General features: G+C 40.2%; 11 protein-coding genes, 1 long non-coding RNA gene, 2 other non-coding genes and 3 pseudogenes across 21 annotated transcripts; 10 read left to right on the forward strand and 7 right to left on the reverse strand.

Annotated features, from left to right (window-relative positions):
* The first annotated feature begins 568 nt into the window (after positions 1 to 568).
* LOC106375191 lies at positions 569 to 1,329 on the forward strand (annotated as a pseudogene).
* A 192-nt stretch (positions 1,330 to 1,521) lies between these two features.
* Positions 1,522 to 5,055, reverse strand: LOC106376846 (kinesin-like protein KIN-13B). Of its 2 annotated transcripts, none has more exons than XM_048746216.1 (10): positions 4,693 to 5,055; positions 4,324 to 4,515; positions 3,882 to 4,055; positions 3,707 to 3,808; positions 3,464 to 3,623; positions 3,212 to 3,371; positions 2,608 to 3,129; positions 2,197 to 2,533; positions 2,061 to 2,126; positions 1,522 to 1,978 (listed from the first exon to the last, which is right to left on the reverse strand). In XM_048746216.1, exons 1-10 carry the CDS (start codon positions 4,828 to 4,830, stop codon positions 1,796 to 1,798), a joined length of 2,034 nt encoding a protein of 677 aa, XP_048602173.1. In that variant the 5' UTR covers positions 4,831 to 5,055; the 3' UTR covers positions 1,522 to 1,795. The 2 variants fall into 2 exon arrangements, with proteins under 2 accessions (XP_048602173.1, XP_048602172.1); XM_048746215.1 differs by having other exon boundaries at positions 3,882 to 4,058.
* Positions 5,056 to 6,163: 1,108 nt separating this feature from the next.
* LOC106376844 (pyridoxal 5'-phosphate synthase-like subunit PDX1.2) lies at positions 6,164 to 7,437 on the forward strand. The gene has a single exon (XM_013816970.3). The coding sequence runs from the start codon at positions 6,326 to 6,328 to the stop codon at positions 7,250 to 7,252; it is 927 nt and encodes a 308-aa protein (XP_013672424.1). The 5' UTR covers positions 6,164 to 6,325; the 3' UTR covers positions 7,253 to 7,437.
* Positions 7,438 to 8,882: 1,445 nt separating this feature from the next.
* LOC106376843 (F-box/kelch-repeat protein At3g16740-like) lies at positions 8,883 to 10,430 on the reverse strand. 2 transcript variants are annotated; one of them, XM_013816969.3, is made up of 2 exons: positions 9,710 to 10,430; positions 8,883 to 9,631 (listed from the first exon to the last, which is right to left on the reverse strand). In XM_013816969.3, the coding sequence occupies exons 1-2, from the start codon at positions 10,208 to 10,210 to the stop codon at positions 9,089 to 9,091; spliced, it is 1,044 nt and encodes a 347-aa protein (XP_013672423.1). In that variant the 5' UTR covers positions 10,211 to 10,430; the 3' UTR covers positions 8,883 to 9,088. The 2 variants fall into 2 exon arrangements, with proteins under 2 accessions (XP_013672423.1, XP_022550935.1); XM_022695214.2 differs by having other exon boundaries at positions 8,883 to 10,428.
* A 1,793-nt stretch (positions 10,431 to 12,223) lies between these two features.
* On the forward strand, positions 12,224 to 13,523 carry BNAC01G44270D (MD-2-related lipid-recognition protein ROSY1). The gene is made up of 4 exons (XM_013816971.3): positions 12,224 to 12,702; positions 12,811 to 12,909; positions 13,013 to 13,209; positions 13,305 to 13,523. Exons 1-4 carry the CDS (start codon positions 12,591 to 12,593, stop codon positions 13,380 to 13,382), a joined length of 486 nt encoding a protein of 161 aa, XP_013672425.1. The 5' UTR covers positions 12,224 to 12,590; the 3' UTR covers positions 13,383 to 13,523.
* LOC106376842 (G-type lectin S-receptor-like serine/threonine-protein kinase CES101) lies at positions 13,491 to 17,253 on the reverse strand. Its single transcript, XM_013816967.3, has 8 exons — positions 15,827 to 17,253; positions 15,428 to 15,562; positions 15,284 to 15,340; positions 14,976 to 15,205; positions 14,697 to 14,907; positions 14,255 to 14,492; positions 14,014 to 14,167; positions 13,491 to 13,934 (listed from the first exon to the last, which is right to left on the reverse strand). Exons 1-8 carry the CDS (start codon positions 17,175 to 17,177, stop codon positions 13,620 to 13,622), a joined length of 2,691 nt encoding a protein of 896 aa, XP_013672421.1. The 5' UTR covers positions 17,178 to 17,253; the 3' UTR covers positions 13,491 to 13,619.
* A 9,943-nt stretch (positions 17,254 to 27,196) lies between these two features.
* LOC106430087 lies at positions 27,197 to 29,649 on the forward strand. Of its 6 annotated transcripts, none has more exons than XR_007318646.1 (8): positions 27,197 to 27,515; positions 27,732 to 27,806; positions 27,935 to 28,259; positions 28,355 to 28,471; positions 28,550 to 28,706; positions 28,782 to 28,894; positions 28,965 to 29,149; positions 29,224 to 29,649. It is a non-coding gene; the product is annotated as an uncharacterized LOC106430087 (long non-coding RNA). The 6 variants fall into 6 exon arrangements; XR_007318647.1 differs by having other exon boundaries at positions 27,205 to 27,515; positions 27,931 to 28,259; positions 29,017 to 29,149; XR_007318648.1 differs by having other exon boundaries at positions 27,205 to 27,515; positions 28,965 to 29,114.
* Positions 29,650 to 40,599: 10,950 nt separating this feature from the next.
* Positions 40,600 to 42,755, reverse strand: LOC111201795. Its single transcript, XM_048744016.1, has 4 exons — positions 42,339 to 42,755; positions 41,631 to 42,275; positions 41,319 to 41,466; positions 40,600 to 41,237 (listed from the first exon to the last, which is right to left on the reverse strand). Exons 1-4 carry the CDS (start codon positions 42,753 to 42,755, stop codon positions 40,600 to 40,602), a joined length of 1,848 nt encoding a protein of 615 aa, XP_048599973.1.
* Positions 42,658 to 42,765, forward strand: LOC125581007. Its single transcript, XR_007318718.1, has one exon. It is a non-coding gene; the product is annotated as a small nucleolar RNA R71 (small nucleolar RNA).
* Positions 42,766 to 55,845: 13,080 nt separating this feature from the next.
* Positions 55,846 to 58,095, reverse strand: LOC125580928. Its single transcript, XM_048746218.1, has 2 exons — positions 57,959 to 58,095; positions 55,846 to 57,466 (listed from the first exon to the last, which is right to left on the reverse strand). Exon 2 carries the CDS (start codon positions 57,461 to 57,463, stop codon positions 55,976 to 55,978), a length of 1,488 nt encoding a protein of 495 aa, XP_048602175.1. The 5' UTR covers positions 57,464 to 57,466; positions 57,959 to 58,095; the 3' UTR covers positions 55,846 to 55,975.
* A 5,316-nt stretch (positions 58,096 to 63,411) lies between these two features.
* On the forward strand, positions 63,412 to 63,518 carry LOC125581099. The gene has a single exon (XR_007318810.1). It is a non-coding gene; the product is annotated as a small nucleolar RNA R71 (small nucleolar RNA).
* Positions 63,519 to 72,594: 9,076 nt separating this feature from the next.
* Positions 72,595 to 76,695, forward strand: LOC106375070 (annotated as a pseudogene).
* Positions 76,696 to 84,845: 8,150 nt separating this feature from the next.
* Positions 84,846 to 87,899, forward strand: LOC125580056. The gene is made up of 3 exons (XM_048744017.1): positions 84,846 to 87,120; positions 87,217 to 87,251; positions 87,813 to 87,899. The coding sequence occupies exons 1-3, from the start codon at positions 84,846 to 84,848 to the stop codon at positions 87,897 to 87,899; spliced, it is 2,397 nt and encodes a 798-aa protein (XP_048599974.1).
* Positions 87,900 to 88,598: 699 nt separating this feature from the next.
* On the reverse strand, positions 88,599 to 90,943 carry LOC125580929. The gene is made up of 4 exons (XM_048746219.1): positions 90,219 to 90,943; positions 89,685 to 89,794; positions 89,509 to 89,590; positions 88,599 to 89,431 (listed from the first exon to the last, which is right to left on the reverse strand). The coding sequence occupies exons 1-4, from the start codon at positions 90,840 to 90,842 to the stop codon at positions 88,745 to 88,747; spliced, it is 1,503 nt and encodes a 500-aa protein (XP_048602176.1). The 5' UTR covers positions 90,843 to 90,943; the 3' UTR covers positions 88,599 to 88,744.
* A 2,654-nt stretch (positions 90,944 to 93,597) lies between these two features.
* On the forward strand, positions 93,598 to 94,586 carry LOC106374075. Its single transcript, XM_013814178.2, has 2 exons — positions 93,598 to 94,179; positions 94,236 to 94,586. The coding sequence occupies exons 1-2, from the start codon at positions 93,598 to 93,600 to the stop codon at positions 94,584 to 94,586; spliced, it is 933 nt and encodes a 310-aa protein (XP_013669632.1).
* A 17,083-nt stretch (positions 94,587 to 111,669) lies between these two features.
* Positions 111,670 to 115,760, reverse strand: LOC106377386 (probable sulfate transporter 3.4). Its single transcript, XM_013817609.3, has 13 exons — positions 115,306 to 115,760; positions 114,703 to 114,751; positions 114,406 to 114,613; positions 113,834 to 114,005; positions 113,683 to 113,748; positions 113,473 to 113,586; positions 113,273 to 113,389; positions 113,066 to 113,192; positions 112,696 to 112,982; positions 112,422 to 112,612; positions 112,250 to 112,335; positions 112,085 to 112,161; positions 111,670 to 112,002 (listed from the first exon to the last, which is right to left on the reverse strand). The coding sequence occupies exons 1-13, from the start codon at positions 115,642 to 115,644 to the stop codon at positions 111,853 to 111,855; spliced, it is 1,983 nt and encodes a 660-aa protein (XP_013673063.1). The 5' UTR covers positions 115,645 to 115,760; the 3' UTR covers positions 111,670 to 111,852.
* A 1,647-nt stretch (positions 115,761 to 117,407) lies between these two features.
* On the forward strand, positions 117,408 to 121,336 carry LOC125580057 (annotated as a pseudogene).
* The last annotated feature ends 4,743 nt before the right edge of the window (positions 121,337 to 126,079 follow it).

A 126,079-nucleotide genomic window follows, 5' to 3' on the forward strand; every position in this document is an offset into this window, starting at 1 on the left:
TGAAATGTACCATTCTTTACCTTGTTTAGGTTGAAAGTGTTAAATACTAAAATTAAAATGAACCTTCATGTTCAGTGGTTCGTCAGTCTCCAAATTGAACAATGGAATAAAGGAACTTGCTGTTTTGTTTGTGTATTTGCAATTATGATTAAAGTGTTCATAAAGTTAACTGGTCTTTATAGTTTGTAATTAGAAGAATCGAACAATGGACCTTACTTTATAGTTTGTTTGTCTGTTCGCGTAGTTCTAAGATAAGATGACTTATGAACACTTTAGAAGACTATGCATTGACTGCCTATTGAAATATGTGTTCCGAGTTTGTTCTCAAGCTTTCTTCTTCACCTTAACTTAACATGTGTTTGATGATATATAATTGTGTCAGATCCTGAGATGAATAATGGTTATTTGTCTCAGTCAAAAGCTGCAGAGATTAATAATGATTTATGAACACTTTAAAAGACTGTGTAATGAAATTATAAAAAAAAAACATATTACCGAGTTACATATAAATTTGGAGATTTTAGAACCCGTAATGCTAAGTCCATGAACATGTTATATTGACCCTTTTTGTGTTGCAGGGGTTTTCATGGAAGAAACAATAAAGGTTTGAGGAGCGCAAGAGAAGCAGTTGTTATATGTCTACACGTAACTTTAATGTTATAATCGTAGTCATTTAACTAATAGAAATATATTATATGCTTACCAATGATACATGTTGTAACTTTTAAATACACTTCTTATACACTAAAGATACATTCACAAATACTATGAAAATAAAGTAAGATAATAAGAAATATTTAATACTACATATAGGTTGATTTCAGTGACCACAAAGTATATATGGGAGAGAACACTGATCTGCCAACAAGAACATATCAGTTGCAGTGAAAGAGAGATGTTTCAAAAAACAAACAGTTTCTTCCACAGAACACTTCACAGTCTAAAGTCCATCATTCTCTGAGCAGGTAAGAAACTCCACTGACCAAAATCCAACTTCTCATGCATATTTTGTAGATCAAACTCTCTCGATGGAGACAATATCTTCGCGAGTTTCCTCAACATATGGGAGTCTGATCTCAAAAACAGCAACGGAGGCTCACTAAAGCTGAGCAGAAGCACGAACAAGAGAAGAAAACAGAAGCTTGCTCTTCGCGTTCGCCAAGAGACTGCAATAGAATGGAGAAGAAGATTAAAAAGATGTATGTGACTGAGACGGGAGATATAGAGAAAGCCCTTGACGTTGAAGAGGCACTTTATTACTATTCTCGTCTTAGAAGTCAGGTGTATCTCAATATCGTTGGCAAATTCTTCAATGATCTGTACGCCTGATTAAAACACTCCCGGAGACATTAGTCTTTTTTTTTTTTTCTTTCAGATTCTTGATTTGTTCTTGGTTTATTACAAGTCATTTTTCTCTTGTAAGTTTGAATCATGCTTGTGCGTACCAACACTATTTGACAGTGAATCATTTGCCAGTTCCAAGAACTTGTGGAGCACTCTTCTCACAGTTACTAGAACATATAATACAAGGCAAGCTCATTAATATCACAAAAGTAAATATTATTATTACATAGGTATTTAATCCATTACAATAATCTGATCCAATTCAAAATGCAGCAGCATCAGAATGCATATATAAGAAACTCTGTAATCATACTCTTCCATGTAGGGTTCTCAGTAAGCTGTAAATAAATAAACTTCTGATCTCCATTCGAAGCCAGCAGAGGGGGCACCAATGCAAAACCTTAGATGAGGTCGATAAAAGGAGGACCAGTCTATACTCGAGGAGGAGGGGTCAGTACCCAGTGGTAGTAGAGACCAATACCTTGTGCTCCCTAAGGCGCTTCTGGAAATGAGCAAGACGGTTCTGCAGTTGGAGTATACCTGCAGCCTTCTGAGAGAGAATTGTGTTCAGTCTCGAAATGTAACCATCTAGATGGTTTCCAGGCTGGTCTGCTTCCACCAGCAGATTCATCTCCTGCACATGTGATCCCAAAAAGGGATTAAAAGAGAGAATCGAAACCAGAGGCTTGGCAAAAAAAATCTGAGAAGAATCATACCTCTTTCACTATGTTCATGGTATCCTCAACTTGTTTACGGTGTGCATTCACAAGGTCTTCTTCTTCCTGTTAAAATGGTTCTTGAGTCGAGGCTCATAAAAACATACGATTCTTTTTTTGAAGGAGAATGAGTTACCTGCAGAAGTGCATTTAGATTGTCATCGGAGCTTGACTTCTTCATATCAGGCCTTGGCATGTCTCTTGACTTCATTGGAATATTAGGTTTCTGGATTCTCTCCTGTGCATAGGAAACCTCTGGCTTCACGTTTTTCTTCCACATTTGCTTCTCTTGCTCGTAATCCGATGCATCAAACTCATCGTTCTCTTCATTCCACATCTCATTCACGTCATCCTCATAGTTGGAAGGAGCAGGAAGTGCGGTAGATAAAGGAACCTTTGTAGACTCCCTTAGGTTTAACGTTGAAGAAGACACATCTTTCTTAGAGCCGTTTCCCTTCGAGAGACTCTTAACCCTACAGTTCCTCACATTTAACGGGATACACATATGACAACAAAAAAAGAAAGAAAGAAAAGTAAAAAACCAAACCTGTCAGCGTATCTTAAGGTGTTAAGAGTGTGCTCACACGATCCAGAGCTCGGAGATATGCAAGATATCATCACAGTACGAGAGTTCCCCATGAAAGAGTCCCTGAGAACTTCAGTCAACTTACTCCCTCTAAAAGGGATGTGACCTTGATCATTATCCAAAGCTCTAATACACTCTTTTAACGCCAGCAAGCTCTTATTGATCTCTGCTCCTTCCAATCTCGTCTGCTTGTCATTGTCCGTTGTGTCTGCACCTCGTTCACTTCCAGCAAGATCGATGAAAGAAAGCTTGCCAACGAGGCGAGGGGGCTTTGACTGATTCCCCTCAGCTGATTTTTTAATAGCGAGCTGAAGGATAGCGTGAGAGCGAGAGGATTCTTCGTTTGCGCCAGTGGTTCCAGTACTTCTCGTCGCGCTTCCTCTCTCGATAAGCTCCACGATAGCATCTGTGTCGGAGACTCTGTACTCTTGCAAACCGACGATGCACACTTGCTGCTTACCGTCCTCTCTCATGCACAGCTTCCTATTAAAAGGTAAAGAAAAGTTTTTGTTTTCTTTCAGTTACATTTAATAGGCGTAACGGTGAAGATGAGATAACAACTTACTTCCTCTCGCTGAGGAGATCATAAAGCTTTCCTCCGTAGATTTCGAAGAAGCTGACGAACAGCTGAAACCCTTGGTTTCTGTACGTGTGGTGCATCAACCTTAGGATATCCCTTGAAGCCTTAAGAGGCAAAGGCTTCATTGTATAGGTTTTGCCACTACCTGAGAGGGCAAACGTAAAAGGTAGATGGTTCACATTCAGAATTATACAAATTCTAGAAAATGGGTTTAGTTTCACAGAGACTACTTATTACCTGTCTGCCCATATGCAAAGCAAGTGGCTTTGATGCGCTGGAAAATTAATGGCACAACAGGCTCCACTGTCTCACGATAGACCTCATCATTTGATACTTCCTCATCTAACACAGCATCAAACACAAACTCATGCTTTTCAACATAAGCTGTCAAGTCAACCTACAATGATAAAAGTTAGAGATCAGTCTTAGTGTCTTGCTACAGAGAGGACTTTGTGCGTACTCAAACCATCAGTAACTAACCTTGACTTTGGTTTCGTGAACTGTTAAGCAATTGGAATGTGTGTCAATAATGTCTTCCTCGTTTTTTACCGACTCCTTTTTGTTAAGTGGTCTCTTGCGCACCTGTTGAGGAAATTATTAGTACTTGCTAAAGACAGGGTAGGATTGAACAGAAGTGAATAGGAAGGCGACGTACAACAACTTTGATCTTTGCAACAGCATTCATCTTTTCTTTCTCAGCTGCCAAGTTATCAGCCAACGCACGGCTACGGTTAGGCTGCTGCTTGTTGTAAGCCTCAAAGTCATCAAAGCTTTGGCTTTGACTAGGATTGAACATTGACGGTCCATCTAACTGGCTAGAAACTGGAATCTGCTGATAAAAATAATAAGTTAGAAGATTACAGCAAGACCAAAAGCAATGAAGTTCACACCATTCATCTTATCTTAAACAGAGAATCAAACAATCAGATGGTGTCATATGAATCATTGACTTATGGATACCAAATTGGTAAAGAATAAATCAGAATTTGTTTTACTAAAAATAGTTTGATGAAGTAAAGAGAGCTGTGCAATGAGTCCACTCTATCAACAAGCAATAAATTTTATGGATGCACAGCATTTAATCATAAAACACCTACCTCAGGAAGAAGCTCAGTATCAAAAGAATGAAGATCCAAGAGGCCGGGACTAAACTCAGATTCATCATTGTTCCTTCGTTGGCTCGATGGACGAGAACCGTATTGAGGAGTAGTTGGTTCTCCAAAGAAGTCGTTTCTCTGAGCATTCTGGTATCCTCTTGCTCCTTGTCCACCACCATAGTATCCATAATCCTGTGTGTACAAGTCACTCAACACCATTAAATTCAAAACTTGAATAACATCAAACACACAAAACAACTTCGACTAGCAATCAAAACCACCAGATCGAGAATCTGCATTTAAAAGATCAAGAAACCTCGCGGGCTAATAGATCTTCTTAGAAAACGATAGAAAGTTCGAAGCTTTTACATTGGGGGATGGCTGAAAGTGCGGGAGACCAGTGGATTGGAGCCATCTGCCATTGGAGGAAGACATGTCGAGAGGGTTATCGGAGAGCTGCCTCTGGTGGTGAACCGCCGCCGCGCCAGATCTCTGTCTCCCGTTCATCGCCGCCGGGGAATCGAATATCAGTTCTTGTCTCTTAGCTCGAATCGGAGATCCTTTTGATCGGATCTCTCTGTGACCAAAGTTTTGCTCTTTTATCTCTCTCTCTCTCTCTGTCTCGACAAGACGAGGATGAAGTTCAAATTAAAGCTTAGAGTAGGAGAGGAGGCATTGGTCGCTGTTTCTTTCTCTCTCTCTTTCAAACGCTCCCTTAAACTCGGTTTCTAAAATGTCATTTCAATTCTTATATTATAATTATTAAATGAGATTTGTGGACCAGTTCATATGGTTTACATATAATAGATATTTTGGATTTTACATTATATGAATCTTGTTACTAATTTCCTATTTAGAGTTGGTTAATAATATTAATTATGTTTGCTTTTTTATTAGGATTTTGTCAACTTTATTACTAGTGCGCTGCTGGTATTTAATCCAAAATGGTCTGAATCATGGTTATCAAATTTGAAAAATCAAATACAAATGCAATTTAAATAACTTTTGCTGTTCCCTAGCTTCATCTCATTTCACCAAGCTGATCTACAACATATGCCGCATAATAAATGTGTATCCATGCAAAATAAACCAAGTGGTTTGGAATTAAATATTTTAACATTGAATCTGGTTATTTTCATAAAGGAAATTCAGCTAAGATGATTGATAATCGGTTTATCTAAGTTTGAATAAATGATATTAACCTATGTAGGTATTTATTTTATTATTTTATTCTTCCTTCTTATGTTTTAGAGTTACATTATCGACGATTAAAATATAAAATAACTTTTTGTTTCACTTTATATCTTCTCATCTTGAATTTTCTTTCATCTAAATATTAGAATGTTCACTTAATTAAATGTACAAAACTTTAGAAAATAAAAATTAAAACACTTTATATGGTAGTTGAGTAGCAGAGAGAGAGTGAGATTGAAGGAATTTAGGTAAATTCACGTTCTTGATCATTATTGATTTGATTGAAAACAGTACAAAATTAAATAAAAAGGAAACAACAACTTTCAAACACGTGAGGAGTAGTACTAAACGACGCCGTGTAGATCGTGACAATTTAGAAACACGTGATGGCCCACTAAGTAAGACAGTTGTTGTTGGACTGAACTCGCGCTCCCTTCATTTTGTAATGTTCGTGCTTTGTTCTCTGACTCGGGTCCCACGTCATAAAATATCTTTGGACGAAAGCGTAAATACACACAAGATAACGCCACGTGTTTTCTTCATATCGAACGGCTCTAAATAAAAGGACTACGACAAGAAAAGTCGTCTACTTGGGTCATCCTTTCATGGAGGCCCACTAAGCTTCTCTCTTCCTCAATACGACTTCGTTTTGAAACTAACACTCGGACTCTTCTCCCTCCCGATCTAAAACTTCGACAGTCTCGGAAGCTTCCAGACAAAACCACACTCTTCGTCTCCGTCCTCTATATCTCTCCTCACTGTCAACTCATCTTCCTCATTCTTCATCTTACAATCTTTCAATCAGAAAATGGCGGATCATGACCAAGGCGCCGTGACTCTCTACAGCGGCACAGCCATCACCGACGCCGCCAAGAAAAACCATCCCTTCTCCGTCAAAGTCGGCTTAGCTCAAGTCCTCCGCGGCGGCGCCGTCGTTGAAGTCTCCTCCGTAAACCAAGCCAAGATCGCCGAGTCCGCCGGCGCATGCGCCGTCCTCATCTCGGATCCGCCCCGATCCCCAGCCACCGCCGGCGTCCAGCGCATGCCGGATCCAGCCCTCGTCAAAGAAGTGAAACGCGCGGTGTCCGTCCCCGTGATGGCACGCGCGCGCGTCGGTCATTTCGTGGAAGCTCAGATCCTGGAGCATCTCGCCGTTGACTACATCGACGAGAGCGAGATCATCTCGGTTGCAGACGAAGGTAACTTCATCAACAAGCATAACTTCCGATCTCCGTTCATATGCGGGTGCCGCGACACCGGTGAGGCCTTGAGGAGGATCAGAGAAGGAGCCGCGATGATTCGGATCCAAGGAGATGTTACAAGAACAGGGAACGTTGCGGAGACTGTGAGGAACGTTAGGAGAGTGATGGGTGACGTTAGGGTTCTGAACAACATGGATGACGATGAGGTTTTCGCGTTTGCGAAGAAGTTGTCTGCGCCGTACGATCTCGTGGCGCAGACGAAGCAGATGGGGAGGGTTCCGGTTGTGCAGTTTGCGTCTGGTGGGATCACGACTCCTGCTGATGCGGCTTTGATGATGCAGTTGGGGTGTGATGGGGTTTTTGTGGGTTGTGAGGTTTTTGAGGGGACGGATCCGTTTAAGAGAGTGAGGAGTATTGTTCAGGCTGTTCAGCATTATAATGATCCTCATGTGTTGGCTGAGATGAGCTCTGGGCTGGAGAGTGCGATGGAGAGCTTGAGTGTGAGTGGTGACAGGATTCAAGGAAGTGTTTGATGAAAAGGTTGAAGGTTGGGAACATGTGGGAGTTTGAAAAAGTTGTAATCTTTTCTGTTTTGTCTCGATATATCGTTTGTGTTTGTGTTAATGCTGGTGCAAAATGATGTCTTCTTTTGTTTAATCCAAGCTTTGAAACATGGTGTTAATTGTTATTACCCAAAATATAAACAGACTCTTTATTAGATCGCTTTTGTGATGCCTTGTTCTTGTTTGCATCAACACAGAAGAACAAGATGATACGCAGTAATCGCTTCATTGTTCAATGGATCAAAGCTAGGGCTAGTAAGAAGAACGAATCTTTACCTTGTCTTCGTCCTTTTTCTTATGCAGTAACTTCATATCGTGCTACACTCGGAACAAATTGTGAGAAGTGATGACGACCAATTTGAGTTCAACTCTTTCTTGCTAAATTTACACACAAAAAAAGCCAGAAAATTAAATAACTGTGAGTAAGCTTCACCTTGCTAAATAAGACAGTTGCTCTTCTACTACACTCCTAATTTGATCCTAGCTGCTATCATTTTAACCGCAGTGATTGGCCTCATTGATTATCAAGCAGCTTACAAGCTATGGAAAGTTGACAAATTCGAATTCTTCACTTGCATGTGTTCTTTCTTTGGTGTTCTCTTAGTGTCTGTACCTCTTGGCCTAGCAATAGCAGTGAGTACACAACTATATATTCTTCATGGTTCTACTAATTCTCAAGTTGTGTGTCATCTAAGTTTTGGTACCTTTTTGTGAAGGTGGGAGTTTCAGTTCTCAAGATCTTGTTGCATGTAACCCGGCCAAACACTGTAGAATTTGGAAACATCCAATGGACTCAGATATATCAGTCTTAGAAGATACAGAGAAGCTGATAAGTATGAGAGGATGAGGTGGCAATTGCACGTGAGCACTAACAGATCACATGGGGATGGGGCTGAGCTGGCTACTCTCCTACTTGCTGCTTACTCTTTCTATTTAAGCTGTATTTTGGTAGAGAGAGAGAGAGAGAGGTTATCCAGAGTTTGAGTGAATAATCAGAGAGGAGAGTGATGTAGAGAGATTAGAGAGATGGATTTGTGATTAGGTTTCTCTTGTAAAATCAGTATTTCTATCAATACAATCAGTACTTCTCTTTAGATCATTGTTTTTACATCTACTCGTAACAGAAGCTTCAAGAATCCCTGGTTTCTTGATTCTTGCTGTTGAATCTCCAATATACTTTGCCAAATAACTTCCTGATATGGTTGTGTGTTTGTTGTTCTTACGGAAGTGAGTTTATGGTTCTGTAGGATCGTGAGATGGACCAGGGAAGAGGAAGGTCGGATAAAAGAATACAATGGCAGTACTTAAAAATGCATCATTCTTGACATGACAGGTAACTTATGTTCTCATCTGAGCTATGTTCATGAGTTTTTTGGACTCATCTTATTTACTTTATGTCTTTTTATATTTTGAATTGTTTCAGCTGTGTCTTCCATAGACACAAGTGGGATTGAAGCGGTGTTTGAACTTAGGAGAAGGCTGGAGAAGTAATCACTTCAGGTTAGACCTCTAACTCTACCAAACATTCATCCACAGGTAAGCCGCGCTTCCGGAGTGAAAGCAGAATAGTGTATCAATGTACTTTCATCTTAACAATGTATTATCAGAAGAATTGAGTTGTTTTAAAAGAAGAGTACCAAACAAGAACAAAAGCGACGCAGTTACCAGGAATCCAACTTTAAACTACAAACCATCAAAAAATATTACAAATTTAAATAACCCAAAGTGTCAAACAAAAGAGGACGACAACAAGTTGATAAGATTTAAGATGGTGTGTTCCTTCAGGTTGCCTGGTGGCGCAGCTTGCTAGAATTTCACCAAGGTTGGAAGATAAGAGCACACAAGTGGCCAGCACTTCATGGGTGCAAAATCACCGAGATCGACTGATTTGAAGTATCCATTTTCACCAAGAACGTAAGCCATATTACGAATAGTGAAAGGATGACCTCTAGTCGTATCAATAACCACAACGGCCTTGTTCTTCTCATCAACAAAGAAACTTCCAGCGAAACAATGAAACTGAAAACCGATTAGTGGTTTCATAACAACCGATAAGAACACCTTGTTCCACGACACTGCATTGGGACCAACCTTGCTACTAATCCAAACCTTCAAGGTGTATGCAGGTGCACATTCTTGAAACAGGACAGCAAGCTGCTCTTCTCTAACGCTAGATAGAGTCAATGTATCTCCATAGCGACCGCGGAAAGGCAGACGCAGACGCGGTCCAAAACTCTCTGTTGTAAAGTTGAAACAGAGTAAAAAAACTCTTCCTATTTCGCCTGGTGCAAGTTTGTTTTCGGCAAACCAGTAAGTATTGCCCTTGAGAGACAAGCCGCGGTAAAAATGCTGTATCATCCAGTCTGGATTGAAATCAACAACCTTCCAAGAACTAGAGTTTAAATTGAAGATTTCAAACTCACATACTTGGCGCTTTAAGTTGCGGTCGTAGTCATCCACAAATCTCAAGACTTTGAGCGGGTAGTTGTTCTTCTTCTCGTATCCGAGAGCATACCTGTCACATCTGTGGTAAGAATCTCTGGGGTTGATCCACCTTGCTTGTCCAGTAAAAGGGTTCCAAACAACAAGCCTAGTTCCGTCTTTGGTAACGCATAACAACAAACCTTGGCAGTGAAAGACATTAATTATGTCGACTCCAGCGTCGTGGAGTTTACCTATAGGCTCTATAGATGGAGATGGATTGTGGAGGTTGACGCTCATCAAGTAAACCTTGTATTCGAGTATCATCACCACCTGAAACTCCTTCCTCTTTGCTGCTTCACCATTGTACTTTCTTGTAAAGCTCCAATATTTTGATAAAGTGTTGTTCCATCTTTTGCAGGTGAATCGAGCTCTTCTCAGAGATGTCATCGGAAGCTTACAGAGCACCTCCTCCACCATATCCCTTGGGAGATCCGATATCATCATCGCCGCTATTGTTTCAACTTTCCAGATCCCTACCTCTAATCCTCTATCCTTCCTTCTCTCCCGACTCCATCTATCTATTTATTCCGACCAAAAGGCCTAAACATGAATAAGATATGGCCTAGTTGACACCTCTAGCCCAAGGGCTGCTCAGATTCTGAGTTTTCAGTTCAGTTCAGACACGACTGTTGTTACGTGTTCCGGATTTTCGGGTCAACCGAACCCCAGACTCTCGGTTTTCTACTGAAATCAACCAAAATATATACTTAAAAAAAAAGAGACCAAAATAGATTTAAATATTTTATCAAAATAATCTAGTCATTAGGGTTTAAAATTAAATAGTGGCGATTAGAATTTAAGTTTTAGGATTTAGGGTATAGAGTTTAGGGTTTAGAATTGAAGAGCGGTGTTTTGGGGATAGGATTTCATATTTTGAAAAATATTTTTTTAAAAAGAATTTCAAAATAAAAAATACTATTTTGGTCATTTTAGTTTTTGAAGTTTATTTTTGCGACAAAAACTTAAAAATCTCTATTTGAGAAAATTGTCTTTTAATATTTATCTGGTTAAATTGTATTTGGGGTTACTTTCATAATTTCGGCTAAACTTAAATAAACCTATTTATTACAATTAGAAAATCATGTTTAACACTAAATCCCGGTCGTCATCATCAAAACTACAAAACCTAACATCTTTCTTTTGTTTTATATGTTTCCAGTATGGGTGTTCAATCCGGATATCCGTTCGGTTTCGGTTCGATTTTTTCGGTATTTCGGTTAATAAAATATAACTACTATTCTAAATCCATATTTAATTCGGTTCGGTTCGGTTTATATACCGTCGGTTTTCGGTTTATTCGGTTTTATACCAAAACATAATTATTTAGTTTGAGATCACATTATATAAATTTTAGAGTCATATTGTCATTACAGTCATTTATTAAAAATATATTATATTTTCAAATAAAAGAACAAAAAAAAATAAAAACGCTTATACCTTCGGATGAAATAATCAAATCTAGAACTAAAATCAAAGCTCGAAATTTTGAAAATAAAAATAAAAAACAAAAGAGAAGTATGAGAGAAAAGTTTTTCCACTCTTCCATATTTAGTGTTCATCAAAGTCATGGTTCTTCGAATGAAACTTTGTTCGTTTATAAATAAAAAAAAAGTTGCGAAGAATTTTTTCTAGTTATTATCCATCAAATTCATAACCTTCACTTCAATTTAATCAATGCTAAAAGAAAGCAAAATGATTAAAAGAATAAGGCTAAGAAAATAAGAAACCTCAGTTGCGATGAATTGTTATTTAATTATATTTTAAGTGTTTTTCAAATTAAGATTCTTTATTACAATAAAAAAAATATGGTAATAATTATTAACAAAAGAATAACTTATATAAAAAATAAATTTTCATGTGACGTTAAAAAATATGTATATATTTACATGTTTCTACTTTTGATCGGTTTTGTTCGGTTTATTCGGTTTAATTAGTTATAAACCTAACCATATCCAAATCCTACGGTTTTTATAAAATTATATCCATTCGGTTTATATGGTATATACCAAAACCACACCATATTGTCTATTTTGGTTCGGTTCGGTTCGGTACGGTTTTACCATATTGTACATGCCCAGTTTCCAGGTTGCTTCTGTCATGATGCTACTGTTAAATGCTTTTTTTTTTAAATATATACTTTTATTAATCTTTCCGGGCATCCAATTTCGATTACAAGCTCGTTTTCACCAAAATGGTTTAAGTCAAAATGCATCAACACAGAAGAACAAGATGATACGCAGCAATCACTTCGTTGTTCAATGGATCAAAGCTAGGGTTAGAAAGAAGAACGAATCTTTACCTTGTTTTCATCCTTCTTCTTATGCAGTAACTCCATATCGTGCTACACTCGGAATAAAATGTGAGAAGTGATGACGAGCAATTTGAGTTAAACTCTTTCTTGCTAAATTTACACACAAAAAAAGCCAGAAAATTAAATAACTGTGAGTAAGCTTCACCTTGCTAAATAAGACAGTTACTTTGGTTTGGTTGAAGTTAAAAGGAAAAACTCCGAAAAAGTAATCATGGTAACTTGGGCGTTCATATAATTTGGTTTTGTTGTTCTATTATATTGGGTCGATAATTTAATGTTGCTTGTCAATTAGCTTTGTCAACCCAATATTTTAAAAATTCTCCCGTATAACGTTTCTGGATGTAGTAATTAGTTTATCACAAGGTTGACAAAAAATAATAATTAGTTTGTCACAATCTTATAATCCACACTAAGTATTAAATAGTAGCTAGGCATAAAAGCATAAGAACTCATACTGTAAATATATTTATCTCTCTAGATCGAGAAAGCCATCGAGGAGTTCATATCATATCCATGGCGATATCTCACGCCCTGCAGCCTTTGCTTCATTTTCACCTCCTTGTGTCACTCTTTGTCTTACCAGTTGCTTTGGCCGCCTCTGTCAGCGACTTCCGAATCTGCCAGAGTAAATATCCATTAATTTGTTGCATGTACTGATAAAGAAGGCAGTAACGTTGATTGGTTGAAGTTAAACGAAAATAATCATTGTAACTTTTTGTTGTTGTTGTTACAGATTCTCAGCAGTCTCCCATTAAAGTCAACGCTGTGGAGGTCTCTCCATACCCATTTACGAGTGGCACTAACGCAAACTTTACCATAACCGGTTTTACAAGTAATCGATTCCCTTGTTTTGTTTAAATTAAAAAAAGTATATTTAACTTGATAAATAGTTTCAATTTTGCTTTTCTTGATAAACAATCTTGGTGTGAACACAGGCCAAGAATTACCTAATGATGCAGAAGTAAGTGTAGGACTCACTTCTGATGGGAGACTCGGCACGGGGTCACTTGTAACCACTTTAAAACGTTACTCCCTCTGCGATATAACAACGTCATGCCCTGTTGCACCTGGCTCCATTGTGCTCACTTTCTCAAACATATTCATTCCACAAGACTTACTACAACTCATAGGAGTAAGCATTCTCTTTTACACTATTAATTAACAAACTAGATTTACTATATCCGATGATCTAACGAGACCCTTTTTGTTGTTTGTTGCAACCTTTAGAAAGGATACTATGTTCTTGTCCGGAGACTCGAGATGAATAATTCATATGAGCCCATGATGTGCATCATGCTCAATTGAACTACTAAGGCGTACGTCTCTGTGTTTCAAGTTTTATTTCTCTCTCGTTACTATTTGTATTGGAACCTTACGTACTTACTGTCTGCATTGTCTTTTGCCAATATATAAAGTTTATAAACAAGGGTTAAGAAACCACACCCTTAACTCTGTTTTAATTTGGGGTTGATTAAATACTGTATGATCAGTCTTAACAAGAGACTCAAATGCGATCATTTTTATTTTTATTCCACCACCAGCTCACCTTGCTTCCATCACCGTGATGGTAACCCTATTATCCGATCCATTTCTTGGCTCCGGTAGCTCAAGCTCCATCTCCGGCGAGCTTCTCCGAGGACCATCATAGAAAGCTGGCTCTTTGGGTAAAGAAAGAGCATTATTGCCGTATATCATGGACACAACATCTAACATGCTTGGTCTATCCTCTGCGTTTTCTTGCACACACAAGAGCGCAACTTGAACGCATCTCAACATTTGAGGGTTGTCAAGGGCAGAATCTCCCAAAGACTGATCTATCACCTCGCCAATTCTGTTTTCTTTAAACAGATTCCACGCCTGAAACAAAAAAAAACTGAGTTTCGACAAGGTCCAAAGATGCTAACAATGGAACAAGAAGAGCGAGTTTAGCTATTACATGAACTATGAGATTCAGAGGCCCTTCTGAGTCATGGTGAAAGCTATTGTTCTTCCTTCCACAAATGATTTCAAGCATCAGAACCCCAAAGCTGAACACATCTGACTTAGCTGAGAATAGTCCTTCTCTGAAGTACTCTGGAGACATATAGCCACTATACATGTATATATTAACAACTAGAAATTCAAGTTAAATATGAACAGAGAATCTTCTCCTTGTATCTAGTCACTCTTTTACTTACAATGTGCCAGCAACTCGTCTGGTGTTGGCTCTTGATTCTTGAGCTCCAAATATCCTAGCCATACCAAAATCAGATATTTTGGGATTCATATCCTCGTCCAGCAAAATGTTGCTGGCTTTGATGTCTCTGTGTATCACTTTCAGTCTAGAGTACTTGTGAAGGTACAACAGCCCTTGAATGATCCCTTCCATGATCCTGAACCGCAGCGCCCAATCTAGAACATTTTTCCTCAAAGGGTCTACATAAAGTCGAAAACAGGTAGTGTTGTGAACAAACGCGAATCAAGCACGAAGAAAGCAAGAATATTGAAGGAAAACACTTGTTTTAAGGTTTAAAAATAAAATTTAACTACTAAAGTGCACAGAAATTTAAACCATTTCAAGAACCAACATGTAGTCAGAAATGTTTTTACGGACTCTTAGATTTTATAAAGAAAACTCACCAAAGAGGAAGTAGTCAAGGCTCTTGTTGGGCATGTACTCATAAATCAACATCTTCTCATCCTTCTCGACGCAGCATCCTAACAACTTCACAAGATTTGTATGTTGAAGTTTTGCAATAAGCATAGCTTCATTTTTGAACTCCACCAAACCTTGCCCTGATGCTATAGATAGTCTCTTGATAGCCACTTCTTCCCAATGTATTAACCTCCCCTTCAAGAAAGTAGCCAAAGCATCAAAATCTGAGTTGATATCAGAATCTGAAGAACATTTTATAGTACCTTATATACAGGACCAAAACCTCCTTCACCGAGCTTGTTTGCATCAGAGAAGTAATCTGTTGCCAAGGCTACACTTTCAAAGCTAAAAATCTGAAGCTCATTATCATTCTTCCTTGCACTTCTCCTGTGCCGGCCTCTCCTATCAATTCCCAATTCACGTAGGAGCATTTCTTGGTCTATTGTTGAACCAACCCTCATTGTTTGAAGCCTACTCCATATGTAAACAGTGACTAAACAAAACAACAAGACTCTTAGTTTTCACAAGAACAAACATGCTTATACTAAAGTTAATCAGCTAAAAGCATTACTTTGTGGAATGACTTTTCTCCATAAAAAGTTGAACATTCGGCGAAATAAGACAGTTACTGGATCAAACAAAAAAAGAAACAAAACTGATGTTAGTAAAGAACAAGATTGATAACAAAGTGTTGGAGTGATTCTAATATTCTCACATTTTATTTTATATTTCCTGAAAACAAGATAGATGATAAAACAGACCACAGATATCATTAGGAACACTGATACCACAACAACAAGCCAAGTTGCCGCTTTTTCGATCTCTTGGACTCTCTCAACCGGTGGCAGAGCTAGGAAAAATTGTCAAAGGGGTCAATTCATAATTAACATATATCATAAAGGTCAATTAACTAAATTTTACATTATTTTCCCAGTTTTTCAAAGAAATATACATGTAAAAAAAAAATTATTCATAAATTCACATGGGTCAACTGACCCACATGGTAACAAGGTGGCTCTGCCACTGCTCTCAACTCCTGTATTCAAGAAAACTTATAGTGTCCAACAGGTTTGCTGCATCTACTTTTGAAACATATAAAATGTAGATTGTTTACCTTTTACACGAATATGTATAGTTATTGGACTATGAGAAGACGTCATGTTGCCGGTAAGATCAATGGTAGGGTCAGTATTCCAGATTTGGCAGCCCGTACCATCCATACGCGTTGAAGCATAAGCAACACAAGAGCAGTTTTGGAGACATTTTACACAGCAATCGTATGAACTTAACTTCCCACCAGTCTCATTAAGTACAAATCCATTGCCTGATACAGAAGACACTGCATCTCTGAATGTATAACCAAAGCTGGAACAAAAAGTCTTTCCTGATGTCATCTCTTTAAAATTGTAATTAGACGACGACCGCATACAGTCCCAGAACTCGGATACAGGCTCCGGGAATACGTAACTTGCACGCAAACAAACGCTGGAATGTTTACGGTAACAACCAACTTCAAGATCTTCACCAAATACAAAGGGAGAACAACGGACATGATCTTTTCTTCCATTAATCCAGTTAAATTGCAAAGTTCCCTTTTCATTTATCACTAACCGAGGAAATGTTGTTCCATCATGCCTCTCATTAGCTGAATACATAAAATAAGGAAATGCTGTTCCATCGTGCCTCTCAATATTAGCTGAATACATAAAATATTCTTCATTCTCTGTGGAAACAAAGGAGAAGAAGAAACCGTTCTGGTTCAGTTTCTCCAAGGAGAACTGACCCTTAAACCATAGCCCACTTCCCCAGTACATTTTTCCACGCCACAAGATGGTCAAACGGTTTGTAATATTAGCATCCATACCAAAGACAAAAGATCCAGAAGCAGGTGAATCAGCACCTAGCCATGATCTCAGCATCCATCTCTTCCCGGTCTTGGCACTGAAACCTATTTTCATCCCAGGAAGAAGTGTATCCGTTGGATAATCAAAACTTTGCCACAAAATTTGCTTCACTGATCCATCTGAAGCCATCTCCTGGAGCTGGAGGTTACCGGAGTCCAACAGCTTCAGGGTTGTGTTTCTTGTGGTTTCTGTAGAGCTTAGATCAATCAGGCTTGATGCTCCTGTTAAGATCTTCAATCTTCCGAGTGAGTCAACTGTGAGGCTTCCAGAGCGTCCTGGGATTGGATTGTCACGGTTGGCAATCCAGACAGGTTTGTCCTGGGAAGCATCATAGTTGCTGTTGTCATTAAGATACAGACTGTCGTACCAGATTCCAAGATAATAGTTTCTTGAATTCTTGATGTTGAAGAACTTGAGCCTGAAGATATTGAAAGCTGAAACGAGCTCTTGCCCATCTTTCAAGTACTGCCCCTGGAGCAGAGTATCTGTTTCACAGCATGATTGTTCTATCAATAGAGATAGAGTAAAGAAAGTGAGAAAGATGCTATTTGACCACCACATAGTTTCGAGAATTTAGAGCTTGTGAGATGGATAATTTGGCAATAGATATCTCAAAACTGGTCTCTCATATGCAATGTAAGTTATTGATTGAGGTTAAAGTCTAACTCACAAGTCCAAGTCCACGCTGGTGAAAGCCAAATTTGAAGTCCTTGTCTGTTGAAATATTCAAAGCTAAAGATGTTATTACATGACTAATAAGCTGTATAGTGGCTGTGATAATTGATAACGTGCGATTTGAGTTTTGACTCTTTCTTTTCTAAGTTTTACCTTTCAACATGTTACTATTGATTTTGTTGTGATAATCTTAAAGGAATGGTTAATAAGTGGTTAGTGATGATGACGTTTGATAGTAGTATTTTTACGGGCAATTTTGTTATTCAAATTGTGATATAAAGTAGTTTTGTGTATATTAATCATACTAAACTGATCAAATTTTACAAAAATATTCATTAACAAACACGACTAATGCGACATATATGTATTTTCCAAACTTTGAGGAACAAACAAAGATAATTTAGAAATAATTTAACATAAATACTACATCAGCCCTCAAAGAAACTTAATCACTTCATCAACATGCAAGGATTATGTATTTTAATTGTTACACTTATGTTATGTTTTTTCCAAACAATCTTAAATTAACTTTTGAATGAAATATATAATTCAGAATATATTTACATGTGATGGGTATAATTTTATAGTATAATAGTATGTAACCTATGCGAAAAAATAAATCATCTAACTAAAAATCTTCAGTAACTTAAAAATGTAATTATATTGTTTAGAAAATGAATTACATTTTTTTACCATTTTTGGAAAATAGTATTATTTTTTTACAGTCAAAATGAATTTATGATATGAATTTTCTGTAATAAAAAAGATTGCACTACTAATCAAGAAAAACAATTGCACTACTAACTCAGAAATATGAATGCTATTTGTACCGAAAACAATAAATTATTAGTAGCAGCAAACTCTACTAATAATATCATATAGAAGAATTATTGAAGTAATAAAATATATTTTCCTTATATATATATTAATGTTTTTTTCTTACAGAAGAATTCAAATGATGAAATTTAATAAATTGCGATTCAAATTTTAGAGACTGTTAATTTAAAAACATTACATATTTATTTAAATGTCAAAACATTATATTTTTTAAAGATTGGAGAGGAAGATTATTGTTTAGTTAAAAATCAATTAAAATAAATGTTGTACATGTTAGAATGGCATAAGATACATGAGAACAACATCTACAAACTTCTTCAAACACAGACATGTAGAAGAAGAGATAAACCTCTCCTCAACTTACATCTCGCATTATCCTTCTTTGTTTCCTCTACTTCCATTGGAACTTTGGCCTCTAGAGTCAGACGAAGAACACTAAAAAGATACATATTTTGTTTTTCTTCTAATGAGTAGTCCGCTTGAGTATTGCATTTTCATCATTCTTTTCTCCACCATCTGCATCTTAGGACTTCTCTACTCTTTGTTTTCCACTTATTCTCTTTGGTCTATTGATAATATTCAGATTTCTTGACCTAGCTAGAAGAAGTTAGAGTTAGAAAGTTACACTATTGGTGTTACAACTATTGATAATATTCAGATTTCTGCAGCCTTTATTAGTGTTAATTAGAAAGTTACAACTATGTGAGAACCACCGTAGAAAACTGTAGAGCAAGCTTCTTTCCTTGGTAATATTGTAAGTGACATTTGGTGGAATATAAAGAGTGGCGGCCACATAGTTGAAGGGGGCTTGGAGCTAGGTCTCAACAGACTTGGAAGGATACCTTTACTGGTGGTGTTAGTAAGAAAGTATGTCCTCTATCTTGGCTACCCATTGTCTTCTCTCGTCAATATAAGTGAGATTCCTCCAAATCTACTGCAAGTAAAGTACAATAGGTTTACACCAAGCTTACTATATATAGAGCTCAATGACATAGAGAACTCAATGGTCCCAATTTCTTATTTGTAAATTGTAAGGTCGAAAAGATTGTCTCATTATTCCTTCTGGGGTCATACTACATATTTTCAGTGCCACACCATATGTTGTGGTTACACTGCTGCTCTACCAGATAAACAAATAATTAACTGAGGAAACTTGTATGGCCACAACGTTGATGTTTGTCCTAAATGTAACATGGACTTTATCAGGAAACAGAAATCGTCACTAATGTTCTTGGGGGACTTTCTCAGGAAACAGCATGGACTTGTATGGCCACAACGTTAATGTTAGTTAGTGAGGGAAACGGTTAATATATAGATGCGCCAAAAAACTCTTTAGATACTAATGTTCTTGAAAAATATCACTCCATGCAAACGGTTCATGGTTTCTAATAACACATATATAGACAGAGTTACCTTACGTCTGGCTTTGAAACTCTTCCACCTCTTCCCAATTCGTAGAACCTGGACTGAACACACATTAAAAGCTTTAATTACCAAAAAAATTTGTACCCAGGAGAAAAAGAGTAGGATGTGAAGAACCTCTTACCGATTTCAGAAGCATTCATTAATTTAGCATCTTGTTTGACACCTTCGGATTCAGCATTTTTATTATAACCTACAATGTGGAGAAGTTTCTTCTCTAAGCCTCAGGAAGCCATTCCTGAATCTCAGCCAGTGTATCCAATATTTATTATCTGCATGCACGGAAGCAGGAAAAACCTAACTGGAGATACACGTAACAATTGTTTTGTTGCACAGGTAGTCACGCTATTGCCGAAACCTAAATACCAACCTGCTCTCTTCCTTGCTCCATGATTGCTTTCTGAAAAGTATGCTCACTATCTCCCGTTTCAATCACGCTATCCACTGTCTACACACAAGAAAGGATCATCATGGACCCAATACTAATACCAAATCTATAGATTTAAACTGAGAAAAGCAGAGGTTGAAGTCCTTGTCTTTCATCTGCTTGTTGACCAGTAGCTACCATTGTCAAGAAGTAGAACAACACCCAAAAATATCAAATAGTATATATCCGAAATCATTACTTGGAATAGTTGAGTCGTTAGACAGATTCCCTATTCAAAACCTTGAAAACACACACCTCTCTAAAACTTCTCTGTATTCTGCTGAATGTTACGCCTCGGAGTCTGCAGTGAACAATTTTGAAAGATTATGATAACTTTCTTAGATGGTTTTTTTTGATTTCGAGAATTTGTAGAACTACTTAAAACTTACTTGGAATCAAGAGATTATAAAAACATCACTTGGTTGCCTAAATTCCCTCGGATGGCTTTCTTATCCAAGTAGAGCAGTTGTTGCCAAAGAGTCTTGACGAAATGATCAACTTTTTGTGGCCAAAGAGACTTATAAAAACAAAATCAGTTTGTAGGTACCAGCTCTGGAGCTCCCTTTTCTTACTCGGTTCCAGTCTCCATTACCATTGTTATATGTCGATTCTCTGTTCTTGAAGCTCTAGCAGCTAAAAACATTGCTTCTTCTTTCTTAACGTTTTTTAAAATACATAAAATTACAACATGAAAAACAGAGCTTAAAACCATACCAATATAACAGAGAATTACTTAATGTGTATCTCAGCAACATATTTGCAACAATACAAATATATTTGCAACATATTCTATAATATTACTTCACACTCTATCTTATGAAAATTATTATTGAGAGATGATTACAAATGATTCAAAGTCACGGCTCGGTTCCATTGCTACGCCCGGATTTTTTCCTATAATATTATTTCATTGAATTAAACTTGCGTATTTTAACTAATTTGTATGAGAGAATGATGAAATAAATATTTCCTATAATATTATCTCAGATAGCTCGGATAATTTCAGAATTTTGGATAAAACATATTCATGTAGTTCAGTCTTATCAAGAAATTATGATAGTAGAATATTTTGGATAAAGAGTAGATAAACCGTATTTTGGATATATAGTTAGGTTTATAAATAGTATATTTAGAATATTTTGTTTTAAAAAAATAACATTTTAGGAATATAAAATATAGTTTGGATTGTTCGATTCTCAGTTTGGTTCTGATTTGGTTTCACCTTTTGTGTTCTAAAAATATAAAAATCGTTCAAATATTTTTTGACTTGGCTTTGGTTTCATTTTTTTGTTTGGTTTCATTTCTTTTGCTCGGTATAAATTCAGTTTTGATTATTGATTTATATGCTAAGGCTTAAATGTTTTTGTACAGTATGTTTTGTAGTAGATAATTAACTAATTTAAAATTATTTTAATTATAATTTTATAAATAAAATAGTAAATCCATTCTCATATTAAAATCGTTACAAATATTTACTTATATATTCCTATTGTATTTGATAAATAACTATTTAAAATTATTTTGTTATAGATTGTATAAATAAAATATTTAAACTGTTATGGTTAATTAGAATGGCATGTCTTATATTTAATTAATAACTAATGTAAACATATTTTAATGATAAGTTTCCCCTAAGTTTTGTATATAAAATATTAAAAATGTTATCATATTAAAATTGTTGCAAATATCCATTTATATACTCCCATTGTATTTGATAAATAACTGATTTACACTAAATTTTAATCATAGATTTTATAAACACAATATTAAAACTGTTATGGTTAACTAATATGATAAAAGGCAAAATCTTACTAAGTTTTCATTATTGTGTTAATATTTCTAAAATTGATTGTTTTGAATAAACAATTAAATATTGGTTAGTACAATAGAATCTCTTGGCGTTAATATATGGTCTAATATATGGTCTGGTCGAATATGACATGTGAAAATTAATGTTAGTGCAAAAATTAATAGTTATATTTATGTGTGGAGTAGTATTAGTTTTTTTTTTAATCTCAAAACCAACAGATATTACAGCAGACTCAAATTGAATAATTTCATTACTGAAAAAGCTAGTTAACTTCAATGAAAAATAACTACTTGACTACAATGAAAAAATAAGATTAGATCGGATTGAGCTATAGCATCAGATAGCTACCATAGTACTCTGCAACCACCATTTACCAAAAAATTTAAAAGTACAGACCAGAGAGCAACCGACTCATTTCCCATCAATAAACTCCTTTCCTGTGATGATTTTGGCTTAATCACCATCTTAGAGTGTTTTTAACTTGATAGAATGAATGAAACTGAAAGCTTTATAAACCCATCCAGAACCATAAATGAGCCCTCAAAAAGACCAACTGCATAGTTTGATAAAACATGCCAAATGACCATAACCTAGAGTAGACCTTAACGCGACAACTCCGATAACTTACATACTGAGAGATACATAAACCACTTCAGAACTATATTATTCTGAGCAACTATAATACATGTATGTTTCATTCTAAAACAACAACCCATAACCATGGCCGACCTCGTATGATTCCTTGGAGAACCCAGACTCGTACTGAAACATTCAAACACCATTTGGGTTCAACCAGAGTACAATCCTGATACATTGAAACATCTACATCATTCTTTCCCAAAAATAGCCAGATCCAAACGCTAAAGCTCATGGATTTTGATCTTGTGTCAAAGAAACCCAACCTTCATGACTTCTAGCAATTAAACGTGTACCTTTCTTGTTCCTGTAGTGAACTCTGAATGTTTCTGTAACATACTTTCAGTAGCCCTGCTACTATCATCGCCAAAACATAATACAATATATAAAACTTTGAAAGCAATCTGAACCTAGAAAATGAAGAACACAAACTTTCACCCCCCCAACTTGAAAAATACCTTATAACATCTTATATTCAAATAAACTATGAATAGCAACGTAAAAGGTACCTTAAAGGCTTAAACCATGAACTGGAAAAACAAAGTTCATCATATCTGATGATAGAGGAAGAAGCACAAAGTTCATCCATGCAATAACTATTTTAGAATTGATGATACAATATGTTAGGCCAAGTCTGAATGAAATATGTTTGATTAGAGGAAAAAGCACAAACTTTTGCAGATAGTTGCGACCTCCGGCTTGGCCGTTTCTGGCAAAGACAGAGTGTGAAGACCTCTGTTTAAAAATTGTGCAAGTGGTGGCGGAGGAGAGATTCCGAAAACCGTATACAGACCTTCGAGAATAACCAAATCCTGCGAAGATCAAATCCCCAATTTCTTAATAATGAGACAATAAAAAAGAGTCAAAATGTAAAACCAAGGTTTGAAAATCCAATCAAAACCTTTCTGGATCCAAATATCAAACTATGAAAACTTCCTTGATGGTTATATGGCAGAACTTTAATAATACATGAATCCATAGTAAGATGACCTGAAAATCGAAATCAAGTAGCCTCTTGATCGCTTTCATCATCTTTCTTAGATATTGTAGTTCCACAAAGAGAAGACCTTTATATCCATTGAATGGTGTTTTTTTACCTGTATCACTCATTCCTTTAGAAACAGCCGTTTTTGATTCTTGATGTTATTTTCTTTGATCGATTTATAGAAAGAAGACAAATCTGGAGCCCGACGTTACAGATGAGAATTGGAGAAGTTAGAAACACATAGAAGGGAAGAAGAAGAGACATGCTAGGGCGACAAAGCTGGAGTGATGTGGCATCATACTGATCTTTAATTGGCTGGTTTTTATTGCCGACGTGGAGGGTCTCTCTGATCAGCTTATCCCCTTTTAGTTATTGTATGATGATCACAAAGGCCAAAAGTCCATGCTGGTGGGATCCAAATTTGTAAATCGTCCATTAAAATATTCAAGCTATAGAATCACTAAGGTAAACAACAATATTCTGTATGTCAACCTACACATCTACCTATTAATAATACAATGGTTAGCCATTAGATGCAAACATCTAATGGTTATTACTTTATAAGAGAAATATTTTTATACATGCTTCACACTGCAGGATTAGCAAGTTGTAGTAAAAACAATTTCGTTTAATTATCTAATGAGAAGTATTAAACAAATCATTCATCACTCCCTTAAGACCAGATTAGATCCGTGAAATCAAACATAACCACCATAACACAACACCCAAAAAAAAACATCTGTCTTTCCACATCTCCACTCCGTTCTTCAAGTTTTATTTTCACACGCTCTATTGGATCTATGCGGTTCAGGGATCAACAAACAACATCAAATGTGTTCGAAGACTTTTGTTATGAACTGATCAAAGATCTTTCAGAAAATCTTTTCAGGGTGAAGAAGATCTCAAGATGGAGACTGATGTGGAGAAAGATAATGGGGATGAAGCACAAGAAGAAAGATTATGTTCTTGATCATGGTGTTCGATATGATCCTTTCACTTATTCGCGAAACTTCGAGAATGATGGAACCATTGCATATCATGACGATCCTGAAGTTTCTTCTCAGTATTTTTCAGCTTGATTTGTTTCTTGTTCTAAAGTTTTCAACCTAAGGTGTGTTTGAGTTTCTTCATTGTAATCAATTTTAGTTTCAAGTGTTATTATTTTTCTTCATCGTTTGTTCAGTTTCCGAAAAAAAATTTGGAAGTATTTTCATGTTTTTGTGTATTAATTGAATTTTGTTTCCTAGGTTTACAAATGGCTTACAATCTTCAGGTTGATCCTGAAGATTATTCTAACTTTGACACGTCTTTAGTGTCTTTCCTCTTGAACTGCTTTACTTAATCTAGCGTTTCAGTTCCACTACTAACTAGTTTTGCATGGTTTTCTTAAACAGAACTGGAAGAGGTCTTAAAAAGATCCATATATGATTGGCTTAGATATGGAGATGTGGATGAGATCCTCGAATACTTTGTAAACCTAACCTACTCTATCAAGCATGTTGACCCATATGCAGTGCCGGCCCTGTGCTAAAGCACATGAAGCAGTGGTTTGAGGCACCAAGATCTATTAAATATTTGGGGCGCCAAGACAGAACAAGTGTTTTTGGTATGGGCCGTATGGCTGTCGTTAGCTTGCATATTTGTTCCACATGTGTTGTGTTCGAACCACACCTTTTAGATTCATTTTTTTCCTTCAAAAAAAGTATAAGATTTTGTATCTAAGATCTGATAGATTTCCCACGATCAATTTTGATTTACTTTTCTAACAGCTAATTTCCTTTTATCAAACATAATAGGTATCAAAACATAAAAATTACAAAATAAAATTTTAAATAAAAATCTAATTCTCTTTTGTTATTAGGACACTGACAACTTGACAATTCATTTTTTTCAGAATGCATTTTTTCCAGTTTTCTTAGCACACCTTTTAGATTCATTTTTTTCCGTCAAAAAAGTATAAGATTTTGTAACTAAGATCTGATAGATTCCCCACGATCAATTTTGATTTACTTTTCTAACAACTAATTTCCTTTTATCAAACATAATAGGTATCAAAACATAAAAATTACAAAATAAAATTTTAAATAAAAATCTAATTCTCTTTTGTTATTAGGACACTGACAACTTGACAATTCATTTTTTTCAGAATGCATTTTTTCCAGTTTTCTTAGCCAAATTTTGCTACGCCATTAGATTATCCTATGTGATTACTCTCTACAATTTTGACTCTCTTACGCATGTTTTCTATTTTGTCTTCTCTATTTTTATGTAAGTTTTATAAATTATTTAGAAACTTTGAAGTAGCATAAAATTTACTTAAATTATGGTTTCGGGTTTGTGTAAAAAAACTGTGGTTTTAGGTCTTTTAAGAATTTACTTTATTATAATTATTATGGGGCAGTATTTTGCATTTCGCTTTAGGCGCCATACAGACTCGGACCGGCACTGCCCATATGAACCATGTCTGTATCTCTATGGTACCCATAGTGAATTTGATTCACTGAACTCGGAGACAAAACAAGTTATGAAAACAAGGTACGAGAAACGAATCTACCAGCCTTTAAAGAGTAAGTAGTAATACATTAAATATCTTTTTCCATTTTTTTTTGGTTTTCCTCAATTGTTTTTCTTTATTTCTTAATACATTTGAAGATACTGTTTTGGTACACTATCGAGTGATTAGCTTCACATAAATTTCACCACAAGAAGATTCTCCGGGAGAAGATACTGAAAAGTCTGAAGCCTCTGTGGAAGATAACGCTACCGAGTCTACCGGTTCTAATAGTGAAAATATGAGGAAGATAATGCTATCGAGTGATTAACTTAACAATTGTTTTTATATGGACGTAGTTTGTTTTAAATACTCTATCAAACAATTATTTTCATATTGTCTCATTTTGATTATTATAATATATTACCATTGTGTTTTTTTTGTTTAACAGAAATACATTTTCATTGTCTTATGTGGTTGACCAATTTCTTCACATAGAATTTGAAATATGAGTAATGTATATTTGGTTTAAATGTTTTCATTTGACTTATTTTGTAGTATTTTTTTCTCTTCATGTGGTTTATAATTTATTTAATATTTGATTGGATACAATAACTTTAGATTTTCACTTTATATCATTCATTTCTTTACGATTTTTAAGAGTTTTCTTGATATTCACTTATTTTTAATGCTTGTATTTGAGCTATTTTAAATCTTAATTTTAATGAATTATTACTTCTTCAAATTATTACTTCTTCATTGTGGTTTCTTAAAATTTCTTTTATATTTCTCTTTGCTTGAGTTGATATCAGAAAAGAGAAATAATCAATGAGATACACTACTTTTAGCCAAATTTATAAGTCGTCCTTTCTAATATTCATTCTACATAATCACTAAGGAAAACAGCAATATTCTATATGCCATCTAACACATCTGCCTATTAATAATACCATGGTTAGCCATTAGATGCAAACATCTAATGATTTTTTTTAACACAGCAAACATCTAATGGTTATCACTTAATATTAGTACTTTGTAAGAGAAATAATTTATACTATATTAGTAATTTGTAAAATAAATCTATTGCTATAAAGTAAGGTTTCCTCACTCCTCTTTCCTCCACGTCGACTGCCACCTAGATAAGTCGTTTTTTCTACACGCGACACATGTCTGAAGCGCTGCGTTTCATTAAAGCTTACCGTGATGGGCTTTTCCTGTTTGATGCGTGTTGGGTTCTGAGAGTACAGCCCGCTTATCATCTCCCCCTAGATAAAACGACGTGTTTTCGTTTAGGGTTAAACCCAACGTTTTTCTTTGTCTTTCCAGAGCTCATACGACAATGGAGATTCTTCCTGAATCGTAATTCTAGGGTTCCTCCCCTTTTCGAAGAACCGACTCTGTTACCAACAATGGCGGTTTTGAAAAGAAGTGTGACTCGACGCTTTGTTAGTAATCTTCGCTTGGAGTATGTTCATGTCGTTTCAGTCTCGATCCTTCACCTCTGAAACTGTTACAAATCACATTGATTCAACTTCGTTGACCAATTAACTCTTCCTGCCCACTCCGACCAAAATCTCGCATTCAATGAATCTTATTCATCTTTCACCTATAAAAAAGTAAGCTCTCATCCATTGAGACTCATCTTCACAATTCCAATAGCTTTCAATATTTCATTCTCAGTATAATGGTTAAGCAGTTTGTTCTACTTGCTAACTTCAAGCCCGGCCGATGTTCTTGCTCAGATTTTGGGAAGGAAGCCACAAATATAGAAGCGTGGAAATATTTGCTTGATATATAGTTTCAAGTCGATTTGATTTTGATTTTTTTTGTAGGATGTTGGAAAAGCTAAGTAGGAGAGCTATTCAAGAGGACTGATCATACTCTCTATGTAGAAAAAACCATGAGAGGTATTGAATAAGTTATAGGTTTTTGACTATACTTCTACGTTTCTTCTTTTCCTTATGTTCTCATTAGATTTTTTAAAATGACAAACTTTGAAAAATGTATTCAGTTTCTTTTGCTCTTCATAAGCCAGGGTTCATCCAGAAGGAATGAAACAACGATCCAAGCTTCTTTGCTCCTTTGATTCTCACTTTCCAGAGATTTCTCACGATCATAAAAACAACTTTGCAACAGTAGATTCATTGGGCTCGAAGATTGCTCATGTTACTGCTGTCTGCCTTTACTCATTCACTTATTCTAATCTATTATTACTCTCTTGGTTAAATGTGACTACGTAATAGCTTCTTGAACACCCATTAATTTTTTTCTTTCAGGCCGCCGGTTCTTAAATGCCACGTCGGGGACACATATATCTTTTGAAAAAGAGACTAATGCAGGGGCGATTAATTTGTTTCTGAGTAAGTATTTTATGACTCTTAAGTTATTTCAACCACATTCAGTTTCTCATGCTCTTTATCCATAACACCCTCACACAATTATTCATCACTTAAAGATGGTCTGGAGAAACACTGGGAACAACCCAGATCCTTCATTGCTGAGAGGATATGCCAAGGTTGAAGCACTGAGCATATCTAAGCTGAATGAGTTCATCATCGCAGCCGAGCCTCAGGTTGTACAGAAATTTTTGTTTGTTCTACATTTTGATTGTCTAGATCATGAATGTGATTCTAACCATATTGCAATGTAGGAGATTGAATTTGTCCGCACAGGAAGGGTGACTGGAATCAAGATGGACAAAGCCTGGTGTTACGTTTCCTTCTCCAGGTGCGCAAGAAGCTCCAAAGAACTGACTCATCTTTTACTTGCGTGTCCTGCAACAACACAAGCGTTGTTGGAGTGCTCTGGTATATTGGATCATCTGTTCTTAGCGTTTTGAAAATTCTCACATAAAATATGGTTTTCATACAATTTGTTACAAGGTACCGGATGGAGATGAGCATTGCTGACAACACGGATGAGGGTCTATTTGTGGCTTTTGATGGAGAGATGAAGAAACTACATAACATGCGCCTATGAAGCTGGTCATTTAATGGTACGTAGCATCATCCAACCAGTTTCATATCTTATCACATATCTTTGCAACTAAAACGTTTAACTCATAGGCTGGAGAGGGAGTTAACCTAGAGGAGACTCAGCCACATCCTTTTATTGCAGGTATAGTTGGTACGACATACAGCTTCCAGGTCAGGGTAGACATGAACAACTTCACTGCCAACCATCAGACCTTCACTATCTCTCGCATGAACAAGCGTGTGACTGTCTGCCACTGACGGACTTTGTTGTCGACGTAAAATGCCACATTTAATTCATTCGGGTCCTTCCGTAGAATGCAGATAATGATATGTGTTTCTCTTTAATCAGGATGGTGACGATGATGACGGAGACGACTTGCCTGGGAACACCTCAGCCCTTCCTAATGTTGGCATCGAAGGTAACGAACATGTGGAAACCTCATCTGCAGGAACATCTTCCAGTGGTCCTGCCACCAAGAAGCCTCTCCTTTCAACAAGTGGTCAAGAAGGCACGGAAAGCTTAAGTGAACATGATGGAGTTTCTAGAGTCGGTTTTCCTCTTTCAATAATGCTTAGGCATCAATGTTGGTTTTTTAAATTTTGAATTCTCGAGTCAGATTTCCTTTTTGAATAATGCGTAGGCATCAACGTTTTTTTTTTTAATTTTCTCCTCATGTGGAGTTTCCTATGCTTTTTCTTAGCTATCGTGAAAATGGTCTTGAGTTGAAAGCATAACTCTGAGTTTAAAACCGAAGAATACAAATATATAAAACTCTGCGTTCGGTTGTAGATACATTTCACAATAAGCCAACTACGAGCAATAAAGCATAACTAAATAACCAATGCCTCAAGATTGAAACTACGCTTATTCGTTCTACAATTTATAAAGCCCTTCAAATACATATGTTGAGTTTAAGAACCCACCACAATACCCAAGTAATTACTACACAATCAGAAGACACATATCCACTCAACTTAGACGACGTGCTTATTAAAACTTCCACTTCTTAGATCCATGTAAAATATCTACCAAAAAAAAACGAGATGTAATGTTCCAGAGCTAAACGAAAAGACTGCTCCATTAAAAATAAATAAGCATTAAGCACCACTAACAATCTATAACTTAGCGCCAGGCAATAATGTCCATAAATGCTCACTCACCTAAACACATAACTAGCTAGGATCTAACCATTTTCATTACAATTTCCTCTAAGCACTCACTGTAAACATGTCTTCACAGCTAAAAGAACATGCTCATCAACAAGACATTGAAATAATTTTAAAGGGAAAATTGCCAAATATAACTCACAACTTGATTTCAAATGCAAAAGCTAACCCAAACTTGAATCAAATGCAAAAGTAACCTAAAAGACTATTGAAATTACAACCAGCCCTTTGTGAACAAACAAAAAACCAAATTTTTTTTACGTTTCTAACCCCCGTAAGTCGCCTGGTCTAGTTCTACTTAGAAATAATTTAAAAAATTTGTAAAAAATATTTTGATAAGTGAAAAATTGAAATCATGTAATTAACATATGTTTTAAGAGATATAAATTAAGATATAACAAAATTTAATTGTTTTCAACATAGATGAGTGAAAGTAGTGAGTCATGATATTCTTTGGTTTAGGTTTTGCCAACATATGTTGCAGTATTGTATGTGTTCTTAGGGTTAGATTTTGGAATGCATAAATGGTTTTTTGAAAACTTTAAAATTTACCTAAGTGTGTTTATTTCTGTGTATAGTAAACACTATTTAAGTATAACTACAGCTTTAAAACGTGGTTAGTTAGTTAATTTAGTCAATTTAGTTTAGGGGTTAAATTTAGGGTCTCGGACTAGTAAGTCGTCTGATGTACAATATTCAACAGACGACTTACTAGTAAGTCGTCCAAACCGGACCAAACCTTTAATTTTACAATGTACTTTTAAACCTAACCGGATTATTTACCGGCCATATAAGGTGTTTTTTTTTCACTGTTTCGCGAAAATGAGAAAACCCTAACGCCGTTTCTCTCAAAGGCGATTTCGAAGGTGATTTCCGTCGATTCTCTCTAATCCATCGTTCTCACCGCCGGTTATCTATCCACCGTTATCACTGTCGTTCTCACCACCGCTCTCACAGCCGCTTCCTATATTTAAGATCTGAGAGGAAACCCTAGCGCGCATTCTCTCAGAGGCGTCTCGTTGAACTCCGCCGCCGGAAAGTTATATCTCTTACTGTCGAGTGATCGATTGAGGAAAAGATGAACATAAAACTGAAAGTCTTGGAAGACTTATAATTAAGTCGTCTGGAAAGTCTTCCAGCTGGAAGACTTTCCAGACGACTTAATTATAAGTCTTTCAGCTGGAAAACTTGCTAGACGACTTAATTATAAGTCTTTGATTGTTTGAGATGGTTGTCTTTGATTGTTTTGCAGACAAAAAAAATGGAGATGCCAGAACTCCCCCCTAGGATACATACATTAGGGGAAGAGCCCCCCGCAGTGCATAGCATTTCGTATTATACTTGTTGGATGTTGCATGTTGCTTTAAAGAAAGCTCTTCATGATGACGAATATGAAGAGCTGAAGGAGTCGAAGTTGGAAGTTTTCATCAAGTTCCAAGACCTGATATTTGATTGGGCTTCAAGGCTGGTTCACTATATGCTCGGTTTCCAGCTGGACATAAAGAAGAAGTATGAGCTGTGGAGTCTCGTTGGTCCACAAGCTGTGAGGTTTTCACTGTTAGAGTTTGAAAACCTCACTGGTCTAAACTGCGAGTACATTGAGGACCTTGAGAGACCTCACTGTGTTGTTACAAAGGAGTTGACTTCTTTCTGGGAGATGTTGGGAGTTCATGTCGAACCTGGGCCATCTACTCAGGAGAAAATAGCAGCATTTAAGAGATACGAAGGGTGGTCTCGAGATGATCGCAAGCGGCTCGCGTACCTTGCCATCTTCACTGGATACATTGAAGGGAGAAAGTATTCAACCCCTACACGGGTTAGTCTGGCAAGGCTAGTGATGGAGCTAGAACGGTTTGAGAATTATCCATGGGGGAGAATCGGGTTTAAGGTACTGATGGACTCTGTGAAGGGCAGAGATATTTCGGGTTGTTACACTATTAATGGGTTTGCGCAAAAGCTCTCCAGGTCTGGGTGTACACAGCTCTTCCGGATTTGGGTGCTACATATGGTAATCCTCTCTCAATCAATCTGTCTCCACCGATACTAGCTTACAAAGGTCGCAAAGGATGCATACAATTTAAAGAGGCCATCCTCAGTCAGGTATTTACTTCTATCTGGATGACTTCGCAGAAAACTTATAATTAAGTCGTCTGATAAGTCTTCCAACTGGACGACTTAGTAGAAGACTTATAATTAAGTCGTCTGGAAAGTCTTCCAGCTGGATGACTTAGTAGAAGACTTATAATTAAGTCGTATGGGAAGACTATCCAGACTACTTAATTATAAGTCTTCTACTAAGTCTTCCAGCTGGAAGACTTTCCAGACGACTTAGTTATAAGTCGTCTACTAAGTCGTCAAGCTGGAAGACTTTCCAGACGATTTAATTATAAGTCGTCTGCGAAGTCTTTTCTTTCCATCTTTCTTAATCCGTCAAATATCTAAGTTCATATCTTCTATTTACTGCAGACTAGAGTGATCAACTTTATTCAGAAGGACATTGGTGAAATGTTTCCAAAATGGGAGTTTGATGTTGAGGACACGCCCGCGGAGAACATAATTAAACTCATGTTTGTGAAGAAACCGTGGAAGTGGACCATGGATTGCTGGGAAGTCACCGGTACTTGGGTCAATACAAAGCCGGCGATTGTGAGTCCAGCGAAGAAAAAGGTAGTGAAGGAAGACAGTCTAAGACCTTGGAAGAAAGCTCGTAAAAAGGCATCTGCAGAGGCTAGTGAAGAGGCAGCTGCAGAGGCTAGTGAAGAGGCAGCTGCAGAGGCTAGTGAAGAGGCCGCTGCAGAGGCTAGTGAAGAGGTGACTACGACTGTTAGTGGGTTGACCAAAGAGGATATTAAAACCATGTTCAAGGACATAGTTGATGCCATGAGGGAAGGGTTTGGGACGTGCCTTAAGGAGATCAAGTATCTGTCGGAAATGGTGGAAGCTGTGGAAATGAACTTTGGTATCACCACAAAACGGAAAGGGACATGATCTTAAAATACTACCTCTCCACCTAAACCGACGCTCGAACCCGGGGTTAGTAACGAATCCTCTCCCAACAAGAGATTGACTAGACAAAATCTTAAGCATAAGAACTGAAAAGTTGCATTTACTTTGTTTCTTGTATGTCAGAACATGTGTGCTTTGTTTATAGTGTATGGATTTTATATATGTATTTTGTTTCATGTTTGAAGAAACTCATTGGTTATTATTGTTTGAAATGGATCTTTGGTTATTATTGTATAAAACCATCTTGTATATTGCAGAGTGAAAGTGTTAATAGGACGAACGCGGGAAGGAAGAGCTTGGCGGAGGATAAAGGTCCAGATGTGCCCGCAGATGTGCCCGCAGATGCTAGTTCCTCGAAAGATAAAGCTCCAGAACTGAGCCTCGTTCTACTGGACAAAAATCAACCCACTGTTTTGGATTTACAGAAGGAGGATGCTAGATATCAGGAAAAGAGGGATGCTGCTTTGGCACTTTGCCGTGCAAAGAGTGATCGAACAAGGAAACTTGCTGCCTCACAGCAATCTCCTTATACGGAAAACATCACGACCAGAGTGATCATTCCAAACAAAAAGCTTTATCTAGGCTATAATCCTTTTGCACCAATTGACAAGAAGAAGTTGAAGGAGCTCGCTGATTGGTTGAAAACTTGTCGTAAGTGTTTGCTTTCCCATAATAGCTTGCTTTAGTCTACAAAAACTGATTACTTTTCAACATTTTGTGTTTGCAGTCATTATAGAACACCTCTTGAAAAAAAACCACGTACAAGTAGAACTTGGTGGTATTCCTCCGAACCTCCTTAGAGTGGCTGGAGGACTGTGTAAGTCTTCTGCCATGACTTAGATGACTTACTGATAAGTCTTCTTTGTAGACGGCTTTCTGGTAAGTCGTCTGGTAAGTCTTCTACGTAGACGACTTACCAAATGACTAAATTCGTCTACGAGTTACTTGTAAGTCGTCTGGCAAGTCTTCTACGTAGACGACTTACCAGTAAGTCGTCTGATATCTTCTAACTTGTAGTCTATTTTATATGCAGCATATTGATGCTTGGATTAATGTGCTGAGGAAGAGGTACGACGCTAACCCACAACATGTCAGGAGCGAGAGAATGTGCTTCCTTGATCATCTCTTTGCTCAGCAATGGAGATTCAACTTCAAGGATTTTAAGGACTCGGAGCCCGATCAGAACGGCTTAGGAAGAAGACTCCCTGGTGGGGCGTGAAATTATTATACAGGCACTATACCATCATTTTGCCAATCGAACAAGGTTTGGGGGACGGATATTGATGATATCTATGCGCCAGTGAACTACATCGATAATCATTGGATTGCTATGTGGATATTGATCCCTAAGAGACACATAGTCGTCTTTGACAGCATTTGTTCCAGTATCTCCCCAGAAGAACTCGATGTGGTAATGGAGTCTTTTCTCTACATGGTCCCTTATCTGCTTGTTGAGTGCGCTTCGTCAGACGAACAACGTGCCCAATACAGCCTGGAGCCGAGAGACCGACCAATATACCTCCGGCCCGAGCTGGTGATTGTGGCGTGTACACTCTAAAGTACATTTAATGTCATGCTCTTGGGATAGAGTTTAGTAAAAAAGACTTTGCTAAGGCTAACGGGAAGACTATGAGGGATAAGATGGCGGTGGATATATTTCAAGAGCTTCCTGACGCGCATGAGTTCGAAAACAAGGACAATGATGCTAACCTGGGTGCGTATGAGGGGTGATAAATAGGCTACGTTAGATTATTTTGTATGATAGAATAGGCTGATGTGTGTATTTGAACTTGATCCCTATTTTTTATTTGAACTTGATCCCTATTTTGTAACTATATTCTGCGCAGAAGACTTACAGTTAAGTCGGCTGGTATGTTGGACGACTTAACTATAAGTAGTCTGGAAAGTCTTCTGAGCAATGACCTTTTGTAACTATATTTCGGATAATATAAAGGGCAAGACCTTCTCAAATTTGTTTGATAGTGCAATTTGACAAAGAAGTTGACACAAATAAGTTCATAACACAAATGTTTAATACATAGACTAAACACTGGACGACTAACTGGACGACCTTCTGGACGACTTAATTGAAGGTCTCCTGGAAGACTAAACACTGGACGACTAACTTGAAGGTCTTCTGGAAGAAAAAACCCTGGACGACTAACTGGACGACCTTCTGGACGACTAACTGGACGACCTTCTGGACGACTTAATTGAAGGTCTTATGGAAGACTAAACACTGGACGACTAACTTGAAGGTCTTCTGGAAGAAAAAACCCTGGACGACTAACTTGTAGGTCTTCTGGAAGAAAAAACCCTGGACGACTAACTTTAAGGTCTTCTGGACGACTTATTTGAAGGTCTTCTGGAAGATTAAACACTGGACGACTAACTTGAAGTTCTTCTGGAAGAAAAAACCCTGGACGACTAACTGGACGACCTTCTGGACGACTTAATTGAAGGTCTTCTGGAAGACTAAACACTGGACGACTAACTTGAAGGTCTTCTAGAAGAAAAAACCATGGACAACTAACTTGAAGGTCTTCTAGAAGAAAAAAACCTTGGACGACTAACTTTAAGGTGTTCTGGACGACTTATTTGAAGGTCTTCTGGAAGACTAAACACTGGACGACTAACTTGAAGGTCTTCTGGAAGAAAAAACTCTAGACGAATAACTGGACGACCTTCTGGACGACTTACTTGAAGGTCGTCCACGTCATTTCTTACATTGTGGTTTCATATGGCCAGTTTCGTTGCATTTTAAGCATCTATAAACCCTGTGTTGTTTCCGGGTTTTGCGTCCTCTCATCCTGGATAGCTCCAACCAAGATTGCCATCTTGATTTCTTATGTCTTCCTGGACCACGCTTTACATCCGGAGGAAAGCATGTGCGTTCCTCAACTTGTTGTCCAACACAAGGATATATATTCTCTGAGTATCCTGCAAACAGAAAATCCTTTGAGTACACTGGACATACAAGTGTGGAGATATGCAAACCAGCAGATGTTCCAGCAGCTATAACATGAGAGCAAGGTATTTTCTCCACTGTATAGACACCACAATCACACTTTCCATGTTCCAAATCAACCACACAGTCCATTTTGCCACCTTTCACAAAGAATTGCCATCCATCAATTGGTTGTACCGTCATCGTATCCCCTATCTCCGATCGAACAGCCAGCAAGTACTCAACACCTCGACTATGTTGAGTTGGGAGACTCAAAGCATCTTCTCTCCTTTTCCAAAACCACTTTCCTAGCTTCTCCCTTATGAACTCCAACAGGAACTGAACCGGAAATCCTCTAGCTCGCTTCAGAGCGGAATTAATAGATTCAGCGATGTTGCTTGTCTTTATGTTGTACTTGTCCCCCTGACAATAAACCCTTGACCATAGGCTGACGTTGGCATTCTCCAAATACGTTGCAAGATCCGGGTTTCCACTCCGTATGTCAGCCATGTACCTGTCAAAATATGAAACCGTATGAGCATAAGCAGCACCTTTCACCAAGTACAAGAGATGTTTCCTTTTATACTTTTTGACAATGTTATCTTGAAGGTGATAATAACATATTCATCGGGTTGCCCAAGGAAACACCTTATCACACGCACATTTAATGGCCGTGTGCCGGTCGGAGACTATCACCAGAGGCTGCTCATCAGATACACAACTAGCCAATTTTGTGAAAAACCATTCCCAAGAAGGTTAATCTTCAGCATCTACGATCCTAAAAACCAATGGAAATATCTGAAAATTCCCATCTTGTGCGGCTACAACTAACATAACACCTCCATACTTCCCACTTAGGCGAGTCCCATCCACCACAATGACCCTTCTCTGATACTTAAAACCTTTGATAGAAGCTCCAAAAGAGAGAAATATATACTTAAATCTATTGATAGAATCAAGTTCTATAGCCGTGATAAAATCGGGATTTGCTAAGGAGATTTGCTCGAGATATGATGGCAGACGCGAATACCCATCTTATGCTGATCCTCTCACCAATGTTTGTGCATATAAAAGTGCTCTGTATGAAGTGGTGTAATCAAACTTCATGCCAAACATGTTCTTCATTGCATCAGTGATATGCTGCGGATTCAACCCATCAATGATTCCAACACGATCAATGAAAAGCCTACCAACATACTTCGGAGTACAGTGTCTCCGCTGAGCGATTCGGTCTCCCACTGAGCATGTATGTTTTTTCACATACTTTGTTACCCAAAACGTGTTTGTCCCATGTTTCACACTCGCTCTGACCTTCCATTCACAACCACTTACCGGACATGTTGTGACAAGGAGAGTTTTCGTTGACTTGTATATTCTGAAGGAGAACCTAAGCCTCACTGCTGTCAATCGCAGCTCTGAAAGCAGTGCATCCTTGCTAACAAAACTTTGTTTGACATAGATAATGTTACCATTCGATCTTCCTCCTTCAATATTTCTGAAATCTTCAAAACACAAATCATCATCTTCCTCATCCTCATCTTCAACCTTTCCATAAACACTGTAATCCTCACCATTCTCGTCTGCTTCAGCAACAATAGAGATATCAGCATCCTCCTCCCCATCATCCTCCTCTCCATCGTCCTCCTCCCCATCATCCTCCTCCCCATCATGATTTTCATCTTCAACCAAATCATCATCATCATCTTCAAAACATTCATCAGCTTCATCAGCTTCATCATCTTCTTCCCTGAACTCTGAAACTGTTTCCACCTTGCTACGGCTTGATACACAAAGCCGTACTCCATGCGTTTTAGTTATCTCGAGCAAGTTTCGAACTTGTATATCACTTGTAACATGAATAGGAGGGGTGTCTGGAGCCAGCATCATTTCTGCTGGTAATGAGTAGGTTATCTCCATAGATTTTGTGCTCATGTCCAGGTTATAATCTTCTTGAGCCATTGCAAGAAGATAATCAAGCAAAGATAAGAAATTATGATCAAGATTAGATCTTTTTTCCAAAATGGTCTTTGATTTAATAGATAATAAGATAAGATCCCAACTTTGGGATTACAAGAGTATTTATATGTCCTTGGAAAACCTAATGGTTTCCTTTAGAAAGTCTAAAATACCCTAAAAAGATGTCTAAAATCGCCAAAGTAAAACCCGCGACTCGGGTAGAAGTCATCAGTCGCAACCCGCATCGTCTAACCCACGTCAGCTCCTCATCTAGCTTCTGGTGAGGCCGCCCGGGTAAGCTAACCCGCGTCCATCTACCCGCGTCGGCCCTCTCGTCCATCTTCCTCTTCTCGCGCCCGGGTAAGGGAACCCGAGTTGGTCCAACCCGCGTCAGGGTTGATATGCCTCCAGTAAATCGATCATAACTCCTCCAATACAGATCCAAATGGCTTGAAACCACTTCCATTGGAAAGCTAACTCAATTTACTATGTCTTCCCAAAAATTAGCAACAGAAGAGATCTTTAAGACCTCCATCCATGATCATATTTCACCCTTTTTCACCACAAATGTCTCTAAACACCTCCAAGAACTCCATAGCACACTCTAGCCTCTAATAAAGACTCATGTATGCAAAATGGACCCTAAAGATGCCTAATTACTAATCTACATGATCATTATGTACAAGAAATGATGGTTAAAACCATGTAAATATGCAAGATATCAACTCTTCCACACTTGTCCTTTACTTGTCCTCAAGTAAACTTTTCAAAAACTCAAGAAGGAGATATATAAAGATGGGAGCTTAGCCAAAAGAAACACTTTCTAGCCTTCAATATGACATCCCAAAGAAAACATAGCAAATAGCATGAGCAACTCCCTTATTATACTCTAGCTTCTCTAGGCCTATCCATACTCTTACTACTCAAGTTGCAATACTCATCAACTAACAAGTTCCTTCAACCAGCTATCACATTGATTCACACACACACACAAGGTGAATTCTCACAAATGGGCACATGATCTCAATCATTTGGCTAGGTAAGCAATGGTTTAATATGAATGAAAAGAAGGATTCAAATGTTATTATTCCAAGGTGGTTATCACTCAAGAACAAGGAACTTGATCATTATGCAAAATTTATCTTAGATTAGAAGCAACTCATGCATACATAGATTCATTCTCATCATTCTACCATTTTCCTAAGTGATTACAAGTTCTACCCTTTTATCATCATCTCAAAACCAAAATAAAACCCACTCACATCACTCGCCCAATGAACAACTCTCTTTTTCTTTTGACTCAACCAACTAGGGACTTTAATTCATTTTCTTTACAACACTTAACTCTAACTCTTTCTCATTTCCTTCTCCACTTTCTCTTTGATTCTTTTTCTCTTTTTTTTTTTTTTTAAAGGGGGAAGGTTCTTTTGTACATAACCTAGAGCTTCATATTTTCCTTTTCTCCCTAGAGTTTTCTTTTCTAATGACACTCTTTTATTCATCTTTCTCATCTTTCTCACTCTCCAAACCCAAGATATTAACATTTAGAACACATAAAACCCCTCTCACCATCCCCAAATGCTAGCTCATTTTGCTAGCAAGAGATGAGAACAAATCTATGTCGCCTCCAATACTCTCAAGATTTTGCACATAACAAGCTATCAAAAGAGGTCTCACTCATGCAATTCAATGTTTGGTCTCAAAGAATGGTTAGGGTTGTAGGGTATGGAGTGCCATTTGGGTTAACAAAGATTGGTATAATGGAATAAGATAACTCAAATGTGTATGAGATCCATAATCAAGTATGCAAGTGCCCATATGCAAGTGAGATTAAGTTCATTCAAGCCAAGTTCAGTTTGGAGCTGATTTTAAGAACAATGTCAATATCAAGCAAGCAAACAAGTTTCAAGAAGAGTTTTCAAGGCTCGAAGCTTACAAGTTTTTTCAAAAGATGCTTAAGCTACTTGATATGTTTAGCTAGGATGTCAAATTGAGTTCTAGACATGTGTTCTTTACAAGGTTTCTCCCAATGCATGAATGCAATCTAAATGCTTATAGACTAAATCCTAAAGATGCAAATGATGCAACTAAATGCTTATTTTTGTGATTTTTGAAATTTTTCAGTTTTTGTGGATTTTCTATGCAAATAATTTTTCACAATGCAATGCATGAGACTTAATGACAAGTAGACAAAACAAAACACAATGTGAGATAGTAGACTCTCCCCCAAACTTACTTCACACAGTCTCTTGTGTGAGAATAAGCTCAAAGGAGAGATCTAAGGGAAATACATAAACATTGTAACTAAGTATTTACAAAGGTAGAATGCACTTACTTGAAGTTGGCTGTCATAAAAGAAGGGAAATGAGGAGGGAGGACTTGTTGTCACCTTGGAATTTTCGACATGACCTTTGGGAATTTTTTTAGAATTCTCCCAAACTTGTCCCTAAGCTTATTCAAACACACTAAAGCAAGAAAAATATACATATAGATATATACAAAGGATACCATGGGACTTCTTCCCAAGTGAGCTTGTTTTAAGTCTCTAGCTTGACTTTCCTTCCAATTGGCTAATGAAGAGGATAATCTTTCCCACCTTCAAGAGTGATGGTGAGGACTTGAGAGAGAAGCTCTTGAAGCTTGATTGGATCATCTTGGAGCTGTGAAGTAATGATGGCCTTTGCACTTGAAAAATGGTGTAGACTTTCCTTTGCATTTGATCTTGTACTCAATAGCTCCATCCTTGAACTTCATTGGGTGAAGAGTAAGAGTGTGTGGCATTATATCAAGAGGTGGAGGGTAATGTTCTTTCATCATCTTCTTTTTGCCATGAGCAGCCTTTGTGGCTCTACTCACCTCCTCCTTTGTAGCACTTTCCAAGTGCTCATCACACAGCTCTTTAGAGGACTCTCCAGCAAGACCTTCTTTCTTAATACCAACCCCTTCAGCCTTGATCTTCTCAATGGAGGATGCTCCACAAGTGATTGTTCCACAATACTCAGCAATCATCTTTGGTGATTGTAGTGGATAGGAGACATCTTTGTTCACATTTACGAGTGTGACCTTCTTGTTGGCAAAGTCTATGCAAGCTCCTACTGTTGTAAGGAATGGAGTGCCAAGGATCAATGGGACTCTCTTCTCAGTTGCCATCTTCAGAACAGTGAGGTCTATAGGAATGGTGCATGCTCCAATCTTCAAAGGGAAGTCCTTGATGAGACCAATAGGAGTTGTAGAAGAGGAATCTCCAAACTGTAGGGAAGATGTGTTTGGCTCCATGCTCTCAATCCCTAGACTCTTCATCATCTCCATTGAGATCACATTAACACTTGCACCAGAATCAACAAGAGCATCATCAAAAGTGAGCTTACCAAGGTAGCAAGGCAAGGTGAACATCCCTTGAGACTCAAGCTTAGGCAGGGACTTTGGAGGGATTGGTGGATCAATCTTCGTAATGGAGATGTCCAAAATCTCGGCCACTTCAGCTTGGTGGTCTAGAATATCGTTGATGAGCATCATCTGGACATGAGCTTCACGCATACCCGAGATTTCTGGAAGCCTGACCCCAATATCCCTAAGATCTTTCCTGAACTTGGAGAGCACCTTCTTCTGAGCTTTGGTGAGAACTCTTTGGGGGGGGGGGGGGGGGGGAAATGGAGCTTATCATAGGGTGATAGCTCAACCTCAGTGGCTTCCTCTAGCTTAACCTTTTTCAGCTTGTTGTCAGCTCTCTTCTCAACTTGTTTCTCAGCCTTGTGCTCAGCTCTTTGCAGATTTGTTGCTTCAACCTTCCTGGCAGCATCCTTCACAATCTGTGCTTCAGCTGTGGCCACAACAACTCTCTCAACTTCCCCAAACTCAGTTCCAAATACCAGTCTTTCAATCTCATCCTCCTCTTTCTCATGATCACTTAGCTCAATCCCTGGAGAAGTAGTGGAGAAGACAACATTGCAAGACTCCTTGGGGTTCTTTTCTGGTTTCCCTGGTAGTGACCCCATTGGCTGCTTGGAGGATGAAGGCATAGAAGCAACTTGACTCTCCAAAGCCTTGAGATGAGAGGCAAGTTGCATGTACTTATTGTTGAGGTCAGAATAGTTCCCATCAATCTTTGCATGGATGTTCTTGAACTCACAAATCATGGTCTTCTCATTTCTTGCCTGAAATTCCAAGAGTTGCTTGAACATAGAATCCACACTTGAATCTGGAGCTTGAGCTTGAGAAGAGCTTCCTTGAGTCTGAGGAGACTGGTTGGCTTGGTAACCTCCTTGCTGATTGTTGTAGAGTGGCCTTTGCTGGTAGTTGTTTTGGTACTGAAAGTTGGGCTCTTTCTTATACCATGTGCCATTAGCATTGATGAAGTACAGCTCCTCTTAGCCTTCTAAACCATCAACCTCATTGATCACTGGAGGTGCCTCTTGTTTCTGGTCACCAACAAAGTTCATATTCTCCTGCTTAGCCTTTTTTCCAAGAAGTAGATCCAACTTGGCTTGGAGAGACTTCAGCTCTTTCCTGGTGTGCTGATCATCACCTCTGTTGCTTCTATCATACTCCTCACTGTAGACTGAGTCACTCTTAGCCATGTTCTCCACCAGCTCCTCTGCATCCTCTTCAGTTTTACCCAAGAAGAAACCATTGCTGGCTGTGTCTAATCTGCTCCTGAACTCTGGAAGAGCACCTCTGTAAAAGGTAATGAGCAAACTCTCTTTGGTGAAGCCATGATGTGGGCATTGAGACCAATAGCCCTTGAACCTCTCCCAAGCTTCACTAAAGCCCTCTACGTTCTTCTGCTGAAAGCTAGAGATCTTCATTCCTGATCTTGGCCGTCCTTGAGATAGAGAAGAACTTCTCTAGGAAAGCCCTCTTGCACTCATTCCAAGTTGTGATAGAGTCACTTGGAAGAGTCTTCTCCCATTGGTGTGCTTTGTCTCCCAAAGAAAAGGGGAACAACTTGAGCTTGAAGGCACTTCAGAAACACCATTGGTCTTGGACAAGCCACAATATTTATCAAACTTGTACAAGTGATCAAAAGGGTCTTCAGCAGCAAGGCCATGATACTTGTTGTTCTCTACGGTGTTAAGCAGCCCTGACTTGATCTCAAAGTTGTTGTTCTCCACAGCTGGTGCTCTGATTCCCAACCTATGACCATGAATGTGAGGTTGATCATAGGCTCCAATAGCTCTAGCTTGGCGCTGTGGATGCTGTGGTCTAAGATGATCAACTCTTGGATCAATGCCCCCTAGGGCATCACCATCTTGAGGCGGATTCTCCATATCAAACCCCAACCTTTGCAAGCGAGCCTGTTGCTCTACTTCTCTTCTCTGTCTTGCAATCTCCCTCTCAAGTGCTCTAATGTCTTCAACTCTTGGAACTAGGTTTGTTGGACCTTTGCTCCTTGTGTTCATACACCTGAAATGCAAAGGGAGAAGAACAAAGAGAAGCAATAACACAATTAAATAAAAATTGACTTAGTCTCAAGCAAATGATTAAATCCCAATGTCATAATCAACTTAGAATTTGGCAACGGCGCCAATTTGATGCATGACTTTTCAAGGGTCCAAGATCAAATCAATGTAGTATAAAAGATTGTCGAACCAATCCTAGGTGATTCTAAAGCAAAGAGAATGCAAGTTCATGCTTAAGCTAAATGCGATCCGGTTTTAAAGATGGTATGAACTAAGAACTAATAAACTAATGCAATAAAGTAATGATCTTTCTTTCTCAATTTGAAGCAAGAGGACTCATGGGGCTAGACATTTGATCTCGGGTGATGTAGATCCAATCTAAGGGTAGCAAGGTATCAATCAAACACTTTCCTTATGCCTAGACACTAAGCTAAACAAGCTCTATCTCTAGATGAATGTTCTTTTGGAAAAGCAACTCAATCATCTAATCTCTTAGATTGAATATTACTAGAGCAATCATGGAGAACAAGTCCAATAGCAACCCTAGCACCTTTAACATCAAATCTCTTAGGTTAAGTAAGCTAAAAGCATTGAAGAGTTGGTTCAGGCATTTCATCATACACCTTTTGGGCAGGAAATGCCTAGAGATCTATTTTAGTATGATCAAGACTAAAATAGCATTGAGAACCATCAACAAGCAAGGAAACAAGTAAATCTAACACTAAACACCCTAGATCTTCTCTAATCACCCTAGCCCATGAATCCAAGATTAGTCTACTCGCTAATAGACATGAATAACCCCAAAATCATGAATGATTCAATGTTAAACATGATTAGAAAGCAAAATAATCAAGCAAAGATAAGAAATTATGATCAAGATTAGATCTTTTTTCCAAAATAGTCTTTGATTTGATAGATAATAAGATAAGATCCAAACTTTGGGATTATAAGAGTATTTATATGTCCTTGGAAAACCTAATGGTTTCCTTTAGAAAGTCTAAAATACCCTAAAAAGATGTTTAAAATCGCCAAAGTAAAACCTGTGACTCGGGTAGAAGTCATCAGTCGCAACCCGCGTCGTCCAACCCGCGTCAGCTCCTCGTCCAGCTTCTGGTGAGGCCGCCCGGGTAAGCTAACCTGCGTCCATCTACCCACGTCGGCCCTCTCGTCCATCTTCCTCTTCTCGCGCCCGGGTAAGGGAACCCGAGTTGATCCAACCCGCGTCAGGGTTGATATGCCTCCAGTAAATCTATCATAACTCCTCCAATACAGATCCAAATGACTTGAAACCACTCCATTGGAAAGCTAACTCAATTTACTATGTCTTCCCAAAATATTAGCAACAGAAGATATCTTTAAAACCTCCATCCATGATCATCTTTCACCCTTTTTCACCACAAATGTCTCTAAACACCTCCAAGAACTCCATAGCACACTCTAGCCTCTAATAAAGACTAATGTATGCAAAATGGACCCTAAAGATGCCTAATTCCTAATCTACATGATCATTATGTACAAGAAATGACGGTTAAAACCATGTAAATATGCAAGATATCATTAGCCATTAGATGCAAACATCTAATGATTATTACTTTATATATTAGTACTTTATAAGAGAAATATCTTATACAATGTTGTACTATTAGTAAAATATAATACGCTACACACTGCAGGATTAGCAAGTTGTACTAACAATAATGATAATTTTATATGTAATGAATGTATTAAACAAATCATTCATCACTTCCCTTAAGATCAGATTAGATCCTTGATATCAAACATAACCACCAAAAACACAATCCCAGAAAACATCTGTGTTCCCAAATCTCCACTCTGTTCTTCAAATTTTATTTTCACAAGCTCTAATGGAGCGATGTGGTTCAGGGATTAACAAAGAACATCAAATGCGTTTGAAAACTTTTGGTTATGAACGGATCAAAGATCTTTCTGAAAATGTTTTCAGGGTGAAGAAGATCTCAAGATGGAGACTGATGTGGAGAAAGATAATGATGGGGATGAAGAACAAGAAGAAAGATCAGATTCTTGATCATGGTGTTCGATATGATCCTTTTACCCATTCACAAAACTTCGAGAATGTTGGAACCATCGCATATCACGAAGATCCTGATGTTTCTTCTAAGTCTTTTTCAGCTCGATTTGTTTCTTCTTCCAAAGTTTTCAATGTAAACTATGTTTGAGTTTCTTCATTGTAATCAATTTTGGTTTCAAGTGTTAATATTTTTTTTAACATCATTTGCTTATGCAAAAGGTAAAGCTACAAATCATAGCTAATCATGTGATTCATTAGTGGCTAATGCCACAAGAAAAGGCACGTTCTGCCAAGTCACTGCCAAGTTAGAGAGATGAAACTTCTTCTACATGATCCACATTGCCAACAGATTCAAGTATAGATATGAATAAGAGATTGCATCATACACAAACCCTTTATCTTTCATCTCTCTCATCATTCTTGCAGCCTCCTAAAACATTCCAGCGTGGGTTAAATTAAACATCCAAGAAGAGTATTATAAGTGACCCCAACAGGCTTAACATTACCAGACTGCTTCATAGCTTCAAACATCTCTACAGCCCGCTTCGGCACACCTGTTCTAGCAAAAACCCCATTGAGGAAGATGTTATGAGAGTTTTCATCCATCTTTGTAAGCAACGAACTAGCTTCATTTACCATACCAGCCATCACCATTCCGTACACCTCGGGACCGCTTCCTTGGTTCTTCATCTCGTTGAAGAGATCTAACCACTACAAGAAAACAGCGGTATTCTGACGGACATTCCGACGGAATATGAAATCCTCGGAATATCCCGAGGAATTTCCGAGGAAATTCTGAGGAAACACAAAATTTGGTTTTCTCGGAATATACCGACGGAATTCCGAGGAAATACTAATCCGTCGGAATATTCTTATGGAATACCGAGGAAAAACGTATTCCTCGGAAAAAATCGATGAATTCCGAGGATATATTATATCCGTTAGAGAGCCGTTGGGAGATTTTAAAAATTCCGAGGAAATTCCGACGAACTAGAAATACAAGCACCCTCTTCCTCTTCATTCACTCCATATCTTCATCCTCCCTCTTACTCTCTTTACACACGAATTTGATTCATAAAAAAACATGTCTTCTTCAAATTATTTTCGTTCTTGGATCGATCGACCTCATTTGGATCCGAACACGAGATTGCTTACGGAAGAATACCAACGAGGTATAACCGAATTCATGGGGTTAGTTCGCCGACAACCGGAAGCAAAAACAGGTATGTTAAGATGTCCTTGCTCTAATTGTAAAAATAGAAAGGTTATTAAAGAGTGGGATGTTTGGACTCATCTATATTTGAGTGGGTTTACACGAAGTTACAAAATTTGGTATCATCATGAGGAAACTGATTATGAACATGGTAGTACTAGCGAACCTCAGCCAGCGGTTAGATTAGAAGAACCAATTAGAACGGATGTAGATTATGGTGTAGGTACTGAGCAGATGGTAAATGATCATTTTAGAGGGGAAGATTTACCCAATGCACAAGCTAGGAGATTTTATGATATGTTGGATGCTGGAAAGCAACCATTGTACGAAGGTTGCAGAGATGGTCATTCAGCTTTATCATCTGCTACAAGATTGATGGGCATTAAAACATATTATAATTTGGCTGAAGACTGTGTGGATGCGATTGCTGCTTTTGTAAAAGGTATTCTACCCGAGGATAATGTAGCTCCTGGTTCATACTACGAGGTTCAGAAACTCGTAGCTGGTCTTGGTTTATCGTATCAGGTAATAGATGTATGCAGCGATAACTGCATGATTTATTGGAGGGCGGATGAACAGCGGGTTACATGCAAATTTTGTGGAAAGCCTCGTTATAAAGATACGAGTGGAAGAGTTCCAGTGCCATATAAAAGGATGTGGTATTTGTCTTTGACGGAAAGGTTGCAGAAGTTGTATCTGTCTGAACGCACAGCGCAACCAATGAGATGGCATGCGGAGCACTCAACAGATGGTGAGATCAGACATCCTTCAGATGCAAAAGCGTGGAAGCATTTCCAATCAAAGTATCCCAACTTTGCGTATGAGAGAAGAAATGTCTACCTTGGATTATGTACTGATGGTTTCAGCCCGTTTGGCAAGAGTGGAAGACAGTATTCTCTATGGCCCGTCATTCTTACACCATACAACCTACCCCCAAACTTGTGCTTGCGACGAGAGTTTTTGTTTCTCTCGATTCTCGTTCCCGGACCAGAGCATCCTAAGAGATCACTTGATGTGTTTCTTAAGCCACTAATATATGAGTTGCAACAACTATGGGCTCAAGGTGCTGAAACATACGATGTTTCGTGTAAAGAAAACTTTCAAATGTGGGCAGTACTAATGTGGACAATAAGTGATGTTCCAGCATATGGTATGTTATCTGGATGGACAACGCATGGAAGGCTATCATGTCCATATTGTCAAGATAACACTGATGCTTTCCAACTAAAACACGGAAGGAAAACGTGTTGGTTTGACTGTCACAGGAGATTCCTACCACCTGATCATCCATATCGTAGGAGTAGGAATTTGTTTACGAAGAACAAGAGGGTGTTTGACAGTCCACCTCCGGAAATTTGTGGGAAAGATTTGAAGATACAACTAAGAGATTTTGGTGCAGAAAGGACGCCAGACGTCTGTGGACATGAGCGTTTTCCGGTAGATGCTGTTGGAGACCTACATAACTGGCACAAAAAAAGTATTTTCTGGGATCTGCCACACTGGGAGGATCATCTGCTAAGGCATAGTTTAGATGTCATGCAGATTGAGAATAACTTTTTTGACAATCTCATGAACACGATTCTTAATGTTCAAGGTAAAACAAAGGATAATTTGAAGTCAAGACTGGATTTAGTCGATATATGTGCTCGTTCAGAACTTCATGTTGATGAGAATGGTAGGGCTCCTTTTCCCATATACCTACTTGATGCAGAGGGAAAAGATGCGTTCTTTGATTGGATTTCAAACGATGTGGAATTTCCAGACGGTTACGCATCTAATTTGCGTAACTGTATCGACAGAAAGGAAGGAAAGTTTACTGGCTTGAAAAGCCACGATTGCCATGTAATGATGCAGCGCCTCCTTCCGTTTGCCTTCAAGGAACTATTACCACGAAATGTTCATGAAGCAATTGCAGGGATAAGTGGTTTCTTCCGCGATTTATGTACGAGATCAGTGACTCTTGAAGGTATTGAAAATTTGAAGACTAACATAGCCGTGATTCAGTGCAACCTTGAGAAGATATTTCCTCCCTCATTTTTTGATGTTATGGAGCATCTTGTTATTCACCTGGCAAGAGAATTGGAACTTGGTGGTCCTGTGCAGTATAGATGGATGTATCTGTATGAGCGGTATATGTTCCATTTGAAGAAGATGGTGAAAATTTTAAGTAGGGTGGAAGGTTCTATAGTCGCACAGATGATCAATGAAGAAACTTTAAACTTTGCCGAGTACTACTTTCCAGCAGAAGTTCAGACCAAAAACAGAAGACCTGCTCGGCATGATGATAGAGGCGAACGGACAACATATCATGTTACGGTTCCAGACATTTTCACAGACGTTGGACGACTTAGCGGAAAACCAAAGGACCGTCGACTTACTGAGCAGGAGCGCAGTAATTTGCAAACATATTTGCTCACCAACTGCGAAGATGTTCTTCAATATGAGAGGTAAATAAATTAGCTTACAAATTTTTATTTTAACAAGTTGAAATTTAAATCTTAATTAATTACATTATTGTCATCATATGTACAGGATTTTCATGGCAGAAAAGCGGTTCGAATATAGATACGCCACAGAGGACGAGCTAGAAGAAATGAAGCAGAGAGAATTTTCTGGATGGATGTTTACTTATGTGAGTGTTTTAAACAAATTAAAATATCATTTATCACATATTTATACTAATTCACATTTATTGATATAACACATATATGTGCTATTAATATAGGTGTCTGCTGGTTTGGCCAGAGGTGAAACATTTGACGATTGGATACGCGAGATGGTCATTGGACCAAAATTTGTTGTGAAGTCATATCCGAGATTTTGTACTCGAGGATATGCATTCACCACTCAGAAGAGGAGACGTTCGAGTACGACTTATGATGCTGGCGTTTGTTCCGCATCAGGAGATGATGTATACTACGGACACATACGTGAGATTTTGGAAATCAAGTATTTGGGCATGGTTGGATTGCGCTGTACTGTTTTCTATTGTGATTGGCACGACAACACTCTAGATCGAGGTGTGAGAACAGATGCATTTGGTGTTACATCAGTAAATTCGAGGCGAAAGCTGCAATATTATGATCTTTTCATTCTTGCTTCTTAGGCCGATCAGGTAATTAAATGTTAATTATTTAGAATGATTCATCATCATGTGTATTAATTTATAATTTTACTAATAATTTTTTAAATGTTACATGTTTGTTATATCAAGTACCCCCGGGTAAGGAACAGAGATGATCCATGGGTTACTGTTACAAGACTCAACCCGAGAGGCCAAGTTCAGGGAAGTTCTAAGCTGGAAGACCCACTACAACCAAGCACATCCAGCAACTTAAGTGCAGCAGAAGATTTAGCTGGAGTTGGCCTTGTTGTCGATTTAACCGACTTCGGAGAGGAAGCCGTCGTTCACGTAGAGGATGAACCAGTGATTGGAGAGTTTCCCCAAGATCCAGATTCAGATTCATCTGGTGATGATGACTCGGAAACAGACTAGCATCGACTTTTTTTTTTTTAATAAATATTCCGACGGAATTCCGAGGAAGATAAGGGTTTCCTCGGAATTCTCTCGGAATATTCCGAGGAAATTCCGAGGAAATAGGGTTTTTAAACCAAAAATAACGTTTTGCGGTTTGAATAACACTTATATAACCCCACAACATAAGAGAAACACTTATACACTTTAATGAACGGTAAAGGGAATACTTTCAATTCGTTTTGAAATTTGTTATTTCATGGTTTATGATCATCTATACAAAGAATCCTCAATGGTATGCATTACAATTGTATAAGAAATGAAATACGGCAAAAAAAAATTGATGTTTTGAAACCCCAAACACTAGTTCATCGGTATTTCCTCGGAATATTCCGACGGAATTCCGAGGGATATTTTAGTATCCGTCAGAATTTCCTCGGAATATTTTCATTTAACCGGGCAAATATTTCGCGAAAATTGAAATTAGAATTCCGACGGAATTCCGACGGATAGTATCCGTCGGACCCTAGGTTTTATAACCACGAGCCGCTTCTTCTTCCCCATTTCTCTCTTCTTCCTCTGCGCGGCTCCTCTCTCCTCTCCGGCGATTTCCCCCTTCTCTCCGAGGATATCTCAGGCGATCTCCCCCTTCTCTTACACAAATCATGTAAGGACCCTATCCCACTCTCTTAGGTTTTATTTGATAGGTTTTGTGTAGATTTGATAGATTTTTGGTAGGGTGATTAGTTAGGATTGTGATTTGGCTATATAATAGGTTTAGAATTGTGATTTGGTTGAATAATTTGTTTTGTTGAATTGATTTAAAATTTTTTTATATATTTTTTATTTTTTTGTATTTATAAAATCGATTTTTGTATATAAATTCGATTTTTGTGTATAAATTCGATTTTTGTATTTTACAAAACGATTTTTTGTATATAAATTCGATTTTTTGGACTTTACAAAACGTTTTTTGTATATAAATTCGATTTTTAGGATTTTACAAAACATTTTTAATATCTATAAAACTTTTTTTGTGATTAAAAACTATTATTTGGGATTTAAAATATATATATATATATATATATATATATATATATATATATATATATATATATATATATATATATATATATATTTCTATATTTATTAAACATTTTTAATATTGTTAAAACTATTTTTTGTAATTATTAAACTATTTTTCATTTATTAAAACTATTTTTTGTTTATTAGAACTATTTTTATATATTTATTAAACATTTTTAATATCTATAAAACTTTTTTTGTGATTAAAAACTATTATTTAGGATTTTGTTTTAAAATATATATATATATATATATATATATATATTATATAAATTTCTATATTTATTAAACATTTTTAATATTATTAAGACTATTTTTTGTAATTATTAAACTATTTTTCATTTATTAAAACTATTTTTTGTTTATTAGAACTATTTTTATATATTTATTAAACATTTTTAATATCTATAAAACTTTTTTTGTGATTAAAAACTATTATTTGAGATTTAAAAAAAAAAAAAATTAATTTATATATTTCCATATTTATTAAATATTTTTTTTTTAATTTACAGGTCTCATGATGATCAGACCCGGCCTCGACAGCGTCGTGGTCGTGGTTGTACGGGGAGCCAGTCTCGGGATTCCAGCAATTTTCATGATTCCCCTTCGCCCCACAGCTCCTACCATACATCTCCCTCTGCTGCACCCGCTCCTGCTCCTCTCGCTCCCGCTGCTGCACCCGCTCCTGCTCCTCCGGGTCCTCCGGGAGTGATGAGTGTTGCGGAGTTGGTTCGACAGCCCGGTCGTGACCATCTTCCCTATCTCACTCCGTATCCACATGGACGGGGTCAAACATGGTAATTTAACATTTTTTTTAATTAAAATTTGATTCATTATTAACCGTTTGTTCTTTTTATTAGGTTCAACCGATCTGGGAACGGGATCAGCGCATGGATCAACCGTATGATGTACTCGGCCCTCGACAAGGGACATCCGACTTTCACTGACTTCCCTACCGACAAGCAGCATCTGTGGTTTCGTCAGTTTGCGGTAAGTATCCTAATTTTTTACTTATATTTTTAATGTTTAATATAAATTTTCTACTAATTGTGTTTTTTTTTCCAGCAAGAATTCAACTGGAATTCCGATGAGACGCTCTTTATCTATCACCACTTCGTCCATAAAGTTATGGACAACTATGGGAAGCAGATCCACGAGTGAAAGAAGAAGTGGAAAATCAACAAGGTTTGTTTTTAATTTATTAAACAATTTTTTAATTTATTAAACGATTTTTTAATTTATTTAACTTTTTTCTTTTTTTTATTATTAAAAGGTCCCAAAGTCGATAAACAACACGGTCTGGACGGAGTTGTGTGCGCATTGGGATAAGGAAGAGACGAAAGAAACTTCTTCCACCAACTCCACCAACCGCAGGAGCGACCGTAAAGGGAAGGGCATCTTCAAGCATAACTTGGGTACTCAATCTATTGCCTCTCTGGGAGATCGCATGGTAAGTTCAGTCGCTTTTTCTTCAATTATTTAAGTTTTGAAATTTTATTTTTTTGTGCACTTCTTCTAATTTCTAATGTTTCTTTAATTTATGTTTTTTTCAAGGCGAAAGAAAATGATGGCGAGCCGGTTGATGATCTCGCCCTAATGAAGAGGGCGTATACCAACAAGAAGACCGGCCAGATTGATGACGGTCTTGTGAGGGAAGTGGTCACCCTGGTCCAAACTCAGGTGCAGGACGAAGTGTCTCAGCTTCAAACCGAGGATGACGCTTCGACGGCTTCGACCAACTTGTCCGGTTTCGAATCAACGAAATCGTTGAATCCGTAAGTTTTTTTTTAAAGTTCAATTCATTTATTTCTTGATTTAAATTTGGCAATTTTCTATTTCAGTCGGTTCCAAAGAAGAAGGGACGTTTGGTCGGTTTGGGTCGTCGCACCCGGTCGGTTCCTCCTTCTTCTGCACCACCGCCCTTTGTTGATCCAGAAGTACTTACGGCTCAGTTGAAGGACAAGGATGATCGCATATCTTTGTTGGAGACCCAGATGGCGGCTCAACAGGCGGGCTATGAGGCACAGAGGAGGTTGAACCAGCAAATGATGGAGATGATGCAGAGGATGTACCCGAACGAGGTGTTCCCGGACGTGATGATGTGTCGAGTTTTAAAACGATTATCTAACTGCAAGTGCACAGTAAAGTGTGCAGTAGTAATGCGGGATCGAATCCACAGGGACCGATGATCACACGTAGAGTTGCAGACAAGTTAATAGCTACAGCGAACGAAGATATATTTTTGATGGTTTTTATTTAATTTTCTTTAGTGTCACAAAACATAAACAAGCTGTAAAAAGATGATTTAAACGATTTGAAAACTATTTTAAAACAAACGTTGGGCATTGGGAATTCTCAGGGATTTCTTTTTAATCAAGATACAATTAATGGCAGACACAGGGATATATTAAGAACCGTCTAGAACTCAAACACGATATTAAAATTAACCTACTTCCGTAGCGCTAATTCTCTATGTTATAGAAATCCCCACACTAACTTCCGCTGAGTTTCAATTTCTAAACAAGCATTAAGAACAGGTTCAATATGTTCACAAAGCGCAATAACATCAACTTCCGAGGGTTAAGGACACTTTGCTCATCTAAAGTATTTTCGGAAGTTCAAACAATCACTTTCGGTGCATCAAACAATCTGATATCATGAACTAAGTGATCAATTCAGTTCAAGCAGTAAGAAATCCATTAGATGAAGAACCAAAACGTAATCCCTTAGTCTACACACGTTTTATGAATCAAAACATCAAGAAATCCCCTATGAGAACCCCTAAACCCAACTAGATGACTACTCACACATAACTAAGCAAGAACAACACGTTTTTGATGAAGAAAACATGATAAGATTGTATTAAAACAGAGTAAAGGTTCAGAAGATCTTCTCCAAATGGTTTTGAGATGAACTCCTTTACAAATCTTCACAAATCACACAAAACAAGTTACAAAACTCTCAAATCTCTCTCAAGAACTTGTAAATCTCCTTCTTGGTCGTCTCTAATCTTTTCTGAGTCCCCAAAAGTCCCGTTTTTCGTCCCTTCTTGAGGGGAGTGGGTAAAAAGGAGTGAAAAGCTCATTGGTGCGTGTGGAGCCCGTAGAGCGTGGGATCGGTCGATCCTCAATGGTCGGATCGGTCGATCTAGTGCATGCTTTTCTTCTTAGCTCTGGATCGGTCGATCCACAGACAATGGATCGGTCGATCTATGTCCTGTGCGATCAATACTTCTCATTCGGTCCATTGTTCGGTCCATCTTGCTTCTGAATAAATTCCGAATGCGTTCTTTTCTTGCAAGCTATCTAGTAACCTGCATATTACACTTAAGAACACCAAAACGCATCAAATAGACCAAAACATTAATTAAAACCGACCATTTAATTGCTCCAAAACGAGTTAAAAACCGTTACAAACACGGAATATCAACTCCCCCAGACTTGAATCTTTGCTTGTCCTCAAGTAAAGAGGATTAAAATTTGGGAGCTCACTAACCCTCAGTAGACCTTACCTTGTGATTTCGCTAACCACTTAAATCAGAGACTGTCAAGGCATTCATTCCAAATCCCCACCAAGACCGCGCAAACCTTTCCATATTTCAGACCTGCAAGTCTCAGTTTCAAGTAATCAACTCTTTACATTCATTAAAAAGGGCGTGACCTTTCCACCAAAGATATCTCCATCAGGTATAACGGGCTCGGTGTTTGGGAGGCTGTTTTAGTGTTTAATTAGGTGAGGCTCAAGTGTTTGTGGGTATCAGCAATAACAAAAAATGCAAAACATTATGCAAAATCGCTGGAGAAACCGAGTATATTGATAACCACGTTTTCGAACTGCTGAAGTCTCAAATGATCAAAACCCAACAAATCTCAAACTCTAACCCCAAATTTAAACAACGCATCATCTCTGGTACACAAAATAAAAATAAAATGTCTAAATCAAATCTACTGAATGAGATATAAACATGAACTTCTTTTTTTTTTTTTTTTTTTTTTTTTTTTTTTTTTAGAATCGACCGATTACTTGCAAATGTTTTGTGGTAATCAATCGATTCATATCTGGATTTTTTTTTTTTTATTTTAGAACGAAAACTTATACAAACCGAAATCGAATATATACACTGCGATGCAATCACACACTTACAACACCCAATTTTTCTATTTACACCTCTAGACACACAGGTCCGTGTCTAACCACCTAAATGTTCCGATCCTACCTAAGCAGTCGGATGAACCATGTCTACCCTAATCTCTCCATTGTTTTTGCACATGTATGCACATATGATCAGTGTGTAAGAATGCATGGAGATGAAATAAAAGGGTAAGGTGTAGGTGTGGTACCAAACTATTGATGAGTCTGGCCATTCAGGATTATTAAAGAGTGGTAAAATGTGGTAAAGAAAATCCTGAATGTGTATATGGTGTACCGTTTCCTGATGTTGATTCCTGGTCAAAAGAAATTAAATTCATTAATGGTCAAAAATAGTTGAGTCGATTACAATTCACCGAGACTTGATAAAAGATTTAAGGAGAGGTTGTTTGGTCAAGTGGTTCCTCGGTTTGTCTGCGCTAACAGTCCTGAAAAATGGCCAATATGAAATGTAATGCACAACACACAAGGAAATAGTCTAATAATCATCACAGGGTCTGATAAAAATACGTAGAGAGTTTTTAAAACACAAGCAAATCCGATAAACTAAGAAAATAAAAGAAATAATAGCAATATGGTACATAAGTAGCATCCTCCCCCAGACTTACTTCACACCGTCTCGGTGTGAAAATAATTCCAAGAGAGATTACCGATCAGGCGTTGCGGTCAGTGCGCCTCTTCGAGCGCCTCTCCAATGCTCCATCATCATCAGAGTCCTCCGCTGCCTCAGGTCCAGCAGCGGTGTCGTGAGCGCCTGAGTCGTCATCGCTATCTCCAGAAACAGCTGGCTGTGATGCGCATCCCTTCTTAATGTTGCAGATTCCCTTCCACATCTTCAGCAGTATGGAGTTGTTGGTTTGATGGCTCTTGATGGACCAAGCGTTGATCTCAGCAGCGGATGCAGTAGCGGGAGGTGCTGGTGGCAGCATATACGGAGTGAAATCCGTGGGGAAAAGACTTTCCTCATCTTCAGGCTCCTCCTCTATATCATCATGTGGTGCCTGCTGGTGTGTCGATGATGATGCGACTCCTTTCTTCTTCAGTGTCGCGGGTCTGGCGCAGAGAAATGCAGGCGGTGGTAGAAATATGAGAGCACCTGGATCAGTCAGCTCGGTGATGGCGGTATAGGGTAGTTTGACAAATTGCTCTCTCCCTTGTGGGTCATGGAACTGGTAGATATGAGGGGCTGACTTGTCGATGCTACCTCGCCAAGGGCCGGTGAGGTAGTGGCTGCTAATGAGTGCTCTCATGTCGAAAAAGTTCTGATGCATCCCCTTCTTATCCACCACTCTGTCAAAAGGTGGAAGAAACACTCCACATTGCCTTAAGATCCGTGTGATAACCGCTCCAAACCCACATCTCTTCGTGTCTGAAACTTTGAAGTACGCAAGCTTCTCCGCGATCACAGCTCCTATGTTTATGTCCTTCCCGCTAACATAGGTAATGTCTGCGCCCTGAGGCCATAGGTGTCCAGCCCCGATGAACAGAAGAGCTAGCTCATCTTTTGTCACTGCAGCGGGTTCTGTCTTCCCATAGATAACACTGCTGATCACTCTCACTGCATATCGCAGAACAGGGCTACGAATTCTAGCTTGCTTGGCCTCTCGAGAGATGAAGTTTCCTGAAGCGATGAATTTCCAGAAATCATTGTGTTCCGGGAAGTCAGGAACACAAGATTGACGTCCTTTCCCGAACCCAAAGACGTCGCACAGCTGAAAGATGGTCATGGAGTGGAACTGCCTGTTCACAATGAAGGAGAACATCGCCTTATCAGCTACCGGGTTGTCCTCGTCAGGATGGTAGAGGCGGGCTGATGCGAGGAACTGCCTGGTCAAATCAGCATAGCAATCACAGTGGAGATCGAAGATGTACCCCAGGCCAATCTTCTCGAACAAGGCTTCAATATCCTCGGTTATCCCCAATGCATCTGTAGTGTCTCTGTGAGCGAAGCGCGACGGACATATTTCCACTCCCCTCATCTGCTCGTAGAAATCATCATCATGTATATCCCACTGCTGGGTTATCTCTCGATTCGCAGGATGAGACCTATCCGTCTTTCGGAAATTGCCCTTTGTGCTGAGCCTAGCAGTCTGTACCGAGGAACTCCCACGCTCACCCTTCTTCTTCTGTCTCTTAGGCATTATCTGCAAAATTAATTCATCAAAACCCAAGTAAGAGACAAATAGAAAAACACTCTTATAAAATCAATTCTGATCAATCCCCTAAACATGTAAAAATTTAGCACACATCTCTTCTCAAAACTCAAGATAACACATCACACTCCATTCCAATTTTCGTTTTTCAATTAAACTCAAAATTAAAATTTTTATTTTTCAGTTCCAAATTCATAATTGCTTAAAGAAATCATGCTGCAAAGTGTTAATCATCATGAATATTCAAGCATTTCATTCAAACAATTAGAATTTCAGTTTTAATTTGAACTTTTATCAACATTATGACCATTGGAAATTATTTCTCTAAAATCTCAATTCAACCCACGAAATTGGCAATCAAGGTAACCCATGAGTATAATCATCACAAATAAACCATCCTAGATGCCATTCCATTTAGAATTCGGAGATTCCCCAACATCAAACCCTAGGGCGATTTTAGATTCCAAAATTAGAGAGTCATACCTGTGTCTTGATGAAAACTGATGGTAGAAACGGATAGAGCTTGAAAAACTAATGAGTTTAGCACCAAGAATTACAAAAATCGGATGAGAGATGATGGAAATCGAATTTGGTGTTCTTGAGAGGTTTGAGAGAGTTTGAGAGGAGAGGAAGATGAAATGATATGTGTTTTGATCGATATTTTCGCGAGTTGGGTGTTCTATGGGTGTTTTCCGGTTTAAATTAAGTGAAATCAAACCGGGCAATACTTACCTTAGATCGACCGATCCATACGCGTCGGATCGACCGATCTTCTCCTGAGATCGACCGCTCTACCTCACCCGGATCGACCGATCTCTTACATGGATCGCCCGTTCTGTTTCTTTAGGATCGATCGATCTCTGCCTGATCGTGATACATGCCTGAAAATCATCTAAAAACACAACCAAAAATCAATTCACACAAGAAAACATAATCACAAAAGAGAAAGAAAATCAAACCATGTGGGTTGCCTCCCACTCAGCGCTTGTTTAAAGTCGCGAGCCTGACTATTTTGTTGTCCTTAGGCGAGATCAGGTTCCGATAAAGGAATGTTGGTTCCTTCTTCGGGTTTTGCATCTGTGAAGTAAGGTTTTAGCCTCTGCCCATTGACTGTGAACTTCCTCCCATTCTCTTCCAAGACAACAGCTCCATAAGGTCTAACCTCTGTGATGGTGAAAGGTCCGGACCAACGAGACTTAAGCTTTCCAGGAAATAGCTTGAGTCTAGAGTTGAACAGAAGGACTTTGTCTCCAGCAGCGAAGTCTCTCGGGATTATCTTTCTGTCATGCCACGCCTTAGTTCTTTCCTTGTAGATTTTGGTGTTCTCATAGGCGTTCAACCGAATCTCGTCCAGCTCGTTCAACTGAACCATCCTCCTTTCTGCAGCGGTTTTAATGTCGAAGTTCATCAACTTCGTTGCCCAAAAACCACTGTACTCCAATTCCACAGGTAGGTGACAAGACTTTCCATAGACCAGATTAAAAGGAGTGGTGCCCAAGGGAGTCTTGTAGGCGGTTCTATACGCCCATAAGGCGTCATCAAGCTTCACAGCCCAGTCTTTCCTTGTTTTGCCTACAGCCTTCTCCAAAATCCCCTTGATTTCTCGGTTCGATATTTCAACCTGCCCACTTGTCTGAGGATGATAAGGTGTAGCTACCTTATGCTTTACTCCATGTTTCTTCAGCAGTTTATCGAACGTCTTGTTGATGAAGTGAGAGCCTCCATCACTAATAACCACTCTCGGGATCCCGAATCTTGGAAAAATGACTGTCTTGAACATTTTCTTGACAACACTAGAGTCATTTGTCTTGCTGGCTACTGCTTCCACCCACTTGGAGACATAATCAACCGCAACCAGGATGTACTCATTTCCATAAGAAGATGGGAAAGGGCCCATAAAATCAATTCCCCATACATCAAAAACTTCAACTTCAAGGATGAAATTTTGGGGCATCTCATTTCTCTTACTGATGTTGCCCTTCCGCTGACATGCATCACACTTTGAGACAAACTCATGGGCGTCTCTGAAAAGTGTAGGCCACCAGTAACCAGCCTGCAGGACCTTAGAAACCGTCTTGAATGTTGCAAAATGGCCTGCGTATTCTGAACTGTGGCAGTGGAAAAGAATCCCTTGCATCTCATTCTCCAGAACACATCTCCTGAATAAACCATCTGAGCATCTCTTGTAGAGGAAAGGATCATCCCAGTAGTTGTGATTCACATCTCTCATGAACTTCTTCCTCTCATACCCCTTCAGGTTCGGTGGTTCAATTCCAGCACATAGGTAGTTTGCAAAGTCTGCAAACCATGGGAGATCATCCTGAATTTGTCTCATGACACATCAATCAGCCTGATCCAAATACTCATCCTCCAGCAAGGTGATCACATAGACATTCTCCTCGGGTAATGTATCATTCGGGAAAGATGATCTGCCACTCCATTTTCTGCTCCTCTCTTGTCTCTGATCTCAATATCAAACTCCTGTAGCAGTAAGATCCACCTTAAGAGTCTCGGTTTAGCATCTTTTTTCGTCATCAGGTACTTCAAGGCTGCATGATCTGTGTGCACAATTACTTTCGAGCCCACCAAATAGGACCTGAACTTCTCGAAAGCATAAACTACTGCCAGCAACTCCTTCTCAGTGGTAGCATACTTGATTTGAGCATCATCAAGCGTTCGGCTGGCATAATAGATCACATGGAGTTTCTTGTCTTTTCTCTGCCCCAAAACAGCTCCAATCGCGTAATCACTTGCGTCACACATTATTTCAAATGGCAAGTCCCAATCTGGTGGCTGCACAATGGGAGCACTGACTAGAGACTTCTTGAGAATCTGAAACGCAGCGAGGCAGTCAGCATCAAAAACAAACTTCGCTTCTTTGCACAGCAGACGGGTGAGTGGCCTCGCTATCATAGAGAAGTCTTTGATAAACCTCCTGTAGAAACCGGCATGTCCCAGAAAACTCCGAATATCCCTCACTGTCCTAGGAGGCTGTAGGCTGGTCATAACTTCAATCTTTGCTTTGTCAACCTCGATACCCTGCTCTGATATCCTGTGACCCAAAACAATGCCATCTTTCACCATGAAATGGCACTTCTCCCAATTTAGCACCAAGTTCTTCTCCTCACATCTTTCCAGCACCTTGCACAGATTAGCAAGGCAGTCGGTAAATGAAGAACCGTAGACTGAGAAATCGTCCATAAAAACCTCCATAATGTCCTCAATAAGATCAGTAAAGATCGACATCATGCATCTCTGGAAAGTGGCAGGAGCATTGCACAATCCGAAGGGCATTCTCCTGTAGGCAAAAGTACCGTATGGACAGGTGAATGTTGTCTTCTCTTGGTCCTCTGGATGAATGGGTATCTGAAAGAACCCGGAGTAGCCATCGAGAAAACAGTAGTAGGGGTGGTTGGCTAGTCTTTCCAGCATCTGGTCAATGAAAGGAAGTGGGAAGTGGTCCTTCCTTGTGGCTGAGTTTAGCTTCCTGTAGTCAATGCACATCCTATGCCCTGTGACTGTTCTGGTAGGAATCAGCTCAGCCTTCTCATTTGTGATGACAGTGATGCCACCCTTCTTAGGAACCACATGAACCGGGCTCACCCAAGTGCTGTCTGAAATTGGGTAGATCACCCCTGCACTCAACAGCTTTAGAATCTCCTTTTTCACAACTTCCATCAGTTTGGGATTCAGTCTTCGCTGGTGCTCTATGGACGTCTTTGACTCATCCTCCAAGTGAATCTTGTGCATGCAAAGATCTGGAGAAATACCTGTAATATCATCCAAAGAGTACCCCAATGCTTTTCTATACTTTCGCAATTTTGAAAGAAGCAAAGCGGTCTCCACATTATTCAGGTTAGCACAAATAATAACAGGATATGTGGAATTCGGTCCCAAGAATGCATACCTCAGCCCAGCTGGGAGGGCTTTAAGTTCCACCTTTGGAGCATTCTCCTCACTCCAATCTGGTTGGGAGGATGACGGTTTGACGGTTTTATCGGTGCCTGAGTCTTCAAGGCTGACATAGGCGACATGCTTCTCAATCGGTGAGGCTGAATCCAAAATCTCAGAAAATCCAACCACTTCTTGGTTCATGAACCCGAACTCACTCTCCCTTTGGGTCAATGCGACTTGTAGAGGATCATCAGTGTGCAACTCTTCATCCATTTCCTCCACCAGTTCAGTCAATGTATCAACCCAGAAAGTCTGTCCATCAATAGTCGGATTTTTCAGCACCTTCTCCACATTGTATCTCATCGCCATGTCTCCTAGACGTAAGTCTATATGCCCATTCTGTACATCAATCATGGCTCCAGCAGTAGCTAAAAACGGTCTGCCCAAAATGAGAGGATCTTTAGGTTCCTCTTCCAGCTCCAGAACTACAAAATCGGTAAGCACATATCCCTTTCCAACACCAACAGGGATGTTTTCTAGTACACCGACTGGTCTTCGCACTGATCGGTCAGCAAGGACCAAGGAGATCCTTGTAGGTTTGTAGTTCGTCATGCCTAGCCTCTCAGAGACAGAGAAAGGCATTAGGCTCACTCCTGAACCCAGATCGCAGAGACTCCTCTCAAAGGTAAGTGATCCAATGCGGCATGGTAGAACAAATGCTCCGGGATCTTCACGCTTTTTAGGCATGACATTTTGTAGAACTGCGCTACATTCCTCATTGAGCATCAACACACCACGCTCTAGGCTCATCTTATCGGTAAGAATCTCCTTCATGTACCTTTTAAGAGAAGGTACCATCTTCACCGCTTCAACGAATGGCAATCTCACATGTAACTCCCCAACAAGGTTCTTTAGCTTCTCGTACTCACGTTCTTTGATCTTCTGCCTTGGTCTGGATGGGTATGGAGCCTTAGGAACATAAGCAGGAGGCGCCACATACACCTCTTCAGGTTCAGAGGAATTTGGCTTCGTTGACACGGGATCGGTCGATCCACATGGACCGGATCGGTCGATCTCCGTCCCCTTGGATCGGTCGATCTGTTCCTGAGATCGGTCGATCTCTTTCTTATTCGATCCCTCAATCGTTTTTCCACTCCTAAGTGTTACAGCATTCACAAACTCCTTGGGATTCGTCTCTGACTTCCCTGGTAGAAATCCAGGTGCTGTTCTGCTGCTGGAGGCGGTTTGAGCAACTTGCTTTTCCAAAACTTTCAAATGGGTGTTCAAAGCTTCAAACTTCCCATTAAGCTCTCCATACATGTTATCCACCTTGGTGTTTATCTCTGCAGTGCTATTCTTCTGACCTTCTAGCACCATTTGCAGCATCTTCTTAATTTCGTTATCCTGAGAAGACTGTGACGAAGAGGCATTCCCTTGATTCTGGTAGTTGTTGTACTGCTGCCTTTGCTGAAATCCTGAGTTGCCCGAGTTGTTCCCCTGATATTGATTTCTGTTCTGATATCCTTGGTTGAACACACTCTGGTTCTGATTCTGGTTCTGCCTGTTTCCTGCCTGAGGGTAGGACTGATGTTGTGGATTCTCCACATTGTTGCTCCGGTAAGACAGATTATTTTGCTGATTTTGACTCCATCCAAGGTTCTGATTGTAGCCTCTGTTGTAGTTTCCTTGACCACTAATGTAGTTCACATCAGCTTGCATATCATCTGAATCATCACCAACAGTCTTGTGAGGAACGATAGCCTTGCTCCTCCACAAATTTCACAGATTTCTGATCTCTCTTGAGAAGCATCGCAATCTTGGCATTCAGCTCATCTATCTTCTTGGATTCATAACCAACACCCTCCTGGCTGGTGTCAAACCTTGACTTGCGGTTTGCTTTGCTGGATGACAGGTTGTTCAGCAAGGTGTAAGCTTCTTCAACAGTCTTGGTCATGAAATCACCATTACTTGCTGTGTCCATGGCATCTTGACTCTCTTCATGAACTCCATTATAGAAAATGTTCAGCAAGCTCACATCAGTGTAACCATGGTGAGGGCAGTCCTGTGTGTACTCCTTGAAACGCTCCCAAGCCTCATGAAAGCTTTCTGAATCAAGCTGCTGAAAGCTTCCAATTCTGCTTCTCAGATATGTGGACCTTGACTTGGTGAAGAAATGCTGTAGAAAAGCAGCTCTTGTCTCTTCCCATGTAGTAAGAGATCCTGGAGGGATGGACTTTAACCATCTGATAGCTTTATCAGCTAAGGAAAACGGGAACAACCTGCATTTCAAAGCGCCTTGAGGAACTCCATTATGTCTGCTGGTGTCACAGACTCGCTCAAAATGCTCCAAGTGATACATCGGGTCCTCAGACGGGTTTCCATGAAACGGATTTTTCTCCACCAAATTAATGAGACCAGTCTTGATCTCAAAGTCTCTTCTCTCAATGGGAGGTGGGCGAATCCCAGAACGATCGGCATAGAATGCATCTGGTGTATCATAATGTGCAAGCGTCATCCTAGGCATGCCATAGTCTCCAGCCTGTTGTCTTGCAGCTACACCAGCCTGCTGATTATCACCAGCATTGTTGCCTTCTCGTTCATCTACAGGAATTGGATTTTGCGGGTTGTCCTGAAACTGGTCTTCTTGGTGTTCAGCCATTTCAACCTCTTCAGCGGACTCAAGTCTTTTCTTTTTCACTTGTCTCTCTAGGCGGCCGAGCTCTAACTCCAAAGGTATTAAATTCGATGATCCTTTGCTTCTAGTATGAAATCCGCTCATTCACCTGAAAACACAAACAGAAAGAGAAAGACAGAAACATTAGACAAAATAAAAATGCTATAGTCTTAAACTGATCATTAACTCTAGGGTGACCAAATGGTCCCCGGCAACGGCGCCAAAAACTTGATGTGTCGAGTTTTAACCCGATTATCTAACTGCAAGTGCACAGTAAAGTACGCAGTAGTAATGCGGGATCGAATCCACAGGGACCGATGATCACACGTAGAGTTGCAGACAAGTTAATAGCTACAGCGAACGAAGATATATTTTTGATGGTTTTTATTTAATTTTCTTTAGTGTCACAAAACATAAACAAGCTGTAAAAAGATGATTTAAACGATTTGAAAACTATTTTAAAACAAACGTTGGGCATTGGGAATTCTCAGGGATTTCTTTTTAATCAAGATACAATTAATGGCAGACACAGGGATATATTAAGAACCGTCTAGAACTCAAACACGATATTAGAATTAACCTACTTCCGTAGCGCTAATTCTCTATGTTATAGAAATCTCCACACTAACTTCCGCTGAGTTTCAATTTCTAAACAAGCATTAAGAACAGGTTCAATATGTTCACAAAGCGCAATAACATCAACTTCCGAGGGTTAAGGACACTTTGCTCATCTAAAGTATTTTCGGAAGTTCAAACAATCACTTTCGGTGCATCAAACAATCTGATATCATGAACTAAGTGATCAATTCAGTTCAAGCAGTAAGAAATCCATTAGATGAAGAACCAAAACGTAATCCCTTAGTCTACACACGTTTTATGAATCAAAACATCAAGAAATCCCCTATGAGAACCCCTAAACCCAACTAGATGACTACTCACACATAACTAAGCAAGAACAACACGATTTTGATGAAGAAAACATGATAAGATTGTATTAAAACAGAGTAAAGGTTCAGAAGATCTTCTCCAAATGGTTTTGAGATGAACTCCTTTACAAATCTTCACAAATCACACAAAACAAGTTACAAAACTCTCAAATCTCTCTCAAGAACTTGTAAATCTCCTTCTTGGTCGTCTCTAATCTTTTCTGAGTCCCAAAAGTCGATTTTTTGTCCCTTCTTGAGGGGAGTGGGTAAAAAGGAGTGAAAAGCTCATTGGTGCGTGTGGAGCCCGTAGAGCGTGGGATCGGTCGATCCTCAGTGGTCGGATCGGTCAATCTAGTGCATGCTTTTCTTCTTAGCTCTGGATCGGTCGATCCACAGACAATGGATCGGTCGATCTATGTCCTGTGCGATCAATACTTCTCATTCGGTCCATTGTTCGGTCCATCTTGCTTCTGAATAAATCCCGAATGCGTTCTTTTCTTGCAAGCTATCTAGTAGCCTGCATATTACACTTAAGAACACCAAAACGCATCAAATAGACCAAAACATTAATTAAAACCGACCATTTAATTGCTCCAAAACGAGTTAAAAACCGTTAAAAACACGGAATATCACGTGCCAGACCCGTAGTTTTTTTTTTCTAAAACTCAGAATGTTTTATTTTTATTTGTAAAACTTTGAATATTAACTAATATGATTTCAATTTTAATTTTAATTTTATACTTTCGAATTTAAATTTCAAAATTTTTATTTTTTTAAAAAAAATTAATTTTTTTTTAAATTCCGAGGAAATAAACCCTCGGAATATACCGAGGGACTAGTTCCTCGGAATTTTCCGAGGGTTCAAATTCCGAGGAAATGAACCCTCGGGATATACCGAGGGACATGTTCCTCGGAATATACCGAGGGACTTGTTCCTCGGAATTTGCCGAGGGTTCATTTCCTCGGAATTTCCCGATGAAAATTCCGAGGAACATTTCGTCGGAACTTCCGAGGTAAATTCCGAGGACGTTCTCCCTTGGTATATTCCGAGGAGCTTTCCGACGAACTGGTGGTCCTCGGAGTTTCCTCGGAAATTTTTTTCCTCGGAATTCCGTCAGAAAATTCCAAGGGATTTCCAAGGAAAATTGAATTTCCGAGGAGTTATTTCCGAGGACTTGTTTCGTCGGTATGTCGTCGGAATAACGTTATTCCGACGACATACCGACGATTTTTTCCCTCAGTATGTCGCTGTTTTCTTGTAGTGAATGCTTCACGGAGCTTCCCACATTTCCCAAACTGTTTGATCATTGAAATAACTTTAGAATGTAAAAGTATAATTTGTGTTATTCATCTCTTTGGCAAAACGCCTGTATATATACAACGTAGAAACCTAAATAGATAAGGTCTTGAGTAACTACATCATTATCTCCTCATAAGTAGTATTTATCCTATATATAATATGATAGTTATCTTATTACTCCTCCTCAAGTTGGAAGTGTGAGATTTCGAATACCCAACTTGAACATAAGATCTTCAAAATGAGGACGCGGTAGAGCCTTAGTGAGAATGTCGGCAAGCTGGTTCTTTGAGGAGACATGTTCTGTTGCAATCAGCTTAGACTTAACAGCATCCCGAACATGGTGACACTCCCGTTCAATGTGTTTTGTTCTTTCGTGAAATACCGGGTTAGCAGCGATGTATAAGGCTGACTTGCTGTCACATATTAGTCGCATAGGAGTGGGGTGCAAGATACCAAATGACTGCAGGAGTTCCTTCAACCACTTTAGTTCCTTAAGCGTGACAGACATTGACCGATATTCGGACTCGGCAGAAGATAGAGCAACAGCATCCTGTTTCTTTGCTCACCAAATCACTGGTGAGTCTCCAAGGTAGATAATTTAAGCACTTAGCGACCGTCGTGATAAAAGACACCCCGACCAGTCTGAATCGCAGTAGGCAGTAACTTGTAGAGAGTCAGTCGCTTTCAATAAGATACCTTGTCCAGGACATCCCTTGAGGTAACGAACGACCCGTAATGCCGCTTCCCAATGAGGTAAGAGAGGTTTCTGCATGAATGAGGAAAGAATGTGAACTATGTAGCCAAGTTCTGGTCGTGTATGAGTCAAATAGATTAAGCGTCCAACAAGGCGACGATATTGTTGCGCATTGGCGAGAGGGCCTTTAGCTGCGATGAGTTTGTGGTTGAGTTCCACGGGTACAGGTGATGGTTTGGCCCCCAGGAGTCCAGTCTCTGCTATAATATCCAGTGCGTATTTCCTTTGAGAAAGATAGAACCCAGACTCATTACGAGCCACCTCAATGCCTAGAAAATATTTCAGATTGCCAAGATCCTTCATACGGAAGCAACGTTGTAGATATTCTTTGAATTCTTTAAGTGTGGTGGCATCATTGCAGGCAATGACGAAATCATCGACGTACACCAGAATATGAAGACAAATAGAACCTCGGACCTTAGAGAATAGTGACTGGTCAGCATAATCATGCGAGAATCCGAACTGTTCTAGAGCAGAGGAGAGTTTGGCATACCAGCACCTTGGTGCCTGTTTTAACCCATATAGTGATTTCTTCAAACGACAAACATTTGTAGGATCTGAAGCAGTAAAGCCTTGAGGAAGTTTCATGTAGATTTCTTCTTGAAGATCTCCATGTAAGAAAGCATTGTGGACATCCATTTGATCCACAAGCCACCCTTTTGTTGCTGCCAATTTCAAGATGATACGGACTGTGGCATGTTTGGCAACAGGTGCGAATGTTTCTGTGTAATCCTCGCCTTCTTTTTGGTGATTACCGAGAACAACCAGACGAGCTTTAGGTCTTTCCAAGGTACCATCAGCATTGTATTTATTCGTATACAGCCATTGATTCCCAAGTGCTTTCTTGCCAGGAGGTAGAGAAGCAACTTCCCAAGTATTAGTGATCTCAAAAGCATGTACCTCTTTAGCCATCGCGTCATTCCATATTTTTAATTTAGCAGCCTCTTTATATGAACGAGGGACCTCATGCTGAATGATGGCTGCCATATATGCGCGATGTGTATCTGAAAATAAGTGGTCAGAAACATAACTTGAGATGGGATATGGAGTAGTACCTGAGACCATTTGTTGAGGACCTTGATCAGGCAAGGAGAGATCGTGAGAGAGTTTATTTTCACATAGAGCAGAGTGCGTGACATAGTCCTTGAGAAGAATAGATGGAGTCTTGTAGCGCAAGCCACGACCAAGAACTTCAGGTAAGCCTGGAGAAGAAGAGGTAGTAGTCAACGGGTTTTCAGTAGGAGTGTCCGAGGGTGATGGAGATGGTGGAGAGGGTGGAGGATCATTAGTTGTTGTTGTAATAGGAGCAGATATATTTATCATTGTAGTATCTGTAGGTGTAGAAACAGTGCTGGGGATATCTAGCGCAGAGGTAGTAGTAGTGGTTGGTAGAGGAGGAGTAGATGAATTAGCTATGGGCGCAGAGGTAGAAGATTGATTTGTAGGAGATTGTGTGGTGGATGTAGAAGTAGACGTAGAGGTTAGGTTTGTTGGAGGTAGCGTGCTCCCCCTTGAGTCGAGACCCGGTAACAGCCAATCTTCGATAGTAGTATCATACTGAGTATTTGGAGGTCGAACATACTCGTCTGTTCCAACTCCAGGGAACTTGCTTTCAGAAAACACAACATCCCTGCTGGAGAAGAACTCATTGGAATTAAGATTGTACAGCTTCCATGCTTTCTTGCCATATGGGTAACCGACAAAAATGCATTTCCTACTTCGATCACCAAATTTGTCTTTGTCTCTGGATTTTCTATGTGCATAGCAGAGGCAGCCAAAGACTCTAAGTTGATCATAGTCTGGTTTCTTGTTGAATAGGACCTCATATGGGGTTTTACCGTGAAGTACTTGAGAAGGTGTGTAGTTGATTAGGTGAGCAGCAGCAAGGATACTTTCGCCCCAAAAAGTAGGAGGTAAACGAGCCTGAAACAAGCATGCCCTGGCAACATTGAGGATATGGCGGTGTTTTCTTTCAACTCGGCCGTTCTGTTGTGGCGTATCCACGCATGATGTTTGATGTTCTATGCCGTGTTTCTTGAAGTATGGTGATAGGACCATGAATTCAGAACCGTTATTGGTCCTTACTGTCTTAACAGCTCTCCCAAACTGCCATTCACAAAGAGCAAAGAATTGTTGAAGAAGACCCGAAACCTTTGATTTTTCTAACATTAAGTACGTCCAAACGGCTCTGGAGTAATCATCAACAATGGTCAAAAAATACTTTGCTCCACAAGAAGAAGTAGTTCTGTAAGGTCCCCAAACATCACAGTGTATTAAAGATAATGGCGAAGAAGCTTTATTAGAACTCTCATTAAAAACACATCTAGTTTGTTTGGCTAGAAAACAAATCTCACAAGACGAAGCTTGTTCTGAACTAAAAGAAAGTTTATCTAAAATCGGCAAAGAACTCAAAATCCTAAAAGAAGGATGCCCAATCCGTCGATGCCACAGTTCTGATGTAGAAGAATTCTTATATGCAGTCCTATGAACACTTGCAGCCGTGACTCCTGTGAAATAATAAACTCTCTCACGTTCTTCACCCGTTCCAATCAGGGTCTTCGTAAAACGGTCCTGCAAGACACAAAGAGTATCAGTGAATATGGCTATACAGCCGGTTTGCTTAAGAAGTCGAGACACTGAAATCAGTGTGCAATTAAAATCAGGAACATATAACACATCCGTCAGATAGTAGTCTACACTCAAAGTAATAGTGCCCTTTTTCTGTGCACTTGAATATCGGCCATCAGAAAATTTTATTGAGGACGGAAGTATATCAGTAACGTTACTGAGAAGTGACAAATCTCCTGTCATATGGTGAGAGGCCCATGTATCTATAATCACATCAGAAAGTTTTGCTTTACCAGACAGTTTTTCAGAGGAGATGTCCGTGCGGGAGCTCTGTAGTAGTTGTATTATCTGAGAGATTTGGTCATTGTTGAGTGGTGCAGTTGAGGACGTGTTGTTGGTGATGGCTCTGGATGTATTTGATCGACCACGACCATGATTTCCTGAATTGGAAAATCGACCACCTCGTCCTCCTCGTTGTCCTGTTCCATAAGAGTTTGACCCTGTAGACTTTTGTTGTTCATACCACCATTCTGGATATCCATGAAGCAGAAAACATTCTGTCTTGTCATGTCCTTTTCTGGAACAATGAGAACAAAAACGATTGGGGTCGCGACTTCGTGTAGTTGATGTATTTGTTGCTGCGGCAAGAGAAGTTTCTGGTTTTGATAAGTCTGTCTGAACCGAGAATCCAATGGCCTCTGTTTTGAGGTCTGCACCGAGAGCTGTATTGTTGTGTTGCTCCTCTCGGAAAACACGTGAATACACATTATTCATATCAGGAAGAGGATTTTCATCAATGAGTTGTGGACGTATGTTGCGGAAACGAGACTCATCAAGCCCAAAGAGAAATTTATGAACGCGAATTCCCTCTTGTTCTTTCTCGATATCAGTTGCGGCTTCACATGAGCATGACCTAGTTGTTTTTAGGTTATCTAGCTCTTCCCATAACTTAGAAAGTCGTCCATAGTATTCGATCACAGTTTGACCGTTTTGTTGACAGTTACCAATTGCCTCTCGTATTTGATGAACGCGAACACCATTCCTCACAGAGAACCGGCGTTGTAGAGTGTCCCATAGTTTGTGGGCGTCAGGAACAAAGGTCACCGTCGAACGTATTTTCGGATCAATAGATGTCCGAATCCAGCCTACAAGCATTGAGTTTGTGGCTAGCCAGTGAGATAAATCTGGTTCAGTAGTTGGTTTGATCAAAGATCCATTGATGAATCCAAACTTTTGTTTTGCTTGTATTGAATTGGAAAGTTCTGTGGCCCATTCGGTGTAGTTATCACCACGTAGTAGGACTGAAGTAATATGAGCTCCGGGGTTGTCAGATGGATGAAGATAATATGGTGATGAGTTGGCGGTAGTAGGTAGGGATGTCGAAGATGTAGTTGACAAAGAAGAGTTAGTTTCAGTCATGTTTCTTGAGGAACAAGAACCACGATTTTTTTAAAAAAAATCCGATCTTTTGCTCTGATACCATGAAATAACTTTAGAATGTAAAAGTATAGTTTGTGTTATTCATCTCTTTGGCAAAACGCCTCTATATATACAACGTAGAAACCTAAATAGATAAGGTCTTGAGTAACTACATCATTATCTCCTCATAAGTAGTATTTATCCTATATATAATATGATAGTTTTCTTATTAATCATCACACCATATACTCTTGAACTCACATTCCCAAGAACTCACTTCTGCGACCGGTGTTTTCTACTCAAACATAGCTTTGATAACAGTGTTGTACGAAACAACAGTGGGAGTAAGTACATCTCTACATTCCCATCTCGTTGTAAGTAGTCGAAGTAGGTTTGTACTTGCGTCCTTTCGCTTGTTAAAACACTGACAAAAATTTCCCCACCATCTTACCCCGTCCCAGTGCCTTCACAAGCTGAGAGAGCAGACCGGGGGTAACGCTAACGTGCGCGTTACGAACGAGTTCCTGTATCAAAGCCGTGTAAGTGGAGGAATCTTATTTTGCCAGCCCATTTGAAGAACTGGGCCTTGACGTCGAGGATTGAGCGGACTAGTGGATGGTCTAGTTTGAGTTTGAGGATTCTTGTGATCAATCTCTCGTCTAACATACAGACGCAGTGAAGGATTGTTTGTTGATAGTTTCCAGTTCTTGTGAGGGTTCTCTGATTCCTCGGGGTTTGGGGCGCAAAACATCTGAACGATGATAAGAGAGTGTAATGAAGCTAAATTAGTCTCCTTTCTCCTCAACAATTAGTCTTGAGAAGGCGTGAGAGTGAGGTTGTGTGTAGATTTATTTACCTGTTTGTTTACCTTCGATTCGTGAAAATGAATCGAGCAGTACGTACACGGTACACCATCTTTGTAAACGAGTTTCACTCTTCCGGGGGCGAGAACATCGATATTCGGAGTGGCCGTCTCTGGTTTTAGCAATCAAACAGACACAAGGGCCGGAGTCGGGGAGAGAGAGAGTTGAAGAGACGCACGTGAGCAGCACGTGTTTTCTTGAAGAATGAGAGGATGGATAACAACGAGGCGGTAAAGTCTCAGAGCATCTCCAATGTGATACCTCATTAGAGTCTTTAGAAAAAATATTTTTTGATTTTTTAATTATTTTTTTTTTCTTTTTCAAATAAAATAAAAAAAAATATCAACCAATCGCGGGCTGTCACATGTCGATGAGATCCACAAATAGTGCAAGGATTCACTAAGAAAGAGTCTTTATTTAGAGATTTTAAAGATTGAATCCTTACTTTTTAATGAGGTCCACTGATTATTTAATTATTTTTCCCCTAAGAACTTCCCTTTAAGGATTGCTGTTGCGGATGCTCTTACGCACCTACTTGTCATTGGTTAGTATCTTAGCAAAGACCCGAAAAAATTACAGAAATTGCCACTGGCCGGAAGAAAAATGATGATTCTGAATTTTCTTAGAATAAATTTCTGGCATTTTCTGAGGTCCTTTTTTGTGGGGGTTCGAGTGTTCGGATGTGTTATTTGCCACACATCTCTAGAAACGTTGTGGAGAGATGGGTTTCATCATAGGGGGCACACTTGCTTCACCCCGTCTCCTCCTCTCCATTCTTCTCGATTCCTTCCATCATCTTCTTCTTATTCTCCATCGCATCGCACTTCGTGCTTCTTTTCTCTAGCAATGTCGCTAATTGCAAGCTTCGCCGACCAACTTCTGCTTCTCTACGCTACCAAGATGCAGACGACGACGCTGCTTCCTTCAACAGAAGAGCTTTTGTTCTCGTGGGCCAGCTATGGCGGATGAAAGTGAGTTATCAGTTCTGTTCTCTAACTTCTAGCCTTTCCTCTCCTACAAAGATCTTTTGCTTATGGTCTTATGTTCAGGTTTGTCTTTCCTTACTGTCATCACTTGTTTCATTCATTTCAGGAGTCAATGAGACAAACGCATCAAAGCTTAATCAAGAACCTGAGGTTTGTTTTAAACTCTCTTAGACCTTCCCAAATTGAATCCAAAGATCTCCTTTGCACCTTCCGAGTAAAGTTCTTGATTGAGAGACTTTACTAAGTCAGTATATGCCTTATGTGGTTAGGTTGCAGTAAGTGTAGGAGCATCCCCAAATTTATTTCTTGAATGGTCTTGGAATTTTCAGCGCTGGTGTTCTCGCTGCACTCGCTCGGAAAGATACTAAAACTGCTCAAGCAACCATCGAATCTGTAAGCTTTCTCTGCTACTTCCTTACACTCTTTTTGCTTAACAATTGTGCCAGAATGTTCTAGTCTTTGATTTACTCATAACATTGTTCTATCAGAAGTAACCAATTGTTCATTCCCTATAGAGAATTTACTTGGATTTGATAACCTTCTTACTTAATCCACAGATAACCATGACATTACAGGTAAATAACCAGTTGGGAGACAGAGAAAGAGCACTGGTCACCAAGGAGAAAGACTTTGAAGCAAGACTGCAACTTCAGCAGGAAGAGTGGAACAAGGAACGAGAAAAGGCCCAAGAGGAACAACTCTCATTGATCAACCAGTTGAATTCTGCAAAAGAAGTAGTGACAGGGCTTGGCCGGGAGCTAAGCAGCGAGAAGATACTATGTGAGGAGCTTAGAGCTCAAATAGAAAGTCTCCAAAGTAGTCTGTCAAAGGCTGGTGAAGACGGAAAGTCACTTGAAACAGTGCTCAGAGACAAGCTTAAATTGATTGAGGGTTTACAGGATCGGATCAGCTTGCTTAGTTTGGAGCTGAAAGATAAAAAAGGAGAAGCTCAACGGTGTGGGAACCGAAATTCGCACTGTCGATTTCCGTTTAAATAAGGAAACTAGGAAAACCCTAATTTCCCAGAGGTCCCAGATATCTGCTAATACTACACACCAAGCAATCAGAACACAAGAATAACAACGATAAAGTATAAGAAATCGAAAAGAGAGCAAAGTAGATCTTATTCTGAATTTGGGCGTTACAACAAGGTAAGAGCCTGGGCTACGAAAAAGCTTTAATTGTATCACTTAAATTATATAGGAATTCTCGATACGGGAAGGAGAAACGGTATTCTTTTCTTAGAGAGCTGTCGGCGAGATTCCTAGTTCTAAAACCGTAAGACGGCAATAACCTAGTTGAGTCGCAGCTCGAATAACAAAAAGAGAAATATGCCTAATTGCTCTAAGTGCTAAGTTTGCTCTGAGAAAAGTCCTCTCCATGCTTCTCGCCTAGGACTCCTTATATACTGGCTCCTAGGTCGGTTTGCGCTTTTCCTCTTCTGCCCTTAAGCCGTCATAGCGTAAAAATGGAGATATTCCATTTTTTCCGATCTTCGTAATTATCTTCAAATTTCGTATTTATCCGCGAAAACTTGACATTTATCTTTTCTTGCGAACCAAGCGTAAACCGTCATGCGGCTTACGGGCTGTTGGTTAACAAATCGTAAGTTGGGCCTCGAGTCATGTCTTAGGTCCCTTTGGGCCGTCTTCTGACTCGAAGCGTTTATTACGGCTTCTTTCGATAAAGAACGAACTTTCCGCAGTTTTTACGGTAAAATTTGATCGATGACTTAGAATGGCGGGAAACGTGAAATGGGTCTGCTACGGTCTTCGGAAGATAGCATCAAAGGGTAGACGAGAATGCATGGGTTATTGTTGTATCGACGTTTCGGAAGAGCTCGGTCGCTGCGTAGCGACCGAGCTTCGGCTGGAGCTAGGTCGATACATAGCGACCGAGCGGAACGAACGCTCGGTTGCTACATAGCGACCGGGCTTCGGCTCCAGCTCGGTCGCTACGTAGCGACCGAGCGGAACGAACGCTCGGTCGCTACGTAGCGACCGGGCTTCGGCTCCAGCTCGGTCGCTACGTAGCGACCGAGCGGAACGAACGCTCGGTCGCTACGTAGCGACCGGACTTCGGCTCGAGCTCGGTTGCTATGTAGCGACCGAGCGGAACGAACGCTCGGTCGCTATGTAGCAACCGTACAGCGTGCATGTGCGGTAGTAGCGTAATGACCGAGCTTGGTTCGTCCGTGTTCCGATCTTCATACTCGGACCTATCCATAACTGGTCTGGGTATGTTTCCGATGGCTTATGTTTGATCTAAACAGAATTCGAACAAAATTTAATCTCGGGAACATACGTTGCGACGTTCTCTTGATCGAACATGATTTGTTGCGAAAAGACATACTTGTATTTTGCGGGGATTTGGACGTTAACTTCGTCGTAACCGTTTTCAACCCCAACAAACGGATAGGCACATCACTGGCTGAAAAAGAAGCAGAACTGAAGAAACTCAACTCTGCTTACGCTCAAACTAGAGGAGATCTTGGTGACGAAATTTTAGAAATCAAGCAGGTTAAGGAAGAAGTCACAAGAACTCATAATGAATTAGACTCCAAGGACTCTACCATTAAGGAGTTAAACACCAGAATAAGCACTTTAGAGGCTGAGAAAAAGAGTTATGTCCAAAAGCTTGATGATGTTACAAAAGAGTACACTGCTTTGCAGTTAATTTCTGAGTTTCAATCAGCTGCTGATGCGGAGGTCATTAGCAGGAAAGAGGAGGAGATTCAGCAGATGAAGTAAAAGCTGGATCATGTGCTAAAGGATGTAAATGAGAGTAAAGACAAAGCTGCTGAACTTACTAAGAAGTACGAAGACTCTAAGAGGATGCTGGATATAGAACTCACTAATGTACAGAACTTGATACATGAACTTGAAGGAGCAAAGGAAACACTCCAGGCGTCAAGAGATAGTGTCTCTGACCTGGAGAAGCTGCTTGATGAGTCGAGAGCTTTGTGTTCAAAGTTTGAATCAGAGGTTTCTGTATTTCGAGGAGAGTTTGATGAAGCTAAGGAAAGATATGAAGAGAAGCTTGCCGAAGAAAGAGGAAACAGTGAGGTTTTGGCTAGAGAACTTGCAGTGGAGAAAGATCTTTTAAAGAAAGCTAGAGACGAGCTTGAGAGACTGACTCATGAACTTGAAGAGTCTTCTGTCAAGAACCAAAACCTCCAGAAGGAGCTAGTGGAGATTTACAACACTAACAAGAAACTGGAAGAGGAGAGAAAGACAGTATTGGCATTGGAGAAAGAAGAGAAAGCTATGGAGAAGCAGATGTTGATGGACAGGGAGGCGAGGAAATCTCTTGAGACAGACCTTGAAGAAGCAGTTAGGTCCTTAGATGAGATGAACAAAAACACATCGACATTGACAAAAGAGCTTGAGAGTGTGAATACTCATGCTTCCAGTTTGGAGGACGAGAAAGAAGTGCTTCAAAGAACACTGGAAGAGGCAAATAAAGCATCAAAAGAAGCCAAGGAAAGCATGGAAGGCGCATATAGCTTCTTGATGAGTCTGAGAAAAGAGAGGGAAGTGCTAGAAAAGAAAGTAAAGAAGCTGGAGGAGGACTTGGGATCTGCAAAGGGAGAGATACTGCGCATGAGGAGCCAACCGAATAGTGTAAAAGCTATGAATAGTACATAAGATGAAGAAAAGAGTGATGATAAGGTTACTGCAAAGAAAGTTGTCAAGAGGAGAAAGAGCAGTACTAGTTCTTGAGGAGACAAAGGTTATAATCACCAGATCTTGCTAAGTTATTATATAAATCTGTGTAAATTTTGACTAGAGGCAAATGGCTCCAATGTTTCATCATTGAGATCATTTCATCAATAATGATAGGTAATATAGAGTAAGAAGATCAGTTCTTTGTATCAGGATATTCACAGTTTTTTTTTTTTGCTCAACATCAACTTTTCATTAACCAAGTAGTTTTACAATAAGATTAGACCACATTGAAATTTCACCACAAATATAACAATGCATCTTAGCAACACTCTGGAACAGTCACTAGGTGATCTCTCACTCGGATCCAGGGCAACCTAAAGTACATTGTTGTAATTTCAACCACAGTGGGGTGAGAAAGCTCCACGACTCGAAGAAAACCACCCCTTAGACCACTACATTCTACCATTAAAAAAAAAGGATACAGCTCTGGTCCTAAAACATCGAAAAAACCTAAGCTGAGAATTCCTTTAAAAAACCAGCAGCCGGTACCAAAGATAGGCGTGATATGCTCGACCAGCTACATCAACACCCGAGGGGTGCTTATTCCCAACACGGCTTATTCAATAACCAGGAGCTAAGGAGCTGACCTCTTGAAAGGTGGGTTGAGGCGTTGGCTCCTCCTGTGACCCAGCATGAACTCCGTAAGATGAAGTAGAAGCAACACTACCGAATCTATCTTTCATACGGTACTGCGAATGTGTTACTTCTAGATGTGGCATCACCGAGTCTCAACAATTCTCTCCACGCACTGCCTCCGAGAACCAGAGGAAACAGCTTCACCTTCGGGTCACCACGACACGGGAATCAAAGCACCGCTTATCCACAGTAAAGCGCCTAGCTTTCCACTTCTGACAGGACCATAGACGATCCATTACATGGCTCAACAACACGCGACTCAAAAGCCAGTCCGGTGAACACACGTTCACTTTAATGACTCCGGCGCGCCTCCGAAGACAGATCTCCAAATTTTACTTGGGCGAAGAAGGTGAGAGAGCCATCCTTGCACCGAAACAGTGACACTCCCACCACCTGTGCCCTACTTCCTCCAGATCTGATATACAATATCGCCCTCAAACTCTATCTTTCAGATCTACGAGAAGAAGGACGAACGGAACTCTGCGCCTCGGCCTCTTCGATGAGAGCCGACAAGCCAAAGGTGAAAACAGCCGTCAAACTTCACCACTGAAACCCTAAACGCCGACCCAACCCAGAGCCTTCTCTTCGCTCAACTCGCCGTTGTTCTGTAGAGGATGGATTCGACCATCCCTCAAGGCCTGGAGAACCGACGGCCCGGCCCGAACAAGGCGTAACGACGGTTCGACGCGGTGGCTCGGGGCGCCAGTCTCTCAGCGCGGCGCGAGGAAACTTTCGGTCAGTTGCATTTCGACTAAATGAGTCTGGCTAAACAGCTCCGCGAAGCAACGTGGGCTTTTCGGCCCAGCGAGTTAAAAGCCCATGAAGACGACGCAAGCTAGGTCACAGGAAAACACCAAGTCGACTATAAAAGAAAAGAGGGGATGCAACGTAGAAGGGATCCGAAAATACTCATACATACTGGGCGGCTAGATTAGGGTTTTACCTTCGTTATCTCGCCGTACTGTATCTTTCCGGCAAAGCTCTTCGAGCTCCGGTCGCTTTTCCTTTACGCATTCCCTTTCCTTGTAACCGATGAAACGCTTTTCCGACCATCAATAAGACGTCTTTGCTAAACCCACATTTAAAACTGAACGTTCTCTCGTTCAGTACCGTTTCACGTTCAAACAGTTGGCGCCCACCGTGGGCCAGTTAGCAAAGTACACTACAAGAAAACACAGTTTTAGCAAGGAAATTTAACGAGGAAAACTATTCCTCGTGAAATTACGATGACTTAACGATGAAATTGCGAGGAAATAAAGTTTCCTCGTAAAGGCCTTGTAAAATACCGAGTAAAGCTTTTCCTCGTAAAATCGTCGTAAGTCGACGTGGTTTTTCCGAGAAAAATGTGTTTCGTCGCAAATTCGTCGTAATTTTAGCATGATTTTTACGAGGAAATAACTTACGAGGAAAGAACGAGAAAGCCACCAACTTAACACGTTTTTTTTGCCACCAACCTAATTTTTCGTCGTAAATTCCTAGCAAAATTCCACTACCAGATTCGAAAATTTTCTATAAATATGGAGGTTTGAACATAATTTTAAGCACACCAACAAGAAAAAAAAACGTGAAAAAAATGTCGGGCTTGGGAAATATTTTCGAGTTGCGGAGGTGGATGTATATGCATAGAGATGCTAACGGGAGAGTGACGAAAGAATATCTTGCTGGGTTGGAGCGTTTTATGCATCAAGCAGATTCTACACCGCTCGCCCAAGAAAGCGGTAAAATATTCTGTCCTTGTAGGAAATGTAACAATTCAAAGTTGGCAAATCGTGAAAATGTTTGGAAGCATTTAGTAAATAGAGGTTTCACGCCAAATTATTATATCTGGTTTCAACATGGAGAAGGTTATAGTTATGATCAGAATGAAGCTAGTAGTAGTAATAGCAACTTTCAAGAAGAACCGGTTGATCATCAATTGCATAATGCACATAGTTACCATCAGGAGGATCAGCCGATGGTAGATTATGATAGGGTTCATGATATGGTAACTGATGCATTCGTAGCTCATGATGATGAAGATGAAGAACCTAACATAGATTCAAAAAAGTTTTATGAAATGTTAGATGCGGCAAATCAACCACTTTACAGTGGTTGTAGAGAAGGTCTCTCTAAATTGTCATTGGCTGCTAGAATGATGAATATTAAAACTGATCACAATCTACCTGAAAGTTGCATGAACGAATGGGCAGATTTATTTAAAGAGTATTTGCCGGAAGACAATGAGTCTGCTGATTCTTATTATGAGATTCAGAAACTGGTTTATAGTCTTGGGTTGCCTTCGGAGATGATAGATGTTTGCATCGACAACTGCATGATCTACTGGGGAGATGATGAGAAGTTGGAAGAATGTCGATTCTGCAAGAAACCACGATTCAAGCCGCAAGGAAGGGGACGTAATAGGGTACCGTACCAAAGGATGTGGTACCTACCAATTACAGATAGATTGAAAAGATTGTACCAATCGGAGCAGACTGCTGGAAAGATGAGGTGGCATGCCGAGCATACTCAGACGGATGGTGAGATGACTCATCCATCAGATGCAAGAGCCTGGAAACATTTTAACAAAGTACATCCGAATTTCGCTAGCAATAGCCGGAATGTGTACCTCGGATTATGCACAGATGGATTTAGTCCATTTGGAATGTCAGGGAGACAATATTCATTGTGGCCTGTCTTTCTTACGCCATACAACCTGCCACCGGAGATGTGCATGCAACGGGAGTTTTTATTCTTGACCATATTAATACCCGGTCCGAAGCATCCAAAAAGGTCACTTGATGTTTTCCTACAACCACTGATAAAAGAGTTGAAGGATTTGTGGTCAACAGGGGTGAGGACGTATGACTGCTCAACGAAGAAGAATTTTACGATGCGAGCTATGCTTTTGTGGACCATAAGTGACTTTCCTGCCTATGGGATGTTGTCTGGATGGACTACACATGGGAGATTAGCTTGTCCATATTGTAATGGAACGACATATGCATTTCAACTGAAGAATGGTAGAAAGACAAGTTGGTTTGATTGTCACCGTCGATTTCTTCCAGTTGGCCATCCGTACCGAAGAAACAAGAATTTGTTTAGGCACAAAAAAGTTGTGAGAGACACTCCTCCTCCATATCTAACTGGAGAACAAATTGAAGCGCAAATCGACTACTACGGAGCTAACGAAACAGTTCGCTGGGGTGGTAATTGGCATGTCCCTCGTAATATGCCTGATTCTTACGGTGTTCATCACAACTGGCACAAGAAGAGTATATTTTGGGAGTTACCATATTGGAAGGATCTTCTTCTGCGCCACAACCTTGATGTGATGCATATAGAGAAGAATTTCTTTGAGAACATCATGAATACAATATTGAATGTCCCAGGGAAGACAAAATACAACATAAAATCGAGGTTGGACTTGCCGGATATTTGCTCAAGAAGTGAGTTACATATAAAAAGCAATGGCCAAGTTCCCGTTCCAATTTTTAGATTGTCTTCAGAAAAAAAGTCGGTTTTGTTCAATTGGGTGGCATCAGAAGTGAAGTTCCCTGATGGGTATGTTTCAAATCTTTCAAGATGTGTTGAAAAGGGTCAAAAGTTCTCCGGGATGAAGAGTCATGACTGTCATGTCTTTATGCAACGACTTCTGCCATTTGCATTTGCGGAGCTACTTCCAACAAACGTACATGAAGCACTTGCAGGTAGTTTACAATAGGACAATAATATTAAATTGGTTTAGTTTACAATAATAGTATTTGACTAACAATGTGTTTAATTGTTTTTGGAATAGGCATTGGAGCATTTTTCAGGGATTTGAGCACACGCACTCTTAAAGAAGAAGTCGTAGAACAGCTTCAGGAGAACATTCCTATCTTATTGTGCAACTTGGAGAAGATATTTCCTCCAGGCTTTTTTGACGTGATGGAGCATCTAGCTATCCACCTCCCATATGAGGCATTGCTTCGTGGACCGGTACATTACGGATGGATGTATCAGTACGAGCGAGCCATGAAATATTTGAAGGGAAAAGCAAAGAACCTCGCCAAAGTTGAAGGTTCTATAATTGCTGGAAGTTTGACAGAAGAAGTTTCTCACTTCACATCGTACTACTTTGCGTCAAAAGTACGTACCCGAAGAAGAGCTCCAAGAAGATATGATGATGGTGGCGTTGCGCCCACATATGCAGTTGTTGGTGTTCCAGAAATCTTTAGCCAGATTGGACGACTTGGTGGGAAATCAAAACAGGTTTGGTGGTCGAGTGAAGAAGACGCTCATAGTGCACACACCTATATTCTACTCAATTGCGAGGATCCATTGATGCGTTATTTTGAAAGGTAACTTAAATTGAGTATACATTATATAATTGAGAGAGATTAATTCATGTAAAATGTGAATTTACAGCATGTTTGTTTCACAAGTCGAAGAAACATTTCCTGGTATATCCACAAGTGACTAGACAAAAGAAAAGATCAACACTTTGTTAAGTGGTTGAAGAATCAGGTATTAATCAAATACTTTTAAAATTTTCATACATGAATGATTTGTATTTCAACGTTCTTTTTATTTTTAAATAGGTTGATTATGACGACGATGCAGATTATCCTAAGTGGTTATACGAAGTAATTCAATCTCCACTTGTAAAGGTCACCACATCACAGATGTATTTCACACGAGGCTATACTTTTCACACATATGAGTATGGTAAACAGCGGGCTACCAGTAACTATGGAATTTGTGTGAAAGGAGAAACAGATTTCTACGGAATCTTGACGGAGATTATTGAAGTCGAATTCCCAGGGATATTGAAGCTAAAATGCGTCCTCTTCAAGTGTGAATGGTTCGACCCCGTCGTCAATAGAGGTGTTCGGTTGAACAAATTCGGTGTAGTAGATGTCAACGATGGCCGGAGGTACAACAAATTCGAGCCCTTCATCTTAGCTTCACAAGCAGACTAAGTTAGCTTCCTTCCATACCCACGGATGAGAGAGTCGGGTATAAATTGGTTGGCCGTGATCAAAGTTACACCTCGAGGACGAATCATCGTAGGAGAAGAACCACCATTGCAAGAAGAACAAATAAATGAAGTTCATGAACCTGAACAAGAAATTGATGACATCCTTCTCATTGATCCGCATAATCACGAGTATGAAGATCTTACCGAAGATCCCACGGAGGAAGCTGTTGAAGACGAGTTTCATGTAAATGATGATGTTTCAAGTGATGACGAGAATGTCGATGAATCCGATTAATGTATTTCATATTTGTATGAGTTTGATTTATTATATATAATTAAAGATAATGGGAGTTTATTTATAAATAAGATATCGACATTAATTATAAGTAAAGGAATTGTATTTTTATAATTTTCGGTTTGGATTAGAATGAATTGCTTGAGGTTAAAGGATAGAAGTGTTTGATATATGAAGTAGAAGATAAAGAAGGTGTGGTTTGGGATTTGGGGTTTCGTTTTAGGGGTTTAGAGACAGTCGTCGTACTTAGCATTAAGTCGTCCAGAAGACTTAAAGGTAAGTCGTCTAAAGAGGTCACTTTTGCAATTGAAAATTAAAAGGGACGACTTAATTCTAAGTCGTCCGGCTTTGTTTGTTAAAAAAAAACTTCAGACGACTTATATATAAGTCGTCTATGAGAAACAGGCTAGTTTTGCATTTGACCGAAAGTTAAAATTTCACGGTAACAGTAAACGTCGTAAGAGCCTCGTTAACTTACGTGGAATTAGAGACGATTTATAATTAAAAAAGCGGACATCGCTTTTTGCACGTAAGACCAAAACGTCGTAAGAGTTTATCGACAAGGCGAAGAAACGTTTGTTGGACACGGTCTCCAACTGGAAGGGTGACTGGATCGTGAAGGGCTATAAGCGGGGCAAACCTTCAACCATCACCACGGACGTGTGGGATGGCCTCATCCGTTACTGGAGGGATCCTGATGCCATGAGAGTCGCCCAGTCTTGCTCCGCCTCCCGTAACTCGGTAGATGAGCACGGCCACAGGGCGATGCAACATAGTACGGGCCAAAAGCCACACGCCCGCGTCCGTTTGGAAATGGTACGTAATTTAAATATTTAACTTTTTGATTTTTAATATAGATATATATATATATATAATAAAAACTTTCTTAACTGTTTTTAGGCCAAGGAGTTGGGACGTTTACCGACTCTTATGGAACTTTTCGATCGGACCCACAAGAACAAGGCGGGCGCATTTGTAGATGAGAGGTCTGAGAATATCTACAATGATGTGGCAGCTCGTATTGACGAGCGTGAGACCCAGCTGGCGCAGGAGTCCGCCGACGGATCACCCGTCGTCTTATCCACAATAGAAGTGGATAGAATTTACGAGGAGGTAAATTTTATATAAATTTTTTATTAATTTCATTTTACTTTAAAATTTAAATTTTAATATATATTTTATTGTTTTTTAAGAAAAAGGGACGTGTGTTGGGGATTGGTTCCGTCAACGATGTTCCGAGAGCGACTTCCTCTTATGGCCAGAGACGGGATGATGAAGTCTCTCAGCTGCGCGACGTGTTGGAGACGACACAACATCAGCTGTCGTCGACACAAAACGAGTTGGCCTCGACAAAATCGTCGTTCACAGCTCGTATGACTGGTCTCGAGAACTTCTTGGACGTCATAGCGGCCACAAATCCGGAATGGGAGGCCATGTTCAGGACCATGAGACAACAAAACCCCATTCCAGGCGAGACATCCGTGCAAGTCAACGAGGAAGATCTCTCGAGAAGGAGCGAGGAATTCTACGACGCGGCAATGCAGCATTAGTTTTTTTTTTGTTATTGTATTTTAAAATTCAAAACTTATTTATATATTATATAATTTCATTTTGATTCGGCCAAAAAAAAATTGGGAAAATTGCTAAAAGAGAACAAGAAAACAGCATAGTTGTCCCTATGGTATAAATCTTTTTTTGTCCATTTTTTCTCCGTTTTACCCTTTCCATATGTTAAAATTAATGAAATAAATAGTTATATGAATCAGAAAAATTATTAAAAATATAAACAATTAATAAAACACCCATTTACACAAACACATATTTTTTTTGGGTTGAAAAACATAATAAATAATATTTTTAAATTACGTTCTACTAAAAGTAGAATTCTGTTTCTACACAAAACGGGTAAGTAGAAAATGAATTCTAGAATGAACACATCCATCTACGTTTTTTAGAACGTACAAACTACTTTTTACTATAATTCTAAATATGGGGAATACGTATTCTACTATTTGTAATGATCGCTACTTTTATTCAGAAAACTGTTTCTACTTTTATTGAGTATTCTAAGTTATCAGGAATGCAAAATCTAAAACATATACGAACGTCCACATAGTGTAGAAATTACCTTCTGGAATTTTGTTATGTTCTACACAGTGTAGAAGGTGCCTTCTACGGATAAAAAAACTGAATTTTCGAAAATTAAGGAAGTTGCAGTTTTTAAAATATTCTCAAAATATTCTAACTTCCTAAAACGTGTTTTCATTGATTTGGTTCGTGAAAAATTAAAAAAAAAATCGATTTTGAATGTTCTTCTTCACCAATCTATGATTTTCCAATGATTTCTCTATAGTTTGTCTTGTGATTTTTACAAACTCTTGTTCTACGATGCATATCTATACAACATGTGGTGTTTGGGAGTTTGGAGCAACCACGGGATGGGTTTTTACGGCTGATGAGAGAGGGGCTAGGCTACTGTTATTGGAATCAACTTCTACCTTAGAGGTTTTTAAAAGAATGGTTTTGGAAGATTTTGATATGGAAGAAGATAGCTTACCCGATTTGGAGTTGAGTTATCTACCTAATGAGTTGATCAATACATCAACTTGTCCGCCTGTGATCATTGCAAATGATCGACAGCTTCAGAATTTTGTTGGTTTTGTTCAAAAGTGTGTTTCTACTCGATTGTGTGTAACATCTAAAGCCAAAGTTGAGAATCTGAATGAACCAGACTTTGATCTTAACAAGTCGCCAGCTGATTCAACTACTGCTCAAGAGGAGGGAAACTCGGTTGATAGGGGGAATGAACCAGCTCCTGTGTTTGTTGAGAGGCAGTGCGAGGAAAAGAAAGAAAAGATTAGAAGAGTCGAAGTTGATGAGGATGCCTATCATGCCGATACCATGATCTCGGCCAAAGAGGACGTACATAAGATGTCAAAGTTTTCTGTGCTCAATGTTGTTAAGAAGGGACAATTGTTTGAGAACAAAACTTTGCTGAAGGCGACTTTCGAGATATGTGCAATGAAGCATAACTTTCACTATGAGGTTATCAAAACGGATAGACAACTTTGGTACGTTAGATGTGAGGATAATGCATGCAATTGGTGTGTTCGAGCAGAGTGTTTGCAGGATTCTGAATATTTCATTATCAAAAAGTATGTCGGTGAACATACATGTGCACCTTCAAACAAAACCAAACCGGGTAGGACTGCTTCGGCCAAAACTATAGGCAGTCTGATTATGCATAGGTATGAAGGGGTTAAGGAAGGGCCGAAATGCAATGATATAATACAGATTATGCTTATGGATCATGGCTGTGAGATCACGAAATCTTTAGCATGGGATGCTCGTGAATATGCGGTTAATGCTGTTAGAGTTATACCAGAGAGAAGTTATGGAAAAATACCGAAATACTTGCACATGCTCAGAGAGGCTAATCCGGGAACACATTCATCGTATGAGATTGACAGCAAAGGGAGATTTCGGTACCTGTTTATTGCATTTGGGCAATCGCTACGAGGATTTAACAGAGTCATAAGGAGGGTTATTGTGGTTGATGGCACTTTTCTGAAGAACAAATACAAAGGAGTTCTATTGGTTGCAACTGCTGTAGACGGAAATTCTAATTTGTATCCTCTTGCATTCGGAGTAGTCGACTCAGAGAATGAAAATTCTTGGGAATGGTTTATGAGACAACTAAATAGTGTCATTGCTGATGATCATCATTTGGCTTTCATTTCGGACAGACATGCGGCCATTGCTAAGGCGCTTGAGACTGTGTATCCAACAGCTAAACATGGTATTTGCATTCATCATTTGTTGAATAATGTGGTAACATATTACCATGGGAAAGGACTTGTTGGGTTGGTTGCAAAGGCGTCCAAGGTTTATAGAGTTGCTGAGTTTGAAAAGATATTTGCTAATGTGTGTAATATCAGTCCGGCAATTGGAAAATACCTAAGGGATGCTGAAGTCCAAAAGTGGGCAAGATGTCAATTCTCTGGATATAGATATGACATAAGGACAACAAACCCTGCCGAATCCATCAACTCTGCTTTGCGTTCGCCGAGAGAGTATCCAATCATTCCCTTGTTGGACAGTATCAGAGAAATGCTGACTCGGTGGTTTTATAACCGTAAGAAAAAGATTTCAAAGCATAATCATCCTCTTACCGAAGATGTGGAGAAAAAGATTGAAAGGAGAACCGAGAAAGGCAAAAGATTTGCAGTTTACCCTGTCAGCGATGGTCGCTTGCTTGTTAGAGGTGATAAAATCGACTGCTTAGTTGATTTGGATAGACGTACTTGCTCATGTGGGAAGTACAACCTGATGAAGATACCTTGTCGGCACGCAATTAAAGCTGGGTTTCATGTTGGCAGACAGCCACACACATTAACTGATTTATTTTACACTACAGAAGCTTGGCGAGAAGCTTATCATGAAAGCATCAATCCTATTGCTGTTCCTGAGGATGCTTGGTCCATGCCAGAAGATGTTGTCGTGGACAATGTGCTACCACCAGAGTCAAGAAAATCAGTTGGAAGGAATAGAAAACGGAGATATGAAACTGTTGAAGATAAACTTCGGTCATCGCAAACATCACAAAAGAGGCAGCCTCGCAAGTGTAGTAGATGTGGTATTAGTGGGCACAACAGAGCAACTTGTAAAATACCAATATAGTCAGTCACATATGGTAAGGGTCAGCTTATATAGCCAGTTCGTTTATATGTTTTTCAATCTCGATTTAATTGTGTTTCAGGTATTGATGTTTCTGTTACAGGTTGGTCTGTTCAAGTATGCAAGTTGTGGTGTTTGAAAGTGCAGTATTGCCTTGTCTCGTATGGTTTTTTCTTCTAAAAACAATCAACTTTGTTTAACTTTGGATACTTTGGATAATTCTTGTATGGTTATTTTATCAGTTTCATTGTTATACATTGGTATTATTTTCACTTCACTTCTCTATCTCTCTGTTTGTTTAGTTATGTTCAGCTATGCTTTTGAGTTCGAGTTTAAGTTTGTTTGACAATAGCTGATGTCTGATTTTTCAACAAAAAAGGTGGATTGTAAGAACAGATCACTGAGCACAAAATATAAGAACCATTTGACTGGTAAAGTCGACACAAATATTGTTGCAACAAAACACTTATTGAAGCCAATACTAAGAACCAAATGACTGGTAAAAATGAAAAAAACACACTAACAAGAAAATACTAAGAACCAGTAGACTGATTTCACTCATTCTTGGCTTCTTAATCTTCCAAAAAGCCATAGAATGCTTCCTAAGCAACCTAATTCGAGTGAATTTTTCTGCTTCCTAACTTCTTCTTCTATTCTCTGTGTGATACTACTTTTCAGATCTTCAATCTCTTCTACAATTCTCCCTTGCTCAGCCTCTACCCTTCGAATCTCATCAAGCAAGGCGTCATCAACCCACTTAAATAAATGATTTTCCTTCTTTCGCTACATAGAAACGAAAATCAAATTAGGAGAAGTAAAATGGAATGAAAAAACATGTTGTTTATCCTACACAATCGAAAATCGAATCAGACAAAAAAGGAACATAACAAATCGGTAATTGAATCGAAAAACAAATCAAGACTATGAACCTGTGCCCCTATTTCACATCTATAGAACCGTCGGTAAGGATTGTCATCAGTTCTCGAGTAGAATATCACAACCCCTTTCCCGCACCAGCACCTAGATGGCAACCCGTATGAATGTCGCCTTGAAGTATTCATGTGTGTGAGAAACTGATTCAGAGAGAAAAAGGAGATTGACGAAAAAGAAGAACAGAAAAAAATGGGAAAAGTCGGGTTTGGTTGCTGAGTTGGTGTTATATATGTCGGGTTTTAGGTTTATTGTGGATCTAGTTCTGGTCGGGTTTGATTGTTGAGTTGGATCAAAAGTCTGGTTTGCAAGAAGCCAAGTTAAGTGTATTACATTTGATTCGATTTATTTACTCCTACGGGATGATCTAGTAAAACAATTATTCTAAATGTTCTTGTGGTCTTGTTCCGGGTTTTTGTTTCGTTTAGGGTATGTTTAGGGTTTAGGTTCTAATTTAAAACAGTGTTAAATTCTAGCATTCTTCAGCTAAAAACTCTTAATAACAAAACCACAAGAAGTACATTTGATTACAAGAGTCAATCCTAAAAATCATAATTAAACACTAGAAGTTATACAATAAACTAAGCAGTCTTGTTCCTAAAAATGATAATAAAATCTAGAAGTTATACATCAGATTAAGCAATCTTGTTCATTACATTAGAACTTGAAACCAAGCAGTCTCACAAAATCTCTTCTACAGTCGAAGAGAGACACTCCGGGGATTGATACTTTGACATCCTATCAATCAATTCCGGATCATTAGCTGCTTCCCAAAGATCCCATAGAATCCTGTGGCGAGCTTCGATAATGTTACCATCATGCAACAACGACAACTCCAATCCAAGCGCATGACACTCAATGAACTTCACTGCATAGACGCCACAGTCGCATGCACTTTTATTCAGATTCCCAACGGGGACATAGGAAACAGTATATGCACCGACTGCGAAATCCTTCTGGTGTCTCATAGGCTGAACTGCCTTGACAATACGCGGAATAAGGTTTGCGAACCCATCCACCTCCTTGTACCTTTTCTTACCCGAGCAGTCGAACACTTCAATGCTCCTCGTCACGAAACTGATGCACAAGGCGATCCAATGATTCCCACTGACATGAACAGGGACATACAGGCGATCCACATCTATATTCCATATCTCATGTGTCCTGCCATGTGGTGGAAGGACTCCTTTACCGAACTGCAGTAGCAAATTATGAAGCATGTAGCTCTTTCTACCCTGAGCTTCTAAATGACCATACTCTTTTTTAATCATATTGCTGAAGACGACAGTCATGAAGGCGACACGATGAGGTCTCCATCGTTTCAAAGATGTTCTCTCCCGGAATACGTACATTGCAGCGTCAATCTCCTGCATATTTTGAAAATCTTAGCACACACAATGTATTTAAAAGACACATATGGAAGCAAATAGTCTCTAAGGTTTACCAAGCTATTTAACCACTCAGATTTATCCATAAGACGATTAGCAATCTCAAAATCTAAAGTGGCAGGTCCAATCCGTATAGGTCTGAAACCAAATACAATGATAAAATTGTAAAACATTCATTAGTTTATTTTAAATGTATTAATACATGTCAGATGAATGAGAATAGAGTACTTACGTGGAGGAAGTTGACCAAGTTCTAACTTTTTCCCAATCCTCTTCACGGAAAAACACCAACGCGGCATCTGGCGAGTCTTCTTTGGTTCGATCCATTTCCTCATCATTCCACTGCAGTGGAGCCATGTTAAACGGTTTCGATTTACTTGACGTCTCAACTTTCACTTGAGACAGATCAAAACCGTCAACAAATGTAGCTTGGGACAGGTCCCGCAAGTCTTGTGTACTCAATCCAAAATCAAAATCATTAGTTTCTGTAGCAATCTTTTTCCCGTCCTATTCATTAAAATTTAAAACATTGCATATAAGAAGAAGCCATTTATTCATAACACAAACAAAGCATTACATTCATAGAGTTTAATACACAAACATTCAAACATATTACACTTTAGAAACCTATTACACAAAGTTTCACATTCCATATTACATAATATTACACAGTCAATATAAAGTTCCATAAGCCTAGCTCCAGCACCCTAACTCAAGCATCCTAGTTCCAGGTTCATCAAGTTCTACACTTTCTCTTAGGTAGTACCTTTTTTGTTGGAGTAGGTTGATCGCCTTTGCGCTTAGGTTGAGCTTGAGCGCCTTTGCTCTTAGGTGGAGCTTGAGCGCCTTTGCTCTTAGGTGGAGCTTCCTTGGCTTTGCTGTTTAGTGGAGCTTCTTCAGTTTCTTTCTTACTAGGATAGCTTCCTTCACCAGTCAAACTGATTGCGTCCTTGAGCTGTGAAACCTCAATCTCCATCTTTCCCATCCTCTCTGTAAACACCCTCTCCATATTCGCCATTTGCATACTGAGCACATCTCCCAATGAAGTGACAGATGTGCGGATAAGACCCTCAATGAAACTCATAGTTTCAGGACCAAAAGTCAGAAACTTTTCTGCTGATCGCTTACACAGCACCTTCTTCTTTCTTGTCTCTGCTCCTTCATCAAGAAACTTTCTCTTGCCTTTTCCTGCGACCTTAACCGAAGAGTTCTCCTCGTCTGCTACAACATCCGTATGATCCACGATCTTATCAGCTTCTGACCCTCTATCATGGCTGTCGGGTTCCTCCATTTTAGACTCTTCAGGGTCTAAAACTGGCCAGTCTGTGTTGCTCCAATCATACTTGTTCCTGATCCTCCCCAAAACAAGGTCCACTCGTTCATCTTCCATCTCACCCTCCCTTGTGTACTGAGCATCTAGAAACACATCACCATTACCAGTCACTGATATGACCGAGAAGAAGTTATCCTGCAAACAGTTAAAACATGAAAATCCAAACAAAATATATACAACAACCATATAAAAGAAAAAAATAGAGAGAATGTTACCTCCTTAGTTAAGGAGTCCTCGAGCTCAATGATGTCTTCATAAGAAACTTTTGCAACTCCTTTCCAATTGCCACACCTTGGACCTTTGAAGCTGTCTGAGACTCTTCTGCCTAATATTTCTCCAAAATCAGGAATTGCCTCCATAATCCAAATCTGGAGAGCATAGGAGAAACCCTCGAAAATGTAGCTCTCCTTCTTACCCAACTTCTTCATTGCCTTCTCAATCGAACTCAACAGGAAATCATACGAGTGAAGACCCCAATGGAACTTCCGAACCTTGTCAAAATCCATCACCAACTTGATGTACATATGAGGGATGGACACCTTCTCATCTCTCCCCATCACCACACCCACTATTACACACAAGTAGATCAACCTCATCCTATCAAGCCGCGTCCAAGTGTGAACTTCTTGTAGATGAACCTTTCTGATCGACTGCAAGGTGATCTTACCACCTGTGTGCAGTAGGTTACTCCAAAAACCCCCGTCGTTTTTCCATTTCACTACGTCACTGTTAGTTTCCCGTGTAATCTTGAGGCCTGTCACAGCATGGTACTCCTGAAGCGAAAACCGGAGAGGCGTCCTCGCAAAAACAAACCACTTCTCATGCAGCTTTGAGGTAATCAGCTGTCTACATATGAAGCTATCCACTAGTTTCCCAGAGAACTTGAGATCATTTTCGGCAATAGCCATGATATGTGTGAAAACAGGATCTCTCTTCACATCATCGTACTCTGCACACATAGCTTTCTTCAGATCTCTGATAAGTTCCATGCGACAACTGTTGTTGATCTTCTTAACCCGAGGTTCTGAACCCTCTGCATACAATCGTTTTGGTAGCTCAAGCTCCATATCTACAAAAGATAATAAAAGACATGGTTGTTAACACCAAAAGACATAATAACAATATCAACAAGCGTCCGAAACAAGCGTAAGAACTGAGCCAAGCACAAGATAATAATGAAAAGTAAAACACCATTGTCTAATCAAATTTAGAAGCACATTTGATCGATTAATCAAATAAGACAAGTCAATCTCCATCTCGCAATTCAAAAACGCATATACACATCAAACATTAACCGAATCGAGGAACATGAAATAAAGAAAGATCGGACGTAATACCTTAGCTTAATGCGATTTCAGAGAAAGAGAGAAGCAGAGAGAACCGTCACGAAGCGACGCGGCGGCAAGAGGGGCGGCAAGAGGAGGAGATACGCGGATAGAGGCGGAGAGAATCGACGAGGCGGCGAGAGGAAAAGCGACGCGGAGAGATGCGGAGAGAATCGACGAGGCGGCGAGAGGAGAATCGACGAGGCGGCGAGAGGAGAAGCGACGCGGAGAGAGGCGGAGAGAACCGGAGAGGTCGCGAGAAGCGGAGAGGCGGAGAGAGGTGGAGAGAAGCAACGACGCGGCGAGAGGAGGAGAGACGCAGAGAGAGGCGGAGAGAAGATGATAGGTCGCGAGAAGCGGAGAGACGGAGAGAGGTGGAGAGAATCGACGAGGCGGCGAGAGGAGGAGAGACGCGGAGAGGCGGAGATAAGAGGAGAGGTGGAGAGAAGCGGAGATGCGGAGAGGCGGAGAGGTTTCCGTTGTTGATTTCACCGGAGGGAACAGAACGAAGCAGACACAATCGCCATGCTCTTCGCCGTTGAAAAGAGAGGCGGAGAGACCAAGAAGTTTTTAGGGTTAGGAAAATCAAATGTTTCTACATTTTTTGTTCTGAATTTTTTTTTCCCGGCAACTTTATTAAAACAACCTTATTTTATTTTTTTTAAATACAATTACTTATGTTTAATAAATTAAGGGAAATTAATTTAAGGTTACTTTTGGTATTATGGAAAACATTATACTATAGGGACAACTTGAAATTGGATTTATACCATAGGGACAACTATGCTGATTTCTTGTTCTCTTTTAGCAATTTTCCCAAAAAAATTTTCTATTCGATTTAATTTCAATTAAAATTTTATTAATAAATTAAATAAATATAATTTTTATTTATAAATTCAGTAAATAGAAAACAAAGTAATTACGTCGCTAATTCCCGATGTATTAACGAGGAAAATTAACGACGAAATATCGAGGACTAATTAACGAGGATTTTACGTGGATTCAGTTACGATTCTATTACGACGAATGCTTTTCGTGTTCCTTACGTTTTTATTACGATGAATTTGTTTAGAGGTTTTTGCGGGTCTTTTACGACGAATCCTTTACGAGTTTTTTACGAGGAAAACCAACGACCGCATTACGTGGAAACCCCACGTGGTCTTTACGACGAAAGATTAATTCTTCTTTACGAGGAATATTTAACCTCGCTAATTAACGACGAAATGGCGACGAATATTCTCTTACGACAATCATATAACGACGAAACGCCTTTCATCGCCATTTCCTCGTAACTCTTCTTTTCCGAGGAAATAACGACGATTTTGGCCGTCGTTAAATTTGTGTTTTCTTGTAGTGGTAACGTTGACAAGATGGCGACGAGCAACGACGGCTCTTCCTCTGGAGAAGAGCGTGAAGCTCCCGAAACGACGCCTGCGTCTTTTTCTGCAACACCGGCGCCGTAACAACCCTCCTCCATAGAGACCACCATGGCGTGCCTTGCACAACAGGACGCAGCCCAGAAGGCGGCGACCGACCAAATCGCGGCACTCGCAAAAATCTTAGCTCCTCTCGCTGCGAACGTGGAAGCCTCAACGGCGCAGTACGGAAGACATCTGTTAAGCACAGAGAGAGGAACCGGGGCGACGCCGGCGCACGCTGAAGACCAAGATGTCAACGACGGCTATACGACTCAAACCCCTGGAGGCCTCGACGCGCAGACCATAAACGAGCTCGCCGCGTTAAAACAGTCAGTGGTCGATATAAACTCTAAAATCCACAACGTGACTACGTCTGCTCCTCAGATCGAGTGTGTCCTCGCAGAATCTCTCTCGACACTGTTTACAGAAAAAATAATTGGGGTCCGACTCCGAAAAATGGACAAGTTCCGTCTTCCGACCTTCGACGGCGTTTCCAACCCTTCTGCCCATGTCACGTCCTTCAATATCGCAATGCGCCGCGCGAATCTCTCTGACGAAGAAAAAGACGCTGGCTTTTGTCAGCTTTTCGTCGAAACCCTAGAAGGAATCGCTCTCAACTTGTTCACCGGCCTTCAAGAAAACTCGTCAACAGTTTTCACGACCTCTCAACGGCTTTCCTCAAGAACTATAACATGTTTACTCGCCAGGAAGCCACCGCTACGGATCTCTGGAACCTCAATCACGCCAATGGGCAAAGCCTCCGAGATTTCATGGAGAAGTTTAAATTCGTTGTCTCAAAAGTCGACATCCCGGACCACATAGCTGTGGAATCATTGATGAACACCCTCCATATCAAATCGCCATTTCGAGCCGACCTTTATCGGCACCCGACGAGATCCGTGCCGGATGCTATCGCTCGATCCAACAACTTCATCCGTATGGAGGAAGACACTAGGGCAAAGGCGGCGAAAGAGGCGGCAGGAAAACAAACGCCCGCCCGGACGAACGACACCCGTCAGGAGCCGCGTCAACATTCTACGGGCAGCAAAACCAACTAGAAGAGGGGTTACATGAATGTAGTGGACGAAGAGGAGCCCTCAGGTTCTGCGGTTGTCGTGCAAGAGAAGGGATGGAATCATTGGGACCGAGACACCGCCCAACAGAAATCCAATTCTCCCGAACCAAAGAGCTCAAATGCTGCGGAACCAAGCAAGTGGTGTACGTATCACGAGGTCAAGTCACACGACACGAAGGATTACAAAGTCATTTACAGACATTTCCTCAAGTCGATCGAAAGTGGCAAAATCGAGACAGAACCTCCTCCGCAGAAGCCGAGGAACAATAAGAGCTGGAGCAAAAACAAAGAGAAGAAAACTCAGAAATCTCAAGCCCTGGCTCCTCAGAAAGAAGAGCGAGCTAGCCCCAGTGAACAACCTCAATCTCGAGGGAGAGTCAACTGATAAAGAACCACCTAAAAACCGGCGGCGAGTAGAAGTAATTCTCTCTCGGCATGACGACTCCTCGGATGACGAAATTCCGTCGATAGCACAAGATTTGCGTGAAACGTTGGGGAGAAAAACGGACTCCAAGGATCTACGCGCCTTGCTAAAGCGGAAGGCCACGAAGGTATCAGTCAGCGAAACAGATCTCAGGTTGACCCTCAATGAGTCCAAAGCGAGAAAGACTGCCCACACCGTAGTTGCTCCAAGCCTCCAACCTCAACCTACAGATTTACGCGAGCAGATCAATTCTAAAGCTGAAGACCTATGTTGGGGTCAAAATCGGTCACGACGAAATTAATGTCTAAAAGTCCATAAAAATCGGCATGAACGTTTTACGAAAAATAAATCTTCGGAAAAGATTTATTCTTACGAAGAGCCCTGCAGAAGAAACACGAGACATCAGAGAAAAGCCCAAAAAGGTCGCACGGTCGCTACGTAGCGACCGAGCTCGAGCCAAGCTCGGTCGCTACGTAGCGACCGAGCACACGTCCCGCTCGGTCGCTACGTAGCGCTCAAGCCAAGCTCGGTCGCTACATAGCGATCGAGCTAAGGCCAAGCTCGGTCGCTACGTAGCGACCGAGCGTCCGTCCTGCTCGGTCGCTACGTAGTGAACGAGCGTGCATTCCGTTCGGTCGCTACGTAGCGACCGAGCTCTTCCGAAACGTCGAAATGACACGAATCCATGCATTCTCGTCTACCCTTCGATGCTGTCTCCCGAAGACCGTAGCGAACCCATTTCATGTTTTCCGCCATTCGAAGTCATCAATCAAACTTTACGATAAAAACCGCGGAAAATTTGTTTTAATCGAAAGAAGTCGTAATAAAAGCTTCAAGTCGAAAGACGGCCCAAAGGGACCTAAGGCATGACTCGAAGCCCACCTTACGATTTCTTAACCAGCATCCCGTAAACCGTGGGACGGTTTACGCTTGGTTCGCAAGGAAAGATTAATGTCAAGTTTCCGCAGATAAATACAAAATTTTGAAGATAATTACGAAGATAGGGAAAAATGGAATATCTCCTTTTATAGGCTATGACGGCTTAAGGGCAGAAGGGGAAAAGCGTAAACCGGCCTAGGAGCGAGTATATAAGGAGTCCTAGGCGTGAGGCATGAGGGATAACTTTTTAGACTCAGAACTCTCGGCACTAAGAAACTCTGAGGCATTATTCTCGACATGCTCTGTTTCCATGACTGGCACCCGATTACCAGACAAACGTGCACAAGCAGTTCGATATCTCGGTTCACTCTTGAACTACGTTCGGCTTGATCCTCGAAAGGGGTACGTAGGCAGCCTTTCATAAGGTTCAGTCCGAAATCAATCAAAAACCTTTTCTGTATTTTCTTCGTCTTTTGTTATCGAGCTGCGAGTCAACTAGGTTTGAGCTTTTAGGCCGCTGGAACTAGGTAACTCGCTGACAGCCTTTGCGGCCAAAGCTTTTATGATCTCTTGTAATGATCGCAACGCTCTCACGCGGACTCGAAATAAGATCTATTGTTTTCCCTAAACTCGTTTGTTATCTTTTCATGATTTCCGCATATATTTGGTCACTTGCCGTTGGCTCTCGCAGAGATCCGGGACCTCTGGGAAATTAGGGATCCCACAGTTTGGCGCTAGAAGGAGGTGAGGTACGGATTACTCTAACTCATAGCCGCAAAACGCTTAATCAAAACATTGTCTGGAAATACGAAAGATAAAATTGCAGTTCGCAACAATGCTGGTAAGAAAACTCCAGCCACCACTGCGCCTATGGCCAACGCCTATGCAAACGCCACAGTTCTTGAGAAAATCGAAAACCTTGCTGCGACTTTTCGCCACAGGAAGTGCAATGAAACGAGCTCGTGATTTCTCTTTTTAAACATAAAGGGTAACGATAAATCTTATCAAACCCCGTAAGTTTGGCTCATTACCGAACAAAAGAAATCTCAATGCGTAAGGGGTTTACCAAAACACGTTTTCAGAAAACATTTCGGAAGGGTAAAACTAGTTCTCCCAAAAACCGCAGAAAACCCCTAGGTTAATCGCGGAAAAAGGAAGCACAACAAGTCGATTACACAGCTCGGTCGCTACGTAGCGACCGAGCAAGCACACGGCTCGGTTGCTACGTAACGACCAAGCTCAAGCCAAGCTCGGTCGCTATGTAGCGACCGAGCACGCACACGGCTCGGTCGCTACGTAGCGACCGAGCTCAAGCCAACTCTCCACTCCCTACGTAGCAAACTGCCAGGCCTAAAAAGGGTCCTCCTTTGCGTTCTCTTTTGAATCCTCATCGTAACGCTTTTCGTTTCGTCTCAATCGGAGTTTCCGTTGAGATTTACGACGAAAACAAGTAGGACTCTTCTTGGCTTGCTTCCACTCGCTACATAGCGACCTGTCGGACCTCGACTCGCTATATAGCGACCTGTCAGGCCACAGAAAATTCCTCCTTTGCGTTCTCTCTTGAATCCTCATCCAAACGCTTTTCGTTTCGTCTCAATCGGAGTTTCCGTTGAGATTTTACGTCGAAAAAAGTAGGACTCTTCTTGGCTTACTTCTACTCGCTACATAGCGACCTGTCAGACCTCCAGCTCGCTACATAGCGACCTGTCAGGCCTCAAAAAGCTCCTCATTTGTGTTCTCTGTTGAATCCCGATCGAAACACTTTTCATTTTTTCTCAATCGGAGTTTCCGTTGAGATTTTACGACGAAAACAAGTAAGACTCTTCTAAACTCCTTCGCTTGCTCCTACTCTCCCTTACCTCCATCTTTGTGTTCTCCTTCAAATCTCGATCGAAACGTCTCTTGTTTCGTCTCGATTGGAGTTACCATTGAAACTTTACGATAAAAAAAACCCGCAAAGACTAGTTTTCTCGCGTGGATTCAGATTAATCGTATAATACGGCAACGGTTAACTTAACACCTTAGCCGCCTCAACTATACGATTACGTTGAACCATTTTATTGACTTCGTATCAGTCAAGTTCGGAAAAGGCGAACATACACAAGAAGAGGAAGGGGAAATGAGCAAGCAAAACTGAGAAGAGACAAAACTGCATCTTCGAGAGAACTAAGGTATTTGCGACTTGAAATTTTTGAAATCAGACTTGGAGTTTTCGTAGGAAATTACTAAGAAATAAAAACGCCTTTGAGACTGCCATTGAACTTTAGGGAACGTAAAACCTAGGTGGATAATCTAGCGAACTAAGTCTTAGGTGATTTTTCCTGTCTCGATATATTGTCCCATAACTGTTCGTCCAGATCTTGCAAACCGATCTAAACTCTCCGAAAATCGAGAAACGATCGCCACGCATATCAAGCTCGCTTCCTAAGGAGAGAAAAAACTAGAGACATGAACATCATCTTAAAACCGATTCGTTTTTGGCAATTCTCTAGGAACCGACATATTCCAAGTCTTCAACCTGGAAACAACCAAATCACAGTCCAAGCGTCGTCTTCAAACCGACTCGGACTGTCGATCATTATATTCCTCGAGAAAAAAGGGACGGAGTAGGTGCGTATACTATACTCGTATACTCCCATACTTCAAAAACATATTCAAACAATGCGATGTCTCGTCAAGATCAAGAAAACACTTTCGACAAGAAAACGCTTTGGACAAAGCAAACTCTCGTAGAAATATGCGGAAAAATATTCATACAATGCGATGTCTCGTCAAGATCATCCTAAAAGCAAACGACAATCTGAGATTCGTCTAAACGCTAGGAACTGATCCAAACCATGTTGGAAAAATTCTCAAAGACTATACAGCATCTATCATCGGAATCATTCGTTTAGAAAACCTCTGCCAAACTTCAGAATGAAAGTCGCTGATTTGCTGAAGTCATAAAGATCTTTTCCGATTTGATAAAACGAGTTTCATATAAGAATCATTATACGAGAAATATTCAGGCATCAAAGCATCACTCTCATTTTCCGTTGAACCAACCAACTCACGGAAAAACATCAAAAACATTTGCGACAAAGCAAAATCAAGAACAAAAGTAACAGAAAATACGACAAAGAGAACATGTCCTCCCCGCTCATCGACTAAGTCTATCGCTGTTTAACTGATTCATTCAAGAAACCTGCAAAAACGTTTCGCGACTAGATCTCGGTGAAATAACCTTTGGTAAAACTCCATGAGTGACTCAGAGAAACTTTCATCGAAGAATAAAAACAAAAGCAAAAAAGTTTCTCAAAAATCTGCGGAAACATCGTTATTTTGACATCTCCATATGTCGCGTCAATTTAATAAATTCGTAAAAACCGGTCGCCCGTTACTTACGCAAAAAATCCTTCGTAGAATCAGATCATGTCATACGAAGTAACTTTCGAAAGTAAACGTAACAGGTTTTACGAAAAAGTACTTTCCTTATAGCAAAAAACCAAGCTGTATGATCCGACATTGGACGACCAATATAAACTTTAGTTCCTCGCACCATGATCTGAAAGGTCTCATTCTTTAGCCCTGTGACTCACTGGCATCCACTCTCATTCCGCTTGGTCACGTCTGAGCAGGAATCACCCCGCAACTGACTCCGCACGGGCTCTGTATCGAGCTTCTTAGGCTTTATCTCCCTCAGAAACAAAGGAAACAACTTCCATACGAATAAAGGAAACATTATACGAAACTTTCATCGTATAAATTAACCCTAAAGTGGAAAAACGTTTTCTACCACCATGGGCATACTCGGCCTATCAATCTCGATAAACGCCATTCGTCACTCGCCCAATAACGCCTTTCCTTCGAAGCCGAGCTAGGTTACAGCATCGCCTTTAAGGACGATTCTAACCGACTTGACCTTATTGACAGCACGAAAGTGTCATGGTCTAATCCTTTGGCAACAACGTCCTCGGCTATAAAGCTGAGCACAGCCTTCATGAAAAGCCAAAACAATTGAGCGACCACCGCTCCAATAACTTGACGGCTAAACGGTAATCTGGAATTTGTCTTGAAACGCCAAGTAACGATTACACAAATAATTATCGTACCACCCAAAAACGGGAATCATACGGTAAATTCGTCATAACAAAACTCAGTCCTAACAACCAAACAGTTAACGGAAAGGTTCCACTTGTCAAAAATCGATTAAGTTCCATATACTACGATTCACTTTAAGCCCGCTGTGTTTTTCTCGTAAAATGCGGCATGTAAGGAAAACTCGTAACAGAGCTCCTATGGCTATACAGAACATCCTCAAATAAACACGAAAGAAATCTCGGAAGGCCAACACCACACAAAGCACGATATAGGATGCCTCTTTCTGGGGACAAATTTACGCGACCCCTTGGTCCTAACTCCTCGATCGCAAATCAAATCCAAACAGGAACAACAATTCTGGCTGCGAACATCCGTAGTCAAACCAGAATGTTTCCCAAACGCAGGGCTAAGACTAATCCCTTGCAACATCGCGAAACATCTTCAAGCCAGCGAACATTTCAAGCACGAAACGCGGCATATGAAAGAATAACAAATCTTCGGCATCGCGAGACGTCGCAGACGCCTGAAGATTCGTTCTTCGACAAAATTTCCTTCCTCGATAAAAACACTTTCTTGGAAGACCAGACAGTCATACGCACTAACATCTTCTCAAAACATATCCTTCGTGAAGACTCGAAACGGTAATTTTAACCATTAAGTTTGTTGCTGATCACAACAAACTCTTAACGTCCTAAACAGACTTAGCCATCTCGTAGAGATGACTCTCGTACATCCGACACAAGGATAATATCGCTATAAAAGAAACCCACAATTTTTGGTCAGCACTTCCAGGAGGCTTAAAAATTGTCCTTGGAGAGATGCTCGGTTCCAACAATACAAGTCGTATAAGCCGAGAACCTATCGCGGACTTTAAATCGGTATGGAATCAGGATGAAACTGAAACGGGATACGTAAGTCGAATTAGTCATCACACCCTCTAAAACCAGGAATAAACTAGGTCTTGCCCTAAACTCTGGGAAACGAAATTCACACTGTCGATTTCCGTTTAAATAAGGAAACTAGGAAAACCCTAATTTCCCAGATGTTCCGGATATCTGCTAATACCACACGTCAAGCAATCAGAACACAAGAATAACAACGATAAAGTATAAGAAATCGAAAAGAGAGCAAAGTAGATCTTATTCCGAATTTGCGTTTGGGCGTTACAAAAGGTAAGAGCCTGGGCTACGAGAGCTGTTGGCGAGATTCTTAGTTCTAAAACCCTAAGACGGCAATAACCTAGTTGAGTCGCAGCTCGAATAACAAAAACGGAAATATGCCTAATTGCTCTAAGTGCTAAGTTTGCTCTGAGAAAAGTCCTCCCCATGCTTCTCGCCAAGGACTCCTTATATACTGGCTCCTAGGTCGGTTTTTGCTTTTCCTCTTCTGCCCTTAAGCCGTCATAGCGTAAAAATGGAGATATTCCATTTTTTCCGATCTTCGTAATTATCTTCAAAATTTCGTATTTATCCGCGGAAACTTGACATTTATCTTTCCTTGCGAACCAAGCGTAAACCGTCATGCGGCTTACGGGCTGTTAGTTAAGAAATCGTAAGTTGGGCCTCGAGTCATGTCTTAGGTCCCTTTGGGTCGTCTTCTGACTCGAAGCGTTTATTACGGCTTCTTTCGATAAAGAACGAACTTTCAACGATTTTTACGGTAAAGTTTGATCGATGACTTAGAATGGCGGAAAACGTAGAATGGGTCCGCTACGGTCTTCGGGAGATAGCATCGAAGGGTAGACGAGAATGCATGGGCTAATATTGTATCGACGTTTCGGAAGAGCTCGGTCGCTGCGTAGCGATCGAGCGGAACGGACGCTCGGTCGCTACGTAGCGACCGAGCAGAACGAACGCTCGGTCGCTACGTAGCGACCGAGCTTCGGCTGGAGCTCGGTCGATACAGAGCGACCGAGCGGAACGAACGCTCGGTCGCTGCGTAGCGACCGGGACGCAGCGACCGAGCGTTGGCTCGAGCTCGTTCGCTACGTAACGACCGAGCTTCGGCTCCAGCTCGGTCGCTACGTAGCGACCGGACAGCGTGCATGTGCGGTAGTAGCGTAATGACCGAGCTTGGTTCGTCCGTGTTCCGATCGTCATACTCGGACCTATCCGTAACTGGTCTGGGTATGTTTTCGATGGCTTATGTTTGATCTAAATAGAATTCGAACGAAATTTGATCTCGGGAACATACGTTGCGACTTTTTCTTGATCGAACATGATTTGTTGCGAAAAGACATACTTGTATTTTGCGGGGATTTGGACGTTAACTTCATCGTAACCGTTTTCAACCCGAACAGTTAGCCCCCCAGCTCGTTAGGATCATGGATTTCTAGTGAGATTCCAACGTGCGGTATGGCGAGTTCGGACGAGATTAGTGTATTTGGGCGAAGTTCGTGTCCGAAAATCCGCAAGTAAATAGTAATTTCTCATGCCTATAAGAAGGGAGGTAATTTCTTCACAACCTTTACACGTACTCATTCTCATAGAGAGGTTTCTTGAAAATCATTTCTTCTTTTTTTTTCTCTCTATCATTTCCTTCTTGATTAAAAAAGAGAACACGAGATGTCGAGTAAGAAGAGGAGTTCGAAGAATGGGTCCTTACCCGCGAACGTTTCTGAAAAGCTCTGTGTGCCAAAGATAGAATTCGTTCCTCATTCGGTAGACCCGGCCAAGAACGAGGCATGGTGGGTGGCGTGTTACGGTTCGATCATGCCTCCCAAAGAGAAATCGTTCCCGGTCATGAACCGTCGCCCGGTCGAGGAAGGTGCACCTAGTAGGAGTACTAGTGAATTCCTCGAGGTCATGCGGTCATTCTACCATATTTCGGATGCGGTGGAGTTCAGGGTTTCTCGTCAAGGAGAGCGCGCTAGTAGTCCCACGGAGGGTTACTTTACTTGTTACGAAGCATTCGTAGTGCCCTGTCGTTTGTGGTTCCCGATTCCCGAAATTATTGTCTGTGTGTTGGATCATTTCGGGGTGGCGATAAGCCAACTGAATCCCCTTTGGCATCCAGCACCTCATTGGAGTCCTGATCCTGAGCTATGAGCATGGTCTCTCTCTTACCGTCGATCATTTCGAAGCGCTTCTTAGGTTGCAGATCATCAAGGATACGGACAAGTACAGGCTGGTCCCTCGGAACTTCATGTCAGTGGTTAAGGGGTTTACTTCTAACTTCAACTCGTGGAAGAATTTTTTGTTCTTCGTTCGTGTGGCCGTTGCGTCTGTCGAAAAGAGTTGTATCCCATTGTTCCGGAGGTTGCCGAACGATCGTCCCTTCATCAATCCTCTTGCTCCGTTTCCTGAGGACATTATCGCGGTGAGGGATCTGCTCAGGAACGGTCCTTTCTTCTGGACTTCCTTTACGCCGAAGAGAGTTCGAAAGGCGTTGAGGTTTGTGCATCCTAGTCCTGCTTTGGGCGGGGAAACAGGGAGTGATTCCGAGCCTGATGACCAAGGTCCCGACGCTGCTCCCACGGTTGCGACGGGGCTGAATTCTTCGATAAGAAAGATATTGACCTCGGTGGCCTGGAGTTTTCGGTGGACGATTGCATGCTTTCAGGATGGGATCCGGACCTTGCTTTCGGCGATGGAAGCGGTAAGAGCGAGGTCCCTATTCTGGACTTTGATGATTTCTTCGCTGGTCTTCCCTTGGGCTTCGATGCTCCTCCGTCCACGAACGAGTCGGGGAGGCTGAAAGTCGTCGCGGAAGGATCTCGTATCATCAACGGGGTATAGGCTTTAAGAATTTTGACGATCGTTTCAAGTGTATATATATGTATATATATATATATATATATATATATATATATATATTGCTTATAACGTGTCAATCGGTTTTAAAGGGCTTGAACTTGCTTGGATTGGCCATTGAGGCGAGCCATAGAGAAGCCATGATCTATCGCTTTAAAGTGGAAAAGGCGGAAAAGGATCTTGCTCGCATGCGAGACGAGATGTTGGCGCGAGATGCTCAACTCGCTCGTGATCATGCGAGGGCTGTTCGTAGGGCGGAACGGAAGGGCAAGAGGGAGATTGTCGAGGTGATGAAGACTCGCGCCTCTCAATTCCAGGTCAAGTACGGGAACCTCAAGGATACTTTCAACTCACTGGGCGACTTCCGTGAGTGTCGCGGTTCAGTTGGGAGCCTTTGGAAGACGCGGGCGGATGACTACGTTTTCGAGAGGGAGATGGAGTTAATGAAGGGCTGCATGAAGGATCGTGCTCACGCTGAGACGCTCATTTCTCCGATAGACGGGAGGATTCAGGGATTCTGGGATCCCATCCCGGTTTCTCTAGATACCGTAGAGACCACGACCGAGTTTGCTGGTGACGATGAGGAAGTGAACTATCCCACGGATGCATTCGGAGCTTCCTTGTCCGGGAATTTTAACTTTGATCTGTGTGAGGTGAGTGTTTGACGGGAAGAATTTTTTCCCTTATATAGTATTATGCGGCCAAGTGTGGCCTTCGTTCATATATGTCCGGCCGAGTGTGGCCTTCAAACTTTGTATGGGCCTGTTTTGGCCTCTTTTATTTTTATCGGGACTGGCCGTTGGTGGCTTTGATCCCCTACCGCTATGCGGTTTATATATATAATGGATGTTTGTTTGAGTTACTTTGTTTCGAGTGGGTTTGAAGTAAACATGAATTGTCTTCTCATATTTAACTTCGTTGAGGCGTTCAATCTGTTGGTTTGTTCGAGACGTGAGTTTTCGTAAAAATTATTTATTCTTACGAACTTTCGGGAACGTTGAGATATGAACGGAGAGACATGTTTTAGGATCTCGTACCGTTTAGATATCATGTCTTTGAGATGTCTGAGACCAATGCGATGGGTTTAGGGCAAGACCTAGGTTTACTCTCGGTTTTAAGCTTTGTGCGGTGACTAGCCGTGCTGACCGCCTTGATCGTGATGACCGTGGCCGGGTCAGCGTTCTCTTCCGGATCTTCCGGTTGAGTCGTAATGTCGGCTTCGGACTCATGTTGAGTTTCAACACCCGAAGCGTTTGCGTCAGCAGACGATGTTAAATCGTCTTTTCTTGAAACGTTTTTGGCCGAAGATTTATCTATCTTCGTGCGCTTGCGATTTGCCATTGCAGAAGTCGTCATTTGCCTTAACTTGTGCTCCGCGAGGAAGCATAGTCGCGACTGTTTCTGACAACCCCAGATAGCTGCGACTCCGTTTGGGGTCGGGAATTTGACACCCAGGTGGTACGTTGATGGAACGGCTTGCATGGCGTTGAGCCATGGGGTTCCCATGATCACGTTGTAGAAGGCAGGATGATCGACCACCGCGAATTCGAAGATTTTCGTGATTTCCTTGGCCATGACTGGCAGCTGGATTGACCCGAGGGTCATCGATACTTCGCCTGAAAAACCCTTGAGCGGTTTTGGCGTTGGAGTTACTTCTCCTAGTTTGATGCTCATCCGATTGAGAGTGTCGCGGAAGATTACATTGACCGTGCTTCCCGTGTCAATGAGTACTCTGCCGACTTCCAGATCTCGTATGACGAGATCTATGACGAGCGGATCGCAGTGAGGTTGATCGATCCCGCCGGCTTCCTCCTTCGTGAAGGTGATTAAGCAATTCTGATCATCTCGGGTAGGAGACCATGTAGGCCAGTTTGCGCTAGACTCCGCCTTCCGCTGGTAAGCCTTGATGGACGAAACCGTATCGTTGCAGAATTGCGATCCTCCAATGATCATATTGACTCTGTGACGATTGTTATCGTTCCCCTTGTCGTCCGGCCTTCTGCCGCATTTATCCCCAGATTGGTTTCTTTGAGGTGATTTCTCCGCGGGAGGATTTCTGTCCGCCTTCGGGGGGCGATCGGTCTCGAGGATGAGATCTTTCACGCTGGTCACTTCCGAGAGCTCTCCAGCTAGTAGCTTCGCGGCCAGCCTTGCTCCCAAGACTTTGCAGTTAGTCGTGGAGTGTCCTCGGGACTGGTGGAACTCGCAGAAGGTGTTTTCATCATATCCTTGATTGCGAGTACACGTATTACCCGTGGTTCAGCCCTGGTCCGAGCTGATCGCGTAATTGTGCGCTCCTTGGAGATCTTCCCCCTCGTGATGAACATACTTGTCGTTGCGAGGGTTCTTCTTCTTCGTTTTTTTTTCTACATCTTTCGAGGATGGTCTCGCCGACTTATGTTTTTGCGATAAGACTTTTGTTTTTCCTCAATCATGATGTAGTCCGTCGCCTTGTGGAAGGCGTCCTGGATTGTCCGCGGTTTGTCGAGGGCTATCCAGTTTCTGAATTTCGACTTGTACTCGAGCGCCTTTCTGAGCGCATCAATGGCCACCTTGTCGCTTATCCCGCTGACCCTGGACATTACCAACTTGAATCGACTGACGAACTCGCGGAGGGGTTCGTCTTCCCTCTGGGCCAGACTCCAGAGATCGACATCGGAAGTTTCTCTATCTATGAACATAGAGTATTGCTTGAGAAATTCCGATGCGAGCTGTCGGAAACTTCCGATAGAGTTTCGCTTAAGGCGTGTGAACCATTCGAGGGCTGCCCCTTCCAGATTCTCGACGAACATGCGGTAATAGCCGGCGTATTTTTCGCCGTCCTTCAGTCTCGCTCTTCCCATCGTGATGTGGAAAGCCTAAAGGTGCGCCCTCGGATCGGTCGTACCGTCATACTTCAGTACTTTGATTTTTCATGGATCGAATACCCTCATATCTGAGATGCGAGCGGTGAAGGGGGTCTTCTGAGCCCCTTCCAGCAGCCTGTCGATCTCGGGGGCCGCGCTGGTAGTGTGATGGATTTGGGATTTCACGGCTCTTACTTCTGCCGCAGTCTTGGTGATATAGTCACGAAGATCGCGGATATCCGACGTCTCCCCAGCAGATTTCCGAGCATGTCGGCATTTACCGCGAGTGAGCTCGGTTTGCTTTTCAGCCAGCTCTTCTTGTTCGTTCCAATAGAGGATTTCCTCCTCTTCTGTCATTGGTTTGTCGAACGGAGAGCTTTCCTGAGCAGTTCGGCTTCTGGTCCTTCTTTGATTACTATCAATCCGAAGCAAACTCGCACCCCACTATCGAATATGTCCTGATCAGACACGTACTCGCGGGAACCTGGTCATATCACGGCATTAGCCGATATTGGAACGGCAATTCTACGATTTGTTGAGAACTAGGAATCTGAGGAAGTAAGATAAATGAAGCAGAATTAGTAAAGTCTTCAAATAAAGAAAAGGCAGGTAGAGTCGCCACTCTGGACCAAGTCAAAATACAAAATGGAAGATAGAGTTTAAAGTTCGAGAAGGACAAAAACGACACTCCTCAGCATCTTTAGCAAGCTCCTGCGCAGCGCCGTCATCACCGACAGACGGTCCTGGAGGATTCACATTCGTCGAATGATCCGCGCCTTCGTCTTCAATGAGAGGAGTCGTCTCATGAACCCCAAGCGGATCATCAGGAGGGTTGGCCTGGGAATCATCTGCCTCTCCGCTTTGACCCTTGTCAATATCCTCATCGCCCTCACCCTTGCTCGATTCCCCATCCTGACCGCCCTCTTGGGCAGCAGCTCAGGAATCAGAGATCTCGAAGACAGCAGTCCCAGCCTGACAAAGCGCCAAAGTCATCCCCTCAATATCAGTTTGAGCGACGGGAGCCAGCACATTACCTCCTGAGGCCTCATGTCCCGAGGAACGACAAGGAGTAATCGAAGCCTCGGGATGAGTAGTAGGATTCTGAAGGGTAACGGCGGACCTCGGATCGATCAAATGTGCATTGGATCCGTACGGGTCGAAGCCTGCGAAGGCTCGCATGTCGACAAACTGCGAGTCGAGCCTAAGTGGAGACAGAGCCAAGTCGCCCTCAGGAATCTCGCCGGGGTTTAGTTTCGTGACTTCCCTCTCGAACTGCTCCTCCTGGGCAGCAAACATGTCAATGGTCTCTTGAGGGATGTTGCGGCCACTAGCTTTCAAAGCTTCAAGGCATTTCTTAGTTCCGAATGCCTGACTCTGCAGCATCCGCGCTGTGTCGAAAGGCGCGTAGCGAGCCCACCAGTCGCGGAGATTCCCAAAGTGTTTTTTGGACTTCGCGATCATCTCGGTTTTGACCTTCACCCTTTCCTTCGTAACCTCGTAGATGCGCGAGTCCCTGAGTCGGTCTAATTCTTTCTTGTCCTCCGCGGCCTTGACTCCCATTTCCTCCATAAGATCGGCTTTTCGTAGCTCCAGAGCTTCGCTAGTAGAGGGAGCGATGGAAAGATCCTCCTCAGCTGCGTCAGCTCGCTTCTTCTGAGCCTTTCTCCGAGCGACCGTTCGATCTCGTTTCTCAGCCATCTTATCATACTCCGCTTGCCATTCCGCCCTCTTTCAGCAAGGAATCTGCTCTTGGCCGCCAACGTACTCATCCTGGACGATCAAGTCAGCAACCGGCATAAGAGACTTCGGGCCGCATTTGATCTGACTGACCAGTTCTGCGCATCTGTTCGGAGCATAGAAGAGGGGAGTTCGGCCCATCGTATTCAAACGAGACACGGTCGGGGAACTCAACCATCAGAGTTTTCCTGACAACCGGAGCACCACCAGTCGACGAACCAGGAGCCGACGCCCCAGGGTTCGACGGAGCAGCAGCCGAAGGAACCTGGCATCTGGTCGTTCCCGGCTCGCTCGCTTGCCTCAACCTTTTCTTCTGGAGTGGAACCTCGGGTGAGACATTCCGGGGCTCATCCGTTAGGGCCAAATTAAGAGGCGGCCCGACAATCGAGCCAGCTTGAGCAGAGGAATGGGCAACTTTGGTACCGCGGTTTGCAGCGTTCTCCTCCGGAGATCGTTGTTTCTTCTTCTTTCTCTTCTTCATGGACGGCTCGACGGACTCAGAACGATCATTTCCCTCTGATCGAGTCTCGGGATCATCACCAATGGACGGATCGGTGTGAGACCTCTTCTTGCTCTTCTTCTTCGAGGCAGCGGCGGCAGCGGCGGCAGCGGCGGCAGCGGCGGCAGCGCCAGGCGAGGAGTCGCGACGTTGGAGAGACGCGTCGGTCTCATCAGTAGCCGCCATCTCGCTAGAAGGTATCAACGGCTCAGCACTCGGCAGACCAAGCTGTGCCGCCATCATGGCGCTCAGATCAGGAAGGCCCCTCATTTTCCTCGCTTCGTTGATCTTCTTCTGCTCTTCCTTGGTGAACAGCGAAACCGCCTTTTAGTCTTGTTAGCCGAGGGAAGGTAACTCGAATTCCATTCCTCTGCGAAGGACATATAAAAACAAAGAAGAAAAGAGCTTATTTACAAAAGCAGAAGCAAAGGTTCGCAGAGGAGCGGAGGAAAAGAGTGGACTTACTCCTGGAAATACGATCGATGGAACGGTGAACCCTCTCCCAAGAAATATTACCCCAATGTTCTTGAGCGAGTCTCGCAACAGCACGAGCGCTCGAAAGGAATTCTTCTGGATACTCACGAGAAGTCGGGTGATCGGCTGCAAAGAAAAAAGACAATGAGAATAAAAGACGATTAGTATACGAAGAAATGACGCGAGTTAACGAGGGTATTCTACCAAGCAGAGTGTTCCACAACACACGGTAGTCTTCATTCGGAGGATCCTCGAAGGCAGAGTCGTCGCACTTAACGTAGAAATAAGACCTCTGCCAATCAAACGTCTTATTAGGATGTCCCCCTATCACGTAATAGCTTGGTCGCATCTTTATCGACAAAAGACCGTCATCCAACGAGCTGATGGATGTCAACTCCTCGAAGACGCGAACACTCATAGAGACATCGATCTCTGCAGCCATAACCATCAAGGCAACCGCGATACGCCAGGAGCCATTCAGAAACTGGCTTAGCGCTGCACCTCGACGCCTCACATACGATGTAACCAATCGAGGGATCAGAAACCAGAGCTTCGTATCATCTTGAAAATAAGATTCGTAGATGCACTGGAACCCAACCGGTGGCGACCAAGGCCTCTGGATTTTCGAAGGAATCAGGAAGGTCACCCCCAATCCGCGACGTTCCCTCAAAAGCTTCTTCACGCTATCAAGGGTCGATTGCGTCTCGATAACGTTCTCCCAGGCTTGGCCACTCACGTCCGGGGAGCACAGGAACTCGGGAGCTACTGCCAGGAGTTCCTCAAAAATTTCTTCAGGGTAATAGCATGTCGGCACTTAGTTAGCGAGGGAACCGTCCCTCGCACCACCCGAACCGTCTCTCTCGCAGGTCTGTGGCTCAGCTGGATTTCCTCCTACTTCTTGTCGATATGAGCGCGCTGACTTGGAGACCAAAATCCTTTGAGACAGATCTAAATTCCAAGTGTCCATCATCGCTTCGTAATGGACCTGTTTGAATTCTTCGAGCGGAACCCTGCTCAAGTCCCTCGCAGGACTAGATGCAGTCGCGATTTCTTTCCCCTTCTGTTAACGAGATAACCTCCCACCAGACGACATATCGCTATCTATGCTACAACAAAAACAATCTAGAGAGAGAAGCAGAGAGGAAGAGTGAGAAAGTACCTGGATAACGCGGAGAAAAATGGAGAGAACGAAAAGCGGACAAGTATTTATAGAGGGGAAGCGGGGTATCTCCTCGAGGCGTCATCATTAAATCTACATGGGCCTACGTGGGCCTAGAAAAGGTATCCAGCCCCCGAAGAAATTGACGCGTCGTTTCGACTTCTCGCGATAACCGGCCCGAACCCAGATCGAATCAACGGTCGAAATGAAAATCAGATCTAACCAAACAAAACCGGTTCGACCAAGATTCGATTAAACCACCTGATAAAATGAGAAGTATATGACGATGTCTCGCGATGTGTCGACCAAGCAACGTGCTCTCGCGACGATCCGTCTGTTCTTCCAAACCATTAACTCTCCAAATTCATCGATTTCAACAGAACGTCACTCACCGATGAACTGGGGGGACTTACTGTAGAGGATGGATTCGACCATCCCTCAAGGCCTGGAGAACGGACGGCCCGGCCCGAACAAGGCGTAACGACGGTTCGACGCGGCGGCTCGGGGCGCCGGTCTCTCGGCGCAGCGCGAGGGAACTTTCGGTCAGTTGCATTTCGACTAAATGAGTCTGGTTAAACGGCTCCGCGAAGCAACGTGGGCTTTTCGGCCCAGCGAGTTAAAAGCCCATGAAGTCGATGCAAGCTAGGTCACAGGGATACACCAAGTCGACTATAAAAGAGAGGAGGGGATGCAACGTAGAAGGGATCCGAAAATACTCATACATACTGGGCGGCTAGATTCGGGTTTTACCTTCGTTATCTCGCCGTACTGTATCTTTCCGGCAAAGCTCTTCGAGCTCCGGTCTCTTTTCCTTTACGCATTCCCTTTCCTTGTAACCGACGAAACGCTTTTCCAACCATCAATAAGACGTCTTTGTTAAACTCACATTTAAAACCGAGCGTTCTCTCGTTCAGTACCGTTTCCCGTTCAAACATGTTCCCAATCTGCCTTCACCTATCCTAGCTCTTCTCTGCCGCGGACAGTGTTGAAACCAGGAACCTCCATCAAATCCAGATCCACCGTGCATATCGTCGAGAAAGCTTGAAAACCACCAGATTGGGCAAAAGGAAAACAAGGAAAGGGGTAGAGATGCCTCCGACGCCGGAAAGGGCTCTGGACGTAGGGGAGCCGCCGTCAACTTGCTAGGGTTTCTTCTTTTTGCTAGAGAGCGTTTGGGTTTTTTTTTTTTAACTAATATAGACTTGACTCACGGATATTCAGTCTTAAATTATGATTTTTATATAGATATGTTAAACATGAAGTTACATTTATTATTATACAGTTAATAGCACCAAAAATTGTTTCTGAAGAGGCTGCCTTGTCTTCAGAAACAACCATCCATGACAAGTTCTCTAGTACAAGTTCAAATTGTCTCAAATTCATAAGAGACTGATTTATTTCATGGCTGGCCATGAGCTTTCCATGTTGATGAGAGATCAGCAACAGCTTCACCAACTGTTAGATAAAGTCCACTCAGCCCCAATGACTCAATGATCTTGGACTTGTGTAGCTTTTCCATAACACTCCCCACGGGATTCACCAGCACAAGCTATTTTGAACAAGTGAAAACATCAATTTAGTGTGTTTTACTCTCATAAGTATGATCTTTTATTTAGAGTTAGAGGTCTAACCTGAAGTGATTGCTTCTCCAGCCTCCTCCTAAGTTCAAACAACGCTTCAATCCCGTTTGTGTCTATGGAAGACACAGCTGAAACAATTACAAAAACAAAAACACATAAGTAGAGAAGATGAGTCTAAAAGCTCATGAACATAGCTCAGATGAGAACATAAGTTACCTGTCATGTCAAGGATGATGCATTTTAAAGTACTCCCATTGTTTTCTTTTATCCGAGCTTCCTCTTCCCTGATCCATCTCAAGATCCTACAGAACCATAAACTCACTTCCTTAAGAACAAACACAGAACCATATCAAGAAGTTATTTAGACCAAGATAGTTATATGACTGACCTTTCTTGTAGATAAGTGCTATTGGCAAAGTATATTGGAGATTCAACAGCAAGAATCAAGAAACCAGGGATTCTTGAGGCTTCTCTGTATCTTTTCACACTCTGATATATCTGAGTCCCTTGGATGTTTCCAAATTCTAAAGTGTTTGGCCTTGTAACATGCAACAAGATCTTGAGAACTGAAACTCCAACCTGCAACAAAAAGGTATCGAACTTAGATAACACACAACTTGAGAATTAGTAGAGCCATGAAGAATATATAGTTGTGTACTCACTGCTATTGCTAGGCCAAGAGGTACAGAGACGAGGAGAACACCGAAGAAAGAACACATGCAAGTGAAGAAATCGAATTTGTCAACTTTCCAGAGCTTGTAAGCTGCTTGATAATCAATGAGGCCTATCACCGCGGTTAAGATGATAGCAGCTAGGATCAAGTTAGGTGTGTAGTAGAAGAGTGGCATCAGAAACAAAAGGGTCACAAGAACTGCCGAGGCCATCACAATGTTGGAAACCGCTGTTTTCGCTCCAGCATTGTAGTTTACAGCAGATCTAGAGAAAGACCCTGAAGCAAAAACAATAATTGTCAAAAACATTGTTCCATGAGCTTCAAGGTGAATGAGATTAGTTTCAAGTTAATTTTGTAACCTGTTGTAACATAGCAAGAGGTGCAAGAACCAGCCATGTTCATAAAACCTATAGCCATCATCTCTTTGTTCCCATTAACTTGATAATTCTTTAGAGATGCAAAGGTTCTCCCTACAGCAATCCCTTCCTGAAAAAATCAATCAAATCCAACAATTTAGAACTTAACTCTAGAATTTACAAAGGAGCTAAGGATCTTGGAAAGCTTACTGTGAGAGAGAGAATCCCAGTGACGATACCAGTCTTGATGGCAAGAGCAAGATGACTACCACTAAAGTATAACATGTTTGATGAAGGTGGATTCAAACCCTTTGGTAGATGTCCAATCTGCATTAAAGATTGAATTCCTTGAGTCTAGAGAGATCTGTTTTCACCATAACACAACTCAGTTTGGATAAAAATGTTCTTACAAATGAGATGGCTTGAGTCTTGTTTCTGATGAGGAATACAAGAAGAGTTGAGATAACAACTGATGCCAAAGGTGATGCAGCTGATATCCAGAAGAGTTTTGGCTTCCTCATGCTCTATATGTTCACAAAAAAAAACATTAAATGTTAAAAATCTGATCATGGTATAATTATATCTATTGGAAAATGCATGAAGCTTTTGCAAGTACTTACAATGTGTCTTGTGGTTAAGAGAATAGCCAAGAAGCCAAGACCCATCAGAATAGTTTCCCATGACCACTGAAATTGTAGTAACTAACACTATTAGATAAGGATCTATGGTTGATTTAAAATTTTATGAAGAGAAGAGTATTGTTTGACTTACTTCGGATCTATTGCTGAAAACAGAGGACATGACAGGAATGAATTGCATTTTGCCAGTGAAATGAACAATTCCAAGAAGACCCTTAAGCTGTTGAAGTGACACAATTACTGCAGCACCAGCAGTGAAGCCTATCAAAGTTGCTTTTGATAAAAAGTCAATCACAAATCCCAGCCTGAAAATTTACAAGAAAAAATATTATTAAATAATATGAAAATATAATATTTATCCTAATTTGCTGACCGTTAAAAAAATTAAACAGTGTAACACCACTTAGTAGAAGGAAGCATCTTGGGAGGTAGACTTTAGTACATGTCACTTATCACCATCAAATTATATTATACAGAATCTTGGTCCTTTTATAATGTTGTTATTGATGTCTCTATTCATCATGACTAATGTCCCTTTCGTTTTCAGTGATAGTTCAACAAAAGAGGCTCAAGTAACACTCTGAATATATTCTACACTAAGAATATTAAACTGTAATAATAGGCTAAAACTACATATTCTTTCACATGAGGATCTCATATATTCCAGAGATAGTTGCGTTTTCAATTAAAAGAATGTTAATATACCTAAGAAGGCCAAGGGAGGCTTGGAAGAGACCAGCAAAGAAAGTTGATGTGAAAGCCAGCTTGAGATATAGTATTGAGTCTTGTGTTGGAGAAACACTTTCACTTAGCATTGAGCCCATCACAAGTGATGCTATTGAGACAGGTCCAACTGCAAGATGCTTTGAACTCCCAAGAACTGAGTATATAAGTGGTGGCACAAAGCTTGAATCTGCATGCAACCACCAAATTTATTAATTAGAGTCAGGTTTAGTTAATTATACTGATTAGTCTAATTAGGTGATGATGACTGATACTTACAAAGACCAACTATGGGTGGTAAGTTTGCTAGCTTGGCATAGCTGATTCCCTGCAATTTAAATTTCACAATTAGCACACAAAAACTGTTATAAAACATTGATTTAAAGAACCTTTTTGATAACTCTAAGCGATCCACTATGAAATTAACAAAATAAAAATAATTTCTAATTTAAATTTATCGAAACATTGAATGACATTAAATAGTCAAAAAAAAAAAAAAAACAAAGACAAACAGAAAAGAGTTTTTTCTTTTGCTTTAAACTCTCCGAGTTCAAACCAGTTATCCCCACACTACTTAACGATTTAATACAAAACCTCTTTATTTACGCCTTTTATTACCCTATCAACATATAAATAATTAAAACAAATTATTCTTTTTAAGTCAAGACTGAAAAAGAATATGATAACATATTACAAGAATTGTAAAATAATTTCGAAATTGTATTTTAAACCAGATAAAATATTTCCATAGTTTTCTATAAATATAAATTGAAGAATGGTAAATCAATTTCTAAAATAAAATAAATATAACCACATCAAAACCAGATATTAAAAAAATCATCTTCCATACTAAAGAAAAAAATGATTTCAAAGTTGCGTTACCTGAGGAATGGCAAGACTAGCAATGGTGAGACCAGAGACAACATCAGACCTAAGAAGCTTGAGATCATACTGAGAGCCCCATGTGAATATAGGAAACAAGCTTTGAAGACCAAGAATCATTCTGTTTCTCCATGTCTGGTTCCTAAACCTCTCTAACGGATCATCAGGGAAGAAAACATCACCAAAACGCTTCTTCAGTTTCTGTAACGCTGTTTTCTTTGGCGGAAGACAAACACTATGTATCTCCACGATCGTTTCTCTCGCGTTTGCCGTTGCAGGTGCGGTGGTTCCGTTGTTAGGAGATGCCATATCTTCTACTCTGTTCGTACCATGACCCATTGGTGTACGAGAAATTATGAAGAGTTCTTGAAAAGATAAGAGACGCAGAACTTAATTTCTTGTGGTTGATGTATTTTGGCTTGTGTTGTAGGAGTTTTTTGTGAGGAAAGATGGTGGGATTGTGCTCTGTATTTATAGACACTTGGCCCTGAAATTGTAGTTGGTATTATGGGTAATAAGAAGTAAAAAGCGGTTCCTTATTGCAGGTCTTTTAGCTTAGAGTTCTTAACGTAATATAAGATACGGTCTCTTAACTTTTAACTAAAAAAACTAAGAGACGTCTCTTATATCTCTTATTTAAGAGACGTCTCTTAGCTTTTTTAGTTAAAAACTAAGAGACCGTATCTTATATTACGTTAAGAACTCCAATCTAAGAGATTTGCAATAAACATTAGTGTTTTGAGTTTCTAGGGGTAAATGCGTTATTTTCAATACATAAAGTGAAATAAAATCTTGTAAGAAATCATAGTTTCTATAGGACAACATGGCATATGAGCAAGAGAGAATATGATGAAGACTGAAGAACAGAGGAATCAATGAGATATTAGATTTTTATAGATAATGTAAATCATACAACATTTGATATAGATGGGGATTTTTTGGTTTACCAGAAGCTTATCAAGAGAGATCAATGACAGAAATAAATAAACGAATCTTCTACACTTGTGACTCAAAAGAAGTTCTCACCATTTGTAAAAAAAATCATTGGAATTTTTTTCTATCATATTTTGAGGTGTATTATTTGATAGTACATATGATTAATATATATTTACTACTAATATTTTTAGAACTGTGGTAGTAATAATATGATATTCTTGTCCTATATCAAAACTTTCCTTGTTTATCACATTTTAAAATATATATTTCCAAATTTATCATATATCTTTTCATTTTTCAACATAGTCATAGTCATTTTCTTAAAAAGTTTTTGGCAAGTGTATGTATGCATGTCAAATAACACAGTAATCTATGGCACTAAATGTATGCGTATTTTGGTCAGCTTATGTTTGTACATGCACACTCCTCGTTTTCAGCATTTTATGATAGAAGGAAGAAAAGAAAAATAGAATTTCTAAAGGGTTATTATTATTTTATAGTTTCTCCGTTATATAGAGAAAACTCTGTTTTAAAAAAAAAATATTTGGAAAAGAAAAAAAATGTATCGAGTGTCTTTACAAAGTTCAGTTTCAAGTTAAAAAATGGACTTAACACAGTGTTGAAGTGGATCAATTCTGAACGTTGATTTATTTTGGGTGACGAGGACAGTTGAATTTGGGGAGACTGGTGGGGCATCCACTTTTAATGGCTCCGATTTAAGTTTCAACGGAAAATAAAAACTTTTTTGGTGGTTAATAATATCAAACGTTACAAATGGTTACAAAGATTCCAAGTTGATTCAAAATTACTTTTATACCAGTTTAAGTATATGTGTCCGATACTAATCTATATATATAAAAAAAATGTTTGTTTCTCTCCCTCCTGTTGCGCCACGTGATAAAGTCGTTGATTGTGAATGCGACATCTTCTTCTTTGCCTAAAACTCATCGTTTCATTAACTTTTAAAAAAGGATTGCTGCGTTTCATAATTGTTTACGGTTTAGTGGGTTTTTTGTTCACATCGTGATATAGCCCAAATACAGAGAGATAGCCACTATAATGAAAACATATGTAAAGACTGAAACTTTAGAAACGAGAAAGAAAAGAAGGAGCGTACCGTGAGTTTCTGGATGCTACTGACTTCGCCTTGGTTGGAGGCGATATCAATGGTGACGGTTCATTTTGCCGCCACCTCCGGTAACTCAAGAACATTCAAGAGTTTAAAATTATTGGCGATGAGTTTTGCAGAGTATGAAGAGGCAGAGGTAAGAGGATGATGAACAACAACACTGAAGAGGTTAAAAAAGAAAATCGAGCCAATTAATAAAAATATTCCACAGTTTAAGCGGTGGCGAGTAAATCAGATCGGTTTCTCAATTCCGCTATGACTCGATCAAGAGAGAATATAGTTTTTTTTGTCCAAAGAAATATAGATATTATCAAAGCAAAGATTGCAAAGAAATATAGATATTATCAAAGCAAAAATTGCTCCGAACGAATCATAAGAAGATAATGGAAGCAATCAAAGGTTTTTATTTCATTTTTTAATTAGTTATTGGGAATTAACATGAATGGAAGTGACATACACACGCAGAGACATGCGTGTTGGTGAGATATGAGATACAAATTTTAAACTTAAAAGGGAAATAGACAGGAAGCAATGCGTTCAATTCCCATTGGGTCTTTTCTTTTGAGCCTTTTGTTTCAAAGAAAAACGACATAACATAACCGGATTTACTTCGGTTTAGTTTAGATTCGATTCAGCTAAAACGCATGCATGATTTTAAGCTACACAAGTTTCATTCAATAAATAAATCAACGGAAAATTTTATTGTAAGAAATTGGGTTAATTGAAATTCATAAGACAAAAAACAATAAATAATTAAAAATAATTTTATAATTATCTAGCTACTTATATTTATATAATATATATATACATATCAAAATAACATAAATATATGATTATAATTAATATTTAAATAAAAAACTCGGGCGTAGCCCGGACCGACCCTAGTTATTTTTATAAACGCACCTAATTCATTCTTATCTTCATTAATAAATCAATTATCTAAAGATTAATGGTTCATATATCTTTAAATAACACATATCCCCACAAATATCTATAGGATCCTTGTATTTACCATTAAATATCAAATGTTTTGGTGTTAAGCAATTCTTGAATTAGTCACTACCTATGTCTCTCTAACGATCATGATACTAAGGCAACTATTGACAAAGCATTAACAATGCAGAACATATTATAAATCATATTGTGGATGTCCATAACCGGCCCGGTTCATAACCGGCCCAATGCTAGAGAGAGAGACTCGGCCGTGAGGAGAAAGAGATAGAGAATCGTCATCTTGCCTTTTTCTTATTAGATTATGATTTTTACTATTTCCATATTTGTCTTTCCTTCCCTCTCTAGTCTTTCCATTATTCTATGACGATGTAATTCTCTATATATAAAGGGCTCCTTATGTTTATGAATAATATAGAAACATAGATTCCATTCTCTAGTTTCACAACACGTTATCAGCACGATTACTCTAAACCCTAAGCTAAACAAACCCTAGCCGGCGAATCCATAATCCCTTCGACGATAAACCCTAACTGTTGAGAACTCCCGATCACGAACCCTAAACCTAATACTCATCATGTTCCTGTTCGTGACACGATCCCACCTCATGACCTCAGACCGTCTCAGCTCGATCCCGAGACATGATCTCAGCCAGTTCGTGATAGACGACTCGATACCGCTCGCGATAACAGCTTGTTTCCGTTCGTGATCAGACGATCTCAGCTTCAGCTTGCGTTTCCGATACCAGCAAGGACAGCTCGCGATACGTTCCAGCTCTAGACGACCTCAGCTTGTTCGCGTATCAATATCAACGTTCAGCTCGCGATCCTCATCTCATTGGTGGTCCATTCAACCCTACTTGAGGTTAAGGTAATCCTTAAACCCTAATCGAAACCCTAGGGTAATAGATCAAAACCCCAATGAGTAAATCGAAGCTCATAATCATAACTTCGATTCCCTAAACCCCAATTGATCTAATGATCAAAATCGTTTTCCTAATACCTTTAGCCGCATACATGCATAATGCATGATATGCATGAAATCGATTAAAACCCTAAAGCTAATGCATAATCGATTTTATCCAAACCCTAATTAATCTTTGAGATCGAAATTGATTGTTTGAATGATTGTATGTTTGGATATAGTATGCTAGCCTTGATTAATTAAAACCGTATTGAATTTGATCACATAGAAATCGATTGCTAGGATTGATAATCTCATTCTTGAATTTGGTTGTTTGAATTGATAAAACCGATTGAATGAATTTCAAATTGAAGTCGTATTGATTGTTTGATCGAAACCCTAATATCTTGAAATTAAAATCGAATATTATCTTGTTTGATTGATTAAAACCCAATGCTTGAACTGAAATAGAAATCGCTAGCTAGGTTAAATGATTTATGCATTCTCGTCTTGATAATGATCTGGCTAGTATTGATAGTTTTCATACATTCTCGAATGAACCCTAATTGATGCATTGCTCGACTGTTTGATTGCAATTACACATTAAACTCTTAGAAAACCATTTTCTAAGATTGAAAACGAATGACCATTGTATTGATTGCATTGAAACCGTTTGCAAAGATTGTAGCTGTGCGGCTTGTTTGCATCATGCATGCATAATAGTACGAACTAATTGCATATAGAATCTGAATGCTAAGATTGAACATGTATGCATCATATACGAATGACCTATTTGCATCATACCTAGAATCCGGATTGCTTGAGCATATTGATTGCATTCGCTTGAACACTTTTAAATCTAAATTATGAAACATATGATTTCAGATGTCGAAAATCAACAACTTGGATTTGGCTGCCCTAAATATCTCTGGAGCTAATTACTTGCAATGGGCACTTGATGGTAAGATCATCCTAAAATCCAAGGGACTCGGTGAATGTATCACCGAGGGCAATAATGCAAGTGAGAAAGATAGATATGGAGCTATAATAATTATATGTCATCATCTTATTGAGAGTCTCAAAGATCAGTATTTGACTATTGAGAATCCTCTAGACCTTTGGACAGAGTTGAAAACAAGATATGATCACCAGAGAATGGTGTTATTACCAAAGGCTACATATGATTGGAGGAATCTCAGAATCCAGGACTTCAAGTCCGTGGACGAGTATAACTCGGCCCTGTTTAAGATAGTTTCTAAATTGAAACTGTGTGGTGAGGATATAACGGATAAGGATATGCTTGAGAAAACCTTTTCCACCTTCCACACAAGCAATGTGGTGTTACAACAACAGTACCGTGAGAAGGGCTTCACAAGTTATGCTAATCTGATCTCTTGTCTCTTGCTCGCTGAGAAGAACAATGAACTGTTGATGAGAAACAGTGAATTGAGGCCTCCTGGAACAAACCCATTACCTGAGGCACATGCGGCCATAGAGGATAAGAAAGATTCGAACCATGTCCAGAGTGATAGCCAACACGGTCGTGGTCGTGGAAAATGGCATGGACGTTGTGGTCGAGGCCGAAACTCGTTTGGTCGAGGCCGAGGCAACTCATATGGCCGTGGCCAAGGAAACTCTTATGGAGGCTGTGGTCATGGCCAAGGCCGTGGTACATTATTTAAACCACAAAACTCGACCAAATCCGTGTGCCATAGATGTGGTATGGATAATCATTGGACTAAGACATGTAGGATTCCCAAACATCTCGTTGACCTCTACCAAGAGAGTTTGAAAGAGAAGAATCTTGAAGCTCATATGACTTATCAAGATGGTGAAGATGATTTCAATCATGAACGAGACGATCTTATGGATTATGAAACTTCAGATTGTTTAAAAGAATGAAGTTGAATTCGACATCTATGTTTTGTGTTCTTTGCTTTGTGTTTTCCATGTTTTGATTGCTTTGAACTTATTTTATTAATGAATGAAAGTTTTTATATGAAGTCTCTAAAGTAGCATTCCGGGTATAGCCAGTCTCATAGAGGGCTACGGCCAGGCTAACATCTTGTTGCCTAAGGGTACGCATCTAGAGATATCTAATGCATTGTATTCACCCAGCTTTAAGAGAAGCTTATTGAGCTTTAAAGACATTCGAATGAATGGTTTTCATATTGAGAATAAGGGCAAAGGAAACAAAGAGTTTCTTCAGACCATAGAAATCAGCCAAGGACATAAGAAAGTCCTAGAGTCTATACCTACGCTCTCTACTGGCCTTTATTATGCCAAGGTCAGTATGATGGAGGCCAATTCCGCATTTAATAGTGGCCACCGAGAATTTTACTCTCTGGCACGACCGGGTTTTGAATACAAACGGCCATCCTTTTAAAGACTATACGTCTTGATAATGCTGGTGAGTTCACGTCCCAAGCGTTTAATGATTACTGTATGTCCATGGGGTAAGTGTGGAACACTTTGTGGCACATGTACATACACAGAACGGCTTGGCCGAATCATTTATTAAACGTATACAGCTAATAGCTAGACCATTTCTTATGAGGTCAAAACTTCCGGTCTCAGCTTGGGGACATGCGGTCCTGCATGCGGCCGAACTCATACACATCAGGCCATCTAGTGAACATAAATATTCCCCATCACAATTGCTTACGGGTCATGAGCCAGACATATCCCATCTTAAGACATTTGGCTATGCCGTCTATGTGTCAATTGCAGCACCACAGAGAACAAAGATGGGACCTCAAAGGAGGATGGAGATATATGTTGGACATGATTCTCCCACGATTATAAAATACCTTGAGCCAACTACAGGTGATTTATTTAAGGCCAGGTATGCGGATTGTCACTTTGATGAATCCATCCAACATTAGGGGAAGATAGCAGTAAACTGGTAAATGAAATTATATGGAATCAAACATCCTTATCTTGGTAAGATCCTCGGACTCAAAGAGTGTGATTGTCACTTTAATGAATCCAAACATCCAACATTAGGGGAAGATAGCAGTAAACTGGTAAAAGAAATTACATGGAATCAAACATCCTTATCTTGGTAAGATCCTCGGACTCAAAGAGTGTGATTTAGAAGTCCAAAAGATTATACATTTACAAAAGCTAGCTAATCAATTGCCAGATTCCTTTGCTGACCCGAAAAGAGTGACTAAGTCATATATACCAGCTGCAAATGCACCAATAAGAATTTATGTTCAAGAGGGACACAATCAAGTTGCTACAGATTCTAGACAACGTTTGAAACATGGTAGACCAATAGGTTCCAAAGATAAGAACCCTCGGAAAACTAAGAAAGGTGCAGATAATGAAACCGAGGTTGTTAAAACCCTAGACACGACCGCGGTCGTTCCTAAATCCCGGGACTTAGCCGCGGCCGATCCCAAAACCCTAATAGCGATCGCGGCTGATCATGAATGCTTAGATGCAGCCGGCCCTGATGTATCTAATACTGATTCTTGGGATGCCAAGATTCAAGGTACTGAAAGTCCGGATAATAATGAGATCTCAATAAACTATGTCTTGTCTGGGATACAATGAAACAGAAGAATGTCGACATTGGTAATATATTTGCATGCAATGTAGCACTTGAAATCATGGATGATAATGAGGATCATGAACCCACGTCTATTTATGAGTGCACTCAACGATCAGATTGGATCAAATGGAAAGAAGCTATAAATGTGGAGTTAAACTCTTTAAAGAAGAGAGATGTCTTTGGACCAATAGTCCGGACACCTTATGATGTTAAACCAGTCGGCCATAAGTGGGTCTTTGTGAGAAAGAGAAACGAACATGGTAATGTCGTTAGATATAAAGCACGGCTTGTTGCACAAGGATTCTCACAGAGACCAGGAATAGATTATGAGGAGACATACTCCCCTGTGGTGGATGCTACTACTTTATATTCCTGATAAGTCTGGCTATAAGAGAAAAAATTAGACTTGCGGTTAATGGATGTTGTAACTGCATACTTATATGGGCCACTGGATAATGAGATTTATATGAAAGTACCAGAGGGTATAGAGTTGAAAAACAAATCGAGTACCCGAGAACAACACTGTATAAAGTTGAATAAGTCACTTTATGGATTGAAACAATCAGGCCGAATGTGGTACAATAGACTAAGTGAGTACTTAGTGAAAGAGGGATACAAGAATGATCTGATCATCCCTTGTATCTTTATAAAGAAATTCGGCCAGAGCTTTGTGATCATAGCAGTGTATGTTGATGATCTAAATATCCTAGGAACCTCTGGAGAAATCTCCCAAACAGTTGAATATCTTAAGAAAGAATTCGAGATGAAAGATCTTGGAAAACAAATTTTTGTTTGGGATTACAGCTTGAGTACATAAGAGATGGAATCCTTGTGCATCAAATGGCATATACAGAAAAAGTACTCAAGAGATTCAACATGGCCGAGTCTCACCCCTTATCTAGCCCCATGGTCGTGAGGTCTCTCGGCCTGGAAACTGATCAATTCCGTCCTAAGATGGACGATGAAGATGTCCTTGGTCCCGAAGTGCCATATCTCAGTGCCATAGGAGCTTTGATGTATCTGGCTAGTCACACATGACCAGATATATGTTTTGCGGTGAATCTATTGTCTAGATTTAGCTCTTGTCCAATCCAAAGGCACTGGGACGGGATTAAACATATTCTTCGTTACCTGCAAGGAACGAAAGACTTGGGTTTATTTTATACTAACCAAAACAAAGAAGGTTTAGTTGATTTTGCTGATGCAGGTTATTTTTCGGATCCACACAATGCTCGATCATAGACAGCCTATGTTTTCACACATGGTGGAACGGCCATATCATGGCGTTCCATGAAGCAGACGATCGCGGCCACATCTTCAAACCATTCGGAGATCTTGGCTGTTCATGAGGCCAGCCGCGAGTTGTTCACAACAGGGGGAGTAATACGTGTTGTACTCTTTTTCCTTCACCATGGTTTTGTCCCACTGGGTTTTCCAGGTAAGATTTTAATGAGACAACATCTAAAGGGTATTACAATCCATGTATGGCTATGGCATCCAAGAGGGAGTGTTATAAATCATATTGTGGATGTCCATAACCGGCCTGGTTCATAACCGGCCCAATGCTAGAGAGAGAGAGAGACTCGGTCGTGAGGAGAGAGAGAGAGAGAGAGAATCGGCATCTTGTCTTTTCCTTATTAGATTATGATTTGTACTATTTCCATATTTGTATTTCCTTCTCTCTCTAGTCTTTCCATTATTCTATGACAGTGTAATTCCCTATATATAAAGGACTCCTTATGTTTATGAATAATATAGAAACATAGATTTCATTCTCTAGTTCCCGGTAATGCTCCTCGTTTACTAGCATGACGTCTAGGAGAAGCAAAAAGGTAAAAACCGGTGACACAAATAGATATAATTCACTCTGTTTCATATTCATATTAAGTGTCGTTGTAAAAAAAAATTTGCTATAAAATAAATGTCGTTTTTGATTTTCAATGCAAAATATATTAATTTTATTCAGTAATTTATTTTCCTATTGGTTGAAATATGCTTAGGTGTATAGATAATTGTGTTTTTATACGAAAAATATACAAAATTAATTGTTTCTTTAATCTGTGTACACAAACTCAAAACGACACTCAATATAAAACATATGAAGTAGTATAGACTATAGAGCCCCTGGTAGAACTTTTAATTATAGATGGTTTACAGTTCACATCTCTCTTTTTCTATGTTTGGTAACACATTAGTTTTTGGATTTTTTGCTTGTTTGTTAATGTTTCGAGAATGTATCGAAATTTCATTTTAAAAATAATAGTGTATGAATGGTGACACTAAAGCGGGACGTAATTGTAGAGAAGAGAGAGAAATAACGCACTTGTTACCATTCAAATAAAAATTATGTACCAAGAAAAAACGCACTTCTAATTAGTCAAATAACGCACTTCTAAAAACAAAACAAAAAAATCTATTTCTTTCTTCGGTTATGCTATAAAACCGCACAGAGGTACGTACCGCTTTGGTTGTGGTGTGGTATGTGCACTAGAGTGCGTTTTTGTTTAAATATTTTATTTATTTTAAGTGTTTCAAATTTATTCTAATATATTCAATATTTATTATTAATATAATTATTTTCTGATATCCAAATTTCTTCAAAAGTAAACTACATTTTTAAGTGTTAGGTGGTTTCTAATTTTATTGTCTGCACTGAATCTAAAACCATGTAAATTCAACTTTTTAAGTGCAAGAGGAAAGTTGACACATTAAACTACTAGAAAAAGTCTTATGTAATTATGTATTATTTGAGATAAAATATTTTAAGCAAAACATTTTATCTAAAATACCAAATTATTTGATCTTTTGCATTAACTATTTAAACATTAAAATCAAATATTTTTAGAGTTTTTTTTACCAATCAAACACCACACCATTTATTTTACAAAAAGAATATTATGACGTTATGGTTACTCAACATTTTTTTGTACTGTATTTTTATGTCTTTACTTTTACCACTGAATAAATTTATTTTAGAATATTAACTAAACTTTACTTCATTTTGTCTAGCACAAATATCAAAAGATACAAATATAAATCTTTGGGTATGACATTTGAAAAAAGATTAATACACACATTTATTAGAATTATATATTAAAATAAATAATTTTATAATAAAAATATTTAAAACGATTAATTTTATATTATTTTTTCTATCAAAACCGCACTACTTTTTTAATCAAAACCACACAACTTTTTTAATCAAAACCGCACTTATCCCACAAACCGCACGAACAACAATTGAACCGTATTACACTTAAATTCCGTCCCACTAATATTACCAATTTCGCGGTCAC

The sequence above is a fragment of the Brassica napus genome, chromosome C1 (assembly GCF_020379485.1).
Source record: "Brassica napus cultivar Da-Ae chromosome C1, Da-Ae, whole genome shotgun sequence".
Lineage (NCBI taxonomy): Eukaryota > Viridiplantae > Streptophyta > Magnoliopsida > Brassicales > Brassicaceae > Brassica > Brassica napus.

What these genes read in the sequence shown, in the direction of transcription:
- LOC106376846 (XM_048746215.1), bottom strand. Translation starts at nt 4,830, where the DNA reads ATGAACGGGAGACAGAGATCTGGCGCGGCGGCGGTTCACCACCAGAGG. An exon ending in ACTTTCAGCCATCCCCCAAT is followed by an intron (nt 4,516 to 4,692) that starts GTAAAAGCTTCG and finishes TTGTACACACAG; the next exon opens with GATTATGGATACTATGGTGG. An exon ending in GATCTCCTCAGCGAGAGGAA is followed by an intron (nt 3,130 to 3,211) that starts GTAAGTTGTTAT and finishes ACCTTTTAATAG; the next exon opens with GAAGCTGTGCATGAGAGAGG.
- LOC106376844 (XM_013816970.3), top strand. Translation starts at nt 6,326, where the DNA reads ATGGCGGATCATGACCAAGGCGCCGTGACTCTCTACAGCGGCACAGCC.
- LOC106376843 (XM_022695214.2), bottom strand. Translation starts at nt 10,210, where the DNA reads ATGATGATATCGGATCTCCCAAGGGATATGGTGGAGGAGGTGCTCTGT.
- BNAC01G44270D (XM_013816971.3), top strand. Translation starts at nt 12,591, where the DNA reads ATGGCGATATCTCACGCCCTGCAGCCTTTGCTTCATTTTCACCTCCTT. An exon ending in TACCATAACCGGTTTTACAA is followed by an intron (nt 12,910 to 13,012) that starts GTAATCGATTCC and finishes GTGTGAACACAG; the next exon opens with GCCAAGAATTACCTAATGAT. An exon ending in ACTTACTACAACTCATAGGA is followed by an intron (nt 13,210 to 13,304) that starts GTAAGCATTCTC and finishes TGCAACCTTTAG; the next exon opens with AAAGGATACTATGTTCTTGT.
- LOC106376842 (XM_013816967.3), bottom strand. Translation starts at nt 17,177, where the DNA reads ATGTGGTGGTCAAATAGCATCTTTCTCACTTTCTTTACTCTATCTCTA. An exon ending in TATACATATTCGTGTAAAAG is followed by an intron (nt 15,563 to 15,826) that starts GTAAACAATCTA and finishes AATTTTTCCTAG; the next exon opens with CTCTGCCACCGGTTGAGAGA. An exon ending in GAGAAAAGTCATTCCACAAA is followed by an intron (nt 15,206 to 15,283) that starts GTAATGCTTTTA and finishes TGTTTTGTTTAG; the next exon opens with TCACTGTTTACATATGGAGT.
- LOC111201795 (XM_048744016.1), bottom strand. Translation starts at nt 42,755, where the DNA reads ATGAAGATCTCTAGCTTTCAGCAGAAGAACGTAGAGGGCTTTAGTGAA. An exon ending in AGCTAGAGGAAGCCACTGAG is followed by an intron (nt 41,467 to 41,630) that starts GTTGAGCTATCA and finishes GCTCATGTCCAG; the next exon opens with ATGATGCTCATCAACGATAT. An exon ending in CACCTTGCCTTGCTACCTTG is followed by an intron (nt 41,238 to 41,318) that starts GTAAGCTCACTT and finishes TGAAGAGTCTAG; the next exon opens with GGATTGAGAGCATGGAGCCA.
- LOC125580928 (XM_048746218.1), bottom strand. Translation starts at nt 57,463, where the DNA reads ATGCCTAAGAGACAGAAGAAGAAGGGTGAGCGTGGGAGTTCCTCGGTA.
- LOC125580056 (XM_048744017.1), top strand. Translation starts at nt 84,846, where the DNA reads ATGCATATCTATACAACATGTGGTGTTTGGGAGTTTGGAGCAACCACG. An exon ending in TGGGCACAACAGAGCAACTT is followed by an intron (nt 87,121 to 87,216) that starts GTAAAATACCAA and finishes ATTGTGTTTCAG; the next exon opens with GTATTGATGTTTCTGTTACA. An exon ending in TTACAGGTTGGTCTGTTCAA is followed by an intron (nt 87,252 to 87,812) that starts GTATGCAAGTTG and finishes ACTACTTTTCAG; the next exon opens with ATCTTCAATCTCTTCTACAA.
- LOC125580929 (XM_048746219.1), bottom strand. Translation starts at nt 90,842, where the DNA reads ATGGAAGATGAACGAGTGGACCTTGTTTTGGGGAGGATCAGGAACAAG. An exon ending in AACCTACTCCAACAAAAAAG is followed by an intron (nt 89,795 to 90,218) that starts GTACTACCTAAG and finishes GCTCCACTGCAG; the next exon opens with TGGAATGATGAGGAAATGGA. An exon ending in ACTTGGTCAACTTCCTCCAC is followed by an intron (nt 89,591 to 89,684) that starts GTAAGTACTCTA and finishes ATTTGGTTTCAG; the next exon opens with ACCTATACGGATTGGACCTG.
- LOC106374075 (XM_013814178.2), top strand. Translation starts at nt 93,598, where the DNA reads ATGGCGTGCCTTGCACAACAGGACGCAGCCCAGAAGGCGGCGACCGAC. An exon ending in TTCAAGAAAACTCGTCAACA is followed by an intron (nt 94,180 to 94,235) that starts GTTTTCACGACC and finishes TTTACTCGCCAG; the next exon opens with GAAGCCACCGCTACGGATCT.
- LOC106377386 (XM_013817609.3), bottom strand. Translation starts at nt 115,644, where the DNA reads ATGGGTCATGGTACGAACAGAGTAGAAGATATGGCATCTCCTAACAAC. An exon ending in CTAGTCTTGCCATTCCTCAG is followed by an intron (nt 114,752 to 115,305) that starts GTAACGCAACTT and finishes TTTAAATTGCAG; the next exon opens with GGAATCAGCTATGCCAAGCT. An exon ending in TTTTCAGCAATAGATCCGAA is followed by an intron (nt 113,749 to 113,833) that starts GTAAGTCAAACA and finishes CTACAATTTCAG; the next exon opens with TGGTCATGGGAAACTATTCT.